Genomic DNA, 144179 nt, shown 5'->3' with positions numbered 1-144179 from the left:
TCTGCTAGCACGGCCAGCCGGTCTCCAAGGGGATGGTCTGTGAATCCTCCCCCATCCTGTCACATCCTGTTTCCCTCTTCACTGATCAAAAGAACTCCAATGTTAACTACACGCCTCCCAATCTGGGGCACAGTGTCTGTCCACAGCTCACTGCTGACCCATTGATTTCCATTATATTGCCATCTTTGCCAGTCCAACCTTGGACACAGGCAGTGTTCTCCTTCAAAATGGCAGGGACGAGCAGCTGTTGACGAAAGATGCACCAGATGAATAAATCTGCCCAGGCATTAAGAACACGTCCAGCTCTTGTGAACATCTGGAATTTAACTCCGAGAGTGATACAAAGTACTAGACATAAGCAGGGGGTGTTAGCACACAAGCCATCATTTACTTTCTCTTTCTCTTCCATGCGTATGCCCTTTGATGAGTTTCCTGTGCCACTGCTGTTTTAGGAGCAGAAAGCAATTTTAACACATCCTCTGTCTCAGTGCATTATATTAGCTATGACAGTGGGCTTTTGTCTGGCTGGAGTCCTTGGGCTATGACCAGCTGGCCTGGTTTTGCTTCGCCCATGTTATGGCAGGAGAAATGTGTTCCTGGGTGCTGCCAGAGGGGGCTGTCTGGATGGCAGAGGATGTTTGTGGAAGGAGTTGGTCATGAGTTAACACAGAAGCCAAGAGCCCACTGTATGCGTTCCATCAAGAATGGCTGCTATCTCCTCAGCGCACCAGCTGCAGAGGGTAGACAAGTTTTTGTCTCTTGGCCGGCGGTAGTTTAGGTCATGCCCTAGCTCTAAATAAACAGTTATTTTTGTCTATCCCTTTGGAGGCTGTATGAGCCTGGGAGAAGTTCAACATTGTTCCCATTGGCGTATGTTGTTAAGTCATAGCGACAGGCAGTGTTCTTTGCAGAACAGGTCTCTGCAGTTCATTGAGCTATGTACCATTTAAACACAACATTTATTTTCTATTTATCTCTGGTGTGATGTGTGAAGGAAGGTATTTCTTGTGTTAAGGATGAATCATTCATTCATAGTTTGAGTTAACACCACTCCAATACCATGACTAAGAATGAAAATAATTATTTATTTCATATTAAATTATTTGTTGCTTAGTGTGAGCTGAGCAATGAGACACTTGACATTATCTTTGTAGCTACTATTTGATTTACTACTGTGTGTCTCTAACAGCTGCATGAATTTATTATTGATAAACCTGTCAAGGTATGTAGTGATCTCAGTTTTCTGTGTTGCTCCTCTATTAGCAATCTGCCATATGTATTCATGCATTCAGCTCAAAATAATTAGGTAACATTAAATTATTATATTGTTTATATAAATATTTGAATAATGAAGCTTTCGTTTTCATTTGAGTAATGGAGCGAGGGCAAACAGTTTTTCTTGGATGCTGACCAAAGAATAATTATTTGAAATGTGAAGGTTCAAATATTCTGTCTTTCAGGTGAAATTGTAAAAAAAAAAAAAAAATTAAGTGTGTGTCTTATTGTTGACTCTCAGATAGAACCGATTGATTTGCCCATTTTGTCTGGATGTAGAGCAGCATGTCCCCCTAAAAAGACTCCACTTAATGTTTCATTGATCCAAAATATTGACTCAATCACATAGTGATAATCTATCATGTTTGGCTTACAGTTTACATCATAGATATAGTCACAAATTTAACAAGGATTTTTGTGTGATATAATAAAATAGGAGAGGAAAAAAGAGAACTTAGCACATCTGTGATGAATCAACAATTGACTTGATAAATGAGCTTCCTCCTGTGAATCCATCAAAATGCACTTACCAACACTCCCCACATTATTGATTAAACCACTGGACAGTTTCATTTGATTATAAACAAATCTGCAATGTTAATGCTCATCTACACCTACCAATAATCACCCCGGTTCCATTCACAGTAATTCATACAGAATCAGTGGGAGATATTGGTGTTCTGTGTGAATTATGCAAAGGAAAAAATAGCAAACTTCGTCCCTTTTTTTTAGTAATGTAGAAATGTTGGGAGACAGTTTGGGTGGAGAAGGAGAGAATCCTCTGTGCAACTCCTCATCAGTCATGTTTAGTTCAATGAAATTTCTATACTCAGTATCATGCACTCATTTCTCTCCCGCATCTCAGGTGCGAGGAGGTAGCATGTGTCCTACTGACAGGGTCAAGTGAGAGAGATTGGCCGGGCTTCAGCACCGCAACAGACAGGCCTCTATTGGGGAAACAGTCCAGGCTGTGAGTTTGTTTGTGTACGGTAACAACCTTCAGAGAACCTTCCAAGGCAGCAAAATAATAAAGATCTATACTTAAATTCCAATCAACAAGATTCATAGGAAATATCATTGAAGAAATCGTATGGTTGCCTGCAAGTGCAAATGTTTCATCCTTTATGTGTAGGCTGTTCTCTGCAGATAAATAGATAAAATCGTTTTCTCTTAAACAGTGTAAATTATTGTTATTTTCTCAGCTCCGTTGTACCATTGTGACTATATTTGCACAATGACAAACAAAAAATCCTTGAAATCATGTTATTTCATGTCAGACTTGAATACACTGGATCAGGTACACTCTAAAAGCTAATTCAGAGGACCTTTAGCCATTACTTAAATATATATATATATATATATATATATATATATATATATATATATATACGGCTGTGTGTGTGTGTGTGTATATATATATATATATAAGTTTTATATCATTGTATTGTTAGACGTTAGACTATTTGTTTGTAATTGTTATTTTCTTGAGCTTCGATGACACACAAATTATAGGTTACCTATTGTTTCAGCAGACTATCATGACTAACCCGAACTTAAAATCTTCGATTCATCAATAAAGAAGTAAATTCGAGTTCTGGTAACTTAAATTTGTTTGATCGACGATTTGTTTTCTCAACACGTTCGTTTGCATTTTCCAGCCCACTTGGACATGATCTGGCTCAAACCGACTGACCAAGGACAAAACGCAGAAAAGCAAAGCACGTTTTTCACATTAGGTGAGTGTAATTACAGTTGCAAACATATTTTCTGTATGACCTTAAACGGCCTGGTTATTTTTCCTTTCGACTGTGATAATAACATACACTGCCCGTTTAGCGGCAGTGTTGAATGTAGACACTCTGTGTCAATTAGCTTCTCTTAAATCGGTCATAGTCCGACAGACCAGCAGGTGGTCTAAATCTAACGTTGAGTGGAAAGGGAATAATTTTTTGCTTAAAATTATTTGCTTTGACTCAGAATTCTGTTTGTGAGCTAATAAAACATCGAATTCTGGCAAGTCTACCCTGAAATGTTACTGTAGCTAAAAAGGAGAACAAGACAACCACTTGGAGCATATTGGAGGGTATGAAACAACCACTAATTTAAACATATCTGAACAGAAATCAATTGAGTGCTTTATTATGAAAGTAAATGTCAGTCTTTTGTTGCAAAGCAATTTGTCAAATTTACGTTTGGGTGTCTTTCGGTTAAATCAAGGGTCACTGTATATCATGTTCGTGCCATATGCAGTCAACTTAAAAACACTTCGTGTTGACAGTTATTAAGTTTATTCTACTTAGAAATGATTTTTCTTTTAAATTGTGGCAGAAACAGCTAATTCACCGTAAATAAAACGTTGTGTTGGATCAGTGTAATTCTACCAGCAGTTGGTATAACTCAAAAAGATAGATGCAAAACGTTGGCTTATTTGTATTTTTTTTTTTTTGACCCAATGTTTTATTTTTAGAGCGTAAGTTCACCAGGAAAGCTCTTCTATTCAAATATTTCCTTTTGATTTCACAGCCTTTATTCGTGTTGAGCTGAAAATAAAACAATACTTAAACCCTAAGCCAGTTGCATTCTATGAATGCATTTGTCCTGAGATGGTCACAATGATGAAATCTTTACTCTGATCCTGATAAATGCCTGTATATTATTTGTGTGTGAGTCTTGGTGTGTGTGGTTGTTGAATGTGCAGAAAACATCCTCAGTCCCCCTTCAGTGTGTACCTTTAGTCAAAGCACAGTTTAGTTAGCAGAGCTAGGCGGAAGCTTTTCTTTTACCTCCTTTCAAAGTGTTGATGTCCCTTTATCTTTTCACTTTCTTTTTCCTCTTGTTGCACATCAAACAAAATCCTTTACCCAAGAGGGCTTCTCGCACCCTGAAGCTGCTCTTGATCTTTGTCCGAGTGGTTCTCTTTGACAGCTTACAAATGAACCTGACCTCTCTACACTCAGCCTGGCTCCTTTCCACTGGACCCTGTTGGAGCACGCAGCCATGGTGTCTGTCATCAAAAGACACTCTGTCGACCTCTGCTGCTGTCTGAGGTATTGACGTGCTTTGTGTCTTGTCTTCATGGGTGCTCCAGAGTGCAACCTTTTCATTTCCTCAGCATCTGCCCTATGGCCTGAGTGCTCCTCATTGCTTTGTGTGAGAGAGATATCTCAGCTGTCACTGCAATGAGCAAGCACACTATGTAAAAGCCATACACATTGGTGAGATGTCATCAAGAAGCCCTGTTACGTCATAGGTGTGTCCCATCCTATGACTTTCATATTGATGCTTGAGTATTAAACATACAACTCAAGTATATGCTTGAAACTTTCACTGAACTCGAATTCTTCCAGATTAATTGTTGCATGATGAAAGAAAGAAAACGCGATGATGCAACTTTGAAGAAACTAAAGTTCATTTGAGGTGACTACACAAATAATGGTCATGTTACACTTTGGCAGGAGAATAAAAAGCCAGGAAAAGCCTTTGAACAGTAGCTCATATTAATATGCAGTGGACCAGAACCCTGCAACAGCATTGTACATGCACATTTAGTCAGTGCCAACATTTTGAGTTTTATGTTTTGTCAGTGTATTCAAATGGCTTAAGCCTCAGCAGAAGTCAGAGCACTGAAGTACTTCCAGTATCTTCTCTTTCAAAGCCTGGTTATCATGCACTGTATAGTATCCATGAAATCTGTCCTGTAAAAATGAACTAGTTTGCAGGAATGAATTAAAGTGATGAAATGTTATATCTAACAGCACTCTAAAACCATGTGAACCGACATTCCATTAATGTTAGCTTTGCATGAGATTTTGAAATGCGTAACAATTTATACTTTCCTTGTGTAATATAGTACATGTCAGTGTTCACACCACATGTTAGCACTGACAAACAGAAGCTCTGAGACAGACTAGGCATCCATGATGACATACATGAGCTGGGTCCAATGACAGATCAATCCAGGCTGCAGGCCCAAAACAGCTTTTTTTTCCCAGTTTATGTATGTGGTGTTGTTTTATTAATTATATTCTTCTTTCCCTGGATGAGAGCGCTTAGCAGATAACGAACAGTATTATTTACAAATGAGGCACACAGCGGCAGACGAATGGGGAGCAAAGGAAGCGGTTGAGGGGAGAACAGCTGTGTGGAGCCCAGAAGCCCACAGGAGGCTATTCCTATCTCTGTGCTACCAGCTCCTCACCCACTCCCATGCAGCATCTGTCCATCCAGCGTACTTCTCTGCAGAACCCACAGAGCACACCGCAGTTCCAACTGGCATACTGCGGCTGTTGCCCTCAGTTGCATGCCAGAATGCAGTGGAAAAGGCATGACCACATTTATATGCATTTACTAAGCAGCATTTTGTCAGCTGTCAACCAGGCTGCAGAATACCCTGCGTGTGGGTAATGAATGTCCTTTGTGTTATGTTGTGTTGTTTTCTTGGTACTCACTCATGCAAGCACACTGAATCTTTTTTTTTCCCCTAAATCCCTGTGAGTAACCCCCTTTCTCTCAGTAGTGCTTGACAGCTCACACAAGCAACATGTAGATGTCATGCAAATCAAAATCCTGAAGAGAAACGATAAGAGTGCCTTTCCACCTCACCCAAGTCAATTCATTTGAATTAAATCATTTAGTTCTTTCTTAAATTATTCTTGTCTTCTGATATTTATGCTATTTTGATCAATAAAAATAATATTATAAATATTCTAAATAACAACTTATATATGGTTATAGTACTGAAAGCCATATTTGACATCAGACTTAAATAAACACATAATGCCAGTATTTAATAAATAATTGACTGTTACCAACTGTGAAGATCAACGACAGTTAGAACAATCAGCGTTTCATAGCATTTATCTTTAGCTGACCAGGTTTAGAAACGGATCTACCTCCCCCCTGTCTCTCTCTCTCTCTCTCTCTCTCTCTCGCTCTCTCTCTCTCTCTGTGTGTGTGGGTGTGGGTGCCCCTCTGTCTTTCTCTCATTTTCTCTCCTCTGCCTCTGCGTTGTGGCTCTCCCAAAGTCATCCTAATTAGTGTTTAATGCAGGACTCCCATCGGCAAGGTCACTACTGCCTCTGTGCTGCTCTGTCGTCGGGACGATGCCAGAAATAATGAAAGGCCTATCTGCTGCCATCAGCAAAGGGGAAATCACTGCAGAGTATCTGACACCAACAGTTAATAACAGCAGTAGCTGGTATAGTTAAAACAGAGTAGCTGACACCAATAGTTAATAACAACACAATCTCACTTATACACCTGGATGATACCGGTAACATCATCAGTAAATTTTACTGGAATCAAGGATTTATGTGATCTTCTGTGTAAACAAGTAAGTTGTTTTGTTTTGTTTTCTAGTGACATCTAACTTGATTTGACTTCAATTTGTTGTACTTGTATTTTTCAACAGTCTAGCAGTTTCTAGTTTACCTGTGTTTCCCTTTGAGTTACATTTAAGAAAGTGCTTTAAAAAACTGTGTGTTGCTATTTTTGCTGCATTGCCATCCAGTGTGTCACACCAGGCTATTCATTCTTGGCCTGTGGACTAGAACAGTGAGTAGATCAATAGTTCAGCCCAGAGGAAGGTGCACCTTCCAAATGCGCCAATCAGTGACCATTTGAGCCTCTGAGAGAGGGACAGTCAGTAGAGGAGGTGATGCTGGAATACAATTCCAGTATTACCTTATGAAAATCTAGTGAGGAGCACTGATTACTCTTACCATGAAAAAAAGTTCTACAAGCTACTGAAGTGTATGGCAGAATTTCTCATTTCCCTCCAAACCATCAACTTCCTACTTGTGGAAACTAAATTAAAACAGCTCTAATTAGCTGAAATGGGAACCAAACTAACCAAACTGGTCTCACCAGACCGCAGTGTCTAATAATCAGCAATGACTTTATGCCAGTACAGTACAGATTATTCATTCTGCCTGGTTCTTAAAGAGAATGTGATGCACATACTTAAACTATACAAAGAATGTCAGCACTTTTCAGCCGGCAGTTTTTAAGGAGAAAATGCATTGATCAAGGGGAATACACAGACTGAGCAGCCTTATTTCAGAGCAGTGCCTTTGTTGTAAGGACACTGAAATATTATTTGTCTCCCTTTATTTTCAGTGACAATCAGCTTCCATATTTTTGTATTTTTCCTTCAGACTGCAATGCTTAAAGAGATATGTATGTGACTTTTCAGTTTTTTGTTTCTGATTTATTGAAGTTAATTAGGTTTTTCGTTGTATGTCCATTATCAGCAAGTCTATATCAAATAGTGGGAGGCTTCATTGGATTAACATTTCTGAGAGTCACTGTTAGCACATCCACACATAACACAGATGAAAACCTTTCATGAATTTGGGGTAGCTTCAGGCTTTTGTTGTTGTTGCTGTTTTTTAATTCCACTGGCACAAAATTTTAATCACATTCCACTGCAAGATACTGAGATTGATTCTGCTTTGATATGCCACATCATAAACTTTAGAACCGGTTGTTTTCTGTTCAACCTCTCTTCATTGTTTATGCTCCACTTGGATGTCTTGGATGTGAATATGTGGGCTCAATACGTTATCTCTGTTGAGTGAATGCAGAGCAGAAAACCTCTGGATGGATAAAGGGTTTTTCACAAGACACTTCTGTTTCTGTGAAACTGAATAGTATAGTGTATTACTGTGATATAGGTTACTACTCACAATAGTATTATTATTGGCTGCATATCCTGAAATACTTTTCTCATGTGTCCAATTCTCTCTCTCTCTCTCTCTCTCTCTCTCTCTACCTCTCTTTGTGATTTTAAAGTAAGAACAGTCCCTACCCACAGAGTTACAAATGTTGTTTTCCAGCCATTTTAGACTCAGCCCATCCTATCGTATTTTTTATTTTATCAGGCCAAGGAACCATCATACCAGAGTGTTGTTGTTTTTTTACATCCTTTAATGAGAACTGAACGGTTAAATTTCTGCAAAATATATTTCACAAATATATATATACAAATAGATTCAGTACTTGATCAAAACCACTTAATTAAGTGTGATCAGCCAGTTTAGCATCTAAAATTTTAGTCTCTGGTCTTAGATTTGATCTTTCAAAAAAGAATACTTTCTCAAAAAAAGAAACATTTGTTTTTCAAAAAAAGGTTCACAACTCATTCCAGTTTTTCTATTTTGTTTTGTTTTTTTTCTCAGGAATGTATTTACTGTGCACAATTGTTTCAGTTATGATAGACAGCCACTTTACGTACAGATTATAGCAAATATTTAGCAAATATTTGGCATTTGCTTGTGAAAAAAAAACAAAAACTTGTGTGTGAACACTTTACATATTAGACAACAACTGGGAAATTGTTTCAGCTGTTGTGCTCTTGTCATTTCAGGAAAAGAAAGATGTAGATTTGTATTGGAGGAAGATACCACCTGTGCCAACATTACAAATTCTACAAAATATCAGCATCAAGAAAGTCATGAATCCCACGCGCAAAACCCACAGCTGCACCCTGTGATCCACATTTATATGAACAATAAACTAGAAAAAAGAAAACAAAAAAGAGAAGTGTTAAGAAAATGATTGTCAAGGAAAAAAAATTGCTCAGAATCAGAATCATTGTGTTGCTAATTATGACATGCATACAAGGAATTTGTTCTGGTTTGTGGTGTAGGGACTGTCAACATACAATACATACATACAGTGTGCAGACCTAGCATAAACATTCAGACATATATAACATGCACACTTTGGTACACTGAATTTTGTGAAGTGCATGGTAAATAGGTACAGTAAGAGAAACTAGCAAGTATGTGAGTATTTAAATTGGCTTTAGTAGTTGTCTGGTACAGGAGGGATAAAAGTCTTGGGGGTGTATGGGACAGTTTCAAGAGATATGGGTGTGTTATACTACTCATACTCATTAAAAATATCTATCTATCTATCTATCTATCTGTCTATCTGTCTATCTATCTATCTATCTATCTATCTATCTATCTATCTATCTATCTATCTATCTATCTGTCTATCTATCTATCTATCTATCTATCTATCTATCTATCTATCTGTCTATCTATCTATCTATCTATTTATCTATCTATCTATCATACACATAACCAAACAAAGATGGAGGTGGTGAGGACACTTAGTTTGGTAGAGAGAGTAATGTAGAGCCTCCTGAGCTGTCTCAGGAGGAATCGTCTCTGCTGGGCTTTACTAACAATGGTGGACTGTCCTGTTTCAGGCTACTGGAAATGGTTGTCTTCAGGAACTTACAATATTTACAGTAGTGCCATTCATTTCCGGGGGGATGCAGGTGGGGTTGTCATTTGCTGATGTCCATCTTCACCTCAACTGTCTTGAGTGCAATGAACTTCAGGTTGTTGCACGCATACCATGACACAAGATCAGAACAGTATAGAAGTATTCCATAGTTAGTGCAAAGCTCATCTATGATTTAATGTTTGCCAGTTAATCAGCGTTTTTCTTAAGTACTCTTAAAGTTCCAAACTATTTAACACATTGTTATTAAATTAGGCTGTTGATGGGTATATATTAAATATAGTGACATTAATTAACTTAACTATGAATGAATACCTTAATAAGTGTCATTACTTCAAAAGAAAACAAGTAATACTTTATTGGGGTCTTTTACACCGCCAAAGTGTGTGTGTGTGTGTGTGTGTGTGTGTGTGTGTGTGTGTGTGTGTGTGTGTGTGTGTGTGTGCGCGTGCACGTGTGTTGGGGGGTGGGGGTTGCGTTACAGTGACAGGCATTCATATTGGTTTATGATGATGAATTGCAGCGAAGACAACTCATTCTTTAAATGGGTAAAGACATAAACAATAAATGAGCTAAATAGTAAAGCCTGAAACATAAGAGTAGTACATAATGAATAGTAAACAGCCCTCTATAGTTCATACCATCAGTCCAGTGTGAAGCTACATATTTGCCCCAAAGGTGGTTGTTTGTTTCTGCACACAGAAGTTCTGATTTGCTACCTCACAGGGACTGTGCAGGTGCAGGGTCTGAGAATGGACTGTGCAGTGTGGGTGGCAGCTGTGTGTGGCTCTGGAGAAGGCCACCATACCTAGCTGATTGACTCAGCACTTCAGAGGGTCTGTTAGGTGAGGTTCCCTCCCTTGAAGCAGTCCTTAGAGGGGTCATTCAATCCCACCATCGCAGCTGTGCATAACGCTTAATTAGTTTCTCTCCCCTCATTAATAAAACCAGGTGACTCAGTGCTCTCCTTGCTCTAAAGGGCCTCGACAGGAATCCCAGGTGCTCTTCTGCTACACGGAGTAAATAGGCTTGCAGATCTCAGTGGCCCCTATACGCCTATAAATAAATAGGCTCTCTGCATATGTAGCTAGATCTGCTGAAAACAAACCACCATACTGTTTTAGGTTACTTATGACTGAAGGTATAGTCTCAATATAGTAGGAATGACTCAAAACCTGTTATTCTCTTAGAATATGAATTTTGTACAAATGGGTTATCTACAGTCTGTAGGCTATACTAGAATGAGTTTGTCTGAATAGTTTATAATGGATCAGACTGACTGTAATATTTCACAGGGAGCTTTTTTTTTTCTTTCTTTTTTGTGTTCCAGTGGTTTTGAGTGTTTTTGAAATACTCTGACAATTTAAATACTTTGACAATTTCACCAAAGTGTCTAGTCATAGCAAAATATGATGTAATTCTTCCAGTAGGTCAGTGAAGTAGAATCACCCTTTTGCCTTGAGAACACACCTAAAATGCAAAAGCAAAGTTGACCATTTATAGTTAATGGTTTACAGGCCAAATTCCATCAGCACAGATAATGGCCACTATGCACTCACCGCAAGGACTTCAGCTATTCTGTTCACATGCGTTAAAATCCTGACTGTCACTTTGCTAGCTGTGTGTCTCAAACCATGTCAGGGAGCATGTGAGCCTAATTAAGGCTTATGTCAGTGTTATCTCTGACTCCTAAAAACACTTCCTGCAGAGCCTATTCCTTTTGGCAAGGTGGACTTGTATAATTGCCTTTCAGTGCTGAAAATAACCTGTATCTGTCTTGACAATCATTGTTCAGGAGAGCCCTACTGACAGTGAAAAGGTCATCGCAAATTACATAGTAGTTCTACGAGGAACACATTTAGAGTACTCAAAAGTCCAAAGAGCTTGAAACCTTGAGGTCATGAACAGAGTATTTTGCCAGGGCACATATATGGCATTATTATGATCAATTTTAAACAGCTAAACATAGTGTAACCAGAATCTTTATAAATATTTTAAACTCATCTGTACATTCTGCCAGCTTTGGTGGTCAAACTCTTTGCATGAATGTACACTGGTCAGTGTTACATTAGTGCGTCAACAGAATCCTGTGGCACGACAGTCTTTGCTTGCCTCACTTGCACATACTGTACTGGTCACAGTGTGCCATTTAATTGCATTTAGATGAGTAATTCCAAGGAAAGGAGATTCTATGAATAACTCCATTTAAAGCTGCTTTTCTTTAGAGAGTTTGCTTTAGGATTCTGGAATTGGGGTGTTCATTTTTTGCTTTCTATATGTAAAGATGACAATAAATTACATAGTCTACTAGACAGTGCTAATTCCAAAGAAAATGAAGAGATGTGAGAACTAGACCTATTAATGTGTCCAGTAGTGCAGTGCCAGGTAATAGTGCGTCTGCTCATGCTGAAAAGCATGAGCAGATTTTTGCAAAGTAATTCATGTCAATATTAATAATTAAATGAAATGTTCCAAAGCTAATCAATGTCTGACAATGGCAAAGTCAATATAGAATGTTCCAGTTATTTTACAAATGTCGCAGCTTAAAACCATATGACAGCCACAACACTTAAAACAGCATTGACTAATCTGACCCTATGTAAGCACAGATAAATAAACAGCTCCTCCCTGCTGAATAAATATATGTGTCACCTACTACATAATCGACATCATTGGTTGCATATTTATGTACATGAGGCATTGCAAATGATTTGTTGTATTTCTGTCATATTCCCATGTCTCTTAGATTTAAAGGTGTCATTCTCTGATTAGTGTAGTAATACTACAGTGTCATTAAGCACTTTAAAGCATCTTTACTCTTGTATCTAATCTCTCAGGATCTGTAACATGTCAGCACCTGACACCTCATTATTTATCCTATCCCTCAAAAACCGAGCAAAAACATGTAAAAAATGAAGGGCTCCATACTCATACAGGGCCCCTGTGAATACATATCGCATACACCTGTTTGGATCATCTTCTGTAAACACCACGTCTGTTTGTGAATTAGTGCCAGGTCTTCTCAGTTGACATGCAACCCATAAATCAGCTCCGGCCCAGATGCTGTAGGAGCAAGCTGGAAAAAGCCCCACTGTCAGTCAAAATTCTCTTTTGGGAGTAAGCCTGTCAGCGCTCCCGCCTCTTGCTTGTTCTTTTTCTTCAACGACTGGCTAACCATTTTGACCCATATCTCTCTGTCCTGGACTGAGCTGAAACGATGTAATTGTTTTCATGAATTACAGCTGTCTATTCTTACTTGGAAATAGGAGCATTTGTTGGCACAGATCTAAATATGCTTAGTGGAATTTGTGCATCACGAGCATAAATAATTATTTTCATTAAAAAAAGATGATGAAAAGCCCAATCCTTGACCCACCCAAAAATGAATTCATGCCACAAGCTGATGTAACATCTGTACAAAAGAGAATTTTTCTGTGTTGTTTCCTCCTTTTGTCCTGTTTTATCACCTTTTTGTTTTTTTTTGTTTTTTTTTTTTTTACACCTTTTTGTTCAACAGTGTTCCCCTCTTGTACTATTCAATGTACCCAACTTTATATGTGTAACCAGTCACTGGTTGGGTTCACATTAAATATTTTTTTTTTGCCCATTCAAGTCAGCCCTTTCCATGCCCTTTATTGTACCTTGCCGCATTGGCCTGGTATACTTGGTGTGAAAATGAGTCACTAAACCATGGAGACATATGCTTGGCCCACTGGACATATTATTATTATTATCATCAAATCCTTTTCTTCCTATAATTGATCATTTCATATATGGCCTTGTCAGTTTACTGATTAAACACCCACACAGTCCTCAGAATTAATCAAGAATGAGTGAACTTTACATAAATCATTTTAACCCCATGCCATCTCTATTCCTCAGTGTACCGTAATGAGATAATAATCTCTTAAACAATTAATAACCTCGCCATTGGCTGACACGACACATCTCTCTCTCCCCCTCCCAGTGCCGACTGTTATTTTAAGCTGTGAATGTGAAATGATTGAAGGGTCACAATGAGGTAGTAAATCTGATTTATTAGCCTGAAGAGAGGAGTGAGACTGAGGGTGGGTCACATGATGCAGCTCACATACACACACATGGCTTGTTACTGGGACTTCAGTCCTTTTATTCTGTACTGCGTTTGTTATCTCCCTGTTTTTCCTTACGACCTTCTGTCATCTCCGCCATGGTGTTCTATAAAAATATCTCCGCAGTAATTTATTTACCTTTCGGCACGACCACACACAGTGATAGTATGTAATGTAAGTGCAGAAGTTACACGGCTGGAGGATGGATCACTTATGCTTCCCCAAAGGCTCCAAACTGCACAAAGTAAACTGTATCAGAGATTAAAAAAATAAATAAATAAATAAAAATAAAAAAGTTACTCGTTTAGTGTCATATAAATCATACTTATGATTAAGTCAGGTGAAATCCTCCAAAAAATAACAGGCTCCTTCAGTATTTTCTGAGAGGTATACAGCTTTGTTTCAGGAGAGACTAGAGAATAGTCTGTGTTTACTGGACTCGGTCCCAGGTGTCCCAGGTTCTGATATAGTAATGTCATACTCCTAGAGAGTTTTTCCAGTGATGGGTAAGTATCTCCCTCAGAGCAGCTTCTCACACTTGGCTTTGGCACATAATAGCATTCAGTTCATTTTGAATCATTAATATCAAGAGGTTTTTTTAAACCCAATGCCAGGAGCACTGTATGAGGCATTTGGTGTTTGGCAGGACCAGACAATGGGGGAAGATCAAAGCATCATACAAGGACTTTGAAGGCAACTGTCAATCATTTTCGCAACACAGAATGTCTTATTGAAATTGAGTAGACACATGGGCAGATGTTTTGATGATGTTAGTTTTTACATACTGTTGTACCACTTTGTGTGCTCTGAGATGTGGCATTGTTTTAGCCACCCAAAAAGGTTGCGCATAGCCATCAGTATCAACATATATTTTTCACTATATAGTGTTTTTCATATGAGTCATGAATTATATGATCACAGGGCTTCTTATTCTAATCCCAGTCAGTCTGTGTCCCCTCAGTGTTGAGCACAGTTAATACTCACACATGAGCACAGCTAATGATGGCAGATATTTTCTTTTTTATTCACCGAGCTCAGTTCAAGTTAAAAAGCTGATTAATGAGGTTAAAGTGTATTGCTCTGCAGTGTTTAGATGGCTTTTGCCCTGCCATTTGTATCCATGAGATGAAAGAGGTAGTTTGTCGATTACCATAATGAGACACAACTTTTCACATGAGTCTAAGTCTCATCCAACAACATTTTACAGCTGAATTTATTTGGAGAACTGTGTGTGTCTGTACATATGACTGTTAATCCTGAATCAACAGACATTTAAACCCTTCCAATGACAGTGTATGTGTTCACATCAAGGCTATTCCCTCTAGTGATGTGAGTAATTATTAACAACTGCTTCCTTGAATAGGTGACAGGTATTTGTTTGTTTGTTTGTTTGTTTTCTGTTCCTACAGAAAGCAATGAATTGGAAGCACAGATGTAAAAATAGTCAACAGTGACAGCCTTGGTTGATTTTTGGGAAAATAGTTGAACAGTTTGGATGGAATATATTCATGCTAATATACATTCATGCTAATATAGTATTCCATTTTTATCAGCACAAGGCTGCTGTGAGTCAGTCTGATGTCATTCTCTGTTCATAACAATACAAGCTAGCACATCCCCTGTGTGCTACTCATGCATTCCAATCCAGTTAGCCCTGAGCCATACTTTCAAAGTGTCTGACATGCTTAAGGTTTACAGCTAGTAACTGAACTGGATCTCTTTGTTCAACTGTTCTGATGATATAAGTTCTTCCCCTCTGTTTTTTCTCTCTTTTTTTCCATAAGAACTCATTATCCAGTTAGACTAGACTTTAAACCCTGCTGTCAGAAGCCAGTTTCCTCAAGGCACAGTAGGACAAATGTTTTTATTCAGTACATTGTCTCTTTTAGAGGACTAAGCTGGTGCAAGAACTGTTTCATAGCTTTGTTAGTCACAACTCAGAAACACACTCCTCTACTGTGGGGACGAGGCATTAGTAAAATGAGAGAGAACTTATCACAGTTCAGTCTCAAGACTGATAACATCACTCGTCTACAGTAAAAGGATGGCTAACTGGTCCATTGCATGGATTCATTGAAATTAACCGTATATGTTGTGATATGTTATGACATCTGTCCCGCTAGCACAACCTAAGCCAAGTTTCTGGAGTTTTGTTTATGCGTTAAATCACAGTTCTTCCTCTGGAGTGTAGTTCACTGATAAACAGCAGTAGTATCTGGTGACAGTTCCCTGTCACACAGCATATTTGTCAAACACATATTATCAGAGGTCTAAAACTGTGTGTCCTTTGCTTTATGCACTCAGTTTAATTTGATGATGTAGGGATCCTCTCATAATTTTTAACAGTCCATGTAACAGTGCAGCAACAGGTCTAGGGTTTCTGGCTTAAGAGATTAATTAAAGATGATGTGTTGTCATGAACATTGTCTTGATGGGAAGAACTTTACACTGGCTATATACATTTTTCTGACTTTTACTGTGGTTGACTCTCTCAATTAGATATGATGAGTTACTTCTGTAATGTACATTGCTTTCAGATGAGTGGTTTGTGTGCATAAAGGCGTTATTTTGTCTTTGCTTATAAAGCAGCCAGCTGTGAGCTTACTTCCACTCTTTCCCAATTTTTGTAGCTGCAGATACACATAGTATTGAAGACACATATATGCCCAAATTGCATATGGGAGACCTTTTTGTCTGAATATTATTACTGTCTCCATTTAAACGACAGTACAGTCCTAAATATGGAGGCTTCCAGAGACAGTTTGCTCTCAAAGCAGAACATTTACTTTCTGTTCCCCTTTCTCTTGTATTTTTTTTGTCATGGACAATATTTTAAAAATATTAATGGTATTATCTCCCAGAAGTGTTGGAGTAGAATATTATTTATTTTAACTGAACTTTTAGGAAGACTTGCTCACATGTGTCAACTGTGCAAATAGTGTTGATTGTACACATAAAATGAATGCTGAATTTGCTTACATATGTATTTAATCATGTTTGATAGACACTGCCATAGTCAACCGTAAACAAATAAATCTGTGCTGAACACAAATATGGAAATTACTTGCATTATAATAAATCTAAATATCGCTCTGCAGCATAAGAATCCCAAAAACTTACATATCCGACCAAGAGTCAAAGATCTAACAGTTAACACTTGAAAACACTGGCTGCCTATCAGTGCATGCAGTGGAAAGAGGCCTCACACTACCCATAGAGCTTGGCCTCACCCTCCAGCTCTAGGCATCTGTGCTGCTGCCTACGTCCGCCAAGCGTGAATAATGGACGAGTGCTCCAATTAAATATTGAAATGAAGACACGGCAATGAAATGAATTTAAAGGGAGCGAGGGGCGTGTCGAACGACTGCTGGTAATTTGCCATCCCAGTGTGAAACCTTTGCTTTGAGACATTTGATATTTCTGTCTCAGTTTGCCTTGCATAAAAGAGAAAACAAAAATGATGGGGTTGTTGTTGTTGTTGTTGTTGTTGTTGTTTGTTTGTTTTAAATGCAAGGTCCAAGATGTGTGTAGACTTTAAGCAAAGACTACTCTGACACCCTCTGACACAGTTTACAGAGAGGACACTGTCCCATAACTGTCCTTTGAGTTAGAATAAGTTCATTCTCGAGAACTGATTTGTTAACACGCAGAAAGATGTGTTAACAGATCAGGTCTTAAGGATACATCACAAATAGTGCCTTGAATGATATAACAAGGAAAGAGAAATGTTTTCTCGAAGCTTCCATAAAATAAGTAATCACTTGCATGAATTTTATTGCTGCATCCACTCTGGTTGTATTCAAAAGGCGTTTGCAGTCTGCCCCCAGGACCTACTGGAAATAAGCTCTTGTGAAATCTTCTGGGCAATATTACTCATACAGTGCTCCTGCCCCAGACCTCTCATAGCTTTACATGCTCCCAGGATCAGTGGGTGACTAAGTGACTAAGACGAAGAGATGTACTGAAGTACTGAGGTCACTCATTCTATTTACACAAATGTGGTCACACAAAAAACCCTCACATGATTAAATGCAGTGCTTACAGCATTTATGGCTAACACTTTACATTATGGTCCTATCTATAAAGTGTTTATTGGCAACTGATAAATGTTTATATCCCATGCATATTATCGGTCCCTATGCTTGACATGTGAATCAAGCCTTCTTTGGTCGGGGTCATTATAGGTTTGCGCGCAATATGTGACTTTAAATGTTGAGTGCCTATTGAAAAGCTACTCATAAACCTTGGTGGTAATTCTTTAGAATGATGTGTCCGTCTCTTCCCTGCCCTTTTTCTTACGCACTGCACATGCCCTTCATAGTTGCTGATAAATTATGAGGCTTACAGGTAAATAGAAGCATACACTCTCACTTTCATGTCTTAGAGAAGGCAAGCACATATGGGCTCAACCATTGAGTGTATGCATATGAGTATGTGTGTATATGTACGTTAAGGAATGTCAGAATGGTACATCTCTGGTAAGTCCATTTAAGTATGGTATGTACTATATGCATATTGTGATCCCTAGGGAGGAGTTAGAGTGCTGATGAACAGAGAGGTCTAATCCTGGTCCACTGCTCTCTTTTGTGGCAGTCTATATGATTTTCATCAAACGTACTGTGTTATTAGAGATTTTTTTTCTAAACTCGTCAAGCACATTTTTCTGAACAGGTCAGAACAGTAAACTCAATATGAGCTATATATTATGATGCATTTTACTGAGGGCTTAGAAGAAGAGGAAGAAGAAGAACAAGAAGGATGAAATTATTGATCATGACAGATGTTACAGACATACATTTATATAATTTTTCACCAACATTGAACACTCCTTTCTCTTATTTTGCAGGTTGAGACCTCTGTGTTTCCAGACTCTCTTTCACTGTCACAAAATAGCCCACATCTCTGTAACATTGTGGGACCAGAGACTGTGATCAAATGACAAAGCCCTAAATATAAAAATGAGAGCTACAGTATTTATGACAAGTCACAGAACGAGCACCCGCAAACTTATCAGTTTTATGGTGGCTTTAAATCGGATTGTTATAGAGAAATTTATTGTTCAATCCTGGGCTTCTTCAAAGTGTTATTGAGGTTAGACAACTGGGCAATAAAAGCACAGCGAAATAATAATCTCAATAAGCCGTGGAACATGACCTGTAAAATGATTAGGGAGAAAATGACAGAAATATTCCAAGAGCTGTTTGAAAATTTACAGCTTTATTAGATTGGCTGTCTGGCCATCTCAGCAGAGACAGAGGATGATTTGAGGTGAGGGAGCATCATTTTAAAACTTGAAATCTATTGGCAATATTTACAAAAGCTTCCAAAGGAGAAAAAAAGGACTACATTGTTACTGTCACAAATTAATTTCTTTTAATCCCACTATCCGTACATTATCATTCGGAAATACACTTTCTTTAAAAATGATGGTGAAAACATAAATGGATCAAGAGAGAGGGGATGAGAAATAATTTAGAGAGCAGTTTTGAAAAATGAAGTAGGCAGGCTGTGTGTGGTATGTAACTGTGGGGGTTGGTGATGTGGGTGGGCACAAGCTTCCTTATAAATACATTTGTGTGTGTGTGTGTGTGTGTGTGTGTGTGTGTGTGTGTGTGTGTGTGTGTGCACGTGTCTGTGTGTGTATATGTGAGCGTATGTGCACAGATGAGTTTGGGTGTGCACGATAAAGCTAGATTGAGAGCCTGCAGACGGCATTATGGGACAGACGATTATTTTGGTCATACAAGGTCTTGCCCAAGGAGAAATGATTAAGACAGTCAGTGAATCAGAATTCAAATCCCAACATCATAGTGCATGCATGCAATCTTAACCATTTCCTTCTCATCAACAAGCATCCCATTATACCGGAATGGACCTTATTTTTTACATTTTATTTGAATTTGCTGGTTAAAAAATATATATTATGTAGTCCCATTTGTGTTTAAGACTGGTGAGTGAATTTATTCTGTACATGCACTATTTTATAATAGCCTGTCTCTCCTCTGCATCATCCTTGTTGAAATGTGAGCTCTTTTGGAGCTTTGCCCTGAGATGCACATTTAAAGTAGTGTTAAACACACCAGGTGTTGGATAGGATTATTCAAGGTTCATTGCATCATTAATGTAAAAGAGTATCCAGGATATCACAGTGCGTCATATATATTCATGCTCACAACATCAGGTTTTACTATGTCTGATCTGTGTCGTAGGATGCCATGATGGGGTTTATGGTGACAATCTGTTAGCCTAGCTAATTTAAATGACATTTACATTTTTTATGTTGGAGTATGAATTGGAATGTTTTTCATGACTAGGTGAGACACCAGGAGACATTTTAGAATCATAAGAGCAATGTTATCGAATAGTCTTCATGATAACCGTGAACTAGCTACGACTGTCACTATTTGATAGAGATAACAGTTACATTGTGGGTCATCTCAGAAGACAATGCATTGTGTGTATTATATAACCCTGCTCTTCAAACCTGAGTGCAGCATGACTCAAGGGCTACTAAATGAAATTATTTGCATCCTTGTAGTGTTCAGATTAACAACTGGCCTGACCTTGTCTTTACCTTGCTTTTTACTCTCTTCTGACACTGTGTTTTCAGATTAATATTTCATGTTTGCATTATAAAAGACTTTTTAGTGTTTCAGTTGAAGATAGTGCACTGTGGTTGTGAGAAGTTTGTGGGTATTGCTGTGCTGTGTTATTTGAGGTCGTTACAATAGAATTTCATAGGATGCATTATTTCTTGCCCAAACGAGGGGATGTTGAATCTGGTTTATTTATGGGGTTCTAATGGAGACATGGTTGAGTGGTGTGAGAGGTGTTCTCTTGCTGTTGATGGCTGCAATTGTCTTTCTCCGGAATACAGTAATAACCATATTAAAGATGCCTCTACACAGGGGGGATCAATCTGGCATGAAAGTTTAAAACCGACAGATGAATAATTAAGCAGCAATAAATCAGAACTGAATCATCGTAATGAGTGCACACTTTGACAATTTGCGTCTGCCGCTTCTCATCTTCTTATGAGCGTGAGAACGGATTTTGCATCTAATTTTTGAGTGAAGGTTGTCTGGAACTTTCTTTCAAATAATTATGAATCTTATTGACAGGACATTATTGTTCTGGACAGTTTTGTTGTGGTATCTGCTTTTGCATTTGTTTATCCTGCCCTGATAAACTGAAGGGTCTGGTATCAGGGTAATAGTTTTTTCGCTTTTTCGGTCTGTTTGCCTTATTTGGTCAGAAATGTAAATGTCAGCTTCAGCCAGCTCATTGACTTTAAAATGATTACTCATACATTGCCATCCAAAATGTAAAGGCCTGAAGGTTGCATGCAAGTCAGAATTATAAATGCATTCGTGGTGATGTCAAGGTTAAACTGAACTGAAAAAAAAGATAATTTGCAGTATTATTGATCTGAGTGTATTTGCATTTGTCAGATCATTTTAAAATACTAGCAGCTCCCATTCAAATTATTTTATTGACATATGATGAACTAAGAGGAATAAACTGAAAAAGAGAATTGTTGGTGTTCACTAAAATATTTTTCTCTAATTAGGAAAACAACATCTTTTTGGGAGGAAACTATTTATGTGTTAGGAATGTGGCCTCAGAGGCCTTGTGAAAAATTTATGTCTTAACAGATATGAACAGGGAACTCATCTTCTCACAGACTTTATTAACCTTTCCACACATGTCACCATAATATCAGCAGCAAGGAACACATGGTGGCATTTGTATTGGCCATAGAGAGATGGTCTCTCTAAATGCCATGGCTAATAAAGCTACCTCACGATGGCTGTGAGGTTCACAGATAATAACTCAGAACTCCACTGAGAGTGTTGAGCTTTGAAGGTGTGACGGACATAAGGTTTGGGCTGTATGGGTGTGCATGTAGGATTTAGTGTGTGTGCTTAAATGAGTTCTGTTCAGGAAGTGCTCTTATTGAACTTATGTCGTGCCTTAAACTGTTGCAAACAGCTTGACCACAACAGGACAGTGCCAAAGCCCTAGTGGCATTTCCTCAACCGATGCTTGGTATCAAAAGTTGATTTTCATTTACAATTTGAATAAAGCAGTATAACTGCCAAATTTGAATATTTGGGCAGTCAAACAGGTCACTGGTTTGTCATGTTGATACAGCCTTTGGTGATGTACTTCACTTTTTTCAAGTGTGGTTTGAATTGTTTTTGGTTACATATCATATTACATCACCTCATAATGTAATTGCATTATGAGCTGCATTTTAATGCAACTCCAATGTGTAGTCAGTCGAATAAGACCTTTACACACTCTTTTCAACAATCAATTCCATTTGCAACCACTCCTGCATCTTTCCAACCTATCTGAATGTCATTTCATATCTGTATGAAATATTGATTACTTGTAGAGGACTGAGGTGCTGATGTATTTTTTATCTCTGCGTGGAAGTTAAGAGCTGTGTTTTTATGCTAGCCTCACCTCAACTGCACAAGTGGGAGATACCTGGGTACCTGGAGCTTGTCTTGCCTCTACCTTACTTCTTGAGTCAAATCAGACCCAAACCACATTCAACTTCAAAACCTGGACTTCATTTATCTTGCATCTTACATTCTCTTATATGTTTTTGCTAAGCTATGTTTCATGACTTCATAAATTTGTCATGAATTTTGGTTTCTGGTCAGCCCCCAGTACTGTAAAATATTCCTCACCCATCTCAGTTTCAGCAGCAACCAGGTGTACCTTCATCTAATCAAAAGGAAATGACCTCAGATTTGAATTCCAGAGTAATTAACAGTAGCACTGTGTTTAATAGCAGTAGACAGATTCTCTGTCTCCATGCTACCAAACCCAGACAAGTGCAACAGAGGAGTAACAACTACTAATTCCTGTTGAGCTCATTCTTTTTCTAGAGGAATATCATCACAAGTCAAACGTGTCAGATTTACGCACATTATTGATTTGAGGTCCTGTCCTTGTGTTTTTGTTTAGTTTGCTAAAGTGTTGACAATTGACACAGTTGACCTGGATTCATGATGAAAGACATCCAGTCTGACTCCGAAACTGCATCTCACTGTCATATTCCTGCTATTCATTCAGTATAGCAGACTAAACCTTTCCTATCTGTCTATCACTCTGTCCGAAGTGTGGACGTGTACAATACGCTGCTCCCTAGACAGATGCACCCAAGCTTAGTATTGATTAATGTATGCAGAAAGGAAGGCTTTTTAGGTGTGACCAGGCTAAACAGAGGACAAGCCAGGGCCCACTGACATTCCTTTCTATGAAATGTTGAAACTGCATATTTACATACACATACACATACTAACTGACAAGAAGAAAGTTTGGAACAGAGATCCTGAGAGATGCATATCTCTGTAGATGTACACACATTAACACTCCCTCTGACATTCCTTACTCCTCATAAGGATGAGATGGGAAGAGAAAGGAACACAATTCTGCAATTAAATGTGTTCTCACATCATCTCTAACAGCAGCCAAACAGGATCCTGCTTGAGAGAGAGAGATACAGACAGCAAGAGAGGGCACAGCAGGGATAAGTTGGCGGCATGGAGTGACAGTGTATGTTTGGCATTCTACTGTGTGAATGTCTGTGAGTACCCACAGTCATTAAGCTGCAATAGCCCTGAGTAACAAATGCTGAAATATGCTATATAGTCTAGAGGAAGATGACCAAAAGTGTTCTGTCCTAGACTTCACTCAGCCATTGTGTGTCATGTACCAAAAAGCTGAAAATAAGAAGTTGTAGAAATTTTTGCCCAAGGGGCACCATTCATTTAAATTACCCTAAAAGTGAAGATCCCTGGAGAGTGATCACATGCCATGCTTGTAAGTCAACTGTTCCTGATAAAGTCAACCTTCTCCCTCAAATCAACTGCCTCAAAGTAGACTTCACCAAACCCAATATTCTGCTATCTACAATCACTCAAACAATTATACTGAGACATACCATCGTTCAACCATCTAAGGACCCAATGCAACATCAACAGATAAACAGTGCCAGCTGCTGTAGTCTGACATTAAACTAAGATGCAGTGTTATGAATTAAGAACGTAACAATATAACAACAAGATAGACGGATAGTCAGATTTAACCTATTTAAGTTTGACTTCGTTAGACTTTCCACCACACTTGATTCTGTAGTGTCACTGACACATGAAACATCAATAACAGAGGTCAGTGGTGAGCTCTGGAAGTCTCAAGGAAAAATGTAATCTGTTGCCGTGGTGATGGGAAAGTGGAGAGGCAGAGTGCTCCCCTGCTGGGTTATGGAACAGCAGGTGCTTTGGGTGCCCCACCACGTGGCCTATTGCCAAGATCATCCTGTCCTTTCCACTTTCCCACCACTGCTCCCACGCTTATCACAGCTTATTACAAGATCACATCATCTTTAGAGTAACTAGCAGCTGGATAACTCAGGTCTTAAATTAAGTGGAGGTATAATCTTTCTTGCAGAACACCAAGAGCTGATGATGTACCACGATATAGAAAACTGACCTTGGTCTTGACCACAGAGGAATCTTTTGATTGTTCTTGCATTATTTAGTCTACACTGTCTTGCATAATGCAAAAATGCTGTCATCTGCCGCTATACAGAATACAATAAGACAAGAAGATATATTTAAATATTGTTGACAGAGAGAACCACATTGTTGATCTGAAGAAGGATTGTAACGCTTGAGTGTGTGTTTTTAAAAGTAGGACTGGACGAAATCTTTCTTAGTAATATAAACAGCAGTAGTGATTTCAGTGAAATTGAAAACATGTACCTTAAGACCCTTTGTGAAAGTTTGACTAAGGTTGTGATTTCACCTGTGCAAACGGACAGTACTTAATAGGAATGTTTTCATGATTTTTTTTTTCCCCAAAGGAAAAAGTTCAAAGAAATCCTGCCCTCTTCTGGTTCACTATTACCTAATAACAGCCTTCTCTTAGTATACACAAATAATAATTAACTTGTAATGCTTGTAATGACCAAACCAAACAGCATGGCCAAAGATACCTCCAGGAGTATGAGCGTGTCTTAAATCTCTCTTTTATTGGGTCATAGCACACTATTGCAGAGTAGTCTCAGTTTCAGGGCCCCACTCCACATAGTTCTATTTATTATAATTGTGAGAGGTAGAACAGCTCCAAGGACAGCTTTACTTTGAAAAGTAGTTGCTAAACAACAGATACATCCTAGGACGTAACAATACAACCCACTAGTCCTGTTGTGTTCAGGACAGTATTTACAAACATAGCAAGGTGTACTGTTCATATGAAGCACTCATCTTTCATCATAAAGCAGATATGTTGGATATGTGTATCTGGATTTGTCAGATTATGTCAGGATTTATCAGTGATAACCTTTATTTACCGATGGCTGACCTCTGTATAATCCATTGCCTCATGCTATGATGCAGTATAATAGACAGTGTTGTCTTTTTCTCCATCTCTCTCTCTCTCTCTCTCTCTCTCAAACACACACACACACACACATACAGGCATGCATCGTTTAACAACAGGGATATGCTCTGAGAAATGTGTCGTTTCATCATAGTGCGAACATCAGCAACTTGGACGTGGCTTTGTAAACGAGGGAACGTCTCTGTTTTATAGCCGAAAGGCAATATCTCAGCTAAATGTTTGAGAATTGTGTTTTGTGTCATTTTATTTAATACCATTTGTGTGTGTAAATGAACGTGGTGTAAATGAAAAATAATTTGGATGAAATGACTTTATTTACAATGCAAATGTATTTTATTTGAGGTCTTCTTGCGCAGAGCCTGTAGAACAATGCTCTCACATTGAAAACAATCTCCTACAAAGTAAAACCTCACCTCAAAACACGTCACTAGGTGACAGGAGCTTTTCAGCTCCATCGGAATCTTATGGGACCAACATTGCATATGCGGTCAGTCACTGATTAAAACGTTAAGTGACGCATACCTGTATACAGAAATAAACACAGTGGCCTCTTGGGGACAGGTTGAAATCAGTTCAACATGTAGACTTTAAAAGGCCTCTCATTAAAGTAGAGAATGAACATCGTATGCTCTCTCCCAAACAGACACAGTCTACACATATGCACTCAGGTATGGTTCTACAGATCTAATCTGATGCTGTGCGTTTCGCATCATTAACACTGCTGGTAATGAGGTGCATCTGACTCCTGTCGTGTCTTGGGACTTCAGTGCCCAGTGATCACAGCATCTCCGTTAGGTACATAGGGAGCTGAATGCCTGAGACTCCAGCTGAGCTACTTCATGAGAGTAAGCAGGCAGCAGAGTAAAGAGAGGTTCAAAGCAGTGGAGCCAGGCAGGAGTGATGGCTCCCTGCTGTGGCTAAGCAGTGGAGCCTCTTTTAACCTGACGCTGTCCACAGCTACAGGTATTATACAGCAATATTACCAGCCCTATCTCACTTTTGTGGTCTGTACAAATTGTGGTTGTATTTTATAGAAGTAACTGTACTCAATGTGTACAGGAAAGCATGCTGTTCATGTGAGAAATTCATGTGAGAAATTCAGTATCATGATCTATTATTTCACTCAACATCTGTTTGTTTGTTGAAGAGGGACAAAATTAACTTGAGAGGTGAAATAATAGTTTTCTGACAGGGAAAATACTTGCCAAAATTAAATAAAAAATTCCTGAAGACAGTCACGCAGGCACAACTGCAATTACTACATTGTGAGGATAGAAAAACACAGTGTGTAGCATTGTCCTATACTTTGGCTTGATTATAAATTTAGTCCACAGCCACAATGAAGTTAAAGTCCAAGTCCGAGTGAAAATATGGAAGAAATACAAATGAAGACAGTAGTCCAATCAGTAAACCAAGCTGAAAAAATTAAATCCCGGAAGAAGTGTACAGAAATCCAACACCAGATGTTAGCTCTGAAACATTAAAGATCAGTATGTTCTTCGAAAGTCCAAGGAGGCCTGAAAATATCTTTCTGTGCTTGCCACAAAAGTTGAACCTCTTCCCAGATAATGTAAAAGCTGTCTTAAAATGAAATAGCACCTGGAGGTTTAGAACAACCCCAACCATACCCATATCTATAGCCCTAAAAGCCTTGTGTTGGAATACTTTTTTACAAAATAACCATATGGAGAGAAACATAAATGAGTCTACATACCTAAATATTCACGTATAGATCAACACACATAAAAAAAAAACCTATATAAACTATATGTATATATATATTTCTTTTTAGAGATTTGTCTAATCTCTTCTTGATATAATGACCTTATCTTTTTTTCTTATTTCATCCCTCACATACATCTCATAGTTTTAGAGATACACACCCTGAGCACCCTCACAAGGCCACACTCTGGCTTTCATCATAATACATTGTAAGTAGTTAGGTTCTCAGAAGTACAACAAATGCAGAAAGCACGGACTTATGTGATGCTATGTTATGAAAATGAATGAAGAAGGGGGATGAATATAGTAGAAGGCTGATGAAAAATATGGAACTGCATAGCAGCCAAGCTCAGATAAATATTTAATTGCACATTACACTTAATAGCTGGCTGTTTGATGAAGAGGAAATTTAACAAGTCATATTACAAGTGCTTAGATACTCCCACTGAAGCAAGTCCATATTCATTACAAACATAATTATTCCCCCCGTAGATGTCTTAGTATTATTTTAATGTGTAAGCTATGTCAAAAAGTCAGGCTTTTGAAATTTTGATAATCAACCTAGCTATTTTACTAGATCCGCATTTACCACAAAAGTAATACACTACACCCTCTGCACACATTAGTTCTAGACGCTATAACACGGTTGTAATACATCCTCCTATGCACAACACATCATCAGTAAAGTGACCTGGGATCATTGGGTTTTTTGGATTTTTCAATATCAGACCCCCTTGGCCAAGCAACTCACTCGGACTCAGCTAGGTTCTAAGTAGCTTTCCCAGTCCATGGTTCACTCCTCCTGGTCCACAACAGGAGGCCCTTTTTGTAGAATCTGTGATGCTTCTGATGCTTCTTGTCTTCTGTGTGTCTCTGATATTCAATAGGTTGTGGGCCTTGCAGAGAGAGTGAGCTGCAGACCTTCTACAGCCTACCTCAGTGGGCACAAATCACGTTATCCAGTCCTTCTTACAGCACTCAAGCACCAAGTCTGCACACTTGAAACAGTCACCTTAAACATGACTATCTGTTTTGATGTATCAGACGCTGGAACAATGACTGGCCTGAAGATGGTCACTGCAGTGGTGTGTGGGAATTTGAACTGCTTCACTAGGTCCACCTTCAGCTGCTAGTCTTTAGCTGTTTCTAATGTTTAGCTGGTTGATGTTTTTGGCTGGAGTTGTGGCCTCTCCCCAGCTCTGATGAAAGTGATGGTCCATCTTGCTGGGTGGAGGTGCTTGCTTCGGTGAATGTCACTCCAGATGGTTTTAACTGTTACCTTCACCACATGGCCATGGGGCCCACAAAAGCAGCCATCACCTTGGGTTGCCATGCAGCTTTTGAGGATGTGCTCTAGTGCGTCTCTTCCTTGGCACAACAGACACACTGGAGATTTCCCAGTTGCCCCAACAGAAGAGGACATCATAGACGGACTGAAACCTAATGAGCCTGGTGTTGGCCTGCCAGAGCTCAGACCATTGTAATTTTACAAACCATCATATGTTCCAACTTGTCCATGTGCCTTGCTGCTGTATCCCTACCAACCTATTTACATGCACCTTCTCCACACCTGCTCACACCACCTCTTGGACCAGTTTGCATCTGCTCTTGCCTTCAGCTTTGTTGTAGGTTGGCGTAGGTGTTCTACCCACCTCTGCCCCATCAGATGTTACTGATCCAACCAATGCTTTATGTTGCTATTGTGTCTCGCCCAGTTTGACTGCATCTCCTAGATTCTCTGCTTTGATGTCCCCCATTGAGATCTCCCTGCGTTACAGCACCTCTCGTTACGGGCAGCCCATGGCCTAATGGTTAGAGAGATTGGCTTGTGACTGAAAGGTGACTGGTTTGATTCCCAGATAAGGTCCATGGCTGAAGTAGCCTTGGGCAAGGCACTTAAACCCCAACTGCCCCCTAGGGGCAGATGTGCTGCCCACTGCTCTTGCGCCTGGTGGTTGTGTGCACTCAATACTGTTGTGTAAGGATGGGTTAAATGCAGAGGTCAAATTTGTTGCTCACAGTGTGTGTGTGCACGATCATGGAGATTTAAATCTTTTAATCTTGGCATGGATGACCATGAGCTCTTCACTCAGGCTGCTGCATGGGGGCTTAAGCTTGTTGATCTGCCTGTACAAGTGACGTTGCTCAGGCTTTGCAGGAGACCCAGCCACTTGCAGAGGTTGGGACTGATCTTGTTCTTGAAATTCTTAAGAGGGACTGAGTAATTGGGACATTGTACATGAGCAAGGACCACAAGGTCTGTGGGAGGATGCCATGCTGGTAAATCCAACTCCTGGCTGGTTTTCTGGATAGGTGCAATATCCCTCATAATGCAGACAAAGTTTTTTCCCAGGAATTTGACTGGCTTCTTGGATATGGTATGCCTCCCAAGTAGAGCTGGAACTTCTTGACCACCTTCCCTCTCTTCAGTGCCAGAGACCTTGACTTAGCCTGACTGAAGGCATCCGTGCCCAGATGATGTGCCTTTCCAACCCGTGGAGTACCCATTTACATCCCAGTACTGACATAGTTTTACTATTCAAGGATCCCAGTTCTTACCTTAGCTGTCTGGTCTTGGATGCCTTGCCCTGGTGCTCTGCCTCTCCTCCATCCAAAATTGACAATGAGCAAAATCATAGTACAGAGCCTCTGGTCTCTGTTGTCTTTTGCCCTCAAAGATCTTCTAACTGTCTTTGTCAAATTGGAACCAGCCCTTCTCCTTACTAGCAGTAGGCTACATCACCTGTCGCTGTTTGGTGCAGGTGTCACTGGTTTGCTTAGATTCCAGGCACTGCGGGGTGACCCCAGGCCTGGCTTGTCCTGTAACTGACCAGAAATCATCTATATGTGCTGTACCACTTTGTCCCTCCCTAAGCATTTCATCTTGAGCTGTAAGTCATTGTCTATATATCTGTCTGCCTTTCTTCCATAGCCGTGTTTGGGTTCTTCCTCTAAGAATCTATAAATGTCCCATTTAACATAAGTCCAAGTTGTCTGCTGTGTGTCTGCACCAGATTGTCATCCAGACTCTTCCTGGGGCTAACCAGGTAAACGTGATTCTTATACATCCTCTGATGTACTTGGGCGCATCATCCATGATGTAACCTACGGTCATTAGGTCTTTAACAAATTTAATGCAAATAATATTTAAGAGTCATTAAGGGACCTGGTGTTAGTGGACCAGGCTAATTTTGTCTGAAGTACATGCATTGCTTAACACTTGTTCCCATGATTATTTTGGAGAAATAGCTCTGTTGGTATCATTAAGAGATGCATAGCATGTTGATAAACAGACAACCCGCAAAGGTTACCATACCCTCTCTTTTATGTAAATGAATATTTCATTAATAATAGTGTTGGTCAGACAATCACATGTGTCAAATGTCATCCAGTCATCAACATCACTTCATTCCTGGTTTCACACATTTAATTTGATCTCAAGCAAACAATACTATGTAAACTATCTTGAAAATATCTGCATCATGTCAATGAAATGAATGACTGTTCAGATCCCATTAACTAAAATGAAATCTAACACTTTCTGCATCCTCAAATAATGCATTCATTTTAACTTAAGCCTCTTTTGTGACTATGTTGAGTGGTGTGCCTCACTGACTCATGAGTGAACTACAATCTTTTACCCTAATGATAAGCAAACAAAGTAGTCTGTGTAGAATATACGCAGTAAACAGGCAAAGCCTTGAAGCATTCATTGTAGGCCTCTGAGTTTGTCTGCTCCATCATCTGCAAGCCAGTGACCTTTAAGGAAAATGTCGATCAATAATATGTTGGTAAAGTCTAAAGGCAAAACAAGGTGATGACTAACATGAGCTGTAGCCAGTATTTCTTGCTAACCTGTTTTTTTTTGTTGTTTTTTTTTTTACCATGAAGGCTTACGTCAGTTAAGGCCACTCTTGTGAAATGGGCACCAAGGAGCAGCACAGGGATATGCGGACACACATACACACATAACTTTACTGACAGGCAGGAGATTCTTCTAGGCCATATCAGATTTCTTTTTTTTAATAGGAAGAGACACATTTTTGGGATTTGGGGATTTTAGGACAGGGATTGTAGGACTGGAATTGCAAATGGCTACTATGTAAGTATCATTATTCTTGGAGTCATGTGAAACGTCTCTGATCCAGCCTAGCATCTGTCCAGTTTCTTTTGTCTTACTGTGTTCCTAGTTTTACATGGCCTCATATCATCTTTTGCCTTTGCTCCATGTTGTATGAATGCCTGTACCTAAAATGTACAACATCCCAACTTGGTGGGAATTATTTCAATAATTCAAGATAAAACCTAGAGTCATGTCAAAATTCCAAAAATAAAACTTTCTCTAACCAAAACTTTTCTTTAAAAAAAAAGAAAAAAAAAAGATTGTTGTTTCCAAACAAAATGTTTTCTGAATATGGATACATACTCTTAGATGTAGTAGAATTTTTGCATTATATGTGACATTTGGTACATTCTGTGGCAGGAAACATAGATGTCTCTTGCCAGTGGGGCCAATTGGCTGTAGTCATGGATATGTCCCTGAACACAAGCCCCCCCAAGCTCTTCATCCAGACAACTGAAGTAGAGTCTACCATCTGCTCAGTGTTGAGAGACACAGTACAGCTTTATAACCACAACATCATGTTTTTGGGTTATTTTTGGATCACCTCTCATTATTTCAGGGCCCTGATACAACTGTGAGGGTGATTTGATTTGCTGGTGCCACAGAGTCATTATATGATTTGTTATACTGTGTCGAGAGAGTAGTAATGCATGTATTTTAATCTAATATGGAAAATAATCTGTTATGTAATCCTTACATCATTTTATCACGAGCCATCTTTCAGCACTGGCTAAATTAAGTGTTCAGACAGAGGTCAGAACATGTTGCCAAATATGTCCCAATTTATCCTACAAACTACAAATGCATCAGTCTTTAATGCTGGGTTCCACTCTTATTCTGTATGTCACAAGGGTGTCATAGTAAAAGTGCAAACATATACTTTAGTCTCAAGTTCATCTGCTGTACCAAATACTGTAGGTCCTCGGTAGTTTTTTATATCTTTGCTCAAACACAGGCACAGCTGTCTTTCAGACGGAGCACAAAGTGAGAAAGTGAGGGGAGATTGTTTTATGTTGCTATTAGAATGTGCTTGCCAGAGTAACAACTGAGTTCTCACTGCCGTTCCCTAGGCTAGGCAACACAGTTAGGGTCAAACTCTGTGAAAATACCTCCCATAAAAAAAAAAAAAATGCAATAATATAATGCAACGCAAACCTACTTAAATGGGATTGCAGAATCATGATTTTAGACAGACAGACAGACAGACAGACAGATAGACAGATAGACAGATAGATAGATAGATAGATAGATAGATAGATAGATAGATAGATAGATAGATAGATAGATAGATAGATAGATTATTTTGGTCCATGGCTGGGGTCACCACTCCGTAACATGACACTGTTATAGTATAAGTGAGCTATTAACAGCGCTAAATTGTATGGTTTTGTCAGCATGATGGTTTTGAAGAGCATCCCAAAGGATTGCAGCAGAGAAAAATCCGCTGACAGCAAGACGTCTTCACAAGGTTGCTAAACTAATCTGAAAATCCATACTTCATGAGCCACATATTCATCAATACTTTCTGACATTTATTACAGAACATAGACATATTGGTGCAGTTTGAGAAGAGAATGTCCATGTTCATCCAGAATGTAAATCAATAGAAGCAGGAAGCTTTCTTCTGTGGCTGTAGCAAGTGGATTTTGCCATGGCAACAGGTATGATCTCTCAAAAGCACATGAGGACTCAGCAGCAACATTCTGACCACTTGCTGCACAACACTAAGGGCTTATGGAGGATTCACTCATAAACCCAATGATTTAAAACACCATGGAGTAAAACTGAACACAGCTAAATGCTAGAATTGCTCTACACTTAGAATTGCAAATTCTTTCAGTGAATCTACTGTCATACCCAAAATCATGTAAGAGAATAGGACATTGAGTGAATTTGTTAGGAGAAGAGTTATGGCTCTGTGTCAAATCATTTTTTGCAGTCTTATTTTTTTCCTCAAACACAACAGTAATGTATGAATTTCATTTTTTGTTGCAGCTGAGGAATTTTTAAGAATGACCTTGCATAAGCATTGAAACTTAACCTAATTAGCACCATTTTGAACAGTTAGTGCAAGTACTGTTTAATTCACATAAACTGTATGGGTAGCTGTTCACTTATTTATTGTTATTTGTTATTGTTAATTGACCTTTTGTTGTGTTGTACCTGTGCTTTGTGAGATTCCAGTGTGGAAAGGTGAAGGACTGACAGAAACTGAACATAATATATTGCTGATGTTTAAGATATAATTCAACCATGTAGACATAAAATCGACTGGTGCAGTGCTTCCCGATTTCTTTTAAGCATTGCAAAATCCATCCAATCTAGGACCCTGTCTTAATATGACAGCAGAATTTATCACTCAAATTATAACCAATGACATATTTCATGGGTACAACAGTACTATGTTGTACTTCTAATTTGAAATGGTTGATAACTGTCTGTATAACACTAGCACACACAACAAACTAAATGAGTCACATGAAGGGTCCAAACAGTATGGTCTAATTTTTTTTTCTCCTGCTTATCAGAAGAATTGTGCAGAGTCCTTAAAGGTTGTATTGCAATCAGACATTTAAGATGGAGCAAAACAACCATCCACCTCTCCATAACTATTTGTTTCTCCACTACTCCCTGATCCTGTGAACACATCAATGCCTATGCTATTTTACAACAGAAGATGCTTCTGTGCTTTTGTTGCCCAACTTATCTTTGTGAGAATTTCGGTTTCAACCCAACACCCAGCACACAGTTGGCTCTGGTGCTTTTTGTCAGCTAATGTTGTTGGCAAGTGGGTGACACAGAGATTAATGCAATTACAGAAAAACTGTAAAGATGTAACTGCAAATGTACAGCTCTGGTGTGTAATAGTCCATGTTTCTGTTCACTGACTGATTCAATAGAACAGAATTTTAGCAGAAGGTATACATAAGTTGTACATAGAGAAGAGACTCACAATAAATGTGGCTTTTGATTTAAAAAAATAAAACAAAACTATTTTTGTACACAAATAGTGGAGATGGAGGCACAGCACCTGAAGGGTTACAAAGTCAAACCTTTATATGATGTAATATGTTTGACTTTGTCATATACTGTCATAGCTCATGTCATGGATGTCATACGTGTGCCACAGTTTGGGAACTAATTGGTTCACATCTGTCTTGAGTTGTTGACTTGCACTGAATGACAAGAACATCTGGACATAACTAAGTACATTTCAACTCGTACTTGAGTGACTGATCTGCAAAAAACAAAACTTCTTTCAGTGTGGCATCTCTTTCAGCATATAAAGAAACAATACTCACGTCAAAGAGCTGCTGTCTGTTTCAGCATTGTGTGACCTGGGTAGTATCAGAACGTTTAGACAAGCTGTGCCTTGATGTGCTTTTATGAAATATTGAGCTTTTATGTCTGTCGGTACTTTTGTTTGCAGGCACTGGTCATATCTACAGAACAGTACTCTGCTTTGTAGATTCATAACATCAAAACCTGTAAATGGAACATGCATAAGTGGAAACTTAAAACAAATCTTTGATTTAAGCAAGTTTAGCCAATGTAATATTTACCTCAAGCAGTTTGTTGTTGTGCATGAATGGCTGTCATGTCTGTGAATTTGTACACTTTGTCACTGATAATCCAATAATCACATGCTTCATATTGTCATAAGTGTATAATACAAAGGGACCCTGAGTATTAACACGTGTCTACAAATAAAGACACCTTCAGCAAAATCTCTGATAAAGAAAAGAACTGCTATTGTTGTATTTGTCATATTGATAAACAGATTATTCCTGCTATTTGACATGCTTGAGAAATACATTGATGGCAGCCACCTACTTCCACTAAAACCGTCTTTTAAAATGCAGCAGCACAGCTCTGAAAACAAGATGAATATTAATCATCTCTGCTAACAAGGCGGGATGCATAATAAAGGCCAAAGGGGCTCTGGTTCTTTCAAGACCAACTGCAAGTTAGTCTAAGCTGAGCTGGATGGGAAAATGGGCAGTGCTGTGCCACATACGTCATGCCAAGCCAAAGGGTAGGCGGATTGCATTAACATTTCTGATGAAGCAAAGCTCATATGTCAATCTATGTCGGAATACTGTAAAAATAAATGTCATTTGTCCCTTTTACATTTGACTATGTGTTTTGTTATGGAGCAGTGCAGCTTTAGAAATATCTATACCCAGCTGTAAATGACTATGTAAAACTGAAAACAACAGTGGGTAGACTTAAGCATTGAGTAAACAGTAAACCAGACATTGCACTCTACTCTTTGTCATAGCATGGCTTACTTGAGGGGGTAACTGAGTGCCTGGGTGCCATTTTGTGAACAGCAATTTAAATAACACAGACTGACATTTGGCAGTGGGCTGAATGTACGTTTGGACCAGTGCTGCCTACAAATACAAAAGGCAATTACACATCCCACGAGTAGAGCTTACATCTCTGTCTCAATCAGGGTGGACTGAGGATGGCAGGCCCGAAAGAGCAGCCGTCAGCCAAGTTTCAGATGTATCGCTAGGTGCTGATGAAGGACATAAAGCTCAAGGACAAGGAAAAAAGTCTTGAGGAATTGATTTGAAGCTGACAAATGTAAGGATTTGTTTCAGTGAGTTTCTCCTGTTAAGTTATTCCTGAGGAAAACTACCGTCTCTGTTGTGGGTGTCAGAACTTCAGAACAACAGCCTTAAAAACTACAGGTAACTACCAAAATAAAGAAACCATCAACAAAGCGTCCTAAAAGGATAGTGGGCCACCACAATCTATTAGAACAGCTTAAATGCACCTGAATATAGATTCTACAAGGTGAACTCTGTTTTTCCATTAGAAATTCTATTATTTTATGTTATTTTGATGGTGATGGAAAATGCTCTCTGTTAGTACCTCTCCAGAATCTCGAGTATTCTGTTTGGTCAGTATGTTGTGACTGAGGCATCCTCTCATCTTCCCTATGACACAAACATAATATCTGGAGGAGTAAGAACTCTAGGCCAACAGGAGCTCTCGGTGACACTATATGTGATGTGTGATAACACCAGTGTGATGGGGTGATCAGGATACATTTTAAAACTACAGTCTTCATACAAATGAACTAGGCCCGCTCTGATGCCATATCTGAGATCTTTAAAAACAGGCAAGGTATTGCACATTCATTGCAAGTTTATGTTAATCACCTGTTTCCATTGCTTGCAGCTCATTGTCATTGTCCTAAGGGATGTCATTTAATATTTTAAAAATAAATCATACAATACACAAGACTCATCAACACTCTCTGATTGTTCTCTACAGCCACAGTTCATACAATAAAGAAGCAGAGACAGGAAAATATTTGCATTCTTGTATATTCATTAACTTTACTTCCTTCTGGAAGTTGGTAGTTTTATGTCATAAGACTTGGATTGATGTGTACCTTGAGCCATGAATCAGATTACCCCAGACTCAACTTGTACAGTAAAATTAAAAGAAAGGAAAACACAATAGTACTTAGAGTTGACGATCTATCACATGATGTGCATTCTTCATGCTCCAAATAAAAGCTCTCCCAAAATGTATTCAGTTCTATTCAAACCCAAAATCATATTTTTCTAAGGATCAGGACCAGGAGAGTAGAAAACAGAAAACATTTTTTACTGTAGGAAACTGCTTTATTACTCAATTGTAAAGCAAGACTGGTAGCAGACTGCTCCACAGAATTTGAAGTCAGTGCTCCCTACTAATGATCGCTCTGCAATCGCACAGTTCTTTTCCTCTTGGGTCATACACAGGCTAATGTTCAGAAGGTGACAACGAGGGAGCTTGCTTAATTACTACTTGATTAAAGAAGGTGTTTATGCAAGAGAAACTGAGAAACATTAGCTTGTCTATCTTGGTTTTGTGTTTTCTGCTTAAAGACAACACCATTCTGAACCAGATTAAATCACTTTATCACAAGCACTTTTTTATCTCCAATTGTGTCCAAAAGGCATCATCCCAGACATATATCCCTAGTAATCTGAATAGTGATAGTATTGTATTATCTAAAATATAGTTGTGGTATTAATCATGGTCAGCTTAATGCATTTATCAACAGAGGGACAATTGGTTTGGCTGTATGGCAGAGCCTGGATCAACCACTGCATATGTATTTTTATACAGCTCCCTACATATAGCAGTTGCAACAAGGGGGGAAAAATTACATTCAAACCATATGGATATGTATAGTGTGTGTGTGTATGGGAGACCAGATGAAAACCATTGAAAAAAATACAGCAAAAGCAAGGGGTGCTTAAATCATATTTAGCCCACCACATAGATACAGCAGTCAGCTGCGATTTTAATGTTTTTGATTTGAATGAATGGCCCTGAACTAGTGATGGCCGCTGGCTTTAAATTACTTTCAACTATGAACATCAGTCAGGCTAATGAGTGGAACTCCTATCTTCTCTCCAGTATGCACATGAAAACTGTAATTACCAAACCTGTGCCACAACACCAGAGGCACCTCAAAAAGCTGTTTCCCATTCAGGTAGGTTAAACTAGGTATGTATTATATGTACACATATATTGAATTGTTGGTATTTAGTAAATGTTAATCTCTCTGGTTCCTCTGGATTTATTTAATTGAAAGAAATCATTATATGTAAAACATAACATAATAAAAAAAAAAAAAAAAAAGAGAAAAAAAAATTCAAACATTTTGACCCATCACACATATTGCTTCTCTTCGTGACGACTTAAGCATGACGCAGATCTTTTTGTTTGGTTGTATATATAGTGTTTATTTACAGATTTTGTTTCTATTTACAGATTTCTGAAAAATTTCACTCTGTACACAATTTTAATTCAAGATTTCACCTAATCCTTCCACTGAAATACAGTTTTACAGTTGATTTCTTGGAAACAGTCTGAATTTGGTATCCAGAAATATTTCAAACGTTAAAAAGAAAAAAAAAGAAGAAGAAGAGAAGCCCTCCAACAACGAAAAAAGAAAGGGGGTAAAAGTAAGACAGTCATTTTGTGTGTCTTAGGGTTAACTGGAGATGGTGAGTGTTATCATCATGGTAACTTTTGCACCGGTGAACTTTCTATATTACATCACATGTCCTTAATCTAAGGAAATCAGTAGTGGTGCAACAGTGCTTTGCTCACCATTTATATTCACTAAAAACTGAGCAAATGTTCACACTGAAAACGTTCTGTCTTTCCAAAGCTTTAAATTCTCATTGAAGAAAAATAAATATCTGTAATGATATTATTTCTAAGTTAGGCACAACTTAACAGGCTCATGTAAACAGTATATTTAAAAAAAGAATAAAAAACTGATTCAGAATATATTTTGTACAAACCAGAGGGAAATGGACCGAACAAGTGCAGTTTCTATCACACAGAGTTGTAAATCGTAGAACTGGCACACAAGTAAAAGCCTGACAACTGAACTGAACCAAAGTTGACTGCCAGGGATACGCCTACAAATCAGTTTCATGCAACAAGTCTGGTGTATTACATGAACCTGAATTCAAAACTGCAGTAAATTTGTATTTTAAATGCTAATTCATTACAATATCTCCTATCCCTCTGCAGAGATTGGCCAAAATGAAGCAACCAAATTAAGGCAAATTAAAAAGAAAAGGAAAAAAAAAAACACCTTTATGGCCCCTGAGGTAGATCTAGGTTACAATAAAGTGTTTATAGATTCTACTTAACAGGAGATTACATTATATATGAGACCAATCTTACAACTGTGCATTCATGTCTTGTTAATGCTTTACCTCTGTCACCTCTGTAGTCTCTGACACAGTGAATTTCTATTTTAAATACACCTTTCTTGGTTACTTTGCAGCAGAGACCACCGCGTTCTGTTGTCAGTTTTAAATCCAGACAGTGGCCTCTGAAAAATCGCAGGTGTCTTACTTATTCAGCAGCTCTGTACAAACTAGTCAGGGGCTTTGAACTTTAAGAGTACTAGTTACAATGCCTAAAAATAACCAGACTTCTAGAAAATCTCTGTTGCTAAGAAACCTTTTGTGGCTGTGGGCAGAGAAATGAATCTACATGAAAAAAATGCAATTTAATTCATCTGCATATTTTCAGGAGGTGGATCCTTCTTTTGGTTTGTTTGACATTGATAGACAGATGATGTTGGAGTGTATACATCAGCATTAATGAGGAGAAGTCTAGAAAGAGTTGCCAGTAGCAGTACACAGAATCCCAAAAAGCACATCAGTGAAATCTCAACGTAGCTGTGGCCCAGAGGAAAACCCTGGGCTCAGGAAAGGGCCTCCGATGCAGTAGTTGTACTGGAGGTACAAGCCAGTCTCATCTCTTGTAGTGGTTTGGTGCATCTGCAAAAGCAAACTTCAACCTGTAAGCCTCTGCCAGGAGAACACTGACCTCCTCATTGCCCCAGTGCATGGTGGGCAAATTCTGCAGCAGGATCATGAGTCCCTGTCGTTGGGGGGGAAAAAAAAAAAGTTACATGGTTAATATGGAGAGCAATACAGGGAAAAAAAAAAGCCACAATGATTACACCGTGTGACAAACTGCTGCCAAGGGCAACTGTGTGTAAAGCTTCACTCTGATGGGTTGTGGGGCACTGACAGGACAAGTACATTTCACAGAAGTGTTTATTCAGTCAGGTGGAGTTTTGCCATCACAAACAGCCTGGTGTTCATATAAATTATCTTAACCTATAATCAATTTAGCTTTGCATTCCAATCTTGGATTTTTTTTTTTTTTGAGAGTTCATGCTGCCTGCCAAGCTGTCTGTGTGCCGTTCTCACCACGGTCAAGACCTCTGGAATGGAAGCAGATTTCTCTTAGGTATAGAGAGCCATCTCTAATTCACTCAAGCTGGCGTCAGCCTGGCTCCAGCCTTAGAAGGCCCCAGAGTCAATGACTACATTAAAGGAGCTTAGGGAGGAGGCGCAGCCTCAATCTCCCAACCTAAATCACCTATCCTGCCTACTCTGATGAAGTGGAATGACTCTGCTTAACACTCAATCAGGGAGAAACAGATCTAACAGAAACACTGCAACTACAAGCGCCAGCCTGGCCCAACATCAGTCATCTTCAATGGAAGTATAACTACTCAAAATAATTACTGATATATACTGATCAGGAGAGAAATTAAATAACTGTCTTGACTAAAGTTGGTGATTTTCATCTGTCTTAAAGTGCTTGTTTCACAAAAGTTGAAGTCATAGTAAGACATAACACTTCAATAACAGAGCTGCAGAAAGTAAAGAATCTCTGAAATGATTACATAGGTAGAAGAGAACATAAACACATCTACATAAATCTATCCTGAAACTGGAAAGTTGCAGTCAGACTGCTTAAACTATGTCTATAGGGCAAAAGCAGCAGGTTTAAATCAGTTTTGAATGCATCACTCTAATCTCTATTCAGCCAAACCACAGTGATAGATCTTGCTTTTATCAGTGTTCACAGATACATCTGCTATGCTGAAAAAGAAAGCAAGATAAGGTTCAACAAATAAACGGTGCCCTTAACATTTTTGGCACATACTGTTAATGGAGAGGCTGAAATGATACAAAGCAGTTACTGTGTGTTTGACCAAAACAAGGACAAAAAGGCCTCTGGCTGTGTGAGTCTGATGTATAAGGTCTCATACACAAATGACATGGATATCCATTATCATCCAACATTTCAGGTCTCGTTCAATAACGCAGGGATGCAGTTTTTGTTTTAGCTACATTCTGCAAACTCTGGCTTTATCATATTTTGTTTTAAACTACAGATGCAAAACTGCAAAACACCACATCAAGACAAGTGTTGAACGAAAAAAAGCCAATAAAATAGGAAAACTCAAGAATCAAATCCAAGTAAATGTTATTCTTCCCACCACAGTTAAGTGGACGTCTTGGCAACACATTTAAATGAACAGACAGTGATGCCTCTCATGCTGCTCCTGCATATGTTAAGGAGCAGTTTATCTGTAATAAGCTTGGGCAGCACTTAATCAACTCATGCTGCTAAAGTGGAAAACAACTATAATTACCACATAACACCCAAAGAGGCAAAACGAGATGATTATCAAAAAAGCATTAACACAGTGACACCTTTATCCAGTTTGAAAAGTGTGGCAAACAGCAAGATTGAGAGCCCTAAAAACACTAGGGCAACTTGGTTTTTACATAAAAAGATGAAGTAATTTTCCTCATATAACTCATGAGAAGAGGCGCAGAAGATGCCAACTCTGGGGAAAAGTGACCTCCATTTTCAAATTCTCTTCAGATCACCTTTTTGGCTCGTGCTGAAATACATTTTATTGTCTTTCCTTGTGTTTTATCTGAAGAAAACTGAGTTGTTTTCTGAGTGAAATGAAGGAACCTGAATGATTGTGGCAGACCACAGCGTTCCAGCTATGCAGATAACAAGTACGCAAGCAGCTCAATTATGTTGCGCTTTCCATAGCCAGCTATCAGACACACATTCGCACTGATAAACTACCAGTGCAATGACAACTCACTAATGACAACCGCTGGCAAACAACTTTGTGCAGACAACTGTTTGTGACAAAGCACATACCACTAATGATTTAGACAACAACCAACACTTGGCCCTCATCATCTCACAAAGCCCTGTTAAGTTAAGGGGAATCGATCATCGGCCCAAGAACACCAGCACAGTCACTCCATCAAACAGTGGAGCTGTAGCCTGCAGATCCCTAACGCTTGATCCTCTGAGTTTTAAGTACCCATGTGACTTACAAGTGTAGAGGGTGATTGATTGCTCTCCACTTTATAAACAGCTTTGTTTATCAAGGCTTCTTGAAGATAGAGAACCAACAGTTAAGGCCCCAGCTTTGGGGGTTACGTGATGGGGAGGGCTGTAATTACTTTCAGGATATTAAGTCCCATGTGTTTTATATAAAGCATCCCTCCTTTTACTGAGAAGACTCCCTCCACAGCTCAACACTTCATCAACAAACTGTATTAAAGTGCATTTACAAGTGGGCTGGTTCTTATTCAGGAACTTCGCTGTCAAAGGACAATCAGTCAGGATGATCGCCGTCCTCAACCAGCACTGCCCAAGTTTGAACAAAATGACAAGTTTTTTAATGAACGGAAAGTTCTTCTCATTAATCAGGGCACATTTGCACCATCTCATCTTTCATGGTACTTTATAAACAATTTCAACACCATAATGCAGAAATAGCCACCCAGAAATGATGAGTCCTATGACAAATACCATCAGTCCTCAGAAATAACCTCTTGAGGACTATGAAAACCAAGTTTTCTACAATTTAGTATTAGGAACCAGTGAAATCTTACAATGGATATGCATGAAACTGAAGTAAAATGCCTTACAGAACCTGTCTGAGTCAGCCTTACTGACAAATTTTCTGTGTAAAGCAATGCTACAGTAATGGTTGAAGTGACCAGTAATGCTACATAACAACCTGCATGTCCTCAGCAGACAGCACCATACCTATCATCATCATCATCATCTTTAAAGGGTCAATCTTAAACACGGTTTGATCAGACAATTAATTAGAGCCAATTATTTGGCTGTATGATTCAGCGTCTTATAAAACATATGTTGCTACCTAGCAGGAATGAGTGACAGGCTGCGTTGCTACTGTCCCACATCCCGTCATAAGCTAGCAAAAGCACATGAGTCAAACACGGTAGCTCTGCAAAATACACGCTGGAATGTATAGAAAATTACTACAGTTTTGCTCACGCCAAAATTTGTGTGATATTTACTAGTGTCAGCAATCATTTGTCCTGACTATGTTATTTCTGCAGGGTTCTAACCAGAAGGTGGTGGTCTCAACATGATGGTAGACTACTGTTTTAAAAGCTTTAACTCAGAGAGTTTACTACCACACACAGGGTAGAGATGCCATTCTATTTTGCACTGATAGACAGACCACACCACACACCAATGATTTTCATTCTTTAGCATGAATCCTACATTAGAATAAATCTAAGATTTGATTGGAGTTGTGCTGTAGGGAAAGATAGCGCAAAGTTCAGAGTTAAATAAGAACTCCAAAATCACTTTCAAAACAGTAACTTCCCATTCCTGTTCACAAAAAGATGTCAGTCTTCGGAAATCAACTTCCATTTTGTTTGCGCTTTGTGACAAATCACAAATCATCTTTGTATACATGGTTTTGCATATTGTCCTTTGTTAGCTTAAACTGACTTGAACGAATCAGTACCGACAACATTTCTGACAAAATGTACAACTGTCACACAAAGATCGTACAAATCAATGTTCATATGTAGTCAACTGTAACACATTACTTAATGAGACAGTGCTTTTGTCTTCCAGCTCTTAAAATATTACCTCCCTTAATCTTGTGATGGACAGCATGATTAACTATTTGATACAAAATGACAGTCAGCACATTAACTCTGCGCCCCTGAATGGAAAAAGGCATTTGGCCCATACGTATCAGCCTCAAAGTGCTGATATTTGCTGGTTTTTAACAGCATAATGAATTTGATTTAACTGCATAATGAGCATAACCAGTTAATGGCCCTCATCATCTCTGTTTGTAATCACTGATTGATTTTTCTTATGCCAACAGGAGCCTTCTTGGTGAATACATTTTTAAGTGAAACCTGTGTTGCCTGCTAAAGCATTCTGGAGAAGTGGTGAGAGCTCAGGATAGTCTGAGGGCTGAACAGGCTGTGCACCAAGGAACAGCACTTTTCACGCATGAAACAGACAGAGATACTGAAAATCCTCAATCCAAACAAAACAGAGAACAGGACAGACAACAGAGAAGAAAATGAGGAAAATTGCATCCACAGAATCAAAGTTGTACATTCATTACTTCTAAAGGTGTGGTGTGCAGAGTTTAACCTGTAATGATGCAACAATACACATGCTACACTGAAAAAGCAGCAATGCATAGTCTGATTTGGAACAAATGAACAGACACATGAACAACTGCATTTCTAAATCTAACAGAAATCAAAGTTGCTCAGAGATACAAAACAAACCACTCTGGCCCTGGATTCATGCTCCTTTTAACCAGGAACAAAACATATTATATTTGCCATGAACAAAGCCAAACTGAAAACGTGCGTTATACGGAACTTTAAACTTAGCAAATTTCCATCACATTTTCAGTCATACATTGACTTGTTTTAATTAAAGCCAGCGCTCATGTATGATGTTGATAATGAGTGCACATAACTCTACATTTTCTGCTTCACCCGTTTGATCTGAAGACTAGGAAGGAGAGACCCTGTGGCTTTTACCCAGGCTTCTCATCCCACTCATCAGTCAAAGCCAGGCCCCAGATAAAGACCCCAACATGTGTGCGTCTCAAGTCAAAGCATTCCCATTCTGCTGCAAATGCTATTTAAATGAAACCATTAAAACAGTGAAGTGGAAGATTGATTTCTCTCCCTCCTTTTTTTTCCCTCTCTTCTCTTTCCATCCACGCGTATGGGTAACACAAGCCTTAGATTCAAGACAGATTACGCTGAGCTTCCACATACATCTTTCTCACTATTATCATCTGGTTAAAATCCAAGGGCACATTATTTGTGTATGTATATGGTTTCAGGGAAACAGGACCAGATCATGACCCTGGCATTCCTCCACAGCAGGATGATCCAGTGGGGTGAAAGCCCACCACACCTGATGTGGGTATGGGCACACTGCCACTCTAGCAGGTGGTCAGGTAAGGGCAGAAGGCATATGGTATGTCATGTGGCTTCTCCTCAGCTCAGCTCCACATGGAGGTGACAAGTATGGCACATAGCACTGCTTGGATGCATGTACAGGTGAAGCTGCTGTTGGCTGCGTTCGGCAGATAACAGTATACCAGATAGTGGACCAATGTACTGTTGAATTTTAACTGAAACAATCACTAACTTTAACAATCTCAAAGTATCTGGGATACAATTTTTCTGACCCTGTTTGTCTACATGATAAGGATATGAACGATAAACTGTGACATGCACAATTCAGCGTCCAGTCCGGAATTGTAGCAGCCAAACTGAATCTCTGGAATGTGATATAATCATATTATTTAAAGAATTTATATAACCCCAAAATAATGAAACTGTCAGGGTGAAAAAATCCTCTTCATCTCTCAAAAGCGATGACAGTCAGTATTTGATATGCTTTTCATGGCTGTTTGGGTACAGCAGTCAGGTAAGAAAGTACACTATGACAGGACATTTAATTGTGCTCTGCTGCTGGCATGGACTAAGTATAAACTGGTCTCTTGGGTGTGAGTGTAATGGTGACGTGACAGAGACCTGTCATTGCGCAAGTTCACAGTTAAGGAGTCTTCCATTAAAGGGATTCACAGGGCTTCTCATAATAAATCTTCAATTTTTGAACATTCTACAACAAAACAAAACTTCAAAGAAAGGGAATATATTGGTAATCATAGAAAAAGGGAAAAAGGTCGTTTGTCCGTTTCATTAGCTTTAGACAGGCTTCCCATTATGTGATAAACAAACCCCTAATGAGAGCTCATTTGCTGCATATTGCCCTCGCTAAATGCCAGCAGGGTTTGACATTTGGCTGTCTGTGGCCTGTGGTGGCACACTGCAGGGGACAACACCAGGCTCCTTGGAGCCAAGACAGAAACATGCTCTCCCTCAGAACTAAGCCAGCCCCTACCTGTCTCTCTACAGCAAGATGAGAACTCAGTGGTGAAAGGAGAAAAATAGCATGTGATTATTACAGGCAGCCTCAACTCACTGAATAACAGGAAGCCAGAGGCACAAAAAAGGAGCAGCCATTATCTCGCTACAGTCACTTAACCAAGCATTAACACTTCTCGTGAAGAATAAGCTCTGTATTTAACCATGCTTTTTTTTCTTTTTCTCCTATTTGAGTTTTCTGAGTGTTTAGTGTTCACAGGCAAGTCACAAATATAATCACTGAAGCCATTTTTTTAAATTATCCTTTAAGTCCCTTTATGGAATTGTGTCAGTGGATTCTCAAACTTGTAGGCATACGGACACTGCACGCAACTGAATCTTGACCCAGTAGAGTAGAGTGAGGGTTGGATGCACATATTCAGGTGTTCTTAGGTGCCTCCTGAGGAAAGGTCACTTCATAAAAAATTCGAACATGAAGTGTCTCTCCAGGACTAGGTCTTACTGTATGACTGGTGTTAAAGCTCCAGTGCGCGGCATGAGGCCCCGCCAGAAGCCACACAGCATTCTGGCACCACGCATCCATCTGCCCCAGTACCAGTCTTTCCTCACACTCCATAACTGGGTCAAACTTATTAACAGCCTGCCTGCCATGAACAGAGGCCATTACCAACTATTAATGTTGATGTCATGACCAGCACCTTACACACGTGTCTCTTCACAGTCGGGCAGAGTGGTCTTAAATGATCATTCTCATCAAATGAGGACACAACAAAGATAATCATCAGTTTTACAGTTCAAAAAGAAAGGCAACTTTTACACGACTGGTCACGACTTACAAAAACAAAGTTCAGTTCATACTTTAATTAAATTTCCAAAATTCATTATCGTCCCCACTGTGCTTTCTGTTAAAATTCATCACGGTGCCCACTGAGCTTTTGGTTGGTATTCAGGTAGTCTGAACGATTTGGAAATATTTGCCTGTGAATTAAATTCAAACACTGTTTTGCATATGTGAAGGGAACACACCATGACAGCACAGAGAGTATGATCACATAAATTACTGAAAATATCTAGGATGTCATACCCATGATAAAATGACTTGCGCTTAAAAAATGTTTAAAATATCTAGAAATTATCGTTATGGTTGTAGCACAATTAATGCCACACTGATTATGCATCTAAGTCAGTTTGCTGGTGCACTGAGAGGGGATGTGAAACAGAGTTTGGGAAACAACACAAGAGAGAAAGGGAGAAGTGTTTGGAAAAGCTACAAAAGTTGTGAGAGCATCATAAGAGTTAGGCTGATAAGATCTGACGTGCTGATATGGGAAAGGTACAGAAGAATTCTCAAATGGTGGAGGGCAGAGAGAGATAAACATAGGAGTTAGATCAGGACTTCGACAGGGGTGACAGCAAACAATTAGCCACGTTCCCCTGAGAAGGTGTCTTGGCTGGGGCACTTTCTCTCCCACGGCTCACAGATGGGACACTGACAGTCAGACACCTACATTGTTTTGGGCATTATCAAGTGATTAGAAAGACAGACGTGTTCCAGACTCACTCACTTTAATTCAGCCCATCCCGGTGAGAGGGAGGATGCTTACAAGAGCCTTCATATTTAGTTCAAGTTCTTCAGAACTGAGCACTTGTAACAAATCGCAATTAACCCTAAACTGGATATCAAATGGTATGTTGGTAACAAAGAAAAGACAACACATGATTAGAGAGATATGGCATGTGGGTGAAGAATGATGCCTGTTCCCCTGATACATCAGCCAGTGAATGAATGCCTAGCACCGGTTTCTGGTGCAGTGGTGCAGGGGATAATACAGAATCAGTGGGTACTGTAAACACAATAAATCAACTGAGGGAGGCGTTTACACCCAGCTCTACCGCAACGCACCACTGATTCTCTGCATATTCAACCACACACACAGCGGAGTCCATTCAATCTGCAGACTCCAGGGGAGAGACACTGGCATATGAGAGAGAGAGAGAGGTGAGGAGAGGAAAAGGGGGGAGGTTGTGGAAAGGGAGATGGAGGGGTGAAAAGAGACAGAAACAGGTGGAGGGAGGAGTCAAACGACTAGAAAATAGGAGCGAGAGAGGTGTATGGGAAAGATTTGGGTGAAATGTGGAGAGCAAGACTGAACTAGTGAGGGGAAAAAAGAGGCAAAGGAAGACAAAGTGATTGAAAAAGAATGATGAAGCGAGGCAACGGACGGAGAGAGAGCAACAGCGTATGAAGGTGAACAACAGATTAAAGAGGGTGCAACGCTGGAGCATAAGCAAGAGAGGGTCCACGGTCAAAGAACATGAACTGTCTGGTGGCTGGAGTTACGAGTGAAGTCAAATTGATTGAGTCAAAGCAGTAAAGACAATCCTTGAAACAATGCCAAAATCAAATCTCTCCTCAGGAGACATAACAGGAAGCAGACCCAAAGAGAACAGGCTTAAAGACACAGACACTCACTTCACTTATCCTGTCTGCCCTCTCCTCTGCCGCCCTCCTTTACCTTCCCCTTCACCATGAGAGAGAGAGAGAGAGAGGGAAAAGGAGAGGCGCAAGGGGACGGACACCAAAGTGTTCTGGCAATGTCACCTTACAGCAGCTGCCGTTGTCATCACACTAATGCAAGCACGGTGACCCCCGGACCCGCAGAGCTAATGACGATGGAGGTGGCACGCCGAGGACATTTACTGCAGCTCAGGGACTCGCAGACACACAGTAAAGACACCTCACCAGTGTGCTGAACCAAAAAAAGACCAACACACCCATTCTCACCTGGAAATCCTTCTCCTCTAGAATCTCTTTCCTCCATCGCACAAGGAAGGCAGCACATACGTACAAGTGGAAGTGTGAAAACCCCTCTGGCTCCGCCTGTAGACATAAAGAAGGCAAGAATACAATTAAGTCATATTGAATATCTAACAGTGCAATGTGATACACACTTTAAAATAACACACAACATGTTTCATTCATTAAATTGCAGTACGTCTGCTATGGAAGAAAAATTGATTGGTACAAAACATGTAGAGCCACGTAAACTTGTAAAATCCTTCAGCAAACCTTCATCTACAAAAAGATTTTTCCCTGCAATTTTTTAAGACTATAGAAAAAAAAATAACTAACATCAACTAAGGCAAGTGAACAGTTATCCTGCAGTTAAGTGCATGATTATTCTGTAGTCTTAAAACAGCAGGGATGGTCATGTTTTATGCTGGACACGGATAGGACTTAATGAAAATCAATGGTTGAATTTCTTCGCACCAATAAATAGGAGGGACGGGTTCCTCTTCAAGGGTAACTGTGGGTAATGGAAACATTCCCACTATACAGAGGTTATAACATAGTCTGTACAGTCCCTAAACCTCACACATTATGTCCAGTCCTATTACCCTGCAGTCATCTTTAGTCATCACACATCAAAGTGACCATACAGGCGTGAAATCCGCTTAATTACACACTCAACAGACAGGCCTAGGCTGCAAGGGCACCTGCATATGTTATGCCACATGCAGAAAACTGACTCTGAGCAAAGCTCCGGCCTTCTGGAATATTCTCAATGTATGGAACAGTGAAATAGTCATTATGGTAATTAAAAGGATTTTTAGAAGAAAAAAAAAAACTGACACAGATGTCAAAATGATCATCGCTTTCATTTTTTCTTTTTCTTTTTCTTTTTTTATACAATATGCCACGAGGGAGTGTTTTTACAAAGGTAAAGTAAGTGACTAAAAATGTTAACCAATTCCAAATACTTGAGACCACAGTCTGTTTCAGAGGGAGAAAGAAGCTCCAGTTCAACTATAGAGGGGCTGCACTGACTCTCCTCATATATCATTTTAATTATTTTTCTGCCTGCTCTCCTGGGAGAATGGAATGATGGGTACGTAATTAATAAGAACCAAAAAGAAACAGACACTGGTCTTTGCTGGATGTTTCTGGAGAGTGGCCTGGTTTGTGAGGTGCCCTGTGTTGCTGACACACTTCAAGGGGACAGTCTTAACCCGCTTAAAAGGAGGACAGAAAGAGCATACCTAACACAAACAACTCAACCAGACAAAGACACGGATATTTACACGGCTTTTTCAGTCATATGTAACATGGTGTGAACCAACACAACCACAGCAGTTCTAGACTCAAAACATTCATTGTAAGAACTGCATACATAGGAAGGTTAACATCTTCTTCATTATTGTCTAACATCTTCTTCATTATTGTCTACCATCTTCTTCATTATTGTCTAACATCTTCTTCATTATTGTCTAGCAGCTTATCTGACATTCTTTGTGTAGTAATTTTTGTATAATAATACAACAACATTTCAACATTTTAAGAGCAGTAAAGCAGAATTCACAAAACAGATGATTATTGGAAAAACCTTACAATTCAACTGAGTGAATTTTTAATACAGCTCTTGAAAAAATCTTTAAGTTTTCAAGGTATAAAAAAGCGTCATATTCAGAGCAAAGTGGAACTGGTTTATCAGGGATAGGAACAGTGAAAAACCATCATCATGAAGGTAACATTTCATTAATGGTAAAGAGGTACTACTGGTAATACAATTACTCAGTGAGACGCGTCAGAGGAGGCAAGATGAACCCTGGCGCTGATGATGTGTGAGAGCTCAGGTGGTTGTAGAAAGCGTTTAGGCACTCAACAGTCCATCATTAGTCATGAAGAAGCTTAAGTCATATGCCCTCATTACTGAGACCCTGCTCCCTCCTGCATTATCCCTGCACTCAGTATCATTCACACCCTCAGCTGCATTACATATCGATACCAATGCAGCGCTGTCATTTATTCTCATCAGCAGTCTGGGCATGGGATGAGACGGAGAGGGAGGTGAAGTCATTTGAGAGCAGAAAGACACACACAAACAGACCAAACAGGCCTGAAGAGCAGGAGAGCTGACATGGAACAGCTCACGCTGTTGATCTATCTATCTATCACCCCCAGCAAAGAGAGTGGGCGAGAGAGCGCGAGTGAGGCAGAGCAGTCTTTGAGTTATGTCCTGGATGATGATTGCCTGTTGGTGTAACCTCACGGCCTTAATCAGAGTAGCTGAAAAGATGGCTGTCTGAGGGTATCAAACTGTGACACACAGCTACTGTGCTTTATTACTTTATTAACTGCTCTACCTGGGAGATATGAGCCAGACTGTCAGGGAGTGAAATCACCTTCACCCTCGCTTTGGACTGGGATGTGTGTGTATGTGTGTGTATGTGTGTGTGTGTGTGTGTGTGTGTGCATGTGGGAGTGTCTGTGTACAAGTTTTCCTAGCTATAACGGAAACTGTGAGAGAGTGTGTGTTTCTGCTAGTGTGTGTGTGTGTGTGTGTGTCTAAGTGTCTCAGCAGGCCTCTACAGCAGCTGATAAATAAGCATGATCTACAGGGAGAGAAGGAGAGTGATCACCCGTCAGCCTTTAAGGCAGTGATTACTCCAGCAGCCCCATACAGGCTGCACTCTTCTCCACTGCACTTCATCTGCCTGCCTCACAGGGCCATCATTTACTCTACAGGAGCCAGGCCTCTACTTATGGCCAAAGTTAAACTTAGTCAACTTAGTTCCTCAGCAACTTCAAGGCTCTGGACACCTTTCATAGCACCGGTGCTACCGTACTACAGCAGAGTGTGCTTTCCTTTGACATAACTCACAAAAAGATGCTCTTCACCACCGAAACAGGTGCACAGCAATCAGCCTCCTTTTGGGGTTCTTTCCTTTAAACATCCCAGTGATTGATGTGAGATACAGTGATTTTCTCTACTTTGTAAACAAGCCCAAATTCCTCTCACCTTTGAAGGTAAGTGGGACCATCTACACTATGAGGTGCCAGGCCAAGGTTTGCCAGTTGTTATGTGGGTGTTTTTTAATACCCGTGGTGTGCTGAAAATGTCCACACTACAACTGGTGGATCTTCAGTTGGGCAACGTAGTAAGGGGACCTGAGAACTCTAACTGATATACATTAGACACCAGCACAAGACTATATTTAGCCAGTTTGACTGTCTATAATCCAGTTGATAGCATCAGTCAAAGTTCTAACAGTGATAGGCATGATGATCATAAAAGTGCACCACAAAGACCTTGTGTAGTCCAGTTTTAACCTGAGCGTTATGAAAGCACACATTTGTCCCTAACATACCAGAGTTAAGGACTCAAATACCGGTCAGTTTCATCCAGCACATCACAGCCCTACAAGAACACTCTCAAAGAACGCTGGCAAACTGTTCCACTTTAAGTGATCCTGCAGTCAGAGCTTATGTGAGCAGAGAAGTGTGGGCTGGAGTATTGTGTGCCAGAGGTTTTTATAGAGACGAGGCAATGAAATATTGATGTTTCAGGGCACACAGCTGACCTCAGATCTGCCTGCTGGGTATTGGCTTTCCGTGTCAAAAAACAGAGGGCAATCATTAGGTGGGCCCGTGGGATGGGTAAAGGGTTTGGGTCGCAGGTTCCAATCCCTCTTGGGATGCTCCTGCCTCCTCTGCCCTCTGGTGAGGCTCCAGAAAAGGACAAGCAGAGAATACCATGTGATCAAGAGGTAGTACCTGTCATGCAATCACTAATCCTGAGTACAAATACCATACCTGCAAAAGGTGTGTAATCAGAGGTAGCAAACATGTAAGTGCATATGTTATGAAATAATGAAAGAACTGTAGGTTGAGAGCACAGTTAAAACTACTTGCCCCTGATTTCTGAGATAGCAAAGCATCCAAACCACAACCAACTGCATGTTCAGGCCATAACATGCAAAATATATCGCAGTCACATTTCACACAGAGGGTAATCATGTATTTGAAGGGAAAGAAGAGTCAGATATAGCGGGTGCACTGTATTCTAGCAGCCAGAAAAAGGAAACCTCAAAGAAGTCCTATATGTGCCCATCTTTGCAGTAGCTATGTTCTGCCTCATTACAGTGGCAAAGACTGGAGCTTAAAGAGAAATGCTGAGCCACATGGGACTAACTAAGGAGGAATGAAGACCAGAACCCCTGTGACCATGCCAATGACAGCACTCTAACTGTTAGAGCGTAACACACTCATTCACACCACTGCCACGCTCCCTGTGCCTCCAATACTCCACTAAACACCAGTCTGTACAAGCCTCAGGGACATCAGCAGGTCTCTTTAACCAGCAACACAGGAGGTGAGGGACGCTGCGCTTCAACACATTCATACTAAGGCTTTCACTAATTCCACGCTCTATGCACACTGAATAATTTCCCTAAGTCTGCCTCATCAGAACTGGCAAATAAAAGAGAGTGTGTCCTTACTAGCAGAATGTTGGCAAAATCCTATAGCTCCCCCTGGGGGCAGGTATGGTAGCTACGGTGGGTATGGTAAGAAATGACAGGTGGGTTTGATAAACCTCTCTCTCTCAGTCAGTGTCACCTCTCAGCTGGTGCCTGTGTTCCCTCAGTCACGGGTTTGCTGTTTTCTGTTAGCAGCCTGGTGTTAAAGAACAGCAGACTACACATAGAGAATCGCAGGCTCAGTGACAGAGAGAGAACAGTAGTGAGTCTCTGCAGTGAGTGTGCCCCAGTCCCCTAATGAGTCTGAAACCCCTACTGGAAACCAGGCATTTTCCCTACTTGACTGTCTCTTCACAGAAAATGCATGCAAAATACACACACACACACACACACACACACACACACACACACACACACACACACACACACACACACACACACACAAATCCTCATCTATTCACAGAAAGACATAAGAATGCATACACATATGCACATCCCTAAGAGAAGCTGGAGAGCTGAGATGAGTGAGACTGCAGTTGTTTCCCTGCGGCAACACTGTAGATGGTAGAACACATACATTCACTTCTCTATTCAACAGACAATACTACTGAGAATTACAACTGAAAACTACTGGTCATGCAATATCCGTAGTCACTTTGTGGAACTGTTTGGGGCTGTTTAATAATTCAGGTCTGCATTATTGATGTGTTTGAGGAGGCTGGGGGGTAGGAGTGTTTGGAACTACAAATCCGTCTCCTGGGTTATATGTAGTGTCATGACACCAGGCTGGATTTCATAAATTAATTCAGCCTGCTCCTATAGGAGGGAAGTAGCCTCAGGATCTGCTTCAGGCATATTAGTAACTGAGTCAAACCCCCACAAGCTCAGACCTTGGGGTCTGATTGACCTAATGCACGAGAATTAATAAAAACTGGATGAATTGGACAATGGGACTGGGGCCATGACTTGATGAACTAAAATGAATGTGGCGGATCATTATAATGGTGTACAAACACATGCATCCAGAGGTCATCTGCAGAACAAATAAACTCTTGCAACATACTAAATGAGAGTGACCTGGGGGGAGGTACACAAAGATGCTGCAGAGGTGGGTGGCATAGCACAGGGGAGCCTCCTCTGATTATCTGAGGTAGCCTGTGCATGTGCATTAACACACACGCACGGACACGCATGGACACGCACGCACGCACACACACACGCTCACATGCACAGGTATGGCTCTATCGGAAGATGAGAGACATTAACCAAGAGTATGACTAAAGGGCACTAACATTGTCAGAGAGTAGGTTTGCATTAGCTTCAGAAGCACACAGAGAGCAGATGGCTTTGGTTATTGTACAACACTTGGAGGTGTCACAAAGGTACAATTACGTAAGACATACTACAGATTTAATGAGAAATTAAAGGAGATGTAGATGCGTAGCCAACAACAGCTGAGAAAGCACATACCTGGAGCTGGAGTACACACAGCTAAGTACAGGTTTTTGCTTTATTTTTGGAAGCCTGTTCTTCCTGTACGGGTAACGTCATTCTAAAATTACTCTTCTGGGTTAATCAAAAAAAAAAGTCTAAAAAAGTCTATAAGAGTGCACTCCCAGAAATATTTAATGAAAAAATGAGTGGTTATCTTTATAGCTATCCAAACCATATCATGTCATTTTACACTTTTTTCCCATAAATATTTAAAAGAGTGCCCTCTAAAAGATTTGATGGGTCGTTTGATGCTCAGCACATTAAGGCATTGAGAGGGTGCCATTAATTTGGCTATGGCTGAAAATGGTATGGTTGTGTAGTTTTATTAGGTGTCACAATGAACAACCTTACTGTGATTTTGCAAATATGCATCTGCCTATACATAACACCAACATTCTCTAATTCTCTAAGCACTCACATATGAAGAGTCTGATATGCCTTGTTGGTTAGCCACTGACTATTCTTTGCCCTGATGAAAAGAAGGCCCAACATATAGAAAATACACAACAATGTGAAAAGATGTCTTCCACAAGTTTGTGTCTCTCGCTAATACTGGGCAATGGACCAAAGACATTCTTCGAATGTCTCAGAGCTACACAAAGTGCTTTAATTGCTTCAAATAAGACAGTAATTAAACACTCTGATTGAGGGGACTCGTGGAGAAGAGTACCATAATGAGCGTAATTGAGCAGTGCTTCCATTTTGGAGCTTTCATTTGGTTAATGCAGAGTAATCAGGTAGCCATGACCAATGTGCTTTCACATACAATCACCGTAACACTCTACATCCAAGCCAGTATGCACTATCTGAGTCACACACATGTTTGATACACTAGCTCTGATATTCAGTAGGATGGTGAAACATACTCTCTCTTACACAAGTCCCATAGTCCTCAGAAACGTTACCCCTCATGATGAAAAGACTGCAAAGTGAAATTTGTCTATCCATACTGATTCTCTCCTCTGTCTCGCCATCAAGTGTCCACCCTCTGACATTATATGCTGTGTGTGAGGACTTTTAATGAATTTTGTATCTTTTGTGTTCAGGTATGATGTGGTCCTTGAGAAAAATGGTAAATAAACAAACACATCTGTTGCCTTTCAAAGTAAGACAATAAATGTGGCAAGCTTTTATTGCAACGTTAAACTTTAAGGCTATTTATCCTGCTTCCAACTGAGCACCACACCAACTGCTTACTAATATCTTAAATTAAGTGCTTTAAGACTTGGCTGCAATAAGCCTGTGCAGAAAATGGTGCCCATGTAGACTGTAATATACGTTCAAAGAGAGAAGATAAAGACATGGCCATCAACTCTTACAGTTATTCAAGAGGAGATATGCTCTTCAGTCTAGTACAGTGCAATATCTCATAATAGAGAAGGAGAATATCTCCAGTCGACACGAGCCAGCTGATGTATTTATAGAGCACCGCCTAATTCTTTACCAGTCATTGGTTTTATGTGCAGTGACACACAGATAAACATTTTGCTAATTACTGACAAATTCAAGAATATACAATATGGTTGGAGCAAAAATCTCATTTTTCTTTGTCCCTCTGAATGTTTTCACCTGTTTCTGCAGTACAAAGTTCTGTGTGTAAACTCTACTTTGCCCAAGATCTGGACAGAGGGTTATCTTAATGACTGACACAGGTCTAAATAGATTACTGAGAGAGAGAGGACTGTACCATACTGCTATCACGGGGGGGGGGAGACATGGATCTTAAGAATGGTTAGACCTTGGATGAAACAGGAAGTGTAGTGCTCAGTATATGTTAATCCACACCAAATCCTTTTGGTACTCGGCCTTGGAAAGAAAAGCAAGCTCTCTAAAACATACAGCAATAAACACTGTGCCAGTGTGATACCAACAAGCTGCGCATAGCAGGAGGCAATTATAGGATGTGCCCAAGCTCGCATAGAAACATGCTCCTAGAGAGATGGAGCTGCTCCCTGTTTCAGTGTGCCATGAAATATTAATCCCTGAAACTTGGCTAATTTGGGCCATCAAGATCTTTAAGGTGAGATACTATGACACAGATTGTCAGAGTCAGTGAGAGAGGGTGCGAGAGCGGGCACTCATTTTCAGACTATTTGGTTATGCATTAAATATTCATGGAATGAATTACGTTCTATTCCTGGCCTCTGTTGAGGAATTCAGTTTGAATTCCACTAGGGTTCAAAACCTAAGGTAATCCTTCCAACCCTTGCGAGAACAGAGTCAAATTCAGAGAATAAGCAAAAATGTATTTCATGCATTTTTACTCTTCCCTCTACTACAAACAGGACTTAAATTTTTCCAGTTAACAGTATAAGCAGATTACAAAGAAATGAAGGGGGAAAACGAATGAGAATTTAAATTTAATATATCAGGAAAAAAAATCTCTTTATTCCACTTGTTTGAGAGTTTACTTGACAGCTTTCAGAAATATTCAGCACAGTCATTACTGATTATCGAAGAGTAAATGAGGCTACAATGAACAATTTTCAAAAATTCTGCTTATAGGGCCTCGTGTCTAAAGGGACGCATGTCATAAATAGCCACTGATCAACCATTCCAGGTGGAGTTATGTCACTGGTCAGGTCTCATTGTAAACAGGGTCCCTACATATGCTCATCACATACATCAGTAAAATTCTCCCACTCAGAAAACAAATTTAGGATGGCTGCCATAACATATTAGGGGTCTAAATAATCACATAAAATGAATAATAATAATAAACACATTAACAGCAGAAATGTACTGTGTTAATTATGAATATCTGAAATTAAGGATTTTGTCAAATTTGGCCCAAATTTCAGGTTTTTCTGTTCAATAAACAATGAGTACATTAAGCATTAGGTGTCTGTACACACTTTAACTAACAAGTTATTTTTTTATTAGTACATTGGCACCTCAGGTCAAGACTCGAGCAGATTACTTTGTTCATCAGCCAAGCGTTCATTTTCATACCTGAAAAGGTAAACTTTATGAACTATAAGAAAAACTAAACCTGGGCAGAAAACAGTAGCAAACATGTGCAAAGAGCCACAAGGCAGAGCACCTTTCTCTAAGCTGATGAATCACATTACAAACTAGAATTACTATCTAACACAAGTGGACTCTGAGAAAACAGTTACAGGAGGGTGTACACGATTTCCGCTATCGCATTGCTTTTCATAATTTAGTGCTGCATCTCCTCTTGTATGAAGATAACGTGACATGCTCAGTCACTTTAGGGAATATTTGCCAACATTTCTAATTTAAGGCATTCTGATAAGATTTTCATTTCAACGGCATGTGTCTGTCTTCTCTATCTACCCATCTGTCTGTCTACCCATCTGTCTGTCGGTCTATCCATGTATCACCCAAAGAAAACTGCAGTAGAACTGTTGGTAAATCTTCAGACATTAGCACCTTATTCAGGTCAGTCCACAGAGCAGTTTAGGCAGTTTGAAATGTGCTACTTGCAGGTACTGAAAGCCAGATGATAGCTGGGGCTGTTCCACTTTGAATGCTAGATTAGTCTATGGCTAAGTTCCTCCATGAGATGACAGCAGGGCTTTAACAGTTTTTGGCTGAGCATGTAAAAATGGGCAATGTTTTGTAGCTAAGGCAGATGGAGAGATGAGTGCCCTCTGAAGACAGGTTGTTGGCAGTATTAAGAGTGGCCATAACCCAGTGAATAACAAATCCACAGTCATTTACAAAAAGGTCAACCACTCTGGGTTTTATTCCCATAACTGTCCCTGTAGGGAAAGCGCCTGACAAACACTGCAACTCAACTCCCAATACTGCAAGCATGCTTGGACAATAACCAAATCAACACTCCACTAGTGATCCACTCTGCACATCCTGCTATGAATGTTCCATCGGGCTATATCAACACAGCTCAGAATGTCTGTGGACCACATTTACATTTGATCAGACACTCTTGAGAGTGCTTTTTTGCATACTTGAGTATGCAATGAATGAATGGAATTAATTCTGAATGGGGCTTTGCCCTTCGATCTCTGTGTTTGGCTAACCACATGTACCACAAATGAAAAAAATATGGTCCCCAGGTTTTAAGGTTTAACAAAGATCACCAAGGTCTTGTTACAGTGTCTGTTTACCTCAGTGTTGTGCCATTTTATCTACCTTACTAAGAACCACGACTCTGGATCTCCCCTCAACCCTCCATTTACCACTGTTTGCTCTGAGAATCAATACTAAAAATGTAATTTAGAGAGCTCAAGGGTATACACAATTATATCCTCACCGAAATCAAGATACTCAGTAATTAAAGTGAGTCATCTGAGGAGGAAGGTAAGCTTCCCTTAAATCTGTTTAATGTGTATAATCCATCATTTCTCAGGACTTTTTACTTCAGAGTACAAGAATCAATAGTGTGCATTAAGTAATATCCTTGCATTATTGATTTGTGCCTTGCCTAACAAGTGAGTGCATTGGTGCCAGCCATACAACAAAGTACACATGTCAACAAGCGTCATAATCAATGGTGGGGCTTATAATGTCAGTGAGAGGGCAGCACCTTTGTTTAACCAGTAAAGAAAAAAAAACAAACAAACAAAAAAGCCAGCAGACTACATGCACCATCCCTGACACTACGTACTGTCACTTCACACTGGGATGGCGGTTGTAAAGAATGAGGCAGAGGAGAGCCAGCACTTCAAAGCCATTTCCTTCACACCAAGAGAGAGAGAGATTGATTTTAGCTTTTGTACATGTTGCAATACTGATTATGCTCATTCAGGCAGACATTATCTTCAATAATACTTCGAACTGTAACTGTATGTTCTGCAGGAATAATTTTGTTACGAAATCAGTTTCACAGTATTACTTGAACCTTAAATAAAAAGGTAATTAAATACATAATTAAACTGGTACTAAAGTAACTAATAATAATGATATCATAAAATACCCAAAAGCTAAGTAGTTCATTAGCCCTCTGAATAAGATAAATATTAGGGGTCAATGAAATGACATTTACTGAGCATAGAAAAACAGTAAACGTTATTAAAAAGAAGACAAAGTATTAACAATGCATAGAGTCAGAAAGCAAGATGGTTATTCAGCTTAGAAAACATAAAACGTGTGTGTGTGTGTGTGTGTGTGTGTGTGTGTGTGTGTGCGGGCATGTGTGCGTGTGAGAGAGAGGGAGAGCGAGAGAGAAAGCAAGAGAGAAAGAGAAAGAGAGCAAGCGAGAGAGAGAGAAATTGCATATGCATTTGAGTGGGGGAAAAAGTATGAAAGTATGTGTGTGTGAGGCTTTGCGTTCCCTTCTGGTTTAGGGCATGTATGAGAATGTGGTTATGTGAAAATTTCATGGAGAAAATTTCCAGCACTTCAAACCTAATGAAAATAGCATGTATAGTGTAGTATATGGTAAAACGGCCAGGCATTCCTCCTCTATGGTAATTAAATTAGCTATGTGAACTCCAGGAGCCTTATACCACAAGTCTCTTGCTTATTGTACTAAGCCCATGGTGGAATGATCGTACTGTTATAGCAAATTCTGCCTGCAACATCACAGATGGCTGTGCATGAATACAGGTAGGAAAAAGCGGCGGAGAGTCAGTTCAGACCGAATGGTAACATACCGAAGAGTTGCTGCATAAAGGCAAAAATAGCATCAAACGCGTTAACTCGGAATATCATTCATTCACTCCTGTTCTGATCACTGCTTATTGAAAGGAGACCTGCTGCAATACATCCCAAAATAATCCTAACTGCTGCTTCAGTGATGATGATAACGCTTGCTGACCTAGATCTTGATATGCCTTACTGTTACTTTGTCATTGTACAGTTACAGTTTAACACACTTAACTGGCAATAAAACTGATGTTCCATGATCAGGATGAAACTGAGGTGTTTTCAAACATGCATCTTAAGGTTTTGTTTTTTGTCACTGCCTCTCTGACTGGGCAGGACACCCATCCTCATGATACAGAACTCTGATCCTATCTTAAAAGATTAAACTTGTACTTGCCCACATTACACACAGTTCACAGCATCTGTACACGTGTAAGTGCGTTTTCTATTTTGTAAACACTCAGTGTAACATTACAGTAATATGTTCTCAGTACAGTATAGTGTAGATAAGGTCACAGTATTGTTTCTGTAGGGAGGTACCACATTGTCAGACACTACACATGCAGATATCCAAACAAATATGTGCATACTGTAGCCTCTGTGGTTAATATGAACGTCATGTCCCTACTGATACAACTATGATAACAGCTACAGTGACAACAGACCAAACTATCAACAGTGAGCAGAATATGTGGTTTATGAATGTAACTTGTTCCTTCAATTTTTTATCTATTTATTTTTTTGAAGTCTCACAAAAATCACTTGAGATGACTGCCTGTTACAGTTATGTGCTAAGTTAAAAATCACTCGAGATGACTGCCTGTTACAGTTATGTGCTAAGTTAAAAATCACTCGAGATGACTGCCTGTTACAGTTATGTGCTAAGTTAAAAATCACTCGAGATGACTGCCTGTTACAGTTATGTGCTAAGTTAAAAATCACTCGAGATGACTGCCTGTTACAGTTATGTGCTAAGTTAAAAATCACTCGAGATGACTGCCTGTTACAGCTATATGCTAAGTTAAAAATCACTCGAGATGACTGCCTGTTACAGTTATGTGCTAAGTTAAAAATCACTCGAGATGACTGCCTGTTACAGTTATGTGCTAAGTTAAAAATCACTCGAGATGACTGCCTGTTACAGTTATGTGCTAAGTTAAAATTGTAACTCCAGTTACCACGACTCTCTTTTTGCCCCCTGGATGAGCATGCGCCTCCATTATTTAACAATATTTTTAAATAATGAAGGTGATGGAGGAGATTTTATAAGAGACTACCTATTCGTGTAGAGACAAGGGGAGAAACTGGAGTTTTAGTATTTGTGTAATGATTCTAGGAACAATGGAAACATAAAAGTTCAAACAATTATTAAAGCAGAATCAAAACATTTCAAATACACTCCAACGTACAGAAACAGTAGAACAGCTTCTGCAAAGGGCTGATCCTTCTTTTGATCAGCTTGCCGTCTAGCAGAGTTCAATTGCGGGGTAGTATAGAACAAAATCATAACAATTGTTTACTGTTAAGTGTCAATTATACAACTGCTTCATCCTTTGTTTAATTATTAACTGAGTGACAATTAACGTTACATTTATGATCTCAAAACAGAATTGTTTGAAAGGCCATAGCACAACATCCTTTTGAGGAAAAGCGGAAATTTACATGTCGCCAGGGTCAAGACTGTGTCTGACATTTGGATAAGACTTTCACAACTAAACAATGTCTGCTGGGTCAAACACTGAAACACCATCCCTTGGGTAATCCTCTCAAATGATCTTTTTAACCAGTCTAATGGGTCTCAAAATGGTATACCTGGGTAAAGCTCTGTTTCACACTGCAGAGGCATGTCCTATATATGATAATCACATTACGTACGAAATTCATAGTTCACATTCCAGTGATGTCTCTTCTGGCAGACTGTGGCCAGGAATCCCGGGGAACACAACTTGACATGTTTGTGGATGGGTGTGTCGTCCTTAGTCTCTCACCCTCCCACTGCTAAGTGGTCACTAACATGCAGGCACCTACATATTCGCTGTTATCGTCACAAACACTCTTCTGAGCATGTCACACTGCTCGGCAATGCTGTGCAGTATGGCACTGTGAAAAGATGTCGTGTCTGACTTGAATCAGAGATGTGTGTTTTGGCCTCACTCCCGCAGGCTGAGGTGTCTGTCAAATGAAGGGGAGACTTATGACAGCTCATGGGTAACCAGGCATTACGAATTTGGAGAAAAATGGCGATAATTCTTATTTTTTTTTTTTTTAAATCTAAAATGATTGGGGAAAAGGACAGGACAAACAGTCAAAAATGACAGATGGTGCATTGGGAGAGAACAGTTTTGTCTTGCTCTGGGAATAATCATTTTTTCTGGTCAGTTCTCTATTGCCAATGACAGGGTGATCATGGAGCATGATGTAAGCGGAAAGGAAGGATGGGCATTCCTAGTAGACTTTTAACCTTTGCTAGTTGACAAGCTTTACTTTTAGTCCAAGTCAATCAAGCATCGTCTCAGATCCTATGTACACTATGTGCATTCGTTTTCAAGTCTGAGAGAAGGCATAAAACACCTCACAACTGTACAAAGGGTTGATGTCAGTGATGACGTTACTGATGAAGAAACTCTGTTGCTCTTTTTCAGCCTATAAAACTCTTCTCAGAAAAAAAATCACAAATTATTGAAGGTAAAGTGAAATAGTCAGCTTTTTATAACAAGACCAAATGAATGGGAGTGCTATACTGTCATATTGTCCCAAGTCTCTAATCATTAATGTTCAGATGTGTCAATGTATGGCAGTTCTTCTAGGCTGCTGAGATCTTACCAAAATCTGTGTAACATTACTTCCTCATATTTAATAATATCTATTATTTGCTCCAAAAAGGCATCGCATAAGACCTAAGGCACATTAAAACAGTACCTGATAAGTGTCCCACAGTCGGATGGTACAGCGCAGAGGCAGCTCTCTCATCAGCAGGTTGTTCATCCAGCGGAAAGCAAACTGCAGATACTCCACCTCATACTGCTGCATGTGCCGGTGCACCGTCTCTGTACGGGCCAAAAGAGAAACACACACGTCACTCTTTGAATCACACACGCAACCCACAAATAATAGCAGTGTTCTGATTGTATAACATTCTAAAAATACCAAACAGCTCATATTGTTTCCATAGCTCCCACATAATACTGTCATAAAACGCAGAAGTAATTACAACGATGTCAGGGGATGTGTCTGGGTGTGTTAGGTTTGCAGGAAAAACACAATTATTTATAGAGGCTCTCTTAATCAGTGTAGACACGGCACTCAGAGCATGTGCAATCAATCTAATATGTGACATGCATGAGTTTAAGTCTCTTCTGAAATATGGTCATCTTCATTTGCATCCTGCCAACAAGGATATTCTATAACCATAATATGCTTCACTTGTCTTTTGACATTCTCACACCCGCGTACACACTCATCAAACACGGAGTCACACAAGAAGGTTCCTGTCAACATGGAGAGTGGTATATTCATTGTGTAATCTCACACCTGTCTCCACAGCGTCCTTTTCACATTGTGACATGCCGCAATAACAACTTATCCTCATTAACGCTGCATGAGTAATACTGACAAACACAAACTTTCAACGGCTTCACGGAGACAAAACTATACAGAACACAGAAAAACAAAAGCAAACATTTTCCTGTTAGGCTACAGATGTGAAATTTGAATCTCAGTCTCTTAAACTGCAATAAATGCAAGACAGATTAATTACACCGCATTGTAAAACAAGCAGGAAATCACCATTATTCAAAATTACTGCTGTACTATGTGCAGACTTTACGTGTCACAGTGTAGCCTGTGAGGGGGGGGGGGCAGTATCATGCTTAAACACTGCAGATAGCATCTGGCTTGCATCTACCTTACACACACACACACACACACATACACACGTGCAATTCTACGCACACACAAATTTTGGCTGAGGGAGGACAGGCTGGGGTTAGAGATCAAGGAAAGACAAGTGAGCTAGTCCCTGCGTTTCTGCTGAGCAACGGACTTCTGGATGACTTCTGCTCTCAGCCATCCATCCCATAATTACATCTGCACTGACCCTCTCACTTGCTTTCATGGCTCTTTCCCGGCTCTTACCCTGCAATGGCTACTACAACATAGAGAGATACTGTATCTTTTTTCCAACCGCAACACGTCCTCTTAAAGACTTAGAAGAGTTTTGTGTTCTAGTGGTGAGGATCTAAAGAGTCTATGTGGTAATTTCAAGATGAGAACAGACCTGTCCATGTTCTTCAAGTGAAGAATGAGTCCTCTCTGTTCTCATGTGCCCGTCAACAAGTTTTAATACTGCATTGCACAACGGCTGTACGCAAAGACAAAAACCCTAAGACTATGAAGGATGACCATGTCCATTTGAAATAAAATGGGTGCTCTACAGCACAGGAACACTGATTCTCCAATCACACAACCACACACATATATGTGTGTGTGAATGCGTGTGAGTGTGTGTGTGTGGGGTACACATGGGTCGTGATTTCCACACTAAATCTCTGAATATGAAAACTGACAGCATCCCTGCCAGTTTGGCTAATGCTCTCTGGGTTGAGAGGATAACATTTTTCACAATAGCAGAAAGCACTTTCAGTACTTTTTTAAAAAGGCTTACACCAGACTACACCATGGGACTGGGTCAAAATTTAGGCACAGGAATTCAGATATAGGCTACAGCATTTAATCTGACATTATCTCTAATCTCAGACCTCTATCAATAATCTTGTAAAATCAATAGCCTAATCCTCATGACAATCAGGCTACTGTATTCTACTTATTTCTGAATGTCTAGTACAATTTATGAACAAATTCATGTGTCATCTCTGGGGGGAAAAAAAAGACAATTTATCACCTCAAAAGAAAACATACCAGGAGTTATGAAAGGAAACTGATGAGTGAGATGAAAATCAGAAAAATGTGTGTAAAACAACAAAACGTGCAAAATGAGCGTTCTTCACTCCTTAACAGCGTTGTCATTTTCCTCCACCAAAGAAAGTGTCAAGTCGTTTTCCGCATGCTGATTTTACACTTGTCAGGCTAAATCCTCAAAATAGGTTCACCAGAAAACAGACACAAATTTACTTGATGTAAAGAGGCAGATTAACCCAAGCAGCTCTCATTGTAGTTATTCTTTATATCTGAGCCATTCAACTTTTTATTATTGAAATGTTAATGTCTGTTTCACAACTTTACTCAAGCTTTGCACGATGTGTGAAAAAGTGCCTTAATTTCCATAAATAAATTCACCCTTGGCAATTTGTATGCTGATGAGCGCCAATGCATTCATACAGAACTGGAGATAAGAGAAACACTCCTGGCATACAAGGAACTGGTTTTGTGGAACGACATGTTTTAGCATCACACTACAGTTACAAGCCAATGTCTAATACAACAGTACTAATTACTGCAAGACTTTGGCAGTGCTAAAAAGAGCTTGGGGCACCTTCTGGTTCCTAAGCAGAAGGAACTGAATACTTGAACAAAGGAGGAAGGCAAAGAGCTTGGGGTGAGGGCATACATAGATGTTAACTCTCTGCATCACCTTTAATTGTACTGTTCATGGACTTTATATGGATGATATGCACAAGCTACAGCATTCAGCTATGGCACCCTCATCACGGGCACCTAAAAGTACAACCCATTTTAGAGTTTTAGAGTTATAGAGTGGCGCGACTGTTTGACCAGCGAGATAAAAAGCCATCATAAAGCATTACAGCTCCCCTAACATATACAACAACCCAAATGTAACGACCTCAAAAATGAACTAGACATCAACTCAACCACACATAAAATATGAAGCATCAAAGCACTTGAGCTGGCCAGAACATGCTGAACTGTGCACATCATCTCACACGAGCTAGATGAAAATGTAAAATGAGTCTCGAGTCAGAGAGCTGAACAGGAGAAAAGGTCTCCAAGATTTAACTCCAGTTTTTCCCCTCCTTTTTCTCCATATGCTCTTGGACTGAAGGTGAACGCATGTTTTTTTTTCTGTCCTCATCCATCTAGTGCCCTCCTCAGTGCATTAATTTTAATTGTGAACACACTTTCATTTCCATGCCTGGCTCAGTTTAAACACTTTGAAATATGACGGAGGCTACAGGGGAACAATGAATTTGAGGCTGATCAGGAACAAACAGCGTCGCCATCGATCATGGGCCTCTCACCCATACCGGGCCGGGAGCCTGTCAGAGCAGCGTGGATGTTTTAATCAGGTGTACGGGCCAGAGGAAGCAAAGGCAGAATTCCTTACAGAGAAAAACGGCATTCAATCACAGAGTGTGGGCCTGGAAGAAGAGCCTGGAACACGTTGGGGTCATGAGAGAGGTTATTGTGTAAGCTTTTTATGAAGTGCTCCTGATTCTTTTGAAGAGCGTATTGATCATAAGCCTAAAGACAGAGTCGTAGTGAGGAAATTGGAAAGGAGCTTAAAATGGCGCATCAGAAACAAAATCAATAAAGCTGTTTTGTGGTGTGACACAATGACCTCACACCGGTCTCTTCCTGCTCCTCATGTGAAAGAGGGTAACTGAGAGAACCAAAGTAAGAGAGAGAGAGAGAGAGAGAGAGGGAGAAAGAAAGAGAGAGAGAGAGAGAGAGAAGGGGGGCAGAGCTGTTCTGGAATGGCAAAGGTGAGGGGAGGCTTGAGAAGAATGACCCGTTACAAAATGACTGAGGTGCCTGAAGGAGCACATTCATGCCAGGCCTCATCCAGCCACACAGCTATAATCATCCAAACACAGAAAAACACACACCGGGGGCATGGGGATTACAACTACACGACTAAAGCTGTGTTCTGCTTTCTCCTCTCCCTAGGGATTAAAAAGAGCTAGCCAGTTTATGGAAAAGGGATAACTGGTTATAATGAAAGAAAGCACAGTCAAATATTTCAGATGTTACATGCTGACTCTGGCATAATAATTATAACTATACTAAGCTTAACACAACAAATAGAGCTGAGATTCCAAGAGGTAACACAGCTGGCACTACACACACCTGCTGCCGTGCTACAATACAACTGTATAGAAACCTATGGTTCATCATACCTGGGAAACAGGCCAGGAGCTTCGCACAAACAAAGGCACAGTGGTGTGTGTGAGTCTGAGTGTATTTCACTGTATTCAGGCCACCTCTACTGTATAGAGAGGCAGTCAAAAACAAATGTACATATCCTCTGTACATATCATCTCTCCACAGTGTAATTCAGCATCACCCTATACCAAAAGTAAATAAGTCATGATGAGAGAGAAAGCATGCTAACACAATGACCCCACCGTGCAACAGCCATGTAATATCTACTAAGCAGTAATATATATGAAGCAACAGGACTTTTTTTGGCATCTTGCTTTCAGCTGAGAGATCACACACGGCAGAAAGATTTGATAATGCACGAGAGAGTGAAGAGAGGCTTCTGGCCTGAGGGGGTCAATAATCAAACATATGCCTGTAATTCCACACAGATGGGACTCACGAAGCCAGACCTGCCTCCTGATCCAGCTGCTCTGTGGCTCACTCAGACACTTTGTGCATGGCACCCTGGATCAAACCACAACCTTTGATTTAACCCTGCTTTAGGGAGCATAACAACTTGGTGAAGACGAGAGAAAAGGTACTCAAAGAGGGGGTAATAGTAACAGAACTATATAAATCTCAGCCACATTTTTAATACCAGAAATGATATTTATATAATTCTTTCTGTTCTAAACTGAAAATATTGCTAAAAAATTAGTCACTAGTTAAATTCTATTGCAACTTAAGTATTTAGAATAAATTTTGATAAAGGAGTATGTATATCATCAGAATGAAAGCATTGTGAGGTGTTCTCTGTGACAAGGCAGTGCACTTCCTCATATCCAGGCCTAGTTTTAATGTTCTCCCTGTCCAATGTCAGGGTCACATATGTATGTAATCAGCTGTGATATCATTAATACTACATGTCAGTGTCACAGTAAGAACAGGGAAACAGACTCAACCTATAGCTTAAGCGTGGGGTGAGGGGTTCAACACTGCACCTCATGCTATAGTGAGCTGACATGAGGCAGACCAGGCGCACAGGCTGCAGGGCATGGCTGTCATGTAACACACTCGCCACGGGGCCTGACAAACATGCTCTGCGCTGTCACCTGACTGAGAGGAGCCATATGGCAGTGGATGCAGAGGCTCGAAAAGGAGCATGTTTAAACATCGAGGGCCAACAACCATGGACACTGATTACACAGAAAAGCCCTCTGTTTCTGCGCCATATTAAGTGGCTCTGTGTGTGTTTGTGTGTGTGTGTGTGTGTGTGTTGGGAGGGGGGAGTTAAAAGTAAGAAAAAAAAAATGCACTGATTGATTTGCATTCAATTCCATTTCAGAGGAGAATGAGATGTAAAACACTGTGGCTGCAGCAGATCTAACAGCTGCCTGATTAAAACTGACACTGGATGTTGTTACAACGGGCCAATTTGAAAATAATGGCTAAGCAATCTACAGCCACAAGGCAAAGATCAAGCTTCCTGTAGATGCAAAACTAAATACCATTCCACAACTCTACTCGCTCAAAGAACAAGAAAGCCAAGACAGACCCAGAGAAAGAGAGGAGGGACATTAACACATAAAGGGGGAATATGAGACAGTGGTCATAGGCAACAGCTGTTGGGCTAAGTGCATTTCACTCTTCTAACTTCTCACTGAAACCCCCCAGGGTTCTCTGCGTTCCTGTTGTCCTAATAGGAGAGGGGTAGTGACAAGTCCAATTTCCTAATATACCAGTCATTCAGAAAACCTCTTTTCACATTTTTTTCTCTGATGTGTTTTCTTCACTCTTCAGTCCAGACAGATGGCACAGTCAATACAGACCCAACTTATGAATTCCCGGAGCTATAAGCATGGGTTTCATATGTGAGCCTTCACTCTGAGAGTCAAATCAACAGATAATCTGAGAGAGCATCCTGCGCTGACCCAAAGGAGTGAATCATGAGAAGTGATTATTTGATGTGGACCTGACATCCTTACACAGTCTAAATTGCAAAGTAAGATTTGATTAGACTGAATGAATTGGTAGTTAAGTGAGGAGAGAAAGAGAGAGAGCGAAAGGTCTAGCAGCAAGCTCTCCTCAGTTATCCCAGCTATCAAGCAACATAACATCAAGAATACTTAAGAAATTTCCAAAAGAATCCTTCGCCTTACCAGAGGTTATATCCCATGTCTTCCTTACACCACTGTACCCTTCCAATATGCCCAGCAATACACTTCATAAGTGGTTAGACAGTTTTTTCTGCCAGTTTGGGACCCAACACAGCACAGTAATATGAATTCAAAATAACTTCACACAACTCACCTCTGCCTTTTATCAGATACGGAAGTCACATGAAAGCACTCAATGTCAGATTTTCTCTCTCACACACACAAAGACACATACATCCCTGAATGTAGGAACTACTCAATCAATCCTCTTCATAATTCATGTGACAGGAAAAGTGAACTGTAGTCTACCTCACACCCCATAAAAGCCTTTCAAATGTCTTCTCAAATATCAATTGTTCCCTTTTCATTGGGTTCCTCACAGGCACTTTCTAAATGCCATCTGAATGTATAATACAAGACATTACCCACTCTTGATTAGAGATAAATACAATAAATGTGACATGAGAAGGGCCCTGGTGTCTGACAACGTGAAGGTTATTCAAGAACAAGGCAAAATACAAAGGAATTACTGATAAAGCTTGTTAATGCAAATGCATTAGTCCAATGTTAATGTGATCATTAGAATGACAAAACCTCAAGCTCAGTAGATCAAAAGCTATTTGCCAGCCAGAAAAAAATGGAACTGTATTTAGTTGGAGATACATACAATGCTTAAAAACATAAACTATTCTGCACTCAAATAAACAATAAAGGAGAATGTAAAATATATCCTGTCCCATTTTCATAAAATACCCCAAGAAAGATTTCAGACAATCAAGTTCAATTCAAAGGGCACCTATTACTTATGTTTACACCAGCCAAAGATATATATATATATATATATTTATATTGTGTATATATATATATATATATATATATATATATATATATATGTGTGTGTGTGTGTGTGTGTGTGTAAAATACATATACATACATATATACATATATATACTGGAATATTAAGATAATTAATTGCGATTAATCACATCAGTTTGTGTACTTAATCGTGATTAATCACACACTTTTTATCTGTTCAGATTTTATTCTAATGAAAGATTATTCAAGTCTAATACATCTATACGAGTGGACAAAATATGCTTCATCCAAATGTTATTATGTATTTCCAGCAATTTACAGAAAACCTACCCCCACAGCAACAGCAGCTTAACATAAGACAATTCAAAATCAAGCTGCTGACACTGTTAGTCTACTGAATAGGAACAACTTTCCCAATCACATTCATTAACTCCACCTACAGCAGGCAGCAGGCTGGACATTTTGGATTTAGTGCGTTTTGATTGATCTCATACTACTCTTAGATATTGCAGATATACTTTTCCCGTTCCGTTGCACCGAGCCAATCACTCAGGCACACAAGTCTGGATTCATTCTCGGATGATAAGGCAGCTCGCTTACTGTACAACATGCCCAGAGATGGAAAATAACCTCTCACAAGGTACTGATGTGGCAGGTGACTTAGTCCGCTAGCCAGCTAACCTAGCTTTCCTTGAACTACGGGTTGATTCAAAGGGTCATATTAGGATTTGTGTTAACGGTGTTAAAAAAAAAAAAAAAGCATTAATATGTTATTAACACGTTAACTTTGACAGCCCTAAAAACACAAACACACACACACACACACACACACACACACACAAACATATATATAAATAAATTAGGCAGTTTCTGAGAGACATGGAACAGAAACATTCAAAACAGACCAGCAGGAAGGACAGGAGTGTGCTAAAAGCAGTCACGTGCACACCAAAATAGCATCAACAATGTGCGCTCTCCCTGCCTTCTTTCCTCTGAAATTAAAGCAATCATTGAGCTTAATGTGGGCTGAAGAGAGACGAGATCTGTGCCAGCCCGGGCCCTGTCTCTGAGAAATGGCCATTGAATTCTGATTATGGCGCCCTAATGGAAAGTAATGAGAGGGGCTCATGCTCTGGTGGCTTTTGCTTTCCCCGGCGGACAGCTATGCTCTCTGCAAAGGCCAAGCTGTTGGTGCGCTGATTGGGGCTGACATACGGGCAAAGGGGGAAGAAGCGGGGGGAGGAGGAGGAGGAAGAGGAGGAGGTGGTGGTGGGACAGAGAGAACATGATGGTTCCCACTGACAGTGAGCTCCACAGGCACAGAAACGCAGAGTAAGAGCACTCACCATCAATCCGACTGACCAGCTCCTCCAGCGCCTTCACTTTCCTCTGGATCCCCGGCTGAGCAAAGGTGTAGTTGTCCTTGAGAAAAAGACAAAGAGAGCAAAAAAGATTCAAAACTTAAATTCAACTCAACCTAAAATCTGAAAAATGAAAGCCATACATTAAATAATTTGGAATCCAGTTGCAATCATTAAAAATGTTACTCTTAATTCCTCAGTGTTGCAGACAGCCATGCAACACAGGAGTGACCATTCCTCTCTGCGCTTACCACCACCCATGAACAAAAAAGAATGCATGTCTAACACGCGCACACACAAAACAAGTGATAATAGTGTGTTAGCTACCTTTCCTGCGTGCTGGGAATAGTGATGCCTATAATTAAGTGGTAATATTCATCATGCTCTTCTGGCCCACAGTGCAGCTTAATTACCACATTCATTTCATCCCGTGTTATCGGCCTCTCAGGTCTCCCTCAGTCTCAGTGGGGTTTGTTCTCCGTGGCTACAGGTGTGAGTGGGCCGTGCAGTAGATGAACATCACACTGTTCAGTTTGCAAGCATATTTGACTGACTAGGAGCTGAGAAACTGAGAGTGAGCTAGTGCTGAAAACTCAGTAATCAAAGGTTTAGGGATGATGGATGGCAACGTCAGCCACGTTGAAAGCGTCAGACGGAGGGTATTGATAAACAATAGTAGCTGAAGACACATCATTCACAGCAATTACGCTGCTGCTGAGAGAGATCAGAGCACAGGTGAAGTCTGACGGTCAGTGTGCAGGCAGGTCCAGATGTATCTGTTGATGGGTCAGCAACTGGCCCATAAGTAAAGAATAGCACCTTGCGGAAAAACCAGAAAAAGAGCAGAGCTGTGTGTTTGTGTATGAGCGAGCACTGACGACCGCTGCATAATGAGACACACCTGTATCCTCCATTCTCTCCCTCTATCACTCTGATTAAAGGATGAATTACTATCAGAACAAATAGCCTCAGGCCTTGGCCATTTTTAAATGACAGTTACGATCAAATTGCTATCATTACAGACCATGAAATGGCCACTACAGCAGACAAACACAAAGATGATGGTGTGAGTGGCACTAATGCTGACACCTTACAGAGGAGTTAGAGGGGTGCAGTACTTAATAAGGACACCTTCCTCACGACTCCCTATGATTAAGTGCATTTACCGTACAGCAAATGAGATTTGCAATAGCATGTCAACTACACTCAAATGGGACATGGACTTTTTTTTCCTGTTCATCAAAACATCCACTGCCGCTAACCTAAGTAATATCGGATAAATGAATGTCTTTTTATGCATCTAATCTGAATCCATGATTAACTTTTTATAGATGTTTTCAGAGGAAAATGGTATAGCAGTACACCAACACAATAAAACAGCATCACAATACTGTCCTGTAATGTGGTCAGATCAACTTAGCCAGCTCATTATATCTTGATGCACTTGAAGTATACAAACTCAAACAAGTGTTGATGAGCTAGGGTTGGTGAAGAAGAGGTCCTTTTCATGCAGTCACTCATTCACAAGGGCAGACAGTGTGAGAGTCTCCATCTTTGATGAGGCTTCAGAGAGCGACTGCCTTAATGTGGCCAGGGAGCAGCTGAGGCGGCAAACACCCCACGAGGGGAGAGAAGTCATTAACCGATAAACAATTTCAGCTGTCCTTCAGGCTCAGCTGTGCAGTCTCTGTACTGGGGTTGCAGGCATTGCTGGGGTTGAATACATGAGTAGCCGGATACAAACCATTAAACCATTGCTCTGGTCCAGCCCTCTACACGGTGACCTCAAAGTAGCATCAACAGCCCCACACAATATCGGAAAAATAAAACGGATGAACTGTCTGTCTGCATCTGCCCTACCTTCCCAGGTCCACACCTACTCTTCAGTGGCCTGGTGACCCTGTAGGATCCTTGTGGCTTAGAGAAAATTAATGTTCAAACCAAGCTAATCTATCTCTGATGGGGTCCCTGTGTGTTAAGGTGAAAGAAACACAAGGAAATTCAAATACACACACACACACACACACATCAAAATAAATTCAAACCAAGGTCAGATCAAGTCTTAATGATAACAGCAGGTGTTCTGAACTAACCAAGTCCACCAAAAGATTTGCCTCAACCTTGGGATCCTGACAGGTCATATTGTATTGATTCACAGACTTGAAATGCTGCACTGTCCGTACCTAAATTCTGGTCACTCATCTCTCCCTTGTTCTGTACCACACACTCACTGTGCCTAGATGCAATTACCTGTTAAGAGGGGTAGCAGGTCAGTCTTAACCATGCATTAAGCCTGCCCAGAGGCCTCTGTAATTACATCTGCATTATTAAAGCTCCCCTGCCTTAATGAAGTACTGCTTCTCAAGTCCACTAAACCTGAGGAGCTATAAACAACGCCAACCTGTGGTTTCTGCAGCAACGGGGGCCATCTCATTAACCCTAAACCCCCACCGCCCACCTTCAGAGACCTCAAGTCATACAAACTGCCGCAGAGTGACAGAGGCAGACAGGAACTGACCTCAGTAGCACTACTTCTGTCTGTGGTGAGTGGGTCTTGAACAGAACATAAAACTGACTGAAAAAAATCTTAAAAGATAGTGTGAAACCCCTGGTTTTAGAGCAAATTCAGTTTACAGCACTAGATTTTTATTTCTTTCAGCCTCTCAGGAAATATCTAGAATGGGAGTCTTTTGCTGTTACGCTTAGCAAGCTCACTTTCATTCAGCTTAACTAGATCAATGGATTACACCATTTGCCTGTATACTTGCTACACTGCAAATGTTAACGCCAGTGCCTGTTAAGAATGGCAGAGGAGAAAACTAAGCAAAACCAGTGTCAGAGAATGATTTTTCACAATAAGTAACACAACAATTGTACAAGGGAAAAGGTCAAGACCTGTTGTTTGATAAGGTAAGGAGAGTTGTGTGACAAGAATAACAAAAACAGGACTACTGAAAGGATTTGTAGATGTGATGACAACAAACGATAACCTGGATACACAAAAGGCCTGGTACACTGTGTTATCCCAGCAGAAGTCCTGGCTTTCATACTCTGTGGTTGTATTGATGCCTCTCAGTTAGCCTGCCATCCGTCTCTGAGTCTCCTGCTCTGCCAGGCATGGCTCTTATCAGAAATAACCCAGCTATTCAGAATCATGAGCTTATCTGCAGAACATCTCAAAGTCATCGTCTGACATGATGCGTAGGGCTTTCAATGGCCCCTCCTCCCTCTCTCAGGCTCTCTTTATCTCTCTCTCTCTCTCTCCCTCTCTCTAAAAACACATTCTCTCATTGTCCTTCTCCTATTCATTATTTGGCTTAGTGATGATGGACAAAGCTTTCAGACATCTTAATGGGCTTTGAGAGATACTTAGGGAGTTAGCCACTCTGTGTGTGTGTGTGTGTGTGTGTGTGTGTGCGTGTGTGTGTGTGTGTGTGTGTGCGTGTATGTGTGTGCATGTGCGTATGTGAAGTGTAAAGCAGAGAGTCATTATGTATAGGGGTGAGATGTAACTGACTTTGAGGTATTTGGCTCTGAGAGTAGTATGAGTGTAAGACTCTATTTGTGTGTGAACATACTGGAAAGTTAATGTGCAGGGTTTATGTGGCAGGGAAAGTATGAGCGACAGGCGGCTCTATCAGACATCTGATTGAGAGGCTCAGTGAGCTGAGACAGAGGCATACAGCTGTCAATAAAAGGGAAGGGAGATAGCTGCAGTCAGGCAGAAAAACAGGCTCTTCCCTCTGCAGTTCCATGTCCCTGAAGAACAGCTGATTGAATATAATTGGCAGGAGTGCGCTGGGGTGAGATAGCCTCCTAAACAAAGAATGGCATCCTCACACACTGTGGAACACAGACACACAATCTCTCTGTCTCTTTCCCCTTGCTCCAACACACAACAACAAGGCTGGCTCAACTTCTGAATCTGGAAGGCTCCATCCAAAAAATGTGTGTGTATGTGTTTCAGAACCAGACACACACACACACGCACACGCACATAGGAGAGTATCAGCTCTGAGTCACATTCTCCCAACAGCACTCAGCCAAAATAGAATACAATGCCTGCCTCCTGCTTGGACAACAGCTCAGCAAAAGCAGCCTGCCCACAGAGAGCAATGACAGCTCATGGGATAAATCCAAACTCATAGAGTGGACCCAATCTGGGCTAGGTCCTCCAGACCTCCAGAGGGAGTGAGAAAGAGAGGGGGGTGGGGTGGTATGAGCTATAAAATGGAGTGGGTCCAGTATTTGGCTGATGAAACAGTTCTGACTTGGCAGCTGAAAATGCTACACAGTACGTTTGGTCTGTTTCAGGTCTGCTTGCTGCTTTCATGTCAGAGTGAAGGACAGCTCCAGAGCCCTTTCCTGCCAGAGACGCCCAGTGGAGACGATGGAGCATGGAGGGTGCAGAAGCACCTCATTAGTATTCTGAGACAGACTTACGGGCACAGTGCCAAAAAACCCAACCAATGGAGTTTGTTGGCCATGACATGCCAGAACGCTTTTTCACAAGGGGCCTGCCATCTAGTCAGAGCCTTCAAGGACAGCGCCGCGTTCCTGTGGCCAGAGACTGGTATGCTAAGGCGGCAAGGATGACACACCATCAATGCTAACTATATAATAGATGGAAGAACAGGCTGCCAGAAAACTGCCTCACCATGTGTCAATACAATCCAAGCCCTGGAGTTTCTGTCAATACACTGTTCCAACAGAATGAGAGACCAATTGGCCAAACCTAATCGTTAGGCCTTCAGCTCAATTTGGTTCAGTTTTCATGGTGAACACTTGCAAATATTTATTGGATTATCAAAGAGTCCTAAGCTTCATTGCCAACCCATTTGTCTCCTGATGAAAAATACTCTGGGTACGAAGGCGGGAAATGAGATTAGTCACAAAACATACAGTAAACATGGACAAGATAAAAAATAATGAGACAGACAGATTCCCCTAAGTGCTCATTGCAGAAATATACCAAAGGCTTGTTTTATGACTAGACTAGATACTGTCTGACATGTCATGGAATGGGGCTGTTAAAGGAACCCAGGAAATAGAATACAGTGTTTGTTCTGAAAGGGGCAATTTCATCAAGTGAATGATAAACAAGGTCTTTTACGCTTTCCATACTTCCGAGTTCAGCTTCTGATACAAAGCCCCTTGAGGCTGAGGTAAATGGTTTCATTTCTTTTCTCTTGTAGTTAGCATGCAGAGGGGAAAAAAAATAGGCTAAATAAGCAAGCCGTTCATTAATATCACTGAAGGTGCATTTCACTGACAAAGGGGCCCAAGAGACACCTATTTATTTAGGAAATTAATAAAAGCGAGTGTTTGCCCCAGTGTAAATGCCATTTTCTGTCCACAGCAGCAGTTCTGAGTGCACCCGCTCTGCATTGGAAAGTGTGTGGCAGTTCCTCTGACCTTGGCTCTAATTAGGTGGAGGACACCAGGGAGAGCACGTTTCCCCCTAATGGTTTATAAACAATTTTAAAGGGGCTGAACTCCTGCATGACCTTAATTAGTTTGTGATCCTTCAGCTCACGTCCCTAAACCTCTCTCTGATCCCCATGCTGAGTTGGGGGACTACTGACGCAAAATTAACCTTCTTTGGGGGTAGTGGTGGTGGGGGTTATGAGGACAATTTATAGACTTCCTCAGTGGGTGGGTTTTGGGCTCAGTTCCCAGTGGTCAGTCACAGGAAGGGGAGCATGTTAGGCCCCCATCTATTTTACAGTATCACAGTATCACAATGCTCTCTGTCAGTCATCTAACAGAGCGTGTATCTCCACTGTTCACCTGTATTGTGTGTGTGTGTTGGAGTTACTTCTTTCCCGATAACACATCGGGCACATAAAGTCTTTAACAGAAAACTAGAAAAATAAAAATGCGTGATGAAAACAATTTTTATGTGGGTCCTTCGGATGACAACAATGCCCTTTTTATTGAACTTAATATTTTATGGGGTGTGTGTGTGTGTGTGTGTGTGTATCTATGAGCACATAACTTCGTTACAACTAGAGCAAAGCAACAGCTGGAGCCTATGAGGCAAAGAGAAGTAAATGAGCCCAGGAGTGCTAAAGGACAGGAACCAGGGAGCTGCTACCAAGATAAATAAAGGGGAGAGAGAGGCAAATGGAAGAGAGATCTCAGCGGAGGTGTATGTGAGTCCTTACTCCAAGGCAGTTCAGTGGTCATCTGACCAAGCCTCTACTACTCCTGTCCCTCAGGCCTGCAGATTTCAAAATGGCTCTGCAAACCAACAGGCTTCACATTACTCAACCTCCTCCTCCCACACACCCTGTTTCAGAGGGAGCAGACAGCCGTAGTTCCACCCGCATCCTCTTTAGTGTATGCTTTAAACTTCTACTGATGGACTGTCCATCTTGCAGCAGAGAAAACAGGGATGCTACAGTTGCATGTCTACGTGTGCCACTCTACAGGAGATGACATGGACAAGGTAACAGCTCTGCACACTGCAGTTGCAACAACACTAAGATTACTTCAATGCAGTGTGAGTATTTATGTCACCGCGAGAGGCTGAGGCATGATGAACTCTCTGTACCTTGTCTTGCAAGGTAGCAGATGTCAGAGTTCTGCATTTTAGAGAGCAGTGAGAGAGGAACTAATGTGCCAAACTCAGACAGGAGCCACATGACAACAGCTTGAGTACATGCTGTAATTAGGGGAATGTTCTCCCCTGGCTCCTGCTGTCACAAGCTGAACAACACCTGGAAGAACCTGCATTTACCTTTACTCAGTATCATCCAGAAATCACGTGACTGTAAAGGGCAAAAACAAAAACAGCAAAATCAAAAAAAAAAAAAAACCCACACACACTAACCATAAATACACATACAAACAACTACTCATGCAATTACATAGTCATATGAAGTTTATGAACAAGCAACAAAAATAACAATAATGGTCTTCTGGCCAGTGGGTGAAAGCATTCCCACATCATTGTTTAATCATCATAAACAGTGTATCACTGTAAATGAATGACTGAATGAATTTGATGAATGCAAGACAAAACAGAGCTTGAGCTACTGCTGTGCTTCCAGTCCATGCTTCATCATGTTTTTTTAGTCACAATACACTGTAATTTAACGCAGAAAAGCAACATAAAAAGTAACATACATAGACAGTTAGAACAACACAAGTGTATGTTCAGCAAAGCCACTCTAGAGCAGAGAAAGGTCTTGCTAGGGTTAAAATGTCCTCTGTACAACACTTCCCCATGCACATCAACTCCCTACTGCTTCAGGCTTGTGGGAAGAGGAGAACATTTTACATTCAGCTGAGCAAACGCATTCAGAGACACAGCATCACAGATGAGCTCGATTTTGCCTCAGCTCCCAAGCGAGCCAGGAGTCAAAAGGTCCTCTCGTCAACTCAAGCCTGAGTGTCTGTTTACAGATCACCTATCCGCATTAATCAGAGAAGGGCTCTCCAGTGTGAGGGCCGAAGGTCCGACAGGCTCCAGGGGCTGTTATTTAGCAGGCGCACTGGCCCACTTCAACAATCCCAGGGTTTCAAGCAATAGCGTAAAGCTGTCAGTCATCTAACACAACAGCTGGTGCCCTCCCACTCCTGTCTGCGTTAGCCAATGTTGTAACGCACAGGGGAATGTTTCAGCGTTTGTCAAAGAATCCCAATTTATCCCTGACTGAATGTTGCGCCTCAAGCCTCCAGAGACTTAATTGAAAGCCTGTAAATGCTCAGTCTCCGTCTGTCTTAAAAGACACAGTGTTTACAATGTAAAGAAGGATTAGAGCAAAACATGATCACTTTTAAAGGTGTCAGCATGGGATGATGAGCATGGCAGAGTCTGTCGTCTGTCTGCATAATGTTCAGTTATGAGTAGAGAAAGGAAGCCATGATCAGATGTTTAAAGACAAATGTAAATGAGAGGAACAAGATTAGCTCAACTTCTAATTCTGTATTGGTCCACCCAGAAAATGGAGCTAAGCCTCATATGCTAGATACAAACACACACACACAAACACACAGTTCAGAATCGCTGGGCAGAGCGCTTTTCTGATGTCCTGGCCCCGGGGACGGACATTTCAGATAATGGTTGTTGTAATATGCTGTCTGGCAAACATGCATTTCTCATTTCTTCACCTAAGGGGTGAGAGAAAAGATGGATTTGCTTCTGCCACTTCTAATGGATTCATCCAGCTTTGGGCAAATCCTCTCAAAGCCCACCATCCAACCACCCACACACACACCATGAACCATGACACAAAGCAAATTTGCAAATTTCTTCCTTGGTGTAAAATTTACTGGAGTTGCTTTTTAGAGTTAATTTCGGAGTTATTTTACATCTGTCAGTGCCCAAAGTGTTACAACTGATGGTCAGTAGGCACAGTTTACAAATGCTTTCAGAACTAGACTACACTTACTCACTTAACACGTCTCCATAGTTCAGTCAACTTTGGCAAACATGAACCATGATAAAAACAGACACATGTTACTAATGTTTCTAATATTACTGACTTATAGAATAGTCTTTCAGCAATTATTTAGTTAAACAACAAAATGGAGGAAATATAGGTTTGACTACAAAATAAGTATTACAAATGCAAATCCAATTCTGAGTCAAAACAAATGACATTTCCTTTATATTAATTTCAGTAGGAAATTCATATTATTACTACATCTCTATGTAGACATAATTTCCAAGTCTATAAACAGCCACATAAACACAAAGACACAATCAATACGCTTACGGACAAAAGTGTGGGAAAATAATGTCTGTTATAGAAGTTCTGCAAAGGTTTTGTACACTTTGTCACCAGGGCAGGAGGTAAATAATAACTGTTTGTCTGAGTACACAAATACACTGATAAGACAACATATACAATATGAGAGAGGGCGCACAAAGCCACACTCTAACAGAACAGACAACCCTCTAACAAGTTGCGAGCAAATGTTCCCTGGTATCACTGAATTATGTGAAGGAGTGAGGAAAACAACAAGCAGTGAAAATCATTAACGCATTGTATACACAAATTACAGCAGTAATTAGAGACAAAGCACCACAAAAGGTTCTGTGGCTTGGAGTGCATTTTAATCTACTGCCAGTGAGGACAGGTGATTCGCTGAATACAAATGCCCTCTGAGTGGAGGGGCTGTCATCTGGAGTGAGAGTGTGTGTGTGAAAGAGAGGAGAGAAGGGAGAAAAAAGAGGGAAACTGAGAGAGAAATGGATCTGGGGTGTGTGTGTGTGGGTGTGTTTGTGTACGAGAGAGAGAGAGAGAGAGAGAGAGAGAGAGAGTGAGAGAGAGAGAGTGAGAACGGAAGAGAGTCAGTCAGTCAATTCCTCCTCAACTGCAACCCCAAACACCCTGGTGTAAATATATAGTTTTTCATCAACATAGATAAACAACCGGACAAAATCTCACCATCAGGAGCCACCTGGGACTCCTGCTACCTTGTGGACAGCGGTGCTTAAAATATGGCAGGCCAGTGCTTTGCCTTCTGCTAGCCACCTACCTAGTCACACCAGTGTGTCAGGGGCATGATACATCATGGCTACCAAACAGCATTGATGTTTTTATGGCTTTAAATCAATTAGAAGCAGAGAGAGGGAGGAAGACAAAGTGAGGGGGAGGTGTTGCAATCCCATGGCAATTCACGCACCACCAGGTCTTTTGGGTAAGATGGCTGCTGTTGCCTCAAGTGGAGTTTAGGAATATTCATCATACATTTTATTCCTGTAGAGGGAAAGGGAAAGAAAACAGGACAGGACACCTACACGCCAGGGACTGTCCTCCTCTACCTAAGTGCAGTCACCTACACACACACATACACACCAACATTCCCTACACAGACACAACTCCACATTTTCCCAGAGGTGTTACACACACACACATTCTCAAACAGTGTGAATTTAATCAGTGCCGTGCACCAGCGGAGGGGGAATCAATTTACCTGAATGCCGTCCAGCAGCTTGCTCATGCACCAGAAGCTGTCAGCCTCAATGTTCCGCAGCACTTCCTCCTGCAAGCTGGAAACATCGAAATTTTCCACCTCTTCCTCTGCAAAAAGGCCAATACAAAAGGAAAGAAAGAGTCAGCTGGAAGAGTCTGAGTTCTCAACAAAGGCCCATAATGGCCCTTATAATACAGGGATGGAGCATGGAACCACTGGAACTTGAAAAAGAATTAATGTGTTTAAACAAATTGGTGTAAAGGGATATTCATAGATTCTGCCATTTGCTTTTCAGGTCTTTGCCCTGTTACAGTCTAAACAAAAGCACTTATCGCATAAATGTTATCTAAACGTACCAATCAACAGAATGCACATGTATGTCCATAAATTGTTTTAAACTATCAGAGCTAATAATAATAATAATAATAATAATAATTTAGTCCTCAAGATTGAATTTTTATCTAAAGAAAATGATTCCAACTGTAGCTTGGCAGGCTCTGATGTGAACAAGAGCTGTGGAGAAGATCAGAGAACTTTGTGTGCACACACACGCTCACATTACAGACAGCTTGCCAGCCTTACTCTGTCTCCTTGGAAACGGCAGTGAATCCTTAAGACTCTGAGCATGCTCAGATTGGTACTGCTGGAAGGCTGGCAGCAAAACAGTGTGATGGTTCAGGTCTGAACTTAGAGTTCAGACCATGGAAAGCATACACTGGTTACCAGGCCTTTGCACTCTCACAAACGCTCCTTTAACCTCTTCACTGTTTTCTCAGGTAGACTACAACACAGATGTGGGTGCAGTTATACCCCTTCCCCATCCCTCAAGTCACAGAGAAGCTAAGAGTCAGACTGCTGAAGACTTTGGTTAACTGTTAGGGACAGCAAGTTGGTTGACTTCCATGGTCCTTTCATAGATCCCTGGCCTTTTGCTCCCTCTGATCAGTGATAAAAGCAGAGCTGTGTTATAGCAGGGGTTGGATAGGGTTAGGGCTTCAGTAATGCAGTGTTAATCTTTCCAGACAGGGGAGGAAACACAGCCCCTATGTAGCACTCTTACTTATTAGGAAACAAGGAAACATATAGGGGAACTGCTGAACAGCCGGCTGGCTGGCACAAACCAACAGCACCACCTGTGGTAATAAGGGGAACTGTGACTAAGTGAGGAGTCCACTGCCATTTGTCATTTTATCAGTATATTTCTTATGTCAGTTAGTTGTCCTCACACACAGAAATAGTCATACAGTCCTTATTTAAAAAGGGCCGTACACAGTCCTGCACAAGTGGTGAACTCATCATCTATATTCAAACACACTTACATTCTCATTTCTGGAGTGAGTCACTACAGAGGAAAACCAGGAATAACTCACAAACAAAAGAAATGCGTCAGATATAAAGTAAGACTACATATAATCAGGGCACTATAAATCACCCTGATTATCTCTCTCTCTCCATCTCTCTCTCTCTTTCTCTCTCTCTCTCTGTCACACTTTCCAAGTTCCTTTTGACCTGTTCCTTACTTAAAATGAAATATACAAACATAAAATAAACATTCGTCACTACATAAAACATTTCTGACACTTGAATTACACAGGATTCACAAAATATACCATAAAAATAATTTCCAACATTAAATATTTGAGAGATTTCTCACCACTCCCGGTAGATTCCACTAGCAAAAAGACCTGCACCAAGTCTATATTATTCACACACTAATGCCATAGATAGTGAAGATCTCACAGAGATACTACACAGAATGTGTATGAATGAATGACCATTGGTTTAAATTTTGACACAGCATGGTCCATGTGTGTGGAGAACCTTAACTGGGCTCACATTCCTGATGGCAGTATCAGGCAACCTCATTTAGAGGGAAAATCTGTAGTGACACCTGGCCTGGCCCAGGGGACACAGAGAGACATGTATAACTCTACTGCATGTTAATTAGCACATACTACTTCTGGTCTGCTTCTCTGATTTGTACATGCGGACCTTTAAGTAAAGCCTGAGACATGGACACAGTTGAGAGGACAAAGTAAACGCTACAATAATACAGAGAAGGCTAATCAAGCTCAAAAGCCTGACTGTAAAACAAGTCAGTTCTATAGTGTTATACTGTAGAAGTTTGACGAGTAAAAATCAACCTAGCAAAATCATTTAAAACCACTCTTCACCTCTCTCGTTATCTCTCTCTCTCCTCTCTCTCTCTCTCTGACGAAACAGAGTGGTGTACACACAGAGCAGCCTGTTACGTACAGAAATCTCACACAGATAAGTCCATCTGGAAAAGGACCTCTCGCTGGCCTCAGTCATGGCTTCCTGCTGGCTCAAGGCCATTTCCTGTGTGTCTGGGTGACAAGCAGGTTCTCTTTGGCTCGTGCACGCAGCCAGCTGTGACAGGCTGGCAGCAGTACTGAAGTCCATTCAAAGAGAAGGCTGCTATGCCTTATGCCCTCAGTTTGCCTGGCCACAGGATCACACGACGAAGGTGAGGGTCCATGGAGCCAGTTGCTCACTCTCTGGACGGCGATAGGGCCAAGACGGAGTATTCACACCCCAGACATAAGAGCTCTTACGGACATACTCACACCACACGAATGTAATTCCACAACACACAACATTCATGCCCTCAGTGTTAGCTAATGAGTATTAAACAGATTCTGCAGAGGTGTAATTGAAACTGTGGATAATTAATAGGAGTCTACTTGGCAAACTTATCGTCCTCACAAGAAAAAAAAAAGTGCTTGAAGGGTAATTATAATTAAAGAGTGATACTGCATGAAATTTGAAGTGTGGATCCATCTGTGATTTAGGAAGGCCCAATTTGCGCACTGTCATGTGAATGCTGTCATCTCAGAGAAATGGTAGGAATAAAACAGTCCAAAAAAAACCCTCCAATGTTACGCGTTCCGGTAAGACAAAAGAAACAATTTCAAATTTCATGATGGCAATAAGCTGTGATCAATACATGTTTTAACACCTCAAACAGACACACGTTCTGCATGTGGCGCAAAAGGCTATATTATTTCCAGACAAAATGATCGAATGACTGAAATAATTGTCCCAACAATTAACTAGGCTATAACCATACAGCAAAGACATTATAAGGTAATATTTTTGTGAGCTTTTTTTGCAACTACCCTAACAACTAAGATAGAAGGAGGCAATCAAGATTCAGTTCATTTATGAAACAAAAAAAAAAATTAAAACCCAAAAACATCATAAGAGGCAATGTCTCCAGAATCCCATTACCTTTTATTTATTTGACAGAGCCCAAAACTAAATTTCAGGCCTGAACTTACTTTGCCTTCCGCTTGACCTCTGCTCAAATCATGTGATAAAATGTCCAATATTCCGCATTTGACTCTTTGCTAACCAAAGATAAAGTATGAGAAACTTATGAAATCAGCACTGCACATATAGAGCCCCTCTTAGCAGCTTTTAGAGCATCATTTCAATGCTTGGTTCTCAGTCGCTCTTAAGGTACACTTATGGGGCTAAAAGCCCAAACATCCACTTCAGATATTTTTTCTCAAGCTTTTATAAACTTTCTAGTCACAAGACTTCACACACACACACACACAAACAACTACACCAATCAGCAATGCTTAGAGCACAGAAATTGTTCCCTGAACTTGTAACCATGGCAATTGTTAAAACTGATCCACCACTTCCAAAATATTATTAGCATTTTTCACAGCTGTTCAGTGTCTGGCAGGGACTACAGTGCCACAAACAACATCTAGCAGTGAAAGTCAAATGAATTCTGCACTTCAAATAAGAAAAACCATTGTGAAACACTGCTGTATGTGAAATAAAAAAATAAATAAATAAATAAACAAAATAAAAAAAAGCTTTTGACAGCACACACAGCACACGCAGTTTTCTTGTATGAAAACCAAGCCTTTCATGTCAACATGCTCTATTCAGGATCTGCTGCATGTCTTGCTGTTTGAGGGCAGATACTGCACAGGGCAAAAATAAAAGTTAGAATTTCCAAAGTGTGAAATATGAACGGAAGATTAGTTCATTAGGCAATTAATTTAAAGTAATCTGCACTCTATGAGGAATCATTTCCCCTAGAATAATGGTCCGATCATGAGACATCATGAGCATGGACTGACAAAGCTTATTTTCCATTTTTCTATACTGATACATACATAGTAGTGTAACCAGACATATACAGATTACTGCACTGTTCCAAATAAATTTACACCAATGACTGTAAGGCACATCCCTGAAGCAGAACTGGCTTTGAGAAATTATTACTTTCTTAATTGTTATAAACTGCGTTAGGTCAAGCATGACACATTTCACTGATGAAAATGAACAAAGAGCAATTTCTCAAGGCAGTAATCTCTGCAGAAATTCAATTTATAGCTTTTTATAGCCAAGTAATTAAACTAGATCCAAAAATATCTAATAACCATGATTACTCAAACAAAACAAATGACTTCATGACAGGACATTTGCTCTGAATCTCTCTTAGCTTGACCACATTTCACCATTCTAAGATGAGGAAAATATGTGTGTTTTCAAAGACAATATTTTGCCTATTTTGGATCAGTGCCAAAACTACATGTCAAACTCATCAATATTCTGCAAATTTCACACCTTTACCAATGAATATGAGGGAGTCTATTACACAATATGACATTAACAGTAATGGGCAATAAGATGACATGTTAATAGACCAGTCACAAAACACTGTGTACAGTATATGGACAATTACATACTGTGTGAGGACCTACAAAAGTTAAAGACATCTTCCCTCCATTTCACTCTAAATTCCTCTCATCAACAGAGACAGTCTGTGTCCTCTTCTGCTGTCTAGGAAACACAAATCTCAAACAGACCTCTGGTATAGTTTTCAAAAATGAAAGTCACCAAGAATGCTTAATAAGACCAAAGATTACTCACTCTAAGGGTAAATACCACTTTAAACAGAGTTCTAGCAGCTGGTGATAAAACTGACTGTTATATGAAGGGAAAGAATTTCAGCTAACTTGACCTCTCTGCTGCTGGTATCTCTCACACTAAATCAGGCTGGAAAAGTCTAAAAAAGTGAAAAAGTACCAGCAACTGGATGTCAGAGGACATGCCAAGGCAATCACTTAACAAGTCATTAGAGCAAATCAAGAATGTTAATCAGGCCCACATTAAAACAGCTCTTGGCTGGGGACTCCAAACGGGAGATCTGAACAAACCAATACTCATTAAGGGCTCGCCAATGTGTCACACACCACAGGCCATTCAATTCTCCCACAGAAGATTACATCACCCAGTTAATGAACAATGTAGTCTATGGGGCTCTAATACAGCTGTACTACATGTAAGAGGCTGCTCAAAAGCTAAATCTACCAACTCCAAACTACAGGCGTATTTGCATTAAAGTTTTAAGCTTGGGGAAAAATACACCTCCTAACTTCTTGGGGTGCCATTTGGTCATTAAGTGGCTAGAGGAGTCCTTAGTGCCTTTGGGCCAAGAGGAGAACACACAGTGCTAACACGTGCTTGTGTGTTATTGAGCTCCCTATTGACTTCCTGGCTGGGGAGCAATGGAGGATGGTTTCTTTAACAGACGCTTTTCTGTGAGGGAGGGAAAGAGGCTTTCCAGTTCTCAGCAGGGTTCCCTCTCTTCTCTTTACTTCACACTAGAGCCGGGAGACACATCCACATGTTTGATCATACCGACATGGTTCCATATTCATGTATTTCCACCGGGCAAATCGTTTCAATGCCTTTACATTACGGCTGTTTAGAGCATCTGTCAAGCACAGTCAAAGTCAAACGTACAGTTAAACCCTCCACTCTTGTTGCTGAAGAAGAGCCATGTCCAACAGTGACAATTTTAAATGGCAGCACTGCAGACGTACTGAGGCAAACTGTGAATATGTATCTCATCTCAACAATAAGCAAAATCTAAACTAAGACAACAAATCATTAGGGACAAAGATAAAGCAATGACATGCCCAATTGAACGATCTTTTTTTTTTAATTAAACATAATTCACCAGGAATATGAATCTCATACATGAATGGAGCATATTTTTGTCTCAGTCCGTTTCAAAACTCATTTACCAGCTGTTCCCAACCAAAAAGTTCTTAAGTTTGGGGACCTTGTGATTTAGCCCCAGCAGTACAGGTGCTTTAACTGGTTATTTTTAAATGTTTATTGAAATAATCCACTGAGGGAAAAAGTTGGGCGCATTACAAGAAGGACTCACACCTGTTTAGCTCACTCACACACACACACCAGGTTGTAATGCAGCTCAACAGGCCCCTACACTGTGGAGCGATACGGGCCATTAATTACAACCGAGCGGCAGGACATGAGGGAGCTCCACTCAGACATCGTAGGGACGAGTCTGCACCTCCCCTTAGAGTACATTCCTCCCCTCATAATTACATTAACTCCCATTAACTCTCCCCTCCGCCATAACTCCAGGGCCCTGACGCCTGGCTGTGCCTCTCGGGCTGGCAGGAACGGCGCCTTGGCCTCTCTTATTACTGTGCTCTGACCCCACTCCTTACAGATCTCCAAACTCAAGAGCAGTGATTCATCAAAGACTCCGCTTCTGTGGAATATGCTCCATGACCACTCCTAGCCCCCAAATTTATTGTCCCTCTTACCTTCACGTAATACACTTCAGTAAAACTGGACAGTGTAAAAGGACATGACAGCCTTCAGTAGCCAGAGTCCAAGGAGAAAGTGAGAAACAGAGGGCTGAGAGTTAGGTGGAGGCTAGAGTAGGTATGTGTCCACTAGACGATGACTGCTGAAAAAGGGCCAGAAGATAACAGGCCAGCAAACTCAAAGGAATATGAAGGAGTTGCCAGGGCAACATAGCAAGCTTTTATGGAAGGAGAAAACAGAGAACAGAGGGTAAGTGTTTGCTCAGGCTGCTGAACCTTGACTGACACAATAATTGTTGGTCATCACACAAGAAGACCCTGTCTGTTTGGAGCACTTTTCAGAGGACTTACAGAGGTGCCCTAGGAGCTGTAACATAGAGGCAGCTTATCATATCCTCTGGGTGTCTGCACTGATGACCATTAAAGGTGGTTCTGGTAAACCAAGTCTTACCTCCAGAACTTCATCCTGTGAGAATCTATAGGTTGAGACGATGCAAATTACATTATAGATCTCCTCTAAATCAATAGTGTGGCACATTAAAAACAGCCCCTACTATTCCATCAGACTCACCCCCTTTAATTATAGACCTACATTGTTGCCTAATGGGAAAATGGTTTTGCCCTGAAGGGTGGAAATGGTCTGAAGTTAAAAGTGAAAAAAGTACAACACAACCTTTCAGCACCAAGAGTCTACCTGGATCAATGGCCTCTCCAGTGCAGACTGGAACTACAGAACAACAATATAGACGGAACACACATACAGTTTAACTAGGTCTCTAAATGACGGAAACAGATTAAATCAATAATGACTAATGGTATCCACACCTAATTTACATAAAGGGACCACCACTGTTTAAGCATCACCAAATGGTGGGGTAGGATCCTGAACAGCTTTCAACACACACACAGCAGTATCTGAGACCTGAGTATAGAGAAGCTTTTAAACAGAGTCAGACCCCAATGATAAAAGTATTCCATAAATGAAAAGAATTCCCACTTTGTGAAAAGAGGATTTCATATATATGATACCGGTGTGCACCAACGTCACTTCCACCAGCGGCCTATTTGGAAATAGCTCAATAACTGTGTATTAAAAATGATATACAGACAAGCACGCACACACACGTAGATTCAAACAAAGACCTTATTTGCAAGTCTCAACAAGGCTTGCGAACCAAAAGAACTCCACAATGAAGATGTTCTCTGCTTCCCAATTCCTTATTTCAAAGACAAAACCTAGGAAAAACAATTCTTAAATAATGAATTTCCCCAACAGCAATGTACAAACAAGCAAGCCTAACTGGCCTCAATTTACACTGTCCCCATGCATCTTTAACAACTGAGATTACATGCAGTCTGATGCTCAAATGGTTCATGCAACAAAGACTGCAAAGGAATAAATGGTTGATTCTTTCGTTCTTTGCACTACTGATTAAACTGGTGTGTTCTTACTGAAATGCTGCTTTCAACACCCAGTTAAGGTCCCAACAGGATTACGCAAACACCCTCTGAAACCACTGTACAAAAAACAACTTCATCTGCATACTTCAACAACTAAGGCAACTTTGAAGCATATGAATATAGCCGATCTGTTACAGAGGGACAATTTAAGTCAAGAAAGGATTTTCTGGGATCTTCAGCACCTCAAACAAAAAATGGATGGGAGAACAAAATTCAAGGGGTAACTGAATTCTTTATGTCATTCAGCAGGGTTCTTCATTTTAATTTCCTTACTGCATGTCAATAAACATTTTCTTTCATAGCAAGAGCCTGGTGCTAGGCTTGCTTTGGTTCATGGGCCGACAGTCAACAGTCAGCATAAATGCTACACTCTGACTCAACTGAGGACCCATCACTCCAATGTCAGGCCTTATTGGCCCAGTGGAATTGTGGATAATAAATAGCAGAGAGCAAAGCTGTGCAAAAAGGCCTTGAATACGACACAGAGAAGTGCCTCTTCGACAAAACTTTTTTTTCCTGTCAGACAGGGAGCGACAGACCCTCACATCTTCATCGTGAAAGAACAGAGACTCAGAGTTGCCTGAGTGTATCTTTCAGCTGAAAGCGTAATTATAGCCTATATCTCATTCTTTTGCCTGAAAGGGAGACAATCAGCCGTGGAAAATAAAAAAATGAACAAATAAATAAATAACTACCCAAGAACAAACAGCACATCAAACCATCATGTAACAGATTATAGGGAGACACTAAAGGCCCGTAGGCTTTGTGTTCCTTCATCATATGAACAGGCCAGGAAACAGAACGCAGCAGGTCGCTCCATCTGAGTCAGGCAATGGAAGTCAAAGAAACAGGAAAAAAGAACCCTCTTTCACCACACTTCGGCATGCAAACAGCTGCAGTCTCCAGAGACGAGCCACCATGCCTTTGTTCACTCCCTTGTGTCTGTGTCAAGCCATGCAGTTTCAGCATCAATAGACCCGCTCCCGTTCCTCCATATGGAGAGAGACCAGATCAAAGAAATCAACCCCCTGGGAGTGCCCTGCTCTGTCTTCGACTGGTTAGTGTATTACTTTCCCTTCAAGCAAGTGGAGAAGCCCCAGTGGCACTTCCACTGCTCTGATGACATTAGATTCATTAGTACAAATCTTGCTCTCTGGTCCTCATTAGCTGCCTTGCGATGGAGCACTTGCACCACAAAGGTCATCTAGATCAGAAAAACAAGCATGTTCGCAGAGACACCTGAAGGACAGTACAACGTAGCAGCAAAAAACACTGAAAAAAAGGACAGTTGTGTTAATTGGACAAAACTACCGGGTGCTTAAGGGGGGTGGGGGTTTGGGGGCAGGTGGGTAACTAACTTGTAACTACAGTTTAAAAATGTTTGCCATCGTCCGTCATTTTTCAAGTACAAAGACTTTACCAGCTCAACAGGAGCTTAGATAGCAGTGATACTACAAGCATTTTACAGGTTTTTGATTGTGGGAAAAAAAGTAGTGACTCACCAATATATTCAAAGACATAAACAACAAAGAATGGTGTGACAAGGTCGTTGATGCCCTGCACATAACCACTCGCAGGATGCCGGATGGCCCAGATGAACAGGATTCGCTCGAAGACCTGATGGTGAAAACATAACAACAGTGTATCATGTAAACAAATACAAAATATATACAGCGAACATAAATTAAGAAAATAACGAACGTCAGAAACAGATTGGCAATTTCTGAAAACAAGGCTGGTCGACCCATTTTAATTAGAGACACAGAGAGAGAATCTCCTCCCCTAGCAATCAATTTAAAAAAAAGCTTTCAAGAGAGTGTGCTTAATCATAAGCATCACAACGTGCTGGAGACAGCAAAGCAAGAAAACGACTCATGCAAATATGAGCACAAATAGGTCTAATGCAGGGGGCGCGTGTTCATCGACGGAGCGCTACCTTCATTCTGTTGTTGTTGTTTTTTGTTTAGGACATAAAACGTCCGATGCAATATGAACTCAGCTGTTCGATCCTTTTAAATTTACATTTTCTTTAAGGTTGAAAGGAGTCCCTCTTGCTATGTAACGCTGTCTCCTGATTGACTTTTTTTCCACCCCTTTTTCCTTTTTTTCTTCTTTTGTTGAAAGGGAAACACCTCTATCTTCATTAGGGGCAATGTCTACACATGCTTTTTAATGTTTCACCTTGCTGTCAGCTACCCTGAATTAAAAGAAGCTTGAAGTTAAACTTAAATCAAGTGCAAAATGGATTTCCATTTCATTCTACTCCACAGCCCTGTACCCAGGGCTCTGACAGACAGGCCAACCCCCCATGTACGTGGAGATTTTTTTGGGGGGGCATCATGTTTCTCTCATTTTCAAAATAAACTAATCTCTCATTTGATTCCAAAAACAAATGCATACAAGAGTTCCATGTGGTAAGGGCTCATGTTTGCTGAAAACCCCGTCTCTCGACTCCTATGGAATTCTCATCTCTTCTGCTCTGCTCCCTTTTATCATCAAAGTTCCATTTATCAAAGTGAGGCGGAGAGGGAGGAGGGTTTTGCTAATGTGAGTTTCCCCACATACCCAGCTTCCCCTCCTCTCCCCCTTCCACCCTTTCGCTCTTTTTCTCTTTTTCCCTTCTTTCCTGCTCCCTCCTTCCCAGCAGGAATTCATGGCCAGAACTCGTTCTCTTCTAGAAGCCCATCAGAGGGTGGAAATTAGACACTAAACCAGGCAACAGAAATCAATGACTGGTTCGAGTGTATTGAGGGACTGAGCGAATACATTATCCATTTATTTGCTTAGCAGACACCCTCCTCAAGAGTTGAGACCTCCTTTATATATGCCAGAATTTCTTATTTCTGTTCCCGTTTCTACTTTCAATGAATGCAAAACAATTTCTTTAGAGGTGAGGCAGAGAGGAGGAGGAGACACATGCTCAGGGCCATAACAAATTGAGCAACCATCGGTCTCAAAGCATCAAACACCATGAGAGCCAATATACTACAATCAAAATTCACACAAAATCTACAGCAGGACATCACCCTCTTGCTGTTAAACTAAACAAATGAAGCGTAATCTCCATTTGATCTTATCTGACTGCGTGTTGGTACTTTGTGAGTGACACACAGCAGAAGGGAGCCCTCAGGGGGGTCAATGCAGGTCAGGAACAAACTCAACAGAGACGGTCTCTCAACCCCTCAACCAAGCAGGAGATCACAGGACTAAATAAGAGAGGATGAGAGAAGGAGTGCGGCCATGCGTTCTCTCCAATAGGGTCGACTGACATTGGAGCTGCATTCTCAAAGGGAATACATAGCGTTAGAGATATTCTCTTAGTCAAGGACATAAGAATGGTGAATGTTCAGAGTAAAAGGTTGGCAGATGGCAGCCATAATAATTCTGTCTGGATAATGGAAGGAAACCAGTGCTCCTCTAAGCAAAGCTTTTCTATTATTTATATAGCACAGTGTCATAGACACGGGTCAGAACATGGAAATTGTTTTCAAATGTAGTAAGCATTAACTTTCTCCAAATCCATTCATTCCTCCTCTGGACTCTGTGATGTCACACATCTTTAAGCCCTCAGAGTCAGTGTAAGACAACCATACCTATGGCTGTGATCTGAATTATAGAAATGAGAAGTGGTATCTGTGACTTTGCATATTTAAAAAACAGTATGTGTGTTTAAATACTTTATGATTCCTTGTTTGTAGTGTAAGAAATAGAGAGACACTGAGAAGGGAGAGAACAAAGAGTGCATAGGGGTAGGAATAGAGAAACAGGAAGAATGGAAAGGGAGAAAGAGGAGAGAGAGAATGCAAACAAGATTTTGGTGAAGGATTAAAATGCAAAGGACTTCTCTATCCACTTCTCTCTTTGAGCTGAAAATTTCTGATAATGCAAAAACACTGGATTTACAGTGCTGCCTGTACAGGAATTTTTCCAGAGGCACTTAAAATAGCTGGGTGTGTGTGAGGACACAGGAGTAAGCCGTAGCTCATTAGTGTACACTTTGTTAGAGAGGCCTCATTAGTATTCACTCAAAGTACTCCAAATCTTCGGCTGTCAGCCAGAGAGCACAGGGAGCAACTGTTAGGGGACAATGAGGGGGAGTGTCTCTGACCTACTCTTTATGTGCCATCTTCAACTCAGACGTGCCATTCAAGGCAACCTGAACTGACTCCTAAAAAGAGCATACCATGCAATTCCTGGGATTTCAGACTGGGATGAACATACAGGGAACATGCCCTCTTTCATTAGCATATGTCAGATGGATGAAACTGCAGTGGCAGTGTGTGGACACTTTGTGAGTGTGTTTGTGTGCATGTGTGTGTGTGTGTGTGCATTTAAATGTGTGCATGCAAGCAGCGCAGAAAGCTTCAAGGTGAGTGACTGGGTATGTTGAAGTCTCACCTCTTGCACAGAAGCTTGTTGAAAAAGAGGAATAAGAGGATTAGTTCTCGGTATGTCAATGTGAATCTGCGGGGAAAGAACACAAACAGGAGCACAAGCAGGTTAGGACAGATTCGAAACGGCCATTGAAGGGAGGGAGACTGAAGATGAGGGGCACGGCTCCAGCTTTAGATTATGAGGCGAAGGCTTCAGCTCTTCTGGGCAGCAAAGCAGCTCTACCAGTTTTCCTTTCCTCTCGGCAAACAATAACAGTGTTTGCGTCAGTGTATGGTAGAACTACAGAGCTGCCAACTCAGTTCAGAGCTTGAGGCTTGAGGCTTGAGTCAAAGATACTGACAGACAGACAGAAACAAGACGAGAGAGACAGACAGCTGTGAGCTGATCATCACTGTGTAACATGCTGATAAGAGACGGGAGACAGGAGACAGGAGACGGAAGCTTTTTCCTGTGCCGCCCCGTCCCTCTTACCTCTGTTACTTTTGGCTGCAGAACTAAATTCTCCGGACTCATACGTGGAATATCTATGTGAATCTGATGGTTTAGAAAGAAACACACCACAAAACATACTGTATACACAACAAAAAAAATAAAAAATAAAAAAAGGACACATTAACACCAATTGAGATATATATGTAACAGGGCATAGAGAGAGAAATGTTCCAAGAGTGAACCACACAAACCCCCAAAGACATCACATACATACACATACATATACAGACACACAACAGCAAATTATCATTTTTCATGCTTTTTGCTAAAACACCTTTCAGATTTTCTTTTTCCATCATTCAGTTACAACGAATTTCAAGGATTTCAAGGAGGTAATGTTAACGTTTTCCTCGGTGAATGTTTCTAGTCAAATCTTTGTAATGTGAGGGCCTGGGATGAATGGATGAAAGATAGCAGTATGATGGGATTAGAGAACTCTAGCTGTGAGAGCCCATGTCCTCAGGTTAGGTACCGCGTGGTGGGTTTCAGTAGTCAGACAGTGAGTGCTTGTAGGAAGCCAGCACCAGTCCCCCACTAGTCTCGTTTTCTTCTAACATCTAAGCACATGAACCAGCTAGATGTCTGAAAAGATAACGTACTATAATTTTATTCTAAGAAAAGTGTTTTGGTGAACACATATTAGCAGGGAGTAACTGAAAGAACTAGCTGACACTACTGTCCTTAGTCACACTTGGACAAAGTAATTGTACAGTGAGCTTTAATATGATTCATGCAAATGGTAAAAGGAAGGAAGGTTTGCTGAGATCAGCTTCATACTGCATGGGTATCAAATGAGTTGGAAAAGTAGCGATAATTCAGCTGAGTGGGTGTCAGTTACTGTAGTCTCAACACACACCCTGCACCAACTCAAACCCTGCAGAGCAAGCCATTTACAGCAATTAACCCTAGATCTGGAGATAGCTTCTCAGAAAACATACACCAGTTGCAGGGAGACACACCCTCACACTCTTCTTGCAGAACAAGGGCCAAGACTAATCATAAAACACATTTTGTTAGCACTTTTCCTTTAGCAATGAAAACAAGAAGGGAATAGCAGTGTGAAAGGCTGTGATTTTGCCTTGAGAGGGAGGGTGCAGCGCACAGTGTGGGCCCTTTTTTAAATTACACCTCGATGCGCAGAGAGTGTGTGTATGTGTGCTTACATATGACTGGGCTTTCTGGAAAGAATGATTTTATTTTGACTTCGATTTTGTGGTCAAATAAATCATTGAGGGACTAACTCCTATCTCTGAGTGGTACATGGTGCATTATATGGTTATTCACATTTATTACTGATGTCTTACAGTTATTTTTATAAGATGTTGTGTAGCATTTCCTTCACTTTGCACAGGCATAACTAGGAAAACTAACTGAAAGTCCTACTTTTATTTATTAACAAGCGACAAATTTCACGGGGACTATTTCAGAGCACTTCACTCTGTATAGGATTTACCACAAACACTTCAACCTAACATCTCAGCTGACGGTTGGAAGAATCATAAAATTTCTTTTAGGTTTAAACTGTAAAAGTTGTTAGTGGAGTCATAGCACAAGCAAGGGTTGTTGTATTCAGCGCTCAGTTACCTGTCTGTAGGTGTCCTGGTGATGTTCATCGTTGCGGGAGTCATAATACTGCTCAATAAAGCCAAAGTACTCCTGCCTCTTCCTCTGTAGAGTGCTCTCTCTCCTCTCTGCATTAGCTGGCAGGTACCCCTGTGGGAAAAACAAAAATTAGACCAGTCGTTCTGAGCAGATTAAACACTTTTAAAATCTGTTCATGGTACAATCAGCCATCAGCCTTTGCGTTTGGCTACTTGTACATCATGTCAATGTCAACAACTTTCATTGCACTCTTTCAGTAAAGTAGGCTCTGTGCAATGTTGATGCTAGTCATAGACAGGCGAGCCAAAAGCAGGTCAAAACTATTTAAATGACCCTGCCTGTATTCACATTTGAATACGGTTGTGACACCAACTAATGTAGCTTAATACAGGACTTTCTATGCTGTTCTGGAGGGCAACAGCTGAAAAGAGGAAATAAGACTTGCCCAATCTTCCAAAGAAGTGGTTAAAGATTTGTCTTCAGTGAAAGAACAGAGAACTCTTTTTTTTTCCTAATGCCACTGCGAGAGAGTGCAGCAGATGTCCGTGCCCGAAAAAGAAAGTCTCTTGATAAAGTAATTGATTGCATGGAAATCTACGACCTCGGAAATCCATTTATCATGGGAGCTGGCACACGCGCATCCATTTTTTACCATTGTTTCAGGACAGCCTCTACAACAAGATGTATGTGTGCCAAGCATCACTACTTATGGCACGAGCATCGACAATTATGGCATGTACAGGTAATTAAGTTTAACTGGCAACACATCTTGAAGTGGTGCCTAATACTCAAAGTATTAAAAAAAAATTATAAAATAAAATGTGGCTCAGAATCTGGGGCAAGTCATTTGGATAAGGACCAAGATGGAAACTTTGTAAGAAAAAACATGGCTGAAAGTGAGGGGCTTTTTTTTTTCTTTTTGTCCAGAAATAGTCGTCACAACATAAAAGCAGTTACCTTAAAAAAAGACATTGAGTCCAGACTATCTCTCAGCATGGATTATTGAACTGCCTCGCTCATCTGATGCTTGTAATCTATCTATTCACTGGATGGCGAGTTGTGGCTCTAGTGACAAAGGAGTACCCAAAGAAAAAATGTTTTCTTTTTTGGTTGAGGAGGAAAATCAATACACAACAAATATCATCACCTTGTTGGCCTGCACAAATCTTGGATTGCGATGAGGAAGGAAAAGCAGGGTGTTGCTCTGTGTTGGTTAGCCAGAGTGCTGTTCTGGCCAGGTGTACAGGCAGAGAAACAACAGCAAGGTAATAAATGTGGCATGTCAGTGATGAGAGGACACAGCACACTTTTCACAGCTTCCCTGGTAAAGTAGAAGCATCGACCATTCGTCTGTAAAAAGTAATGCTTAAAGTCCCCATTCAGTTGGCTGTGCATCAACCTCTTTCCCCATCTGTTTGGACCTCGGGGAGTCATTTTTCAAAGCGTCTGAAGAGTATTAGCTAAATGGAAAACACTATTTAATCACCTATGAAGGTTTGTTCTTTAATCTATCACATTAAAGCACAGCGTGCACTGTTCGAATAACCATGAGAGCTTTTTCTACAGATAACAAAGGATGAAAAAGGAGGTAAAATTGATATTTGTGAAAACCAGGCTAAAAAGACAGACTGCATCTACAGATAAAAAGGGCATTATTCATTACTGTAATGGAGTTAGAAGTCTTGCCTTGCGTACTTTAAAGGGAAACTTCACTCTTAAAATCTTGAGACAGTTACATACGCATATGTATGTGTGTGTGTGTACACACACACACACACACACACATTTATATATATATATATATATATATATATATATATATATATATATATATATATATACACACATACATACATACATACATACATACATACATATATATATATATATATATATATATATATATATATATATATATATATATATATACACATACATACATACATACATACATATATATATATACACACACACACACACACATATACATACACACACACACACATACACATATCTATCTATATATGTGTGTGTGTGTATGTATGTTTGTAGCTTTCTTGCCTGTTGACACCAGAAAGAAAAGAGCTGAGATCATTCTCAGCAGAAGAGATGGGAAGATCATGTTTGAGCACATTCTAAGTGACTATGACTATAATATTACACACTGAAAAGTACTACTTTGGTTCTTTCCTGTCTATCACTGTGTATGTTTTAAGATATCATTTTGGAGATACCAAAAATGAAATACCAACAGCATTTGCTTTGAAATGCTTTTTGTATATACAAACGACACACTACTTGGCAAAAAAGACACTAAGCCTTACAAAATGCAAAGATCATTCATTTGTTTATACATGTACAATATTTACTACAATATAAGGAAAATGGAACTAATACATTAAAAAACAATAGCTTTTGTTATTAGACTGTTATCCTACTCTGAGGGCTCACAGTCACATCGAACATAAACCATCTGACCATCTGTGTTGCATTGGTTCTGCTGTGGGGATTTGTTGCAAGAATAAAGGACTGGGAGAGAGTTCTCAATTGCGGCTGATCTACTGTAGTGACTTTATTTGGGGAGACAATCATACAGAGCTGGAGGGGGGGGGGGTTCAACAGACAGGCTGGGGTCCTCACACTTCACAAGGGCTTCACAAGGGCAAAACACAGGCTGTTAGTACATAAAATATGACAGAATGTATATGGCTCAACACATTTTAGGCTATATGCATGAATACAGAGAAAACAGTTACAGTGTATTATGCTGGTTGGCTACTGAAGACTTAGCAAAATGATTAGTAATTAGTGGCAAATCATAAAAAATATGAAGCCTAACACATCTCCACTAGTTTGCTGAGATTGTACATAATAAACTCTTTATAAAATATACTGCATGAATTATGAACATGGATGGCTGTATTTAATATTAAATTTACATTATGGAGAGCTACATCACACCTTCCCAAGGGCAAAACACAGACTGCCAAATTCCTTATAAAACAACAGCTCATAAAATTGCTCCAATAATTAGCGTGTGTGCTAAAAAGAATAAGGCCATCTAGCGGTCTTGAGGAAATTATAACTCCATCCTACACCTATCCCCTGCTAGAGTGTTGGCGTCCTTGCCATAGAGTTGAAAACTAACTCAGCTGTTAATAATGTATTGTCTGCACCACATGGGTTGTTGTGTGAGTTTTGTTTGTGTGCTGCGTTGGATGGTCATAGATATCTATCTACTTTTTCTGGCTCTCTACCATGCTCTTTGCGCTCTACCTATCCTTTGCTTCTCAGTTTTCAGCATCTTGGTGTGTTAGGCAAGATGCTGAAAACTGAGAAGCTTAGGTGTGTTAGGCATATGACAGCTTGTTTAGTCGGTGTCTCTCCCCAAGTAGATACTGGTGCCATTCTATTCCTTACAGATATGGTTTGTTCGGCATCTGAGGGCCTTGGAGTTCGCCGGAATGGGCGGAGGCATCCTTGCCACTAAGCAGTTCATCATCCTTGTCCAGTGATTTTTTACTATAACATTCCCCATCATTTTCACCCTTCTCATCAGTATTACCAAGATCCTTCATTTCATCGGTTTTCATTGCATCATCGGTACTGCCTTCACTCTCTTTTTCCTCCTCTTGCTTCTCAACCTCTGCACTATCCAACTCTTTGAAACTACTGGGTCTTTGCCTTCTGATCGTAATGCCTCTTTGGTTGCTCCTTGCGGTGTTTGGACACCGGACTGGTCTGCTTGTATGTAAGAGCCAATTATGGAGTATTCTGGCATATTGTGAGTACTCATAAGATTCTTCTCCTGATGAAAGCCAAAATATGATGTCGATTAGAAATTTCGGGTGTTGGTCAAACGTAAATGAGTATGTGCATAAGTCCAGCTATAGGCATGGGTCATAGCCTCACTGTATTCCTGGCAGCTGGCCTCGAGGCACTGAGCTCGAGTGCCTAATATATCAACCAAGGGATGACTCGTTTTTCTTTTTCTGTTTCCCTGAGGATGATATGGGGAGGTATGTATCTTGACCATGACTTATCATGCAGAGCTCTTTGACCAAAGCACTCTCAAAGTTGTGACCTTGATCCACATGGAGTCTTGCTGGAAATCCAGACTTATATAGGAAGTTCTTCATAGCCCTTTTGCCACTGTCCCTGCCTTCTGATCCTTTGTCAGATAGGCTTGAGTAAAGGAGAAGTGGTCGGACTCAATCAGAACATTTTCAGGTCCTCCCTTGGACCTCTCTAGAATAGGGAAATTGATGAAGAGTAGTTCTGTTGGGGCACTAGTGTGGATGTTGACCAAAGGGTTCTGAGGCCTGCTGTAGAAGTCTTCTGTAAACAACACCTCTCACGTTGCTCACACCATAGATTCATGCTACAGAACATACAAAGTCAGTAAAAGCAGTTTCTGATGAGAGAAAATGTACACTCCACTCCAAAGTGGCAACAGTCATGATGTATAGAGTCCAACCGATATGAGCTAATTGTAAACAAATCTGTATCAGTGTTTATAACGGCCGATAATTGACAATTAAAAAAGAAATGGAGGGACGAAAGAGAGATCCTTCAACCATGTTATGAGTGTTGTCATTGCGTAGTTTGCTCGTCAATCAAACATCAAAATTACGTTTACAATTACGGTAGTTGAGTGGTGTAGGCTAAGCTGCTAACATACTTGATAGTAGGTTTATTTATGAAACAGCGTGGCAGTTCAAGCGAGAAACAAACGCAAAGCTATGTTTATCTGTGAAAGACCGCTAGCATTAATGAGCAGTTCAACTACAGCATTTAACTTATTGAAGCAACAGTAAATGTCCCTGCGACTCGCATGTCTGTACTTACAGCTGGTGCGTCGGATATTGTTAAACCAGAAGGGACACATAAATAAACGTGAGCTGAACAAGTATCCAACATGGCTTGGTAGCCAAACAAAGATATCTAGCTACTCTTTCAAACGTGTAGTGTGAAATCCCAAAGTCACAAGTACTTGTTGCAGACAATCATGTAGTATTAGATGCATTCAAAAGCAGCATTTACTCTGGTCACTGTATCAGTTTACAGCATAGTTTAAGATGGCATGTTTTACATGGTGCCAAATGGTGGCTGAAAAATGGTTTCTTATAGCTTGCATTGTATAGAATTAAAAGAGTGCTGGTAAAGGGATAAACTAGGTGTGAATATGCTACATTGGAAGAAGTCACTGTGACAGATTAGGGGTGAAGTAATAACTATTCAGTGATAAAAAAAGAATAATTAAAAATAAATAAATAAATAAATAAAAATTATATTTTTTTTTTTTTCCTATGAAGGAGACCCCTGTTTATTAGATAACTGTAATCACAAGAGTAATGATAAATGCATAATGTCATGCTATCTTGATGAGGACACTTAAATAACTAGACATAACAAATGTTAGGGAAAATCTTTGTTTATGTCACGTGTTTCTGAAAAAAAAAACAAAAAAAAAACGGAATCTCAAATCTTCAAATATTAAAATTGTTATCGGCCTCAAAGATCCTTTATCAGTCGGGCTCTAATGATGTAGAGCAGTTGTGGCAAGTACATATAACTTCTCTGGAAGCACCAGGTGGTGGATGCATTTGTGATGAACATGGCTAACCTTGAGGTGTGTCTTTGTGCTATTATGGGTTGGATGTCTTCAAATTTCCTGATGCTTAATGCAGGCAAGTCTGAAATGCTGGTCATTGGTCTGTCTATGCATAAGCATCTTTTTAGTGATCTTAGCCTAATTTTGACAACTGCATCATCTCTTAAAACTCTGCAGCTAAAAGCCTTGGCGTGATTTTTGACTCCAGTCTCTCGCTAGTCACTCATATCAAAAACACGACCAAAACTGCCTTTTATCACCTATGTAATATTGCTAAAATTAGGCCCTTTCTAAGTATGGCTGATGCAGAAACCACTGTTCATGCATTAATAATATCCCGCCTCGATTACTGCAATGTACTGTACTCTGGCATGCCTGCCTCTAGTACCAAAAGTCTTCAGCTGGTTCAGAATGCTGCTGCCAGAATTCTGACCAGAACAAGGAAGTTTGACCACATTACACCTGTCTGGATGACCCTGTTCTGGAAAAATGCCAGAATATTTATATATTAAGCAGTATGTGTGAAAGCAGCTTTAGTTTAGGTTATATGTAACAACTCCTTAAAAACACATTTTGTGCCCGATAAACATGGATATCAGTACTTAACACATTTTAAACTTTAATTATGGGGAGCTACATCTCACATTCACAAGGGCAAAACACAGACTGTTAATTCCCTTAATAAGCAAGAGCTCATGGAATTGCTCCAATAACTAGGAGAACGCCATCTAGTGACCTGGAAGTGAATAATGTTCTGCCTTACTAGCGGACAACATGAATAGCTGTCTAAGTGAATATGCTCTACGAAAGCTCCTGTTTTGTATTAAATCAAGACAATAAATGATCAGATTGTTAATCAACCATTTTTCTAATAGTACAGTACATGAGGACTTACAGACCTCCCACCAAACTCACACACACAAAATTTGTATTTAAATTCAGACAGCATGGGGTGCTGATCATATGGAGCTGTTTTGTGCACAGTCCTCTCTTCTGTGTCCTGTCTATAGTGGCATTACTTTGTATAATGAAGGAGAGTAAAACTTTCCTCACTCAAGGTTACTAGAGTTTATAGTGAATCATCTGTAGAGGGGCAATCTACGCTTAAGCAGGGCTTTATTGTGTGTCACCTGTCTTCTCAAAGCTACACCTACCCCACCACTAGAAACCAAGCTGCCCTGAACTGCAAGTGATGTTCCTAGCCATCGCTAATCTCTCAGAAATTCTTCACTCAAGCAGTTAATAGATGCTGAACTACAGTAAACAGGCAATCTTTTTTTTTTTTTTTTGCTCTCCTCTTCTGAAAACAGGCTTAAAGAATCAATTTTGGGAGTAAATGAAATCTTTATTTTCTACCGAAGAACTGACAAAACAAAAATGATTTCTACTTAGAGGAGCGTTTGTGCAGATTTCTGGGGGGAGGAAGTGTGCACTTTGTGTGAAGTCAGCAGGATGGAGAAAATTGATTGTGCATTAATACGACTGTTCAAATGGTGAGGACACCCTCCACTGCCTTCACAGAGCCAAGCCCAGGCACTGTTCTTGTTAAAGGATGATTTTCAGCTGTTTATATTCCCTCCTTTAATCGCAGAAATGGGCTCTCTCTCTCTCACTCCCACATCTTATTGAGGGTTCAATAGCATGGATCGATGTGGTTTGATTGAGTGGAGCTATAGCTGAAGATTTGAGTCAAGATGACGGATGTGGTAGCCATAGGCAAATGAAGGTCAGACAGGTGAATTGGATGTCTGCACGTACATGCCTCTGGGACCACACACTGACAGTGGAGAAGGGCAGAATATCAAATCTCTCCGTTTACTCTGTCCTCCATAACTGTCCGGCACTTAATTTATCAGTGTGCACATCTCACCCCCTACCAAAGCCCTTTGATATCCACTGGCGTGGAGGGTTGCCTGGGCCTATATAACACTCTAACTTAAATTAGACTCTAACAGGTGCAGGGACCACAGAGTAAGGAGATAGAAAAAATTACTGTGTAAATAGCTTACACTTAATGAAAGATGCAAATACACAGTCACTGAGTTAATGCTTCAGTAAAGAAATACCCTTGAAGGATGTCCCTTTTTTCTGTGTTCCTCAGGCCCATAATGATTCCTTGTTAAGGCTCCTTGAGAGGCATTCATTTAGAGAGCTATTAAATTATCACCCTTTTCCCTCAGATTAGTCACAGCTGACGAGTAAGGTTCTAAATGCAGACATATTTGAGGTAACTATTCCATGTTGGATGTAAAAAGATAAGGTTTCTTGTTCTCCTCTTATTCAGTTTCAAGAGTTGATAACTGCTGAGAACCAGATGCATGATTTGCATTGTTTTTTAAAAAAAAAAACATTTTAGTGCATTAATATCTGTACATTTTCTGGCATTCCTATGGTCTCTTTCAGAACACAAATATAGGTAAAATAAAGTGAATATGTGAAGAGGGCTTTTGAGATACGAACGTCATAACATGTAAGATTACAGTGACACTTCATTATTTTGCTCCTTCTTCATAGAATTCAAAGACCCTTCACAGAGAGAGAGAGAGAGAGAGAGAGAGAGAGAGAGAGAGAGAGAGAGAGAGAGAGAGAGAAAGAGAAGAACTAGACTTCTTCATTGGTCAATCAAAATTTTGGTGTAGAAAGGATTTAAAGGTCAAACAAGCATTCAGACATACAGGGTCCCCCAGCAGTGAAGAGGGCTGAAACAGCCAGAGAGTCAGAATCCTAACTCCCCTTGACACAGCACATTAGAATTCCCACAGTTCTCCTCACTGTTGAATGCCAATTGTTCTATAAGTCTGACTTTACAGTTGAGAGTTTCTTAGCCCATTGCCATGAGAACCACTTCAGAAAAAGAAAAAAATTATTTTGAAATCAGGTATATCAAACCAAAAAAGTTAACACTTCTTCATAGCCGTTCAAGTAATGTTGTTCTGAGATATTAAACTAACATAATATCATCCTTTTGTTTGTTAAAATTACCTTCTAAAATTCAAAGATCAAGGAGAATTTACAGAAAAATAAACAGAATGGTAAACTATGCGTGCTCATATCTCTAACCTTTCATCCTGAATGCACCTGCATTAAAGCTGCACGATATGGAGAAACTATGTGCGATAAACATGTTGGACATTACAATGGCATTATGAGATATGATCAATGAACGATCAAAGAGTGCATTTTCAATATGTCTCTGATACTGCAAGTACAGACTGTGAATAGATTGCGTTTGCTATGTAATGATATCAAAATAATTTCCAACTATTTTTCAAAGGTATTTAATACCAAATAATTCTACTCAACATGTTTTACAAAACTGCTATCACAACTAGTCACTTCTTTAAAAAGCAAAGTATTACAACACAATGGATGTACAAGGTCTGGCTATTAAATAATGAGACTAATGCTGTAATTCAATTGTAATGATTGTTTAGTGACAGTTTAATAACAGTAATAATAATAAGATTATAATAATATGTTTAATAACACTGACAATGGAGACCTTTTCTGCAGTATTTCTGATGCTGAGTCGTCGATCATTTCGAACGTTTATTCATTTCGAATGCTGGTTCATGACGCGCATGGGTGTCCGCAAAGTTTATCATCTTCGACATCCTCTCGACCCTCACAAAATCTCTTGTGCCCCTCAAACACACATGCATGCGACATGCATTCTTCCCCACAAACCTCAGTTAGCACATGAAAAGATTCGGCAGCCATTTTGTTCAATTTCAGGGTCTGTGGTTCAACTTACATAAGCCCAGTCTTTTTATTTAATAGCTACACCTCATACTTCCCCTTTTCGGTATCAAATCCTCTGCTGCTGTTCCACTTACATTCTTGATCTCAGTTATTTCTTCAAGGTTACTCATTCTCATGGTCTTTTGCTTGACTGTTTCATGTTGCTTGTGTTTCTTTTTGCATCTCTATATCTCTGCCTGTCACACTCTAAGTATACCACTGTACACACGAGTCTACGCACCATAGACCTGTGTGCAGTTAATGTGAGAATAAGGCTATTCCTGTGCTATATATCTCTCCATCAGCCTTCCAGCCTTATAAATCTTGGATGTTCTGATATTGCTGTTTTTTGTGATGTGTTTAATGTGGTAACTCATGCTGCGCTAACAATAAAATACGAAACATTGTGTACTCCAGTAAGCATCTCTAAATTCAGCTTTGAATTAAAATGAAGTTTAATGAGCTAATCAAGTCCAGAGACAAGTGATCAGCACAATGGAAAATAACCAATGAAGTTGGCATACTTACCGAGAGAAGCTTCCAAGTGATAGGTCGCACTTGCCGTGGAATTCCAGACCAGCTCAATTTTCGAAGCTCATCTACAAGAGGGAGAAGAGAATGCAAAACATATTTTTGTTATGACCTGCTTGAATCTAAAACCTTGGATAGTCCTTAAAATGAAGGTAGTTACATAGTTACATAAGAATTTGCCTTTGTTGGTAAAAGATACAGGAATGCCAATAAAAAACCCAAGTATGTGGCACTGCTATCAATTCACCAAGAAAAGAAAATTGTTGCACAATACACAAATAATGATGCATGCAATGTGGCCTGTACAGAGACAAAGAGTTAATATTCACACACAACCTTGGGGCAAAGTTGAACCACCTACCCTAATTTCCTTTTTGTATTTAATTGGCCTATCATAGTTTCAGTCAGGGTAGTAAAAGACCAAATTTGGAAAGTCAATTCTTACAAATAAATCGGACTGAGAATTGCAAACTGGACTTTTAAACTGGCAGTGGAATGTTCCCTCAGGGTCTATAAACAGACTGAAGATGTGGTTTAAAGTGGGATTCTTCACCTCATGTCTATTACATACTTCAGATATTGACAGCAGAGAATTTGGCACAAACAACAGCAGTGTTTCAAGGGAAAAGGTGCAACTGCCATGCTGTAGGCACTGAAGGATCTTAAAGCCTGAACGGTGTGTATCAGTTCAGCTAAGATATACTTTGCAAGAGATCCATAAAGTAATTGATAGTGTAGCAGCACAGAATGTACACAATGTTGAGCTGAAACAGAACATGAAATCTTAAAAAAAATATATTTTAAATTGATGCACGTAAAGCCATCTCTGCACTGCAGGGTAAAGAGCTGACATGTGCAGTAGAGGTTGTCAAAACAACTGAGCATTTATTTGGTGTTGCCAGTGGATTATTCCTAGATGCAAATATGACCAAGCTGATTAAACATTTTTTTAAATAATCAACCATGCAGGCTGGTATGCCTGCAAGAAAAAAACATGTTGAGACATTTCGCTTGTTCTGCGTCCTTGAATTTAAGAACAACACAGAATGGATTACTTTATGACTGTGGTGCAAATAAGCCAGACCTAAGAAAATATAAACAAGGCCTCCTTTCACTGCATGCATGCTTCATTCATTATTTCCAATGGCAATCTATTTGGCTCTGCCTCAAAGGTCGAGACTATTAAAATTCTCTCTGCTTTCCACCCAAATTCCACATAAATTCACCCAGAATCTCTTCAGTGTAATTGTGTATCACATTGTCTCATTCATGCCACAAGAGCAGGGAAACTGATTTGAGTGTAAATGAGAGGACGTGGGGAGAATTGGCTTTTCATATGAAAACAGATGCATCTCTGACTGCGTTTTCCCTGGCTGTCATTCAGAACACTTGATGAGAACTGGTACATAAAACTACAACCTTGATTAGTAGCAAATTACAGCCCACGCTATATTGGGAGAAAGGAAAAAAAAAAGATTCTGTTTTGCATCGAATAGGAAATATGGCAAGAGAAAATACAGAGAATGGAGGGGGTACAGTGTATCCTCTATGCAGAGAGAGTGCTCAGTCCAGCCAAACCTTCATTTGTGAATCTCTCATGGCAAGGAGCTTGAATGTAGTTGAATTATATGTTCATTACATCTGCCGCTTCTCTGAAGTGTGTTTCAACACAAAGAATATTGAAAGGACAGAAATAAAACAGCCGTCTGTTCCTAAAGCGATGAATTAAGAAGTCCCTCAGTGGCTAGGGGGAAATCTACTTCCAAAAGCACAGAGCATCTCCTTAACACTGCGCCTGGTGAAAAGATATGATGAAGACAATTAAAATGGTATGCAGTTGGTTATTAACTCTGCTCTCTCCCCATCAGCGAACAACCCAACAGCCACGGGATTAACCATGGGGATGAATCTCAAAAGGCTACACCCACACAAAAGTATTATTAAGACACCATCTAGGTCTAATTAATGCATCTCATTGCGTCTTAAACAGCTGTAATATCACAGTAGTGAGGCCAGTATTTTAGAAACAAGTGTCCTACTTAGTGGACTGGGAGTGGGTGAGTCTGATCACACTAAGCAGGTAAGCGTGGTTGGGGAGAGGGGAGAGATGGGAGGTCCACGGGGCTGACACACTGACTGCCAGTTTTAATGAGCACCAGGCTTTACTGTGAGACTTTATAGGGAAAGCACTCAATTCATTAAACACGGAGCCACTCAAGGGTGTCTCTCCTTAGTTCACACCTTTGAACCCCCATTTGCGCTGTCAGCCGCAGAAATTAGTCGATGAATCTTGTACCCTGTGCTTAATTAAACTATCTGTTATAATTCCTGTATGTGGCATTAATCTCACAGTGGGGGAGAAGTCAGGCACAAGCTTGCAGTCACCCTCCCCATGTGATGGTGACCTCAAAAGAGGTCTTAGTCCAACCAGCTGGACACTACTGAAAGCATCTGAATCCAAAGTGATAGCATCTGCCCAGGAATCTCATATACATAATCCAGCACACTCGATGTGTACATGCTAAAATTAGAGCATGTCGAATAACACAGCATCCCTATGAGACATTGTGTGTCTACAACGCACCGAGATAATTCAACTGACTTTAGAGTGTTTAGCACTGCCAAGAACATCTATTTATTTGTGAAAACACAAAAGACAGAAAGAAAGAAAAAAGAGGTCATACTCAAAAATCTTATGTCTCATTTGTTGTGATTACCAATATTACCAATTAATTGGTACCTTACTTAATGAAGAAAAAAACCAATGTGCTTAAAGCACCTCCAGAAAATTATCACTACTTAAACTGAACAAAAAAGCTGGAGTACTTTGTAAAATAACTTCCCAAAGCAACAGTCTTCAGTTTAAAGATATTACTGACTAACATTTTTAACAAATCAGAGATTTCGAAGAGAGAGAATCCACACTTGAGCTCAAGTAATTATAAAGTAAAAAAAAAAAAAAAGCAGGGGACTCAGTAACTAGGACAACATCAGAGCTCTCGCAAAATCACTAGGCCAATGTCCCGGGACAGTCAAGTTCTCCCGCCGGGAGACCCCTGCCCAACGGGCTTCCCGAAATTGTCCCCTTAGTGAAATAAAATTGCCTCCTTTTAGGGGTGGATGGTATAAACTACAGCAGTGCGAGACAGCAATGCACTAAACCATGCCTAGTCTGCCGGAAAGAAGGCGGCTGTGTCTGATATCACTCACTTGTTCTCTCACTCACTATTTACTATATAGTGAAGACGATGTAGTGCACTATGTAGGGAGGGAGTATGTGGATTTTTTTTTTGAAGCTTAAATATTTTTTTTTTTAAATCACAAAGATGATTACAATCCAATCGAACGACACCAGTCATAAACTACAGTGAGTCTTCAGAATCCAGCCTCAAGATAAGAGCAACGTTATAACAAGAAGATCACAGCGGATTTGTAGCACAATGTTGTCAAAAATGACTAAAAATACAGTTCTGAATGTAGTGTTATGTTGTAAAGTTTATATGAACGTTTTCCTGAACTTTTTTGAGTCTAGCTATGCTAGCTAGCAAGAAGTGCTTAGCAAGCTGCATCTAACATTTCATTTGTTAGTTAATACTGCTACCTATCAAGGGAGGAAAGAGAGGAAGCAGATGTGAAAGCTCTGCCCTCAACGTCGAGTGGCATTCTGTCATCCTCTGTGATTTCAGTTGAGAGCTCAGAGTCACTCAGAGTCAGAATCTGACACAGTCTGATACTATACATATTATAACCATTACTCAATCTGTTCTGAGATCATATCAAGTTTCAGTACATTGACAGATCTAAATGAATATTTATTGTGGATTGATTGTTGATTGATTTATGTATGATGATTGCTGCAGTTTGTGCTTGTTAAATAAATGTTTTTCATTGCTTTCTTGAATATATCTACATAAAAAGATTATCGTTTTTATTTGGACTAGACAAAATTCATTTTGGGCTACCAAAATCTAAAGAATGCCTGTTGAAAGGGCTACCTGGCATTTAGAAATTTTGTGAGCCCTGAACATACAATACACACCTGCAGTCTACTACAGTGTATTTATACACCCCTGTGTCACATCTTGTACAGTGTAGAAGTTTTCTATATACGTTTTATCCTAAATCTTAAGGGATTTAGCAGCGTTACAACTTTTAGTGGAATCACAGAATAAACAAGGATTTCATACAACCTACAGTGTCACTGACATTCTATGCAAACCTAAAAAGATAATGTAATATGGCCCAAAAATATGCCCCGAAATCCTTTGTCTGCTTCAAGGATAGGTGCAATCCAGTGAGGAGTACTGGATCATGAAAAAGTGCAAATAAATAAATAAATAAAGTAAAGCATTGTAAGAGTGACACAGCATATCCATTTTTTTAAATATATCATTTATATCGGAACATTATTATGTGAAGTACCCAACACCATTCAAATTTGTAAGGTGTTGTGAAGAAATAACTTTCCTATCGAAGGAGAACAGGAAGGACAAGATATAGAGTTTTATCAGTCTGCACACCCTTCCAGAATTCTAACCATCAAAAGAGCCTCACTGGTTTGAAATGACAATTCAAAAAGAAGCTCCACATGGCTTATTCTCACAGCTGGCAGCAATGTAATGTCTGATAAGTCTTGGTCGCCATGCTGTTTAATAGAACAAATGTTTGTCCAGTGGGAGAGATTCTTAAAACTATTGTGCTTTCCATGCCATGAAACGAATCTTAATGGTTAGGCTACACTGCCAACAAAAATGTTTTTTTGAACAAAGTCATATTTAAACCATCAGGAAATAACTCTAAACAGCCATCTATAAGTGGACAATACACATTACATGTGAAACCTCTTTGAGAGGGCTTGAGAGCAAAATCTACAACATTCCAATAATAACATCAAAGTGCAAGAACATCTCATCTAAGCACAGTGTGTGCAAAAAAACCCATTTCAATTTCAGAGGAGCACAGATTATCACAATGAAAATTCTGAAATTTTAAAGTGCAACAGACTAACAGAAAAGGAGCAAGAGAGAGGGGGAGAGACAAAGAATGAAGGAAAAGAGTTACTTGAGACACACCCAATCTGTCAGGAGACTGGAGGGCTGTCAATCAGAGTCACTGTAGTGAGACAGCGACTGGAGTGGAAATGAAACAGTTGGCAGGCCAAAGCCATGCAGTATTCAGGCGCTATTGAAACGTTACAGTGAACTGAGCCCGGGGTGGGGTTAACCTCACCAAAGACACACGCACACACACACACACGCACACACACACACACACACACACACACACACACACACGTTCATAAACAACAGGTTGGCCCATCTGCTGCCACACAGTGGAAGGGAAAGCATTTACAAATGCCATTCTACCTACATCACATTTTACAGGTAACACAACCTTAATTTCCTGTAAACAAGGGACTCCCGCATTTTGTGAGGCTTGTTGCATAGTTCCAGCTTCGAGAAGCTAAAATTTACTATGTTTCAACAGACTTTAAAAACAAAGAAACAAACAAAAAAAACCCCTGAAGTATGAGATAAAGTAATGAGTAATTTATTCTGTCAAGTGTCTTCATTCAGGCAGTAAAAGTTTATTTTGGCTCTAAACCTTAAGGACTGAGTTAGTGTATTACACAGTTAAGTCAAATAGAGGACAAAGCGACATGGAGTGTGCTCATAAACTAATGGGAAGCTTGTAAAAAGATACTTCTCTGTATTAGCTGATGCTGCTCAAGAGGATGAAATATAGTCCAGGTGGCTGGGGAACAGGCTGTAGGACCCCATCACTTCCTTAGGGCTCTGAGAGTAACCACAGAGCTGCCTTTAATTGATTGCATTATAAATTTCCCTACTTTTTACGGAAGCAATGTTGTCATTAACCGGCTAGCTAGCCACAACACTTTCGAAGCTAGGTGACACAATTTCAAAAACAACTTTCAAAACTTTGTGAAACTGATTTCAAACTTTTTCATCTCTATGCTCCAGAGGATAGCACTGAAATTGAAGTTAGTCACGATCTAGTACAGCGGAAGTTCACAGTTACAGGCAGTTAGTTCTCTGGAGGACCAAACGTGCCCAGACTAACATATTCTCACTGTTCAATCGTGCTATTATATAATGTCATAATCTGGTGGATCACACTCTCATTGTTGGACCCATTTCCTGAGAAAGATCTTATGTCGTGGCAACACAAAACACACACTGCAGAAACACGCTGAAATGCAATGTTTGAGGCTTTTTTGCAGACACAAGTATCTGCACAACGCATGATGAAAATGACAAGTAAATTTGTATTCTCCTTTTTCCACTATGTACTCATTTGAATGTGAAAAACACAGACTGGGTTATTTCAGTTTCAGAACAAACTTAAAGGCACTTCAAGTACAAGATGAAATTGGCCTTGGAGGCCAAACTCAGAATTTCACACATCACAAATGAATAGATAATAAGAGGAGGGGAAACAGGCACTGGATGTGGCTGCTACACTAAAGCTGTGCTGGCCAGGAACACAGGCCAATGTGACAAAGCTTTTGAATAATATTTATTTAAAACCAGACCCGTCAAGGTCAGTGATAAAACAGCATGGGGTGATGCAAATAACTGACTCATCACCAAATTACACACATCCCGATTTCTCCTGGTCAGTAATATGTGATAACATACTTCTGCTGTAGACTTGCAATGTTTTCCAGTTCGGACCAGTGAGAGAAATGCTGTACCTATTTATCCTTACACAGATGTGCTATATCATTTTTGTAAAACATTAAATGTCAACCCAGCAATGTCTTAGCACTGATGTAATGTAGTTCACCTTTTCATGTCAGGAATTTCATTGGAATTCACTTATTTCAGTTTTACCCAGACGGACAGTCATCATAAATAGCTGTAGTGCAGACACAGCATGGGAAGCCTTTAGGAATATAAACATAACTCTTTCCAAGAAATGCTGGATAGCTTGCACTGTGGCATTGTCAGCAATTTAATTCCTTTCAAAAAATCTTCTAAAACCCGAGTCTTACAATTTTTTCAAATGTAGCTGAACTGACTCAAATTGAATCAGACTGCCATTCTAGGCTTTGATGTTGACTATTAACTTCAGACTCGCAGCCATGGTAAGCCTATAATACACAAAATTGCTGTGTAACAGGATTGTCAGCTGTGAGAGGCGGGAGACGACTTTAGTGGACCACAGCTCCCCCAGCTGTGACATGGAGAGCACAGGAGAAAACAGAGAGGAGGAGAAAGAAAGAGAAAGCCAAGTGTTAGATACGGAGGAAGAGAGGAGGGTTCAAACCCTCATTGGAGGAGAGCACGTCACCATGGCTACCACAGGCACCACTGCTGCGTAATTGCCTAGTCTGATTCCAGCTCTTGCTCTCTCAAACCGAGAAACAGTAAAAGCTGACCCTGTGACACAGAATTCGGCTCCAAAAACGGAAACATCGCTGATCCCTCAGATACTCATTAAAAGCAGGACAGAGCCCTGAAAAAAATAACTGTTTGATGGTGCTGATGGGTCATATGTTTCAGAAATACAAAGCTTCAGAGTCACTTGGCCTGCTTTCGTATTAAATCCAAATCTAATTTCTAAAAATCTATCACATTAGAGAAAAATCTGAAACATGATAAACTCTTTGGTCATAGATACTTTTGCTGGAAATGGTCTTAAAACAACCTGTAACAACTGTCTTTACGTCACTGAGTGAGAAACAAAAGTGAAAAAGAGAAGAGCTCAAGAAATCTAGGTGTAGAGAACTGGAGAGGGTTTTGTGGATTGAAAACTCTCTCTTTGTCTTTAAACTGTTTTTCTTTGTCTTAAGTCAGCAGGGGGGGCTTCAAAATTGACTCCTCGCTGAAAGATTAAGTGTATGAACACTAAAATGTCAAACCTTCAAAGAAAAATAAACCTCTTTAATAATACATACTTAATCCCACGTTCTTCAGTAGAGGGCAGTGTCTTTCCCCAATTATAATCCAAAAAGGACAAACATATTGTAAAACAAAGGGTCTGTGTGTGCGTTGGTGTAAACATGGACTGCTGGAGCTCAGGGTGGTCTCAGCACCAGCATTTGCAGACAAAGGTGTGTTATGCATGTGCTGTTGGCAGAAGGTAGAGGCGTCTCAGACAGGAAAGGTTGAGACAGAAACATCTACCACCCCATGAGGACAACAAAGAGATTTATCTTGGTCACGAGCCCTTGCTTCATCTTAATTATTTACAAGAAATTACATTCATATTTCATTTTGGCACTCCCCATCAATTTAGATATTTAATAAGGTGACAACAACCAAATTAGGTAAAGCCCTGATGGGTGAGCAGCTGCAGTAGCAGCTGACAGTTTCAGAATGAGTGGACATGAACCCTGAACTTCTCCTGTTCCTCTTGGCCTGGGCGCATCACTCAGGAGACCAGCATACTGCCACTGGCCCTTTGCCATAAAGCTGTCATTCAGCTACAAAATCAAAGCAGGAAATGAAACATTTGAAAAAGCTTGACCATGATTCAGTAAGTACACAGCTGTTTGCATTGTAAAATGTTTTGAAAAGATGACTGTATGTTTAAGATTTTTCATACTAAATAGGAAAATGTTACTGAGCATTTTCATACTTTTTGTATAGTTAGAGAGAGGTCTCCTCCTAGTTTGGACCTTTCTTGCATAGCTAATCTACTATTGTCCACCCACATCAGTGTGTTAGTCTTAATAACACTGACAAACACTGTGTTTAGAATAAAAGTAATAGCTTATGAAAGTACACAAAAAAGATAAACATTTTGAAGGAGACAAACAAAACAAGACACAAAGAGTGGTGTTATGAGCATACAAATTCACATGGATTTGTACCTCTCAATCTGACTTTCCTTTGAGTTCCAATGCAAGTATACCATTAAATTTCTTTCTCTTGACACGGGAGGAAGGATTTTCTCTAAAGACGAAGGGTGAATCTTGAATTTACACACTGACCATGAGCACTAGAAGGAGGACATTACATTACAGATTGGACAATCATGTCTTCCTCTCTTCAAACAACATGATAACTGAGAGTTGGCTGACGCTTGTCACACTTGGCTGAACTCCAGTTCAACATTCCGGAGCATTTTTAAAGCCACTCCAGCTTATTTTTCTACAAGAATATAAGAGATATGGTAAAGCGTCACAAATCAATCTGTGTGAAGTTTATGTGTCAAGGGTTTCACATACAATCATGCAACTGCAGGAAAAACATTCAGTATCAATGACGTCTAGGACAACCAAATTATTAAATACCAACATGAAAAATTATGTTAGAAACCAAACATGGTAAAAAAAAATAAGGGTTTCAAAAGTTTTAGAACTAGTTCTCACTGACATTTTATTTTCCTCTTATTGCTTTTAGTACTGAGGAATTTGCTTTTGAAATCCCTGTTTCACTTCTGATTGTTTGCTTTGTGTGAGGAGGTTTAAGACCATGAAGTACACCACATCTCACTGAGTTAAACACAGTTTGTGTAATTGAAATTCTACATGTGATGGGGTGTGGCCAATTCAATTCATATTCAAGTCATGCATTGTTTGGGGGCCAATTTCAAACTTCAGACTTCAGATTTGAGCAGGGGTGCCCAGGCTGCATCTGCTGCATATTCAATGGAGGGAGGTACCCTGGAGCCCAGACTCAATGAATAATTTCCAGTAAAAATAAAGCCCAAATCTAGGAGTCAAGCATTTGAAAAGATAAAAATAAAAAGTGTCTGACTTTCAACTAAGCAAAGAAGTTTACAGTGCAATAAATGCACTGTAAACTGCTTTTTCAAATCTGTATATACTGTCTCACAATTGTCAACTCTGGCAGATTGTCATGTGAGCATGGCAACTCAGTAAAAAGTAACATCACCAGATCCTGAGCGGTACCCGAAACTTCTCACAGGTACATGCACAACACCGTGGGCAAACAATATTTGAAAGATGGCACACACACCATCGGAGAAAACAATTCACAAGACATTCAGCATTTTACAAAAGGCAGACAGCTGGGAAATGGAAAAATTCAAAAGGTTTTGAAGCAGTCGGAGCACACGTACGCCCCCATACACCCTCATCTTTACACCTCAAACGCCACTCATTATCAGTCAACCTGCAACGCTTTTATCTCTCCAAACTGACAGCTACTGTAGGAGGGGGGATGAACAAAGCAAGAGTCCTTGAAACTTTCATGAAGTGCAAAAGTTTTGGATCTGGGACATGACGGTAAAATTACTCACAGACGTCCAGAGTTATAAGAAGATGCCATTAACTGGGATCAGAAATTGGTGCAAACCATAAATTGGGATCCATATTATCATTTCAGCAAATGAGAAAATAACATTTTTGCTTTATTTATACACAGATGGTATTGCCAAATTCCTGTTAACAATTCATAGAGAATCACTGAGGTAGAACAAAGCAAATTCATTTGTACGTATCAGATGAGAATAAATAAATTTTTAAACAATGGCTCTACATTTCAAATCACTGAAAACCTCTTCAGAATTTGTTATCAAACATGGGGGTCCAAGCCTTACCTAGGTCAGTGTTGGGTCCAGCCAGGACCTGCTTAAACTTATCCAGTCTGGAAGCTTCTCTTTCTGTCATGGCTGGTGTGCCTGATGTGTTCTGATCCGCCATTCGAGCCACCAACGGGATGACGGGTCGATGGGGGAGGGACTGTTGCCGATGAAGTGATCCTCGCTCCCCTGGCATCTCTGAGTGGAATACAAAAACAAACAAAAAAAAAAAAACATTAATGATCATATATGGACTACGAGCACCACTCTCTCTACTCTACATGGCCAAAGCCCATTAGGTGTAATTACAGAGTCGCAGTTCATTCACAGCACACAGGACATCCTCTGCCATCTGACTGCCTTAGCCCAGTGGCATCCATTATCCAAAGCAGACTAGGCAGCTATAATGAAAGCCTTTCTGCTTGCCATTATCTAATAAGACTCCAGCAGCTGCAGCCTCTACTCAGCAGCCACAACATCAGACATACATATGGGAGAGAAAAAGAGAGGGCCAGCAAAGCAATTTGAGATTGTCGTGTATTCCAGGGTGCAGGGGACAACAATGAGCATCTTTGTAAATCCCTCTCAATTGCTAGCTCTTAGAAAGAGGAAGGCTACCTTTGGGTCGCTTTATATTGACTTTTTTCACACTGATGGAAAGGATAACATGTCCAATATATGATATTATCTCCAGTAAACCATTCAGTTTGTGAAGTCAAGGTGTACAGACTAGAGTGCAGACTTTTGCAAGCCAAAAAGCTCCGTGCTCTCGCTGCACACTCAACGCAAGCACAATGAGTGAGGCAGCTCTGCTGCATAAAATAAAAGTGTCACACTCAACAGGTAAAGGCGGCGGGAGGGCATAAATTTAGCGTCTCTTTGTGAGAACAAAGCAGGAGCATAGTATGCTGACAGTTTTGCCCACCCAAGCTCAGCTTCCAATAAACAAAGCACATTAGCAGTATGCCTTAATCAAACACCTACTGTTCATTCCACTGTAAAACACACACACACACAACTTAGAGCTGAAGATTACTGAAAGAGAGGGAGAACTGCATGTAACTATGTGAAAGTTTTCTCCTTTTTTTTCCCCCAATAAGATCACCACTGACCTTTTGGAGAGCCAATTGGTGCCTCACTTTGGGACTTCACAAGCCGGCAGTCACTGCCCGGATGGGTCTCTGCCCGAAATGACAACTCTGTGGTTGTCTCACCAACTTCTTCCTTTTCTTCTTCAATATCCTCAGGTTCCTCATCTTTTTCTTCTTGTGCATCTTCTTCCTCTTTCTCTTCAGGCTCAAAAACCTCTTCCTGCTGCCGTTGTCTCTGCTGCTGCTTCTCCTGTAGCTTGCTATGGTTCTCAATCACCTTGTTGGCTGTCTCCATGACAACTTCAATGTTTAGGTTCTGTGCAGCCATTGCCAGCAGTTCATCGTCATCATCTCCCACATCCCAAGCATCACTAGTGATGCTCTCAAACTCCTGAAATGTGGTCGCTTTCTTTGGCTTGCCTGGTGTTGTTTGTGGCTTGTTTCCAGCTTTCATTAAGCTAATGAGATGAAAGCATTAGAATATAGAAGATTTATTGCACCAGTTTTGGGTTTTGTGAACAGACACACAGATTAAATAAATACAATTACAGGAGTGTTAATTACTACATATATACATACACATAATTTGAAATCAGCTCAAAGGTCAATAATACTCATCTTACCTACCTTGAAATGCAATGGGAGAAATGTGACTAATTGCAGTCACCTCAGAAACCACATTTACATAACAGGTTCAACTCAGCAGAACTACTCACAAAAGGGGCGTTTTTACTTTAAACCACAAAACTTGTCTCTCACACACACACTTTCTCTCTTTCTCTCAAAAGTAATCGGTGAAATTGAAAATTGAAACAAGTGTATTAAAGAATTAAATCCTTTTTTAAAACTAACTTTAATGACAAACCAAGTATACCGGTAGTTTTGGAAGTCAGAAAGTTCAGGAAAGAGTGATGTGACTGGGTTCAGCTGTTAGCTTTGAAATTGCTCAGTGTTCGATCAATAGTCGAATGTCACTTTACATATTTTCAAAAATAGTTTACATTGAGCAGCTGTTTCATCCAAGTAACTGTATAAACTTACTTGGCATGCAGGAGAGGGTCAAATGGGGGATGTTGAGCACCATAAACATGTTGTATGCTGGAGAGAGAAATAGTGAGTATCATAAGGGGGACACATTGCAGATGTTTGATGATGCAGACAACTTTACATGCAATGACATCTCATTCAATACTTTGTTGGCATCCCATTACATGTTATTTCACAATTCATCCATTCCTGGGGTGTGTGCGCTCATTAGTTGCTGACAAACATTTTATGTAGAAGCTGCTATTGTTTCCAATATCTTATGCTCAAAAGAATCACAATATATTCCTCACTGAAAGACTTATCACTTTTAAGAGCTTTGCTACAAGCCTCTGTCATATTGGTCCCCAGGACTGACTTAGCCCATCTCGCTAAATTAATTTTAAAAGTCTCTTACTGCGTGTTTGGAGGGACTACAGGCCTACATGGTTCACTGACTAATATAAAGACACAATGGCAAACATTTTTGCACAGTGACAATGTGTGACAAACGGCCTAGTTAACTAGACACTTTCAGATTAGAACAGCAAACAGTTATCATGTGATAGCTTTTCAAGGTAAAGAAAAAAATACCTAATTCAGTGCAGGTTAGTACTGCCAGTGTGAATGCAATTCAATATTTTGGTGACTGTTTCACTTGTTGGTGAGTTTGTTTGCTTATTAAAAGCTAAATGAACAGATAGCACTCTCGCTAAACCACAAAAGTAGCTGATGCTAGCAAGCTAAACATAAGGAAAAGTATCAGAGTGTCGATCCCTTAAAAATTTCAAAAGACGACACTTCTCGTCAAGTGATGGTTATATCTCACAGACCCTTCAAAACACAGTTTTCTACAGACACACCTTTTGGTATCAGGATGGCTGTTAAGCCAAGCAAGGTTAACTGACTAGCAACTGGTAGCCAAAAGGGCTACGCTAGCTTTATTAGCGAAAACTGGTCTGAACACGTCACTTACCTGCCAGGCACCTTCGTTGTATTTCTTTTCCAGAACTGTTTTTTATTGCCGTCACTTGACATTTTTGTTTTATGTGCAATATATCATAAATATAGATGAAAGTTATTTTAATTTATTTTGTTAAACGTATATAGAGTGCTTATTTACAGCTTGGTTTATCTTCGTAAACTCAGAAAGCCGCCATGTTTGAGCAGCCTTCAATAAGCAAGCACAGCAGGGATTGGTTAGACGGAAAACGTCAGGTGGTCATCCAATCAGAAGTACGAGAAACAGTAGGTGATTAGTATATCACTGATGTCACAGACGGTCTTGCCAGCCAATAGTACGCATGCGCATGTCGAAGATAATGAATAACATGAAACATCTCCGTTCTGCGGCAATTACAAGGTGGTGCTGCATGTCTTCTTAAATTCAGTCAAACTTCTCATGCGCCATGCAGTTCTATTCACTATGAACTTTACTTGTGCAGAACAACTCTCACCTCTACTATGAGTGGAACAAATGGTCTGATGAAAAGTGAAATCTAGACAGCGCAACTGAAGTTAAACAATTCCTTTAAACTCTTGCAGAGTTTACTTTGCAGAGCTACATAAGCATTATAAATAAATAAGATGTAAACAGTATTTTTATAACGTCAAATTGTACACAAAATAGTACTGAACTAGTTCTTCTAAACTAACGAAATAACATTTTTCAGTTTAATGTGAAAGAAGAATATGTTCTCTCCCAACCAGGTAAACAGCAAATACGTCCCAACGAAAAAACTTAACAATCGAGCATGCCTGGAAATTGGCCGTGTTTACCGTACTAATCTAATTTGAGTAGTTGACTATTACTGAGATGCAATCAAATCTGTGTTGGTGCCTGTGTATGCAGGTCAATACATTTATTACAGCTACACCACTGCATTATAACTGTGTAAATACAGTAAAGACTTGGCTTGTTATCACTTAAAACAAATGAAAATTCAATATATCATTCACGAAAACAAATAAGCCCAAGTACATACTGTGCATTAAAGTTGTTCATCAAGTGCAATGAATGGTGATGAGACAAAGTTACTCTCATGTTAATGTCCATTACATTTGATAGCTATATTGCTCCTCCCGTAAAAGGATTACGTGGTGACGCAATGTCGCTTAGCTCCGACTTCTCTATTCGGAAAGAAAAAAACCGCTATGCATCTAAACTGCTCTGAGGACGAAGAGTTACCTTGTGATCATACTTATTGTCAGTGCAGTATAGTATAAAGTTAGTTCAAACATGCGAACACTTAGGGTTTAACTCCATATTGCGGGGGAAAAAAACAGAGCAATGGAAAAACAACCAAGGCTGTTGTCTTCGCAGCTTTCACTTCAGAATAGGGTCTGTGATGTTACACTTAACTGCGTTGTTCTGACATGGAAAGAGAGAGAGACCACTAAAAAACGGGTCTCGGGAAGCTTCCTCGGGAGTTCCAGGGCTGGTAAGTCAATATCCATTAAGCAATCATACGCAAGGCTATTCTGATAAATTATATGTCTTTGTCAGTGCGCTGACAATGCGGAGACAAGCTGTAGGAAACGACAGATGTTGGAAAATAGGCTTAGTTGAGGCAAAGCCAAGTAGGCTAGGTAATTTCATGTTGCTAGCTAGGTTGCGCGAAGAGACTGGAGTTGAGGTACGAGCAGACGTTGCGCAAATTTTACAGGGTTTTTCGGAGCTACTTGGACAACGATAGTAGTATATAATATTGTTAACATTAATGTATTTGTCATTCAGACTGCAGATCTACATGTATGTATTATGATATTTATATTTTAAAAAACATAATTATTTGTTTCCAAAGTCTAACAATGCGTGAAGCGTGGATTACTCAAATGAGAAAAGAGGTATAACTGTTTTCAGCATGTGGTTGTGCGCATGAACCATTATCATGGAAGCTAAATTAAAATGTCTTTCGCTACATTTGTGCTGAAGAGTCGTATAGAGGAAAACAAAAAGCCTCAAACGAATTGTTCAGTTGGTAGTATATAGTTAATATGGCAAAGTATGGCAAACAATGGGGACAAAAAAAACTTTGGACTAAGGGAAACACGTTTGTCTGTTGTCGGTTCACTACGTTCTAACCATACAGTATTTCATTCATTGATTGGGGACTGGGGGCTGGCTGTTTCTTTTACCCCAAATATCAGCCTCCTGTTTGGTTCCCATGGATTCTACTGTGGTTCCCGGTAGTGTGGCCAAATTGCCAAACACGTATTGATGTCTTTTTGAAGATTTCTTGTGCCTGTATTTCCTAGTGTATCCAGATGGGTTGGCAAAATTTATAAAGTTGCTTGAAAGACTAGAGCAGTGTCTGCACAGTATTCTGCTGGAAAGATCTAAAGAGAATTATCCCAGGCCTACATTACAATTGCTTTAAAGAATGCTTGGGAAACAGCTCCATGAAAGACCTATCCAAGTTAATTAAGTTAATGAATAGGCTTACTGTGCTACAACTACCCTTGTTGCATTTTACGATAAATTTATTTCAAGACATGATGTCTAAAGTGATGTGGAATTGCTGTCTTGGTACAAAATGTAGAAGGTGGTGGGGAAAGTAGCCTGACTGTATTAGGGCACTAAGTATAATTTACAAGTGTAAGACATCAGCAAAGCATGTTTACCCTGATTGAGATGGTGACACTCACTCACTTTCAAAGTCCCTTATCCTAATTTGGGGGGGTGCTGGAGCCTCTCCCAGCATTGGGCAAAAGGCAGGGGAACACCCTGGACAAGTCACCAGTCCATCACAGGGCGGACACACATTCATACCTAGGGGCAATTTAGTGTCTCAAGTTCACCACAGACACAAGGAGAGCATGCAAAGTTCACATAGAAAGTCCCATGGCCACCTAGCCAGGAACTGAACCCAGAACTTTCTTGCTGTGAGACAACAGCGCTACCCACTGCACCACCATGCTGCTGGTGACACTGATTGTGACAAATGATTAGCCCTCCCTTTTTCAGTCAGAAGGGGACAGAATTTGCCAGAGGTGCCAGATAAAGGTGAGAGGTCAAAAGATTTACTTAACTGATGATGTATTGTATCTAGGGACTTATGAGAGACAAGTCATCCAAGAATGAGATTACCTCGTGGTGCTCTGCTCAGTACACTTTTGTAAACACCTGAATGGAGCCTCTTCTTAGAGTGGTGAAGGGATTTAGTTTCCTTTCTGCTTAAGTTTAAATCCACTAGTAGCCTATCTCTGAATTCATTAAACAATTCCACATTGTCAATAACAAAATGTCTTCACAAAGAGGTCTTGATTTGCATTGGAAACAGAAATATAACACTTACGTTAATATTTTGAACACTGTGAGTCCTAAATGTCCTTTCAAGTGCATTTACAATACTTTTTCTTCAATGTAAAAAGTGCAAGAACATGGCAAGACATGATGTGATTATAGTGATGTTTCAGGCCTATTTCTTACAAAACACATGTAGACAGGCAAGACTTGATATAATCATAAAACCAAAGCATTTGTCACTTTTTCAAATGGATCACTGAGAATGATATACCTCTCATCAATTTAGAGTCATTCATTTTGCATTGACTACTGCACCTGGTCTCCAGGAACAAAGTTAAACTGTCATTTGCATCCTGTGCAAGCACCGAGGAGACCACGGTCATCCACAACATTCCACAACCACTGCTTTTCATTTGGTTCATGTCCCCATTTCCTCTCCTTTACACAGACAAGTGTCACCTCAGCCATTCATGAAATATGATAGAAACGAAAGTGTGCTCTCCAAACCCTGTATCCTTTACACATCAGAGAGCTTAATTTCCTCTCATTCCCTGCTTTTCAATAGCTGCTGCCAGCCTGGTTCACATGTCTTTTGACAGCTCAGCGCAGTGTGTACTTTGGCCATCTGCTTTGTAATCTGACCCTTTGCTCTATGCATAAAGTCCCTGTCAGGATACATATGGGAAACTGGGAAACAAAAGGTATTTTTTCTAAAGGGTCTCAACTGCCTTGCGTTCTATCCTAGTATGTGGTATGGCTAAGCAGTGTGTGGAAAGAAAGAAAGGACCGAGAGAGTAGCATAAGCAAGTTATGTAACTGCTTGCACTGTAGTGCTAGCATGCTTATTTGAGCTTAATATCCTCTTTGATGGATGCCTAGAAGGTTGGTACTTAGACTATATCATGCAACACAGAACCTGTTCACTTTCACACAAGACATGTAGGGATCATACCTCTGAGAAGAGAGCTTTCTCAGAACTACTTACAGAGCGACCATATTCTGTGCTGTGCAGACAGATACTGAAACAGTGCTTAGATTCTGAAACCTCTTCAGCGAGACTTCAAACTCTTCAGCAGGTTGATAGTTCAGTGGACAGTAAGGCTTTTTGAGAGCACTGTCTCAAATAACAGTGTTAATGAGTGACTAGATTATGAGGAAGTGGATTTTTTATATTAAGCTGGTGATACAGACAGGCAAGTGAACTTGGCTCTGATCACTTCATTACACGTCATGTCATAATGCTTTTTACTGCAAGTGCCAGGCCTTCGGTATAAATCATTCCGGAGAGTGCCTTGATAAGACATGAACTTAGGATGAGGGAGTTCATGCTGTCTTTTGCTATCACACTGTCTCATTGAGCAGTACAACTCAAAATATTCTTGGACTTAAAATAGATTTTCTGGAATCCTGTTTGTCAGCCTCCTGAATCATTTGAGTTTACATCTGAATTAGCAGAAAGGTTGCTATTTCTTGTACACCAAGTTAATAAAATTCTTTACCTCTTTCGTTCCACATAACAATGGACACTGCATTGAAAATCTGTGACTTCTGAACCATACAGAAAAGGCTTAAGCATTTGTGTCATCATCTCATATCTTAAAAAATATCTTAAATGTTGTGGTAATGGTGGTTCGGGCCTTGTGATTTGTCAGGGGGTTTAAGCCAAATTCCAGCCAGCCAGTTTTCCTTGACTGCAGACTTTCATTTTCCTAATTGTCTTGCTGAAGGTCACCATTCAGCTATTAAACCAGGGATACTCAACTTTGATGGAATCAGAAAAAATCAGTTTACGCATATTAGATGAGCCATGTATTCTCATGATCATCCTCAGCTGATTAATAAGATGTCTTACGTAAGATCATCCAACATGGACAACTCAAGTGTTAAATGCATGTCTGCTGTCTAGTTAGCAGTGTATGTAAGCTGTGCTGAGCAGAATAGAAGTTTTCCCAAGATCTCCTGGAATGTCAGCTATTGTTCTGAGGCATGTCCACTAACCTAGTTCCAGGTGTTTTTTCCAGCGATTCCATTGTCACTGGGCTTCTGGGGTCAAATAAACATTGAGTTTGAAATTTCCTTTCCCATATATTCAAATGAGAAAGACCCCACTGGCCTTTGAACATATTTCTCTCTCAAACAAACTTGCCCTAATGCTACTAGAAGGCCTTGGCCTATAACTTATATGTCATATCAGTGGAAAAAATGAACCCCCTCCTCCCATTCCTGGTAGTCATATACTGGTTGGATAAAGAAAACTGGTCTAACCAAACATACTAAGTCAGATTATCATGATCATGATGATAATGATGGTTGTTTTTGTTGTTTTTATTATGTCAAACTATGCTACTTAGGGCTTATATAGCTTACTGTGGTAAGTAAACTGTGACTTTAGAAGTAGAGGATGTCTTATATCACCGATCAGTCCTTACCATTTTATCCTTGATTTCCCCTGATATATATGTCTATTTCCAGATGATTTGAACAAGCTTTGCTTGATCAATTAAGTAATGTCTAAATGAGAAAACCAACAATAGCAAAGTTTCCATTCCAGAAAGGAAGCCTAGGATCTCAAAGGAAGGACAGCCACTTAATGTTATCTCAACAGTGTTTGTAACATGGACTATGGGGAGTCCAAAAGAGAAAGCCGTATTCTAATCAAATTCCTAGAGGGAGGGAACTACTCATGTTCTCGATATTTCCTCAGTGGACAGAACACTCCCAAGTGTCTACTGCTCACAGATTATCCGGTCCTGTTCTGATTATTTGTCAGGCTGTTCAGCCATTTGAAATACTGATTCAACAGCACTTCATACTCTCATCGGTAAGGACTATGTCACCTTAAGGCAGTGAACTCTGACACTCTCCTCTTACAGCTGGCAGCCACTGTGTTCCAGTGTGTGAGATCATAGCTGTCCAAGAGACAACAGAAGCCTGCCAAAGTAATGATGCTGGGAGGTGGCAGATGGTTCCTCAACAACCCTCAGAATCAGAGCAGCATGCTTTTACAGGTAAAGAGCCATGCAAATGCACTAACCTGTGGCATAAAGCAAGCTTTTATTATAATCTGATAACAGGATGTGCTGGACTTGTGAGGGCACAGACAGTCTTCGTTTTATCTTGCCAAGTGTGAGTGTAACAGCTCTGTGAATGCGGTTTCCATGACCTCTTACGTAATGCTTGAGTATTTAATTCCTGAAGTATTACTAACCCCTTACCCCTTTCTTTAGTGTCCTATGTTGAGCGAATGAGGGGGCACCGCTGGCGGTGTAGCGAAGTGACCTTCCATTGTACAGATTGGAGACTATGCCAACAGTGGATCCAAACCATTAAGGAGCAACTCTCACAACTGAGTATGCTCCTTTATTCCTCCCACACATATGTATGATAGTTTTCCTATCATACTCCATGGTGTTATACTTTGTTACATTTTTTCATTCCAACAAAAGTTCTAACAAAACCCTTTTTACACATACATATAGACATTGCTCTAAAAGTGCAGACATATATACATATAAGTGAAAGTTAATGATTTGTGTTGGATGTACTCAGCCCACTTTTTGAAACTGGATTATCTGTTACTTTCCAAAAAGATTATTTATTAATTAAAATTTGATGGCACTGCTGTCATTCTGTTGTCAATGGTGTCTGTTTAATGATCAAACCCGTTACTTTGCAGCCAGCCGCCCAAAGAGCTTGTTGGTTTATATCAATCCCTATGGGGGAAAGCAACGAGGAAAGTGGATTTACGAGCACAAAGTGGCCCCAGTCTTTTCCCGTGCCTCAATTTCCACTGACGTGATTGGTGAGTAGCCATCAACAGTTTGCATTTACATTTAAATAAAGAATGAGCTTTTATGGCCAGTAAATAAATCTCTCTTGGAACATGGCCAAACCTGCCAAACACTTTCCAGAATATGATATTATTCACTGGGCCATCTATCACCTGGATACTGTAATGGAACCTTTGATAGTCGATAAACATGGGAATCCAAACACATCAATTATTCAACATATTCGCTGGAAAACCACAGATCAGCTGGGATATTGGCAGCAGAGTACCATGCATAACCACTATAAAATGCAAGGCTTATTCAGCAATAGCTCAAGGGTATCTTTTATGACTCTGCCGACATTTCACGAATGGTAAGCCACATGTCTTGTTGGACAAACACGGTTCAGACTAAATCATTACAAGAACCAAACAAACTGCTCAGCAGATGATTTAATTAGGTCCATATATATGTTTGCTAACATCAGTGGCCACCAGATACTGTTTTCTGTTCATATCTTTTTAACCAAGCCTAAAATCCATTGGTTTGGTAATGTTCACATTGAGGTTTCCCATTACACTGTGATGCACAGTGATGAATAGTCTCTGTCAAGTCCCTGGTGAAATGCAGCATAAGCAACATATGAAGGTGGGGATAGTTATTTTCAGCGCAACATTTCTGGCACATCAGCCTACATAGCATCATCATTACATTCCCTTTGTTTCCATAGTTACGGAGTGTGCAAATCATGCCAGAAACCACTTGAAAAAGGAGGCTGATTTAAAAAAGTATGATGGGTGAGTTTCAGCTCTAATGTCTGATCATATCATAATGTGATGAGTCTTTTAAAATGAATTTCCCTACTGAGAAAGTACCCCTGTGTGGTTAAGACCAAAGTAGTATTTCATTGTCCATCAGTCTGTAATCCAGATGGTCGGTGACTAGGAAAATAGCTGCTGAGAGTAAAGTAACTTTAACGACAACAAAATGGAAGCAGCATGAAAGCCTGGAAAACAAATGACTGCGGCCGCTGTTTGTAGCAAGCGCTTACTGTTGTCACTAAGGGCACAACAACTGAATTCCTGTGATGGAACAGCAGGCCTTTCAGGGTTTTATATTTTAGACTTAAGCTCAATGAAATGGCACCATAAGTGTAGCGAAGTGAACCCAGGAGTCTTATCTTGTCCGTTGGCAGTGTGGTCTGTGTCGGAGGTGATGGGATGTTCAGCGAGATCCTACACGGCCTCATCTCCCGGACGCAGTGCGACTCTGGTGTGGATGAGAACTGTGCAGAGACGCTTGTGCCCTCTGCACTTCGCATTGGCATCATTCCTGCAGGTGAGTTTGAGTCCCTATGGTTATGACCACAACCGTAGCTGTAAAGAGCCATGTTGATCCCTTAATTTTTCATAGTTTTTCCATTGCTCAGTTACAGCAGAGAGGTCCTGTGGCAACGGGGCTGGGGGCTCTGAACCATCCATCACTGAAAATCCCATTACTGGGCGCATACTGTGTGGCATTTTCTAAATCTTCATAAATTCCACACCAGTGACGTGGTGTTGTCCCCACGGGTCCCAGCTGCATACAGGAGAACGATCTCAAGAGAGTATGGCTTTGTAGAGCCCACGGTTTCAGGGGAATGGGCACATGTTTACGTCGGAAGACTTTTGCAGAGGTTTAAGGAAATATGTCAGTCTCAGGTTTAACATCTAATTCAGAATGAATGAGAAAGAGAGAGAGGAACTTGAGAGGTCAGGACTGGTGATAAGAGGGAAGATGGAGATGTGATTTTCTCAGCATTACTGCCCATAATGACTCAACTGGTTCCAAACCTTAGTAACAGATAAGTGGCACACTATGTTCTATGGTGCACCATTCAACCAGGATCCTTACATATACAGCTTTGAATGATGTGGCTGGGATAGATTATTACGTTTCTTTTATGGCTTATCAGATCATGACTTGTGATATTAGTGTTTACAATATCACTGTGACTCAACAGAATTTTCTGAGCAGGCACATTACGTACAAGTTTAATACTACCTCTTTATGGCCTTATCTCGTTCAGATATGCAAGGGAACATTTTTATCAGCGCTGTGCTTAAATGTGTGTGTGTGTGTGTGTGTGTGTGTTTCTTTTGGCAAGATTTATACAAGGAGTTTATAGAAACTCATTTGTTTTGATATAACCTACTGGCTTAAATTTAGCTGATCCATCAATTTGACCAAAACAACAGACAGTATAAAGGGATAGTACAAGATTTCAGTCCACTCTCCAATGAGAGTGATAAAGTAATGAGTGACTGGTCTGTGCTTGTCTGCTTCTAATCTTGCTTCTGATCTCTTGGGATTTGTGTAAGCAATTTGATGGAGAGGAATTTGATTACCAAGCAGTGTGCTGGGGGAGAGGATCTCATCTAAAACCTCATCTTTAAAAATGGCAGCAGCATGCTCCAAAAATGCTATCCGTCATGCCTCTCTGAGTTAGCTTCAATGCTTTCAATGCGTAGAAAGGACAAATGAGTTTTCAGGAGCTCCAGTCGTAAACAATGGCAGGAGAGAGATTTTCATTTAAAATATTGGTAAACTGACAATGTTAGGATTCAGAAAGACATGCTTTTTCACTTTTTTTATTTTGACTTTAGATAGTGGGTAGTAAGGTTTATAAGCTTTAAAACAATGTGATTTAATACATTGTGTAACTTATGACCCAATGAATCTTTCTTAAACCAGGCTCAACTGACTGCATATGCTTTGCAACTGTGGGCACTAATGATCCAGTGACATCTGCATTGCATATAGTCATAGGTGAGTTTGCATTGCCACATCAGTGGACACACCTAGTGTTTGTGTGATACTGTTGCTCCTGTCTGTCAGAAAATCGGAAGATCTTTCTTTAAAGCTGAAGAAATGTACATCAGGCTCCATTCATGAAGAAGTCATGCACGTTTTCCACATGGAGTTCTTTGTCATTCTTAAATGAGCATTACTTGCCTAGCCCCCAGAACTGGCTGAGCCTACATACCATTGTATTACTTCTCAAACTTGCTCTTCCTGAAAGGAGGAGACCTTATCACCAGATCTGTTAATGTAATGTCAACACAGCATGACAACCTTTATTTTGAAACTAAAAAAAACCCCTCATTCATTCATATGCATGAAGTAAAACACAAAAAACACAAAGCACAAAAACTCAAAAATTTGCTTCCTGATCTGACTCACGTCAGCAACTGGTCTACACCACTGAACGCAGTGAGGAAGTGTTGATGACAGACAGGGTGCAGACTTTTCTAATAGTTTTCTCACTGTTTCCACAGGGGACTCCCAGCCCATGGATGTGTGCTCTGTCCATCATAACAACACCTTCCTCAGATATTCTGTCTCCCTGCTCGGTTACGGTTTCTTTGGGGACGTACTGACAGATAGTGAGAGGAAGCGTTGGATGGGGCCTGCCCGATATGATATCTCAGGTCAGTAAAATGATAAAAATGGTCTTTTACTTCTCTGTATTATCACTTTGTTTTTAAACAGACCCCTCTTGCTCTCATACAGGTGTTAAGACATTTCTGTCACATCGCTACTATGAAGGAACAATATCCTTTCTTCCGGCTGCTGACATCTTCGGTACTCCAAGAGATAAAATAAAATGTCGATCTGGGTAAATAATCTGTCCTCTATCATTTGATGGATGAACCAGCTGTATCTTCACCAATGACAGGGTTTTTATCAATAATGACAAATTATTCGAAGTGTAAAGACATGGATTTGAGTGGCGTTTTCAGGGCCCTCACTCATTGGCATTGTTTCACTGGTTTCTCTGACTGAAGATGTAATGATGTTTCCCTTGTGATCATAGATGCTCTGTCTGCCAAAAGCAATCAACAGAAAAGCTGGTCTACAAGAAAGATGATATCATCTCTGAAAATGGTAAGAAATTGTGTGACATCATGTTTTACCGTTTAAGTAAGCCCAGGAGTAGTCTCTGATGTTTGCCAGTGTTCTAGTTATTTCTTGCTACGGTGTGGACCATCCCCAAAGCCCATTCTTCACTTTGAGTGTCATGCGCCCATCTGTCCTATCTTCTGTCCCACTGTTTGGTAATAACAGTCTGGGCAGAACAAGCTGCATTATCACTGATCATTCAGGGAGAGACCGCACTCTTGTCATTACATACACAGACCAAACAGAGCATTATCTCTCCCACTCAGCATCCACCCAACAACAGACACCTCCTTTAGAGAACTGTTGCAAGACATTCCCCATTTTTATTCAGCCCTCCAAGTTCCTAATAGGCCATTGTGCATGATAATTTCCTGGGCACTTTCTCTTGGCTGGTTTGGGATGTAGCCCTCATGAGAGCACAGAGGAGGGAGAGACAGAGGAGGAGAGAGAGGGTTCTTAGTCTGGTAGCTAGTTTTGCCCCTGTACACGTCTGGAATTTTGGCTCTGTTGAAATTTTGGAGTGGAAATTTCCAACAACTGCTAAGGCAATGAGGCAAAGCAACAGCACTTTGAAAATGAGCTTTCTGGTGGGTTAATGTGTCACTTGAATGGCCACAAGTGAACGTGAGCCAAAGGTGCTCTTACCATTTAGTAATTTTAAGTGTTTAATCAGTGATTTCCAATTAAAACATGTTTCTTTTTTTCTGCCTCTGGAGACAGGCTAACACTGATAAATTTTTCCCAAGGGTTTATGACTCAGGAACAATGTAGGGCCTAATTATGCGTTTTATGACGGCAATTCATGAGGCAGTCTCTTTGAAAAGCATTCATTAAAACATTTCTGACACAGATATATGAGGGATTTCAGACAGTGAACTTGTTGAATGTATGTGTAGGATGATTTTATAGATTGCGAGTGTTCCTCTCAGATGGTGGAAGCTTAGGGCCATGATCAGTGCCTCAGGTCCTAACTGACATAACTTGACATAATGAATTAATCTAAGTAAACAGGCTGGTGTTAGCAGAAGACTGCAGATCTCTAGTTCCAATCCAGATTTCTCTGAAGATGATATGATGTGATTTTCATTTTTGGTTGTGTTTCAGAGCACAGTGGTGTCTGGCGAGTTACCAGGGGTAAATTCCTAGCTATCAATGCTGCCAGTATGAGCTGTGCATGTCCTCGCACCCCTAAAGGTCTTTCTCCTGCTGCTCACCTTGCTGACGGAACCACTGATCTCATTCTCATCCGCAAGTGTTCTCGACTTGACTTCCTGCGCCACCTTCTGCGCCATACCAATAAGGACGACCAGGTAAGGTCTCCACATGAGTGAATGCTGATGCAGTGTATGGTTAGTAAAGGCATTTCGAGAAGACTGAGAGTCTTGGTTTCAACCTGGTAAACAGGAGTGATGCATTATGTATTAAAAATATAAAATTTCTTGTACTTTCATGATGTCTCTTTTTACAGTCCATGTTATTTCTTCTGAGTCGTCATGAGAGATTCTGTAAAACACATACACAATGTATAATGGAAATATTGTCAGAAGTAATCATATTTGACCTATTCACTAACAAAAGGTAAATGAGCAACTCATTTTAAGTTCAGAGTACTATTAAAACCATGCTACAGACTGTTCTAAAATTACGACACATGCAATTTACACCCACTCAGACTAACAACGGCTCCACCCATTAACCTTATTATATCATTGTCAAGTAGTGACATTTGGTCGTAACATGTAACGATGACCGCTTCAGCCGCTGTGCAGTAACTTTGGCAGGCTGCGCTGCCATAAGACAGCTGTAATTGTTTTTGCTTGACCTGTGCATGACCTATGGTATACATTAATAATGATCTGTACTCTTTTTCATTTTACAATGACTGGGCTGCATTATTATTATTATTATTATTGTTGTTGTTGTTTTTGTTATCATTATTATTGTTGTTGTTCTTGTTGTTATTATTATAATTGGTGGAGATAGAATCCAGTGGCATTGCTGTCCACGAAGCTTTAACCTTGTACCATGAAACAAATGACAACAGACAATAGATTCACAGTGTTGCAACGTCAACCTATGTTCCCAATGCAAATCAGAATCTTGGTGTTCATGCTAAAGGCCCCTTTATCTGCGGTGGTTGCTAATTGCCCACTGCCAGTTGTATTTTACAGTTGATGGCTGTCGCCTGCCTTAATCAGTTGCTCTTGGCTCAAACTGTAATGTGGTGCCAGAGGTGTGAAGCTTTCTTTGAAACCATGACAATAAAGCCGTCAGGTTCAACAGTTCTCCTATTCTGAACCACGTCTGGTCAGAAGTTACTATAATTTCTTACAATGTTAATTGTTTAGATACTCTTTTTATTTACATAATATGAGGGGATTTCCAACTTACAGTGAAGCTGACTTATGACAGTATTGTCAAAACAGGACCCCGTCCTAAGTCAAGGACAGTTTGCATTTGTGTTACGAGATTTATCGAATTAAAAACAACAAGGCAGAAATGTACGATTTATCTTGCAGGTAATGGATGGGGACCCATTTTAAACTTGATAGGTTCAGCTCCAGATGAATCTCTGCCTTAGTGATTCTTCCATGCTTTTCCTTCCTCTTCTTTAAATCAAGATTTTCTGCTTTGTTCTGTGTGTCATTGGTGTTGCAATCTATAAGTGACTCAACTTCGAGAGCGACTGAAAAGGAAGTGCCTTCTGCTTTGCTTGCCAACCTAAGTGGCTGACACGGCTGTTTTCCTGCCAAACAGGGTTCACTTAAGTTCAGGAACACTGCCTGCTTACTTATAAATATTCTAATCCATATCTACATTATAAAATACACTCCTAAAAACCCTGGTACGTTGTTATGTTAGAGACCTGACCGAGCCTCGCAGCCTCCCAGGCATTCAGAGGAGAGAGGAATGTAGTCTCACAAAATAGCAGCATACTCCCTGCATGGCCATGAAATGCCATTACCAAGTCTGTGCAAAATATATTCATTGTTTATTCAAAGTCCTTTAAGAATACACCCTGCATAAATACAAAGTCGGCAGTCTCATAAAATACTATGATAGGGAATAAATTGTTGTTGGCCTCCTCAGAGAGCGCAATGCTTTCAAGCAGAACAGAGCAGTGCAGGCTAATACGATGGCTTTCAGGGTCCAAAATTCAGATTTTAATGGCCAGCATGATGATTCTTTGCTTTCTGTTGCTTCTAAATTTTTTTTTTTTAACAGTCGTTCCTCCTCCTAAATCATTCATTGACTCTTTGTCTTTCTCTGCCCTTCAAAGTTTGATCACACCTTTGTTGAGGTGCACCGTGTGCAGCAATTCCGTTTTACACCCAAACACTGGGAGGGAGGCTCAGAGCTGGACCTCTGTGAAAGCAAGAACAGACTCTTTGGCCAAATCTGCAGGCAGCAGCCGGTGTGCGGCTGCGCTCCTGCCCATAGCAGCTGGAACTGCGACGGCGAGATTCTGCCACAAACCACCATTCACGTCAGGTAACCCCCCCCCCCCCGACACAACACAGACATATGCTGTAGTAGATAGACACTTACTGGCACCCTGGTGTTTCAAGTGGAGGAGAGCAGGTGCAAGTTTAGTTTAATGCAAAGAATACAAGCTCCATCATGATAAACTGTAAACTGAAGAAGCCAGAGAAAGGAAAACCAATGTGTTCTTTATTTTATAAGCAAATATATGTATAATAAAATAAAATATATGAGCAAAACGTCTCATACTATAACTGATTACTATTTTACACATGGGCAGTTGCATCAAGGTTTTCTATTGATTTTTTTTTTTTTGGAAAATATGACATATTAGATGCTGACAGTGCTGACCTGATTCACTAGTTCACTGCAGGTCTAATGTCTATGGGACCGCATCATACTATAGTGTGGTACCTTGTTAAAATCACCTTAGTGTGCAGAGTGTAGCTAGAGTTAAACACCCCACTCATCACTAAGAATGAGGATCACGATCCACTCCAGCCAGGCATTTTATCCACTGAAGAAGTGACACAGCGGCCAAGGCTGTATAGAAATAATTCCATATTCTGGGCAGCTAGTCTGACTGCTGTGGTTATCAGTGAGAAATCTTTATGTAGCATGATGGCTCTCTGGAATGCATCATTTATTTTACGCTTCATTGTACTTTGCCAATGATGCATAGCTGTGTAATATTTCTAATTTAATAGCCTTCCCACTGTTAAAGCTTACTCTCGTTTAATTAAAATAGAGGACCATTCATTCACTGCGTTTCCCTCTTCAGTAATTGTTCTTCAAGTGAGTCAGCAGATGAACTATTGAGATAATTGATGATGGTAGCTAAAACAGAGAAGAAATTAAGCAATGTTTTATGTTAAGACCACATCTAAAGTGTTTAGTAAAAATAGATTTTGAACAAATTATCTCTGTTTTACTGATGCTTTTTGTTTGCACTTGCCTCTACGTGTGTCATCTGAAGTCACTTCGAGTTGAGAATCAACAGACAATATATATGAATATGCTATATCAGCATTATGCTCTATAGACATCAAAAGGGAATTTTGTTTGACAAGTTCTGACAGCATTGTATTGTGGTTTCTCTCTGTCTCTCTAGAGTACACTGCCAACTGATCAAGCTGTTTGCTAGAGGGATTGAAGAGAAGACTGTGTTTGAGGACCCTTATACACTCTGTGCTGTATAAATCCTAACATCAGATTCACTGGAAAACTTCCTGCTGGATCAGGAAGGTTTATAACTCTGAGAAGTGACCACGTCTGAGTATAATGATTTTTTTTCCATATGCTGTTATGCCCAGTGACATAATATGTGGAGTCTTACTCTGACTGAAAAAGCGAGAGACTGAAATGTGGCAAATCAAAGTAAATGAAAGCCAGTTTTACAATTACAGCTAGAGTAAATTAAGTAAAAACAAAGGTACAAATAAATCAACACAACCGATGATATGCCTGCGTGTATGCAATTTAGGACCAGCTAGACATTATTGGCGAAACTCCATGATAAATACATTGCTGATGATTTTTTGTATTTTATAGTATCAGAGAAATACATTTTCTTTGCTTACAGTTGTCTTCCGTTATGTAATCAAGCAGGCCTTGAGTGGAGCACTGCGTGAGCCTCATACTTTTCAAATCATTATGACACATTGTGAGGAATCGTGATAAAACTTACAGCTTTTCCAAATGTGGTCTTGCTCAGATCTATTTGCTGGAATCATGTCATAGGTTTGATTTTTCTAATAAGTTTTAAGTATTATGTAGCATCCCACTGTTGAGGAATGTAGTGCAGCTATGTATTTAGATCTGCTCAATTACTGTTATTATGCACCTTCTAAAATTAATAATGCATCAGAACATCCCAGCCAATGATTTGTCCGTAAGCGTTTAAACACGGCAGGATGATTACTTTCTCTGTATCATTGTCTTTAATCTCGTGCTTATATTTAGGACTGATTATGTTTTCTGTAGCTTTGGTTCATTTTTGGTTTGTTACTGTCAATGAGTTGAAATGTAATTCTGTAGCACTCTGGAGTGAGACATCTGTGTGAACAGCCACCTGAATTAATGTAACGAAGGTTTCTTCAGCATGTCTTTGAATCATATCTTTAGCTGTATCTTTGACTCATGGGTGGTGACCCTCAGGGAATGAGTTGTGTCAAGTTGCTCCTTAGAGCTGAATAGTTTTCTTTCTGTCTGCTCTGCTTGAATGTTTTGTGTTGTTCAGTCTTATTTCGGTGGTGATTAAATGCCCAGAGGTTCAGTCTTCCTCTGGGGGTTGACTGAAGGTTTTATGGCTGTTATTCAAGATTGTATTGTTTAGTCAAGGGACTAAAGCTATCAATGATTTAGGCAAACTGAAATGGCCTCCTCTCCGCTGTGTGTATCTGCTTTTTTTGTTGTTTTTGGTTTTTTTTTTTTTTTTTTGCCCTTTAGAAAATCGAAAATCGTGACCGTTCCTTTGAGCTGGGCTCAGTGATTTGAGGTGGTGAATCCATTCCTATCATATCTATGCATGCTGCACTGCTCAGATAATATTTGAATTGTAGTTTCTTTAAAGACAGTGCAGGCTTTCCAACCTAAATCATGGATATAGAGGAGTTCTCTCTTTATATTGGGGGAAACTGGTGTAAATCAAAAATATTTTTGCTCCCCCTCCATTGCAGTGTGAATGTGTGATAACACTACTGCTTAGCAATCAGCTGTCACTAGGTTGACTCATTTGTCAGATCCATTTGTCTGTGTTTGCACTGGTCTCTGAATTAGCCTGATCTCAATGACACACATGGCAGCCATTTGACAGCTGTTCCAATTGGCAGAAGAAATCAGAGTCAATCATATAACTCATGCACATATGCACTAGGCACCGTAACAAACCTTTTACATCTTATGCTTTCTGAGCCACTGACTTGCTTAGTGTATTTGTATCAAAAAGCATAAGTCTTTCTGCCCATAAATATCACTGCCTGCGTTTTTGCACTGTGAGAGTTTGGCTTTCAGTGCAGCAGCTGGTTGTAATTTACGTCCCAGCACGGGTTACTGTGGTGAGGCCATTTGTTGTACATTACAGCGATGTCAGTCTTCTCCACCCCAGATGTCTCTGCCATGGCCAGCACTGTGTCCACTCAGCACTGAGTTAATGCACCAGCAGTTAGCTGCAGCAAGGTGACCCTGACTCAGATAAGTTACTGGTCTAATGAAGGATCAATCATGACTGAAAAACTCATTCATCTTGCGGGCTTCAAGATGAAATGAGGGGCATTGTAAAAACCTGATGTTCAGCTTAATTTGGTGCTGTATTAACGTGTATAAAATCTTAAATAAAGTTCTTTAATCTATGTCAAATGTGTACTGGTGTTATTTAACATGTATTGGCATCTTGTGATGAGCTGAGGAGATTGTCATGTGAACAGCTCCCTCATCTGCTCGTCTAGCAGTTCGGCTGTGATTCTGTGCATGGTATGACGTGCATAAAGGACTGAGTGCGGTGTAATCTGGGGCCAGTTAAGTTTGACCCTTTCTATCAAAAGACATTGTGAAAACTGAACTTGTTTTGTTAAGTCAACTGCAGTTAAAAAAAAATGTTTTCCAAAGATTTGTCTCAGGGGGCTTTTATTCAAACAGCTAGTTTTTTAATCATCAAAACATGGGTTCAAAGATAACGCTCAAGGAGCAATTTCTTTGTCGTTTTTAAGTATTCTTTGTGCAATTCCTTTTAGTGAAGTCTCTTCTGTCAACATAAGAACAGAAACAGCACAATTCAAGGCCTTTTTGGCTCTTCAGGGAGGTAGCCTGTCTTTTACAAGGAAGTTTATGAGGGACATTTTTATAAATATGCTACATGAAAGCAATACATGTTTCCCTGTTATCTTTAAGAGCCTTCAATAATACAGAATGTACCGCAGAAGCCCATTCCACTGACAAATGCGATTTGCTGGCGAACGAACGAATGAAACGCCACCCACTTTAATGGGCTTATTGCATAAAAATGACTGTGGGGGAGAAATAAATTCTTCCCTGGCTTCTCTTTTCCCTCGTGCGATGGGGAGATATTTGGCTCCTGCTCATCCTTCGTCTTGCTCCCTGTTTCGATATAGGCCATACATTACGCTGCTATCTGGACCGGCATGGCAATGAAGCCGGGTAATTTTCTGATCTCCTTTCTGCCAAGTAAATTCCATTTCCTCTCCCCTTGCTCGCGCCTCAGCACGTCTTTATTGATTTATTCTGTGGCTTGCGGGTGGCATCCCGTCGAGACCACCATCTCATTCTCAGACCTTTCTCAGGAGACATTAGAAAGACAAAACAAACAAACAAACAGCTGTGTGCGGCTCTTGAATAACTGTTTTGAGACAACTCATTGCAAGTGTGATTACACCTACATCTTCACCCATACTATGCACAGCCACCCTGAGATGGCTCTGTGGAGACAGCGTGCTCTCTGTTCAGCTTATCTGTTCCTGTCACACCTGAGCCCAATCCACACAATCTATTACAGAAACGTCCCTCTCAGCTGAAGAGAATGGGATAAGAGTAAAACTGAAGGAATCTTTCTAGTAGACTAGGCTTAGAGGTATCCCTTTGAGGTTCATGCCATATAGTTTAAACATCTCCAGCTATGTCCACAGAGGCAGAAGAAAAGAAAGGGGAGGCTATTTCAAAGTGGTCAACCAACAGGATCAAAAAACAGTGAGATGCCAGCATTTTGTCCAGACATAATGGAGGCACGATACATCCCTGACACCTCCTTAATTTGCAGGAAATGATTATTTTTCTGAAGAATATTTTCCTCTCAACCAGTATGAAAACAGAGCTAGTGCAGCGGGACATAACAAGGTAGAAGAATAAGGATAAAAAACAGTAAACTGTTGCTGCCAAGTGTTATTGATTACAATGGGTCCTCCATCTCATCAACAGCTGTGAAGTAAGAGATAGAGAGAGGGTGGTAGATCAATGATCAATGAGGATGACACATTCCTGCTGTCTGGAGCTACCATTTTTTCACAATAGGGGGTGGGTGGGCTGTAGAGACACTACTAGGGCTGCCACGGAGTTTCCTATGTGAGATAGCCATATACTCAATCATGACACAAATTACAGTACAGTACAGATTCTGCTGAGCTCACAAAAGCACTCAGGCACACTCAGAAACAGCATCTGATAAAGACCTCATTGCTGTGGCCAGCACATCAGCCCATTCTGACATAGAGATATGTGCTACTAGAGTAAATGAGGCAAAATGAAACCATTGAGAACTAGGCTTAATCATCCATGATTTTAGCTCAAACCATTTCATCCAGGTCAAGGTTTGGATATATATGTCTTAAGCCATGCAGGAATTCCTCTGCATATACGCACACAGATTCTGTTGGGCAATACGTAAGTTATCTTTCTCAGTGCACTACTCTTTTTTTTGGGGGTGGGCTCTTGTCGAGATGTATTTCACTGCTTTCTAAGCATCAAAACCTTACACAAGTGGAAAAGTGTCATCCTGATATAAAAAGCCATGCATTCTCATTCACTAAAAGCTGAAAGCATGTTCTGCTTTGAACTGTGTCAAGAGTGAAGATACTCTCTGTGTCAAGAAGTGAAATACATCCATGCCTCTGGCAAATGATTCTCTTGCATTTCTGCAAAGGGTTCCCCCTCTTACTAGTAAAAGAGAATCTTGCTCTTTTTCTGTCCAATTCAAGTTGCTTGAGAGAACTGGACTTTGTTTTCCTTAAAGTTATTGCATCCCTAATGGTGCTTAAAGTAATTACACTTTGTAATGTTTCTCCTTTTCTCCCTCCGATGGGCCCCATCAGAGGCGCTCTCACATTCAGTGCACAGAGTGCCATTCTCTGTTAAATGATGCTATTAACCACATTGCATTTGGTGACTCTCAGGCTATCAAAATGAGATTCGGTTCACTGGGAGTTTAATTAACTGAAAACAAGGTTTATTCAAAAATGGCGCACTTGGAACAACTTCTGAAACAACTTATTATGTGTATCTAGAGTGTGCTAGAACATACATTAGATTCAAAACTGTCCGCTTTGAAAATGTGAACCTTAAAATTCACAGGCAAAAGTGATGAATTTAGGTGTAAAAACTGAGAGCAAACTTCATGTATGAGAATATATTTCTCATAACATATGAGAAAGATACCTGACTCTTCTGGCTTCTAAGTTCAAAACTTTATTCTTATGTCCTAAACACTTTAAGACTGCAAGAATAAGAACAGCAGTGTAACAGTTTGATTAGAAAGTCTCCAATGCTACAGAAATATAAGGTTTAATAATCCTCTGATTGTGGGATGTCTCCTAGTCTTAAAAAAAAAATCTTTTGCCTTCTGTTGTTCATACTATCTTTGGCTGTCATGATGAGAAGTTTAACAGAGAATCTTAACATTGCATGCAGAGAAAAACTGTTCATACCTTGAAATCCATCTCAGCACAACAGCACTGAGATACACTTAGCTAAGGGTAATTAATTTGTTGTCTGACACATAAAAATTGCTCTGTGTTGCCCTTTGGTTGTTCTGTGTTTTTTGGAAACTAAGGCACAAAACAACCATATACATGACCTACAAAATATGATTTGACGTCCCCTGCCTCTTCCTCTGAAAGGGAGCCAGTCTAGTCTATTTGTGCCCTACCTTATGAGCCTGATGTCAGAGAAACAGCAGCGGTGCTCTACTTGACCCTCAGTAAACAAGAGAGAGATGTCAGACTGAATACAGCCTACATCTACAGATGATTTTTGACTATTACAGTGCATTATACCCTTTTCACTGTGCGTCACCACATCCGTGAAGTATTCATACTGTCATCTCTCCAAAGTTCAATTCTACTCCATGTTACCTTTAAGTGCCAGTTTGTAGGAAAAAAAAATCTAATTGGAATATTTTAGACTATAGATAATTTAACCACACCCTGGTCAATATGAAATAGAAAGTTAGGTTTTGGATGTCATTTAGGTAATTTAAGAACACAGGTATTAGTTAACATCCAATAGTGTAACAGTAGTCCTACGCTAATATTTCAAAGATACTACAGCATCAGGTCAAAAACCTTTTGTGAGCCCATTTCATTGCATTGCTCTTCCGTTGCTTTGTGAAAGGAAGGAATCTATGAATATCCTGAACTTTCATAATGTAAGTATTTCTTCTCTCCAGTGACATTCTCTTCTGCTCTTTTCCATTGTGTTTGTTATTTCTAGGGATCACAGGTCATTGCACCTGTGAAAATGCTCTGCGCAGCACCGTCAGACAAAAAGCAACAAATATTGTTGTTATCTGATAGGGTTAAACGGTGATGCCCCCAGGAGACATCTTATCGAGGCAGCACGCAGGGGAGAGAACGTCACATATTTCTGGAACCCTAGCTGAGAGAGCACAGACCCACACCATTACTCTTTACTGAGCAATGAACCATCCCTGGTTCTGATTTTCAGAAAGGAAGGGAAAAAGCGAGAGAGAGAAAAAGACAAATATGTTACTGAATCTGTGTTAACTGTAATCTAGTCCTGCAGCTCCCCCACATGGTACATTCATCTGTTTCTCGCTCTTGTTCACTCTTTCAGCCCTTTTCCTTTATGCCCGAAGCCATTCCCTTCTGTAAATCCATTAAAACAAGCAAACACTTATTCAAGTCTCCAAATACTGAGGATGCAGAAGGGAGCAGGAGTAACACTAGGTCAGAGTGTCAGATGAGATGGTAAACAGGCAAGTTTGCTGGAACCAAGAAGCTGTTGCTTCTTCACCTATGGGAGGATTCTGACAACATTCATTTCTTTACCGTTCCAGCTGGGACCATAGCTGAGACATCAATGCAAATGGGCACTGAATCTCCCCCCACCTTGGTAAGGAAAGGTCATTGCAGTGCTTCCTTTCTCTGCAGGCATCAAAATAAAAGAGCGTTTCTTAACACACTATTGAGAGGGAAGAAAGACCCATAGCTCTTTTTGTTGTCAGGCTTCATTTTCTTTGGCATTTACAACTCCTAGTTCTTCTATATTCTTGTTATTTTTACCCAGATTTTTGGCACGCTTGGTGGCTTGAGTAATGGACAAGACCTGGTGATATATTTCATGCAGTAGATTTACATTGCAGCTGAACTGACCCACTCTCTTTATAGCCCATTTCCTCCTAATTTATTCTGTACATCCGAGTTGGAGCACTAGCCCAGTCAAGCCAGAGAGAAGCAGTAATGACCACATTGATCATGATGGTCCCCAACGGGCTGAGCACACTCAAAGGCCGAGTGAACCGACCCTGTGTGTCCCCTTATCCAATCAAAAATCCATCTTATCTGTCCCCGTGCCCCACAGCCAATCAAAAGCTCATCTCCATCACCACCTCTCAGCAAGGAAACAATCAAAAACACATCTCCAACTCTGTCTGTCAGGTGTGCATGGCTGTTCTACCCCACTACCTTTACTTAGCCAATGAGGAATCAGCTTTTCCAAGAGGTTAACCAATAAGACAAATTCATTTTCGTCCACCCAGCACCAGAGGGAAGAGCTCGTCATCCTATCCATAAGGATTACTACCCTGCTTTAAACTTTAGTCAGAGAAATTACCTCATATGAAGGACATCCTGTTCATATAACAGTGCATCTTTCCATTAAAAACTTTCCAGATTTATGGATCAAATAGCTCTACCCATCAATAAAAGATTTGCAATAATTCTCACAGCTTCACGAGTGCCACGAGAGGAAGCCAAAGAAAGACTCAAAAGAGATTCGAAAATATTTCCCTGTGAAAAAGAGCTTTGTAGCAAAACTTCTAGTTGCTGACAGCTGAATTCTCACTTTGGCTTATTATGAAGTCAAACACAGCCTAAAGTCAAGATGTATTATGAAAGAGGTTGGCAAACAAGGAGAGTGTGTTCCTAGCCTCTCTGTCGGAGTGGCTCAAACCACCAGGCAATCTGAGACTCAGGTACCTTTGAGATGCCTGACACCTGCTTTTTGTATGATCATATATTTAATTAAGAGCTGCTTTGGGGTTAAATCAGCCCTCAGTACCAGCCCTCCAATCAAACCATGCACAGCATTAAAATACATTCCAGAGAATATTGGTCCAGTATTTGTCAACAATAGCATGCCTACAAGGTTCATGTCCCCATGAGAAAAGGTATGATTAAACAAACTGTGCGTTCTCCTTGATCTCAAAATAGCATTAACTTTGACTGCTCTGAGTGCTTAAGATATGCCATGGCACCATCAAGCACCAGGCCTGCCCTCCCATTATCCCCTCTCCATTTCCAAAGGGCGCTGTTGAGTTGAACCCGCAGCCCCTCCAAGATCCTGTCAGCCTGGCTGATAAGCCCACAGCAGGGATGATCACCTGTGGCTTTTTATGGCCGCAGCAAGAGCAGTGCAATGCCTGTGTTCAGTTATTTTGTTTCAGAACTATTTTATTTGAAGCTGTAGAAGCCCTTCAGTTGTGCCATAGGCATGTACGCACTGACATTTGATTACCTGTAGAAAAAAGGAAAAAAAAAAAAAAAACTACAGCACCAATATCAAACTTGATCCTTGATGTCCATAATTTTATTTCTTTGTTAGTTATGTAAAGAAAACATACATAAAAGGCAGTTCATAGGTCACAGGCAGGTTATGTTGCAGTGGCAGTATGTGACAAGATCACACTGAGTCATTTTGTGACCACACACTGCCCAAAACATGCACAAACAAATCATTTCACTCTTGTGCCCCGGATTAGAGAATCAGTCAGTTCTCCCAGTCCCAGTATGACACCATCAGGGAAATGGTTATTCCCACATGGACTACTGGCACATTTGTGGCAAACTCCACAGTGGTTATTGAGGTAATGAGGTCCATTTGTTCAATCCCAGCAGGGAATTAAGCTCAAAATCCCTAATTATTTTTAGAGGAAGAGTGATACTTTAACATCATCTTTCTCAAATCTCTCTTTCCACTCCCTCTCTCCATCGCTTTTTCTGTCATTCTCTAGAGGTGTGTGTAATTTATCTGCTTAATCTCTCTGTAATTGCAGTATCTATAATCGGGTCACAGTGCCCTGTCCTGCTGGGTATGTTCATCCAGAGAGTGCTCAGGTAGCAGTCTCACTCCTCTGCCTCCTTTGAGCACTATCTTGCTCTGTAAATAACAGACGAAGAGCTCTAGTCTCACTTATACTACAACAGTAGTGGTCATATAGGAGCAAATACCTAAATCATTCCAAATATGCTTGCACTCTGCAGGCTTTAGTTATTAAACCTTTTATTTTAGCACCCAGCATGAAAACTTAAGAGAGCATCAACAGAGAGGGTAGACATAACCTTGAATCCAATAACCTGACCGGCATTGTTATGCAAAGCTTTTGAAAGTATTTTTTCTTTCATTTTCTTACAGAGATCGCTCAGTACAATTAGCTGTCACTCCATGAGATCCTTTGCTTGTGCTCCTTTGGTGATTGTCAGCACTTCAGTGGTGCACAAAAGATTCCCCATATCAGTCTGATACAGTCAGCTTATTGTGTTCAAACTG

The 144179-nt window shown here is 40.3% G+C and overlaps 2 protein-coding genes across 4 annotated transcripts; one reads left to right on the top strand and one right to left on the bottom strand.

Annotated features, from left to right (window-relative positions):
• Window positions 1–37669: 37669 nt before the first annotated feature.
• Window positions 37670–119261, bottom strand: tbc1d22a (TBC1 domain family, member 22a). 3 transcript variants are annotated; one of them, XM_030772336.1, is made up of 14 exons: window positions 119200–119261; window positions 118242–118298; window positions 117415–117658; window positions 117222–117288; window positions 116128–116307; window positions 105592–105662; window positions 95691–95819; window positions 94086–94148; window positions 90722–90836; window positions 81124–81230; window positions 71179–71254; window positions 62721–62848; window positions 48259–48354; window positions 37670–39312 (listed from the first exon to the last, which is right to left on the bottom strand). In XM_030772336.1, exons 1-14 carry the CDS (start codon window positions 119259–119261, stop codon window positions 39184–39186), a joined length of 1524 nt encoding a protein of 507 aa, XP_030628196.1. In that variant the 3' UTR covers window positions 37670–39183. The 3 variants fall into 3 exon arrangements, with proteins under 3 accessions (XP_030628196.1, XP_030628189.1, XP_030628204.1); XM_030772329.1 differs by lacking the exon at window positions 94086–94148 and adding an exon at window positions 93618–93683 and having other exon boundaries at window positions 117222–117658; XM_030772344.1 differs by lacking the exons at window positions 116128–116307; window positions 118242–118298.
• Window positions 119262–120410: 1149 nt separating this feature from the next.
• Window positions 120411–135427, top strand: cerk (ceramide kinase). Its single transcript, XM_030782706.1, has 14 exons — window positions 120411–120664; window positions 125346–125480; window positions 125700–125822; window positions 126149–126274; window positions 126973–127039; window positions 127438–127580; window positions 128976–129050; window positions 129560–129712; window positions 129795–129900; window positions 130099–130135; window positions 130618–130643; window positions 131296–131494; window positions 133465–133676; window positions 134779–135427. The coding sequence occupies exons 1-14, from the start codon at window positions 120514–120516 to the stop codon at window positions 134864–134866; spliced, it is 1641 nt and encodes a 546-aa protein (XP_030638566.1). The 5' UTR covers window positions 120411–120513; the 3' UTR covers window positions 134867–135427.
• Window positions 135428–144179: the final 8752 nt, after the last annotated feature.

Source organism: Chanos chanos, chromosome 1 (assembly GCF_902362185.1).
Source record: "Chanos chanos chromosome 1, fChaCha1.1, whole genome shotgun sequence".
Taxonomy (NCBI): domain Eukaryota; kingdom Metazoa; phylum Chordata; class Actinopteri; order Gonorynchiformes; family Chanidae; genus Chanos; species Chanos chanos.
Note: the sequence above shows the minus strand (reverse complement) of the source record. Positions and strands in the feature narration are given on the sequence as shown.

Bases quoted from the DNA above. Each gene is read 5' to 3' on its own strand.
- tbc1d22a (XM_030772329.1), bottom strand. From the start codon at position 119,261: ATGTCAAGTGACGGCAATAAAAAACAGTTCTGGAAAAGAAATACAACG. The intron at 90,837-93,617 runs GTGAGACTTCAA...TTTCACCATCAG, and splicing joins AACAAGCTTCTGTGCAAGAG to GTCTTCGAGCGAATCCTGTT. The intron at 39,313-48,258 runs GTGAGAATGGGT...CCCCAACGACAG, and splicing joins TAGAGGAGAAGGATTTCCAG to GGACTCATGATCCTGCTGCA.
- cerk (XM_030782706.1), top strand. From the start codon at position 120,514: ATGGAAAAACAACCAAGGCTGTTGTCTTCGCAGCTTTCACTTCAGAAT. The intron at 127,581-128,975 runs GTGAGTTTGAGT...TTCTTAAACCAG, and splicing joins CATTGGCATCATTCCTGCAG to GCTCAACTGACTGCATATGC. The intron at 129,901-130,098 runs GTAAATAATCTG...TTGTGATCATAG, and splicing joins AAAATAAAATGTCGATCTGG to ATGCTCTGTCTGCCAAAAGC.